A 144,179-nucleotide genomic window follows, 5' to 3' on the forward strand; every position below is an offset into this window, starting at 1 on the left:
GGGATTTATAATGCTAGCAGGAATTAGTTGCTGACGTGTAAATTGAATGATTCAATTTGGTGATGCGGAGATTGGTGCATGCCCCTCCTCCCGAACTTTAATTATAAATTTCATTTATTATAATTTAGTATTGTAATTGTATGACAGCATAGTAGCATGGATGGGAAGCCCCATCCACACAGTATTTAAAAACTCGTGCAGAAGGTGGCCATCTCCCGAATTAATTAAGTGATTAATTTTGTTGCTAATCGGGAGATGGTCATCTGAATATAAAAAGCCTGCAGCTCTCCAGCTCAAGGTGGGAGTTCAGAGGAGGAACGAGAGCGGAGAGAACGTGAGAAAACAATATCGTAAACATTTAAGTAAACTATTACAGGAACAGTGACAGCGACTGCCCAGCCTGACCTGTACAGTTTATTTATATTTTGTGTTTACCCTTTTAGTTTGCTCTGTGAGCACGTTTTCTTTTTGTAAAAATATTTTATTTATTTTTGTTTTGCTGAATAAAAACGGCAAACGCCGCCCTTAACTGCAGTACTTCCCTGGTGTCAGTTTATTTTCCCTTCCTGCTTCTGCCTGACGTCAGACCATCAGTCACCCTGTCACAAGCAGCAATATCCTTTTTGTAACAAGGTGACCAGAACTGAACACAATATTCTAGGTGAGGTCTTGTAAAGTTTTAACATTACTTCCCTTGATTTAAATTCAACACTTCTCACAATATATCCGAGCATCTTGTTGGCCTTTTTTATAGCTTCCCCACATTGTCTAGATGAAGACATTTCTGAGTCAACATAAACTCCTAGGTCTTTTTCATAGTTCCCTTCCTCAATTTCAGTATCTCCCATATGATATTTATAATGCTCATTTTTTATTGCCTGCATGCAATACTTTACACTTTTCTCTATTAAATGTCATTTGCCATGTATCTGCCCAGTTCTGAATGCTGTCTGATCATTTGAATGACCTTTGCTGCTGCAACAGTGTTTGCCACTCCTCCTATTTTTGTGTGGTCTGCAAATTTAACAAGTTTGCTTACTATACCAGAATCTAAATCATTAATGTAGATTAGGAATAGCAGAGGACCTAATACTGATCCCTGTGGTACACCACTGGTTACCTCGCTCCATTTTGAGGTTTCTCCTCTAATCAGTACTGTTTTCTACATGTTAACCACTCCCTAATCCATGTGCATGCATTTCCTTGAATCCCTACTGCGTTCAGTTTGAGAATTAATCTTTTATGTGGGACTCTCAAAAGCTTTCTGGAAATCTAAATAAACCATGTCGTATGCTTTGCAATTATACATTGTCAATGTTGCATCCTCAAAAAAGTCAAGCAGGTTAGTTAGATACGATCTCCCTTTCCTAAAACCATGCTTACTGTCTCTAGCATTTTGTTTCTGAGACTTCTAGCATTAAGATAAATACATTTAATAGCTGTCTTACCTGAGTTGTTGCCTTTGTTTTGATGTGGTCTCCCTTCTGTTTTTTTGTTTTCTCCCCCCTTCCTTTCTAGTTTAAATGTTTTTGGACCTCCTCAAGGATCCTTTCTCCGAGTAGATTGGTTCCCTTTTTGTTTAAGTGCAGTCCGTCCCGCCTACATAGTCCTTGTTGTAGAATGTGCTCCAGTGTTCAAGAAAGATGAAGCCTTCCTGTGTGCACCACGATTTCCGCCATGCATTTTGATTTTGTATTTCCAGCTGTCCATATGGTCCTTTGCAAGGTGCCGGCAGTATCCCAGAAAATACCACAGTTTTGGTCTTGTCTTTTAATTTCCTTCCAGCTCTCTGAATTTGTTTTGCAGGGATTTTGGCCTGTCTCTTCCAATGTTGTTTGTAACGATGTGGACGACAACTACCGGGCCGTCTCCTGTTTGTTCTAGGAGCCTATCCACGTTTTCAGTGATGTGCGTGACAGAAGGCAGCACACTGTTGTAGTAAGGGGGTCCAAACTGCAAACTGAACTTGCTGTGTTTCTCAATATGGAGTCCCCAACAATCATGACCTCCCTTCTTTTTGCTGCCTGGCCAGCACTGTTTATAGGGTTCTGTATGTTGTTCCTTTCGTTCTCTTGATGTTGGTTTTGGTCATCTAAGTTTTGAAGTGGCTCAAATTTGTTGGATGTTTGGATTTCTGGTGGTTGTGTTTGACAAAGTTTCTTTTTTTCCCTGCTTCTGCCTATCTGAACTCAACTGTTTCAACCGTCTTCCATCTCCCTGGTGGCTTTCAGTCTGCTTGGGGTGCAGACTTCCATGAATTGTGGGTGTGCCAGCTCCTCATGGTCTTGTTGCTGTCTCATTTCCTACAGCTCCATTTCTAACACGCTTACTTGTTTAAGCAAGTCCTGGATCGTGCAGCACTTTACACACACTTGAGCTATGTTGGGTTTTCTCAGATTTCCCACATCATGCAGTTGCCACAGATTACTGGCTTGAAGACCATGTTACATTTTTTTAAAGTTTAGTTTAGCTTCTGCAGTTGTCAACCTGCTTTCAAACTGCTTCTAACTGCTCTGTTCTTTTCCACGACTGTATTTTTCCCACGCTGTCGCTTCCACACTGCTCATTGGTAGGGCTACAGTAGGTGATTTTGCATAACCTTTTCACCACTCACACAGCACAGGGGGCGGTGCACACACACAACAAGGGCAGGCAGAGACCCTCCCCCTCCCCGCAAGTTCAGTACAGAACACACAAAGTCCCAATTCTCAGTCTCATTTGATCCGGCACTACAGTATGAAACCTGTGTGTGTTGCACCCCATCACTTTGACTAAAATTAAGGTGAAAAAAACAGAGATAGGCATATCATTTCCAATTGTTATGCTATTTCTTGCCATATGGCATCTTTATTTGTATTGTCTTTATAATTTGGATTGTCTATAGACACTGGCGTCATAGAACGTTATATTTTTCGACCGATAATTGAATTCTCATATTTTAAATTCTGTGACAGAGTAAAATTCTGACAGCCACTACCTTGACCTTATTTCTGATTGGTCCTTTGCGACGTGAACACCATGTGGCGCAAATAGAAATAAAACAAATGTATTTCTATATTCGGTCGCTTTGCTTGCTGTGTGCATTACTCCTTTTAAATCAGTAGTTTTAATTATTTTTTAGTCGCTTTATTATTATTGTAGTATTCAAGCCTGCTCTTATTCTTGAAAAATACTGGCTTGGTTCTAATTGGTCCCAAAGTGTTCCATTGCACGCGCCTCGAGGTGCATCAACTAAAGATGCTCGCGCACCTGTCAGAGAGCTTAGTAGTGTTGAGGAGAATAAGAGAGAGCGGAGAGATCATTTATAAATTGTTGTATTTGTATAGCTATATTTGTATAATTTATTTCTTAATATATATTCAATTTACATATGTATTGTATATACTGTATATTTGTATTTTTGAATGTTTGTTAAAAAATGTTATATATTAGAGTAAGTTGTGTGTGTGAAACAGAACTCGGACTTGTACCTGGAGGAGATCGTCGAGATCCTGAGTTAAATTTATTTTTATTTTATTTTTATGATTAATGTATTGTTATCCATAAATGTTATTAAGTAAAGCGATTTGTCATGGTTAAATAATTTTGAGGTATTAACATTTTATCGTCCCAAATTTAAAGACTTTCAATTTGGTCTCACTCAAAGGGGACACACATTTAATTAATCAATTACCGTATATGAATTTCTAATATAGCTAAAAGCAAATAGAATACGCGTTTCGACTGTTATTCATAGTTAGCTACAGTAGCAATACAGTAGCAATGTGACCTAGCTATAGCTGTACTGAATGTCAGTGTGGCTATGTTAGTTAAATTAAGTTATTTGTATTGTCATTTCATTTATTGTTGTAATATAATCTCGTGTGTAATAATGTTTAAGTCCTCAGCATACTTACTTAATTTAGCTATCGGTGTGTGAGAAGGATTTAGCTAACGAGATATTAAAACAGTTTTTTTTTTTTTTACCTAACTTTTAGCTATCTTTCTTAAGAGGAATTACAGTCCTCAAACATGAATGAGGTATTAATGATAAACGACATATCGTTATTATTTTGAATATTGAATTGTGTCGGGAATACGAGAAAAAAGTATGTTGGCTGTTGCTTCAGAAACTTTGGAAGTAGCTAAGTTAAACTTCTCCCGCACCTGCCTACCAACGTCATGCTAGGGGAGGTACAGATACAGTGCCTTGCGAAAGTATTCGGCCCCCTTGAACTTTGCGACCTTTTGCCACATTTCAGGCTTCAAACATAAAGATATGAAACTGTAATTTTTTGTGAAGAATCAACAACAAGTGGGACACAATCATGAAGTGGAACGAAATTTATTGGATATTTCAAACTTTTTAACAAATAAAAAACTGAAAAATTAGGCGTGCAAAATTATTCAGCCCCTTTACTTTCAGTGCAGCAAACTCTCTCCAGAAGTTCAGTGAGGATCTCTGAATGATCCAATGTTGACCTAAATGACTAATGATGATAAATAGAATCCACCTGTGTGTAATCAAGTCTCCGTATAAATGCACCTGCACTGTGATAGTCTCAGAGGTCCGTTTAAAGCGCAGAGAGCATCATGAAGAACAAGGAACACACCAGGCAGGTCCGAGATACTGTTGTGGAGAAGTTTAAAGCCGGATTTGGATACAAAAAGATTTCCCAAGCTTTAAACATCCCAAGGAGCACTGTGCAAGCGATAATATTGAAATGGAAGGAGTATCAGACCACTGCAAATCTACCAAGACCTGGCCGTCCCTCTAAACTTTCAGCTCATACAAGGAGAAGACTGATCAGAGATGCAGCCAAGAGGCCCATGATCACTCTGGATGAACTGCAGAGATCTACAGCTGAGGTGGGAGACTCTGTCCATAGGACAACAATCAGTCGTATACTGCACAAATCTGGCCTTTATGGAAGAGTGGCAAGAAGAAAGCCATTCTTAAAGATATCCATAAAAAGTGTCGTTTACAGTTTGCCACAAGCCACCTGGGAGACACACCAAACATGTGGAAGAAGGTGCTCTGGTCAGATGAAACCAAAATCGAACTTTTTGGCAACAATGCAAAACGTTATGTTTGGCGTAAAAGCAACACAGCTCATCACCCTGAACACACCATCCCCACTGTCAAACATGGTGGTGGCAGCATCATGGTTTGGGCCTGCTTTTCTTCAGCAGGGACAGGGAAGATGGTTAAAATTGATGGGAAGATGGATGGAGCCAAATACAGGACCATTCTGGAAGAAAACCTGATGGAGTCTGCAAAAGACCTGAGACTGGGACGGAGATTTGTCTTCCAACAAGACAATGATCCAAAACATAAAGCAAAATCTACAATGGAATGGTTCACAAATAAACATATCCAGGTGTTAGAATGGCCAAGTCAAAGTCCAGACCTGAATCCAATCGAGAATCTGTGGAAAGAACTGAAAACTGCTGTTCACAAATGCTCTCCATCCAACCTCACTGAGCTCGAGCTGTTTTGCAAGGAGGAATGGGCAAAAATTTCAGTCTCTCGATGTGCAAAACTGATAGAGACATACCCCAAGCGACTTACAGCTGTAATCGCAGCAAAAGGTGGCGCTACAAAGTATTAACTTAAGGGGGCTGAATAATTTTGCACGCCCAATTTTTCAGTTTTTTATTTGTTAAAAAAGTTTGAAATATCCAATAAATTTCGTTCCACTTCTGATTGTGTCCCACTTGTTGTTGATTCTTCACAAAAAATTACAGTTTCATATCTTTATGTTTGAAGCCTGAAATGTGGCAAAAGGTCGCAAAGTTCAAGGGGGCCGAATACTTTCGCAAGGCACTGTAAGTAAGAGGAGGTACAGATAAGATGAGAGCGGCCGTCTTAAAGAAAGCTCCAAAAAAGCTCCAAAAAAACTCCAAATTAAAATTGCACTGTTCTCTTGTTCTGTTTCCAAGATGTCTTTGCGTGTATTTTTCAGAACTACGTTTCCCATCATCCTCCCAATCACCGGTAAATCCATCTCATTCACATATTTGAGCAGGATGATCGAAATGTAAAAAAATAAAAATAATTCAACACAATACACACACCTTACTTAAACATTTGTAGCAACACATGGAAACATGTAACACACACACACAAAAAAACCCTTTAGTTCCCCTTTAAACTTCCAGTAGCAGGCACCCTTTGAGTTCTCAATTGGTCAATCAGATTTATAATTGTATAATTGTATAATTTATTTATAACCATGACAAATCTGTATTCTGGATATGTGTACATTGTAATACTTCAGATATACTGTAATACAACAGTTTTATGTATTTTCATGTTAAATCTCTATTTTCACAGGTTCTTGTAGAACTATTTGGCAGACTTAGACATTTCTCTTGGACTATTGGAGTTTGTCTGAGACTAAGGTAAAATGTTACTGTGAAATAAGAGGTCATATGTTAAATATGTTTAAGTAATCTTAATTTATTTTCTTCATAATTAGAACTTCAACTGATACTTTCAATGCATAAAAACATATAGTCTGTTTAATGTATACATTTTACAGGATGGAAACTGCTAAACGGAAAAGAAAAAATAATTACCTGAGATATTAGGGATCAGCCACAAAGGCTCTGCAAAACTTTCAACAAATTGAAAACAACCAAGGTCTCTCTGACACAGACGACAATGCTGCAAGTATTGATGACAGAATTGATTCTGCCTGTACTTGGGACAACCAAGATCGCTCTGACACAGAGCGATTCTGAAAGTGTTGCCTGTGAACCAGGGCAATTTAGTTTATGTGTTCAGGTTCCCTTTCAAGTCGAAAATAACCATCAAGGTATGGGCTATTGCCGTCAGGCAGTAGGGATTGGCTGCGCTTTATAGCAAAGCTGCCGATAGGCCTCCGCGCGAGCTGCCGTTTAAGCCCGCCCCCCTGGGAGCTTACTACACGCAACGCGAAGAGAGTCACTTCCTCTTTTGTCTTCAGCATCGGTAGCGGTAGGTACTAGAGCTTGTAACTGTCTGTACTCATTGAGCTTAGGCTTGAGAAGCTGGTTTTTGCCCCTTCTCCGAGTTTATTTCAGTTGCATTTATTGTTGGTAAATTTGGTTATATAATTGTGTATATATATTTTATATATTACTTTATATATCCTTTCACGCTTTGCTTCGGCATCGCGTTTTTGTTTAACCTCGTGCTCTTCGTCTTTTCTTTATTAGTATATTATTACTAATATTTAATTGTGTGTTTTTGGGGTTTTGTTCATATATTATATATTTGTTATATATATATATATTTTATTTGGATGCGCGTCGTTGGCGTTGGCCACGCGTGTATTGCAGCCTCGGTCTTGCCTGGCTAGACCGCGTGTGTATGTGGAGTCTGCTCTGCAGCCCTCTTTAAATCTTCCACTGCTGTGTGTTCCCCACCGCGTGGTAGCTGTACGGTTTGCCCTACAGTCATTCATACAGTACACTAAGCACTTGCTGCAGCGTCCCAAAAAAAAAAAAAATCCCTTTTCACCATTAAGAAGACGACCACAAAGCACAATACTCCTTAAGCACCAAGGTAAGTATTTCACCAAATAAGACACTGTACCAGCACTAGCGTCTCCGCTCTGCGGGTCAGCTGACGCTTAGGCATCTCGTGCTAGCGTCTCGACGCTCGGTACTCGCTCTGCGTGGTGTCAGCGCTTCAGCGCTTGGTGCAGCGCTTTGGCGTTTGGTGCTTCCGCGCTTGGGACTCGGTGCTCGACGCTCGGTGTGTTGGTGCTCAGCGCTTGACGCTTCGACGCACGCACCTCGATGCTCGGCGCTTCGACGCTCGGTGTTCGGCGCTTCGACGCTACACGCTCGACGCTCGGCGCCTCGACGCCACACGCTCGACGCTTCGACGCCACATGCTCGATGTGCGGCGCTTCGATGTTACACGCTCGAATCGTCAACGCTCGGCGCTTCGACGCTACACGCTCGACGCCTCGACGCTACACGCTCGACGCTCGGCGCTTCGACGCTAGACGATTGACGCTCGGCGCTTCGGCTCTCGACGCTTTTCGCTCTCGATGTTTGCTGTGCCGTGCTCGACGGAGATGTCGGGCTTCCATCGTTGCACGTCTTGTCAGGCTAAGCTGCCTGCCAGTGACCCACACGATGAGTGCGTGGCATGTCTTGGGCCAGAACACGCCGCATCCATGCTGGCGGATAGGGCTTTTTGCCACCTTTGTGCTGGTTTTCAGCTACGCGCCCTTCGGCAAAGGGCTAAGAAATCAGTGGGTGGGCACTCTCCCTCCTCGGGATCTTCCCACACCGTTTCAGCCCCGCTGTCGTCTACGGCGACGCCGCCAGGGCGACTGCAGCTCTCCACGAGCCCGGCCTCCCAGATTACAGCTGGTCAGAGGTCCCCCACCAGACGCGCTAGGGCTCGCAGCCCCTCCCCTTCTAGGGTATGCCCTCGTCGGGAGGCTAGGTCGCCCTCCAGATCGCCTCGACATAGAGGACGCTCTCGTTCCCCTCGTCGCGACAGGCGATGCAGAGACAGGTCGGGGGTGGTAGAGTTAACCTCCAAGATGTCTCAGTTCATGGAGGTGATGATGGGACAGCAGTCTCTTCTCATGTCCCTAGCTAATGCAGTGCCTCAAGCCCCAGAACAACTCACTGGGCCCGTCGCCAACCAGCCAGTGGCTCCTCTACAACCTCCATTGGCCGTTTCCCTTCCACTGCAACCTCAAAAGGACTGGTTATCGATGCCATTTCCAGGGATGCATCTGACATCCTGGAAGGGGACAGTATAGAGGCTGAGGTAGCCTCCCAGCACTCGGATCAGGTCGCTGAGTCCGAGGTGATGGATACTGACGACCCTATGTGGTCTGTGGTGGACAGAGCAACCCGCCACTTGGGCATCGATTGGCCTGGGACAGAGCTTCCCCGGCGATCTCTGTTTGAGTCGCCTTCAGCCCAGTCCCATCAGTCCAGGATGCTTCCGGCATTCCCGGACTTTGTTAAAGAGGTGCAGTCTACTTGGGGGGTTCCGGCCTCTGCTCCTGCGACGTCTCGCAAGGCATCGGCCTTTACTATGCAGGGGGCTAGTGAGGCCGGTTTAGCGTCCTTTCCACCGGTGGACGCTGCGTTCGCCGCGTTAGTGAAGATGCCGACACTATCTGGGCTTACTAAAGACCCAGCTTGCCCCAATAAGCAGTGCAGGACCACAGTTAAAGCCTCCCCCCTTCAGGGTGGTGGTCGTAACTGCAGTGAAGGACCCGGTTCAGTCCTCAGCTCTGAATGTGGAAATACAGGCATTGCTCAGGAAGCGTGCCATTCAACAAGTAGACCCTGCTCTGATTGACCAGGGGTTCTATTCCAAATACTTCCTAGTGCCCAAAAAGAACGACGGGTTCCGCCCTATTTTAGATCTGTGAGTACTGAACAAATACCTACGGCGGTTATCGTTCAGGATGCTTACGCACAGGAACATCATCCAGTCAGTCCGACACGGCGACTGGTTCACCACCGTGGACCTGACAGATGCGTACTTTCACGTTCCCATCTGCCCGGGTCACAGGAAGTATCTGCGTTTCGCATTCCAGAGCAGGGTGTACGAGTTTTGTGTCCTCCCATTCGGCCTGTCACTAGCTCCTCGAACCTTTTCCTAATGTATGGATGCCATTTTAGCTCCCTTGCGGGCTCAAGGCGTCCGACTGCTGAACTATCTGGACGACTGTGCAGTTGGCACAGCACACAGTGATGGTTACAGACCATCCTCAGCGGCTAGGTCTGAAGGTCAATTCAGAAAAGAGCCGCCTCGTGCCGAGCCAACAGACCGAATTCTTGGGTCTGCATCTGGACTCAGTGTCCATGGAAGCGACCCTGTCGACACAAAGAGTTGCCTCGCTGGAGCGGTGTCTCTCCCTATTCAGGTTGAGAGAAACAGTCAGCATGGAGCTGTGTCAGCGCATGCTGGGGTTGATGGCTGCCGCCTTGCAAGCCCTTCCTTTGGGCTTACTACACCAGAGACCTCTGCAGGCCTGGTTCAATGCCTTCGCGTTGCACCCACGGAGAGACAAACACCGCAGGTTGAGGGTATCCCGAACCTGCTGGGAAACACTGTGCTGGTGGAAAGTTCCGTCAAACATCCGCCAGGGCGTACGCTTGGGTCCCATCTTCCGAAGGGAAGTCATCACAACCGACGCTTCCTGGAGGTCAGCCCACATCAATGCTCTGGAACTCAGAGCGGTGGACCTCGCCCTTCGGCACTTCTTGCCAGTGCTTCTAGGCAAGCACGTGTTAGTGCGGTCAGACAACACCATGGTAGTGGCGTATATCAACCGCCTGGGCGGCTTGCGGTCCCCCGGTCTTCACCGGATGGTAACACGGCTGTTGCTTTGGGCACAACCGCTTTTACGCAGCGGATCTCCTGTCAAGAGGAGGTCCTCTTGCAGGCGTATGGCATCTTCACCCTCAGGTGGTAGAGCACATTTGGGAATGGTTCGGCACAGCGCAAGTCGATCTCTTCGCTTCGTGAGAGACCACGCACTGTCCCCTTTGGTTCTCGGTGAAGGACCTCGACAGCCCCCTAGAAGTCGATGCACTGGCTCATGAATGGCCGCCAGGGCTCCTGTATGCATTTCCACCGATTCCGATGCTCCCCGCCTTCTTGGAGAAGGTCAGGGTAGAGCAAGCGACAATGATTCTGATCGCTCCTCGGTGGCCTTGGAGAATATGGTTCACGAGTCTGGTGCAGTTATTGCACGGTCGCCCGAGGGAGATCCCTCTGCGAGCGGACCTGCTGTCCCAAGCCCAAGGAGGGCTATGGCATCCAAACCCCAAACTCATGCAGTTATGGGCTTGGCCCCTGAGCGGGAGCGCCTATCAGCCTTAGGGCTTTCGACTGCGGTTATATCGACCATTCAGAATGCGAGAGCGCCCTCTACTAGGTCGCAGTATGCGTATAAGTGGCAATTGTTTCAAAGTTGGTGTCTGGCAGAGGGCCATGACCCGGTCTCCTGCCCTATGGCAGTGATATTACAGTTTCTGCAGAAGCTGCTAGATGAGGGGAAATCTCCCTCTACACTTAAAGTGTATTTAGCCGCCATTTCGGCTTGCCATGACGGGTTATCACCTGGTTGCCATTTTCTGGCATCTCAGTTCCTGAAAGGCGCAAGACACTTGCGGCCTCCAAGGACGACCAGTTTACCGTCATGGAGCCTTGATGTGGTGCTAGAAGCCCTTACCAAGACACCGTTCGAGCCTCTCCACAGTGTGGATATGAAGCTCGTGTCTATGAAGACTGCGTTTTTGCTATCAGTGGTATCAGCAAAATGCGTGGGCGAGTTACATGCACTTTCGGTGCATTCATCATGTACTCGTTTCGCAGGAGACGGTTCTAAGGTCTCCATGCGTCCAAATCCGGCCTTTTACCCAAGGTCATATCCCCGTTTCATATGAACCAACCAGTCGAGTTGATGGCGTTCCATCCTCCTCCTTTTTCTTCCCCAGAGGAAGAGCGGTTACACATGCTCTGCCCTGTGCGGGCATTGAGGTGTTATATTGACCGCACAAGGACTGTGAGGCAAACAGAACAGCTGTTCATATGCCATGGTTCTAAGACTTTGGGTCAGCCGTTGTCTAAGCAACGCCTTTCCCATTGGATAGTGGATGCTATTAAGTTAGCATATGATTCTATGGGCCTTCCGCCACCAGGGCAGTTGAAGGCACATTCCACTAGGGGTATGGCAACATCCTGGGCCCTCTTTAGAGGGGTGCCGGTGTCTGACATTTGCGCTGCAGCCAGTTGGGTTACACCGCATACTTTTACGAGGTTCTACCGGTTGAATGTACTGGAATCCTTTGCTCCGTCATTTGGAGCATCTGTGTTACACTCTATGACGCCTCGGGTTGCGGACGTATAGAGTGGTTGACAATATGGTGTGACTATTCCACCTTAGGACAGGTGTCATTGCGAGCATAGACGCTGAGGCGCAGCTCCGCATATGCGTAGATGTACTGCCTACGCAGTTGCGTTATGACGTAAGTCTGTCCTACTGCCGAGAATCCTCCCTCACGACGGCTTGGGTACACTGTTCCCATACCTTGATGGTTATTTTCGACTTGAAAGGGAACGATAGGTTGCGGATGCAACCCCGGTTCCCTGAAAGAGAAAATAACGGCCTGAAGAGCAAAAGAGGAAGTGACTCTCCGCGCGTTGCGTGTAGTAAGCTCCCAGGGGGACGGGCTTACACGGCAGCTTGCGCGGAGGCCTATCGGCAGCTTTGCTATATGCTTAGCCAATCCCTACTGCCTGACGGCAATATCCCATACCTTGATGGTTATTTTCTCTTTCAGGGAACCGGGGTTGCATCCGCAACCTATCGTTATATTAGTCAATGTGTTTTAAACTAATATAACCTGAACCACTACAAGCAGTGGAGGACAGAGAGGATGTGCTTCCCAACTCAGCAACAACAGTTGAAGAATTTCTCACAATTGAAGAAAACATAAAATAAAATGAAGAATATCGGAAGCAGATGGTAATTTATTTGCATTTACACTGAATCTATACACATAACCCATCAGCCAACCATTGCTGTTTACATGAATGTTTCTTATTATTATGAACTTAAAATAATTTGAATTTCCTTTAAATCATTTTAATTGAGTAAACATTTACCTACTGTTTATCAGTTAATCAAATTGTTAGCAATTTAAATCTAGTTGTAATCAGTATGTTTATCTATATTTTCCAGTTCTGCCATCTAAGTGCTTTGGGAGGCCACCACTTGGGGGAAACTGTGAGGAGGGCAATGAAGATATTGGCAACAAATGTAGTCTGGGCCCAATTTAGCCTTAAAGGCAAAAAGGGCAAGAAACCTTTTCAGGAGATGACCATCTGTCGTGTTTTACAAAGTGAGTTAAATCTAGGACATTATATCTGTTTGGGGAGAGGGGGGTTTAGCCACTGCGGGGTGTGGGGGGAGGGTGGCTTAAGTTTTGTTATTTTGTTGTGTTATATTTTTTTCCCCCTCCAATAAAAATAGGTATTTTTTTAAACCTTTTTTAAACCTTTTTTAATTGTTATCTTTATTTACAATGATAACAATACTCAAATACTTTATTTTTAGACCATAATTATGGTTATTTAATTTCCACTTACATCAATAACACAAAATAAATAAATAATAATAATAACTTACATTAATGTTGCCTTAAATTGCTATATATATATATATATAAAACAAAAAAAAAGCAGGGAGCCTCAGGGTGTCCTAGTTTTTGTGTTACCCAAGCCTTTTAACAAGCTTATTGACTTGATAACTGGGCTTAATTGGTCAGGGTTGTAATTATATGTAATTCAGCTTGAAATAAGTATCTCATCTTATTTAGGGGCAATCATGAAATCCCAATCAGGAATTAAACTTCAAGAGGTGGAAGAATGTATTTCGGAGACCCTTAAACACACACCTGAGAAGTTCAAGAGAAAGATAAATAGTACAACCTTTATGTGAGCACTCATCTTTAAACTAGCCATATTATTAAAATTGTAATGGAAAATAACCATTATTATTATTATTATTTATTTCTTAGCAGACGCCCTTAACCATGCTAACAATATTACGTGAAATGAAAGACCTCTCATATTTTTTTGATAGTTGTACATACTTTTAAAACTTTAATTGACAAAATTGAAAAAGTACACATTACATATATGACTGTCAAGTTACTGTATCGTTCAGAATTCGGCAATTGAATGGGGACTCACTTAAGTTATTTGCGATGAATGTGTTCTCAGGGCAGGTCTGCCCAGTGTTGCCAACTCCACAAAGCAGACAGTTGCCAGTCAAACCCCAAAAAGTTACTAGATGTCGCCAATTAGACATTCTAAAGTCACGAAAAATGTCGCTAAAAAATATTATTTTTTCATGTCTAACATCGTTTTTCAAAGCGATAACAAGATTACAACCTTTAGACATCAATGGGAGGAGAACGCAGGAAAAACATCTTTGCGGACAGTTAAGCTTTACAATAACTGCAATAGGCCTTGATTGAGTTGCCTTCAACGGGTTTTATCCAGCCTTTAAATTGCAAGGTTTTGCAAATGTTTTTTAGAACTGTACGTTAATACCAGCTAAACCACTTTATTTCAGATACATGAAAAGCCACAGCAGCCATCGCAAGAGGAAGAGCAGAACATGTGATCATGTTCGTGTAGCGCACATTTCTAAACGTCACTAAACTTCACCCGCAGAATTCTGCAGATTACAACAGCCCAGTGCCTCTCTAAAGCGGCTGTTAACAAATAGAATGACGCCGAGATTAAAAAAAAAAGACAAGAAGATAAAAAACGAGATAATAAATGATAAAATGTTACCTTCATTAATGTATTTATGGTGTTGTTATGTTTATTATGTTTGTTTTAAAATAATATATTATGTTTATATATATGTTATTATTTTTTTTTATTATTTTTCTTAGCAGACTTTACCCAGGGCAATTTAGTTTATGTGTTCAGGTTATATTAGTTAATGTGTTTTAAACTAATATAACCTGAACCGCTACAAGCAATTATCTCCCTTGAGGCTCCCCACTCCTATTTACTTATTCAATGACGTGCGGTGAACATTAACATGTGACGAGCCACTGAATGCCTACCTTGTTAATGTTCACCGCACTGTACTTATGTATGCAAGTTATTTACTCATTCCTGGTGTATAATCAATATTAAATAGGTTTGTTAAAAATTAAATGCTGTGTTTGTCTTACTTTGAAAACATTATTGCTTGATTTAAGTAAAATGTATGTATTGATTAGTGTGTTATTTCTAAAGGCATTTCGACATGCTTCATCACAGAAGCCATACATAATTATATTGATGGTATATTGATTGTTGTATGCATATGCAAAACAATATGTATCTTTTTAAAAGTTGTATAAATAGATTTGAGAATATTAATTAAGTTAGAATACAATGTTGTAGCAACGTAGCTGCAGGAACTTCATTTTTACGCTGCCACAACGTTATAATACTACGTGGTCACAACGTCCCCACAACTTAAAACTACGTTGTCACAACGTAATTTTTACGTTGTGGCAAAGTTGCATTACAACGTTGTAGCAACGAATCTGGGAACTTCATTTTTACGTTGTGGCAACGTTGCAGTACAACGTTGCCGCAATGAAACCCACTACTTCAATTATTGTTAATTATTATAAAAATAAATGTAATGATTATTTGAGATGTTTTCCAGAAATAATTGTTAATAAAATGCCTTTTCAAACCTTTGTCAAAGAAGTCTTGAATTCAGTATTATTTCATTGTGATACATCAACAAAATAAATATAATTTATAAATATCAAGTTACTATACTATTGAACACACACCATTACACCTTAAAGCACCATATTTTGTTGATGTTTGTGTTTTTACTGTGGGATCCGTGGCGGCTCTATGAATTTAGTGGGAGGAAGCAATCAACCTCAATCCAGAGGTCCGGGTTCGCGTCCGCCAAGTCATATATGTGATATGCATTTTTTTTTTAATATAAAAATATATATGGATATATATGTAGAAATCTTTGCATTCAAGTATTTTTTACTGGAATGTAACAAAACAAACATTCTTATTATGTTATGTTTCTATATATTATGCACTTTAAAAACACTTTTTTAAAAATGTCCAATAGGCTTTAATTGACTTGAGGTTACGCTTCAAGTATGTTGTAACACCAAACAAGACATAACAAACACAGAGAAGACAAACAGTGTCCAGTACGATGCCATCGCATATGGGAGGTGAAAGTAACAACAATTAAATAATGAATGACAACTCATTAAATGTTAAATTTAAGCAAGTATCGAATATTGAATTTTAGCATCAAATAAATACTAGCATTAATATTACATTTGTGTATCAAATGTTAAATTTTAACATCAAATAATAAATTCAACATTGAATATTAAATGCAAGTATTGAATGTTAAATACTACCATCGAATGTTAAATGCAACAGTCAAATGTTAAAAACTAGCATCAAACATTTAAATATGAGCTTTATACATTCAATGTGCCTTTTAACCATTCTGTGTGCCTTTTATCCATTCAGTGTGCACTTTGTCATGCGATGTGCTTTTTATCCACTCAATGCATGCACTTGCAAACTGTCAATCAATCCCATCCGCCCCGCCCATTCCCACCCCTTCCACATCGGGGAGATCGGTGTTCCTCCTTGTTACCTGTTAACCTGTTCAGCCAATGAGAGTCTTTGATTTTCAAACTGAAATACGGTAGCTGTCTTGTGCCATCTGTAGAAATTAAAAAGGGTCTTGTTGTTTTACCTGTTTAGTATGTAAAAAGTTTTTTTTTTTTTTTTTTTTTAACAACGGTTTTTATTGTATTGTATTAGGGTTACATGGCTGAGCTGCTAGGCCCGACGTAGCGACCCAGCTACAGAACTATGCTCGACAAAAATGTATCTAGTGAGAAATATGCTATAAACTAATACCAGTGATGATACTGTTTTGTACATTTTAGAGTGTCTTCAAAGTATTTTGATTAATTCAGAGGCAAGCGGAATTCATGCGAACAGCTGTTGGTGCAAGTTTTTTCTGAAGTCATTTCTGATTTACATTGTGAGTTAACAGGTGTTGTAACCAATTCAGTACCCCCTCAGAAACCTGTATCCCCTGGTGCATTGCGCATGCGTAAAATGAGATTGTCCCACAGGCCCGTCTAATTTTTCTTTTGCTCGTTCTGTCTAAAAAAATAGTAAATGATTGCAAAATGCAGCCGACAACTGCTGCGCGTGCACATCACTCGTATTTTACCTCAGACACGAGCAAAAGAAAAAAGACGCGCCTATGGAACGATCTCATTTTACTCATATGCAATGCGCCAGGGGATACAGGTTTCTGAGGGGGTACTGAATTGGTTACAACACCTGTTAACTCACGATGTAACTTAGAAATGACTTCAGATAAAACTTGCACCAACGGGCCCTTCACATAAATTCCGCTTGTCTCTGAATTAATCAAAATACTTTGAAAACACTCTAAAATATACAAAACGGTATCATCACTGGTATTAGTTTCTAGCATATTTCTCGCTAGAATAATTTTTGTTGAGCCTAGTTCTGTAGCTGGGTCAGTATGTCGAGGCTAGCAGCTTCAGCCATGTGACCCTAATAATATAAAATAAAAACCGTTGTTAAAAACGAAAAAAAACGCAAGGCTTTACCGTTATTGAATATGCAACTTTTTACATACAAAACAGGTAAAACAACAAGACCCTTTTTAATTTCTACAGACAGCACAAGACAGCTACCGTATTTCAGTTTGAAAATCAAAGCCTCTTGGTTGAACAGGTTAGCAGTTAAGGAGGAACACCGATCTCCCCGATGTGGAAGGAGTGGGAATGGGCGGGCGGATGGGTTTGATTGACAGTTTTGAAGCACGCATTGGATAAGACACATTGAATGGATAAAGCGCACATGAAATGTATAAAGCTCATATTTAATGTTTGATGCTAGTTTTTAACATTCGACTAACATTCGATGGTAGTATTTAACATTCAATACTTGCGTTTAATATTCAATGTTGAATGTATTATTTGATGTTAAAATGTAACATTTGATACATACATTTAATATTTAATGTGTTTATTATTTGATGCTAAAATTCAAAGTTGTCATTCATTATTTAATTTTTTGTTATTTTCACCTCGCATAATCGCCAGGGTCGTTACAGTATGATAACAATCTTGAAATAACCTATTTTGTGTGCAGGACATGGGGCTCTTATTTTGATACTTTGCCCAAGTCTGTGCCGTTTTGAACACCGGAAGTAGTTCCTAGCGCCACACTGCTCCGATCTTAGAGGTCTGTGCGTGAGTCAGTGTTGCGGTCTCTGCATTAATTTCTGTACGAAATAAATAAAAAGACGGGGCTTGTTGTGACGATATTTTATATTATGTGATTGAGGGGAAATCCGAATACATGTATTCAAACCCTGTTCGGCAACATCACGAGAAAACAACAGGGGCTCTGGAAAGGAAAGTATTCTTTACTGAGAAATGTTTGACTCATCTTTTTTTTTTTAAAACCTAATTTGTAGTTGTAGTTTTCTGGGAAGGAAGATCTTGTGTCAAAGTAACAAGTAACAGTAAATTAAGGGAGATTTACCGGTAATGTTTTTATTATAAACACATTCTGAGATTTACGGGACATTGCTGCGTGTTACATTAGGGCACGGAGAATAGATTTTTAGAGGCAGTATGTGTTTCTTAGTTGGCTTCCTATTTGTCAGTACGTACAACGATTTTTTTTCCATTTCTGGTATAAACGTTATTTAACTGTTTTTCTTAAATACAAACCAAATCTGATAAAATAATATTTATTATCAATTTAGTATATATACCTACAAATCGATTATTTTACGAAAAATATGTGAAAGAACAAATACTTTGCATGAGTGTACTTGGCTTCCTCTATGAATAGCGTCATCCTTATTAACTAACACTGGTAATGTATTGCATGTGCAATAATATTGTTTACCCTTAGACGAATGTAGTTAGTTTGCTAGTTACGTATAACGTCTTAATAAAAGTAAATTGAATATTTCTGTCATTGGCTTCAAACCGTGTACTGTTGGCCTGTCTTAAAAAGGGGCGTTCTTTTTTCATCCTCAATTAAATCATACCGTAGTCATGCTACTGCCATGTTTGCGGAGAGTTCTGCGGCCCGCCCTATCCTTGAAGCCTGGACTTTTCTTTGGGAGGGTTCAAGAGAATAAAGCTCTCGGAGTCCGTTTTGCATTGCCCGTGCAGCTGGCCCCATGTCGGGGTTTGGGCACTCACCCACATAAGGAACCTATGGAGCCCCTGAACTCGCCACAGGGGGCACGGGAATTCATCTATAGCCTTCACCCGACCGAACGGAGCTGCTTGCTGAGAGAACTGCACCGCTTTGAGTCCATAGCTATAGCACAAGGTAAGCAGATATAACCACTGTATAATCACTTTATTACAGACGTGGAAGAACTGTTCTGAAACACATTGTAACCAGATTATATTTTAATGAACGCTGTATGCACAGGGTTACAGGAAATCGGTCATATATAGCTCCAGAACTGTATCGTATTCTACTTTTAATTACAGTTTCATATACTAAACCACTACATGTAAACGAACATGACAAGAATTCCAGTGGACTTAAAAGTGGTGTTTTTCTGTCGAGTCCTTGACCTTCAGTTCCCTTGTCTACTGACTGAAAGCTGTTTACAGAACAATTGACAGTTCTGTTCCTACTGAGAGGGAACAGCTGTAGTGCTAAAATAGGCGGAGGGAGGGGGGTGTCTTATGTAGCAGACAGAGTGTAGAATTTTGGTACTTGCACAGAACAAGCTGCAAATGCAATACGATGTGTATTGCATTTGCATTATTGTGTTTGCAGCTTGGTCTGTGCCAGTAGCAAAATTTTGCACAAAAATATATACACATTTTGGAAGCAAGCTAGAAATGTGTTCGTCTTGTTCCTCTGCTCCAAGACTGTACCAAACACATAGATATAAACATGTTTCTTGATTTCTGTTAAAGTATTTATTATTTCTTTTCAATAATGGCTCATTCCATGACAGACCATGATATATATATATATATATATATATATATATATATATATATATATATATATATATAATATATATATATATATATATATAAATAAATAAAATGGGTCTGTAATTCGTATCACCCACCGCCCGGGACAACACGATTTGTGTGACGGACAAGAAGTTTTGCTGTTATACTTTGCCCATTGGACAAATAGTTTTTATTTATTTATTTTTCCTATGTTCGTTCTGTTGCTAGAAAGACACTCCGGGTATATTTCTAGAGAGCCACGCAAGTTTCTGAAAACTGAATTGCAGAAGTCCAAAGCACAAACATATTAATAAAAAGTGTTTACGTCCCACCCCTATCACGTTTGATTGGCTAGCTGTGGAATAAACTGATCTTCTGTTGGTTACAAAGAAACTCAGAAATGGTTGCTGACAGCTTCTGGCAACGTGCAAACCTTTTTTTTTTTTTTTTTAAATTAGCAAGTAAGTGATACTGCTTTCTTAATGCATGAACCTGACATGTAAATGCAGCAATCTAGTAAAGTTTAAGACCAAAAAAAACCTCACCATAGTCGCTCCAGATTAGCAGATTAGAAAAAAAAACGTTGTGTAATTTATAACAGTTCGTGGTCAAGCTTTTGGGATGTGTAAAATAAATAAATAAATGAATAAATAAATAAGTTGTTTACGTTTCATAGCATTTCAAGACAAACTTTCCCAGCAAAAAATGTAATGATTTTTTCTTTAGATTTTAGAGTTGCTAACCTAGTTTGCGATTTACCATATTTACATATTTTTTAGATTAGATTTTAGAAACACTACATTTTGACTAGATTAGTTATATATTGGAAATGCACAATCTATTGATTTGTGAAACTATTAAAACATGATGTTTATAATGATAGAAAAGAAATGCTTAATATGAGATTATCTGTACAGTATTTTATTATTATTTTACAATAAAACACTGTAAATCTCATGACAATGTGTTTATGTATTAATTCATTCATTTATGTATTTCTTTTTCAGTGAGAGTAGTACAGGGAAAGAATGTTGCTGCCCCCCCCCCCCCCCCCAAAAAAAACCCCATCAGGGTATGAAATAGCATTGCCGCCTTTTCCACAGACCAAACCCAGACATATTTCGCAGTCAGCCTTGGTTTATCAAAACTTCAGTATACTGTAATACAATTGAACACAATACCACCACATCTCTGTGCAAATCAGTAATCATGCGGTATACACAGTATTGTGAATGATCTAATTCCTGTGACCTGGAGGTAAGAAGTGTGCTCTTTGGTTGCAAATACATTATATGCTGTGGAAGATACAGTTTTTGCATTAGCCACCGTGGTTTTTTTGACCACCAATATTGCGGCATAAGAACATAAGAAAGTTTACAAACGAGAGGAATGCTTGAATCAGATCACTGTGTAGTCTTCTTTGTTCAAGACTGAATAGATTCAATTCTTTGAGCCTGTCTGCATACGACATGCCTTTTAAACCCAGGATAATTCTGGTTGCTCTTCTTTGCACTCTTTCTAGAGCAGAAATATCCTTTTTTGTAACAAGGTGACCAGAACTCAACACAATATTCTAGATGAGGTCTTACGAATGCATTGTACATTTTTAACATTACTTCCCTTGATTTATATTCAACACTTTTCACAATATATCCAATAATCTTGTTGGCCATTTTTTATAGCTTCCCCACATTGTCAACATGAAGACATTTGAGTCAACATAAACTCCTAGGTCTTTTTCAGATTCCTTTTTCAATTTCATTATCTCCCATATGATATTTATAATGCACGTTTTTATTGTCTGCGTGCAGTACCTTACACTTTTCTCTATTAAAAGTCATTTGCCATGTGTCTGCCCAGTTCAGAATGCTGTCTAGATCATTTTGAATGACCTTTTCTGCTGCAATAGTGTTTGCCACTCCTCCTATTTTTGTGTGGTCTGCAAATTTAACAAGTTTGCTTACTATACCAGAATCTAAATCATTAATGTAGATTAGGAATAGCAGAGGACCTGATACTGATCCCTGTGGTACACCACTGGTTACCTCGCTCCATTTTGAGGTTTCTTCTCTAATCAGTACTTTCAGTTTTCTCCATGTTAACCACTTGTTTACAGATACTGTATTTGTTTATATATTTCTTTTATATACAGTACAAATGCAAGATTGGTATTGACAGTGAGAAACACTGGGGATACCAAATTAGACAGCTAACAGTATTATTAGTCTATGGCAGTATTATTTGGTGTCCCCTGTGCATTTCAGACAGTGGGGCTCCAAAATGTCAAGTTTCCACTGTCACCTGTGCCCCATTATCACACACAAAGGGTTTGATTGATATTGGGTGTATTTACAGTGAGAAACACAGGGGATACCAAATAACAATATGGCTGTATTAATCACGCCATCCTGTCGAAAAAGTTGCAGTAAATGATTGCAAAATGCAGCTGACAACTGCTGCGCGTGCACATCACTCGTATTTTACCTCAGACACGAGCAAAAGAAAAATTAGACGGGCCTGTGGGACAATCTCATTTTACGCATGCGCAATGCACCAGGGGATACAGGTTTCTGAGGGGGTACTGAATTGGTTACAACACCTGTTAACTCACAATGTAAATCAGAAATGACTTCAGAAAAAACTTGCACCAACAGCTGTTCGCATGACTTCCGCTTGCCTCTGAATTAATCAAAATACTTTGAAGACACTCTAAAATGTACAAAACAGTATCATCACTGGTATTAGTTTATAGCATATTTCTCACTAGATACATTTTTGTCGAGCATAGTTCTGTAGCTGGGTCGCTACGTCGGGCCTAGCAGCTCAGCCATGTAACCCTAATACAATACAATAAAAACCGTTGTTAAAAAAAAAAAAAAAAAAAAAACTTTTTACATACTAAACAGGTAAAACAACAAGACCCTTTTTAATTTCTACAGATGGCACAAGACAGCTACCGTATTTCAGTTTGAAAATCAAAGACTCTCATTGGCTGAACAGGTTAACAGGTAACAAGGAGGAACACCGATCTCCCCGATGTGGAAGGGGTGGGAATGGGCGGGGCGGATGGGATTGATTGACAGTTTGCAAGTGCATGCATTGAGTGGATAAAAAGCACATCGCATGACAAAGTGCACACTGAATGGATAAAAGGCACACAGAATGGTTAAAAGGCACATTGAATGTATAAAGCTCATATTTAAATGTTTGATGCTAGTTTTTAACATTCGACTGTTGCATTTAACATTCGATGGTAGTATTTAACATTCAATAATTGCATTTAATATTCAATGTTGAATTTATTATTTGGTGTTAAAATTTAACATTTGATACACAAATGTAATATTTAATGCTAGGTCTTTTTCATAGTTCCCTTCTTCAATTTCAGTATCTCCCATATGATATTTGTAATGCACATTTGTATTGCCTGCGTGCAGTACCTTACACGTTTCTCTATTAAATGTCATTTGCCACGTGTCTGCCCAGTTCTGAATACTGTCTAGATCATTTTGAATGACCTTTGCTGTTGCAACAGTGTTTGCCACTCCTCCTATTTTTGTGTTGTCTGCAAATTTAACACGTTTGCTTACTATACCAGATTCTAAATCATGAATGTAGATGAGGAATAGCAGAGGACCTAATACTGATCTCTGTGGTACACCACTGGTTACCTCACTCCTTTTTGAGGTTTCTCCTCTAATCAGTACTTTCTGTTTTCTACATGTTAACCACTCCCTAATCCATGTGCATGCATTTCCTTCAATCCCTACTGCGTTCAGTTTGAGAATTAATCTTTTATGCTGGACTTTGTCAAAAGCTTTTTGGAAATCTAAATAAACCATGTCGTATGCTTTGTAATTATCCATTGTCAATGTTGCATCCTCAAAAAAATCAAGCATGTTAGTTAGACACAATCCCCATTTCCTAAAACCACATCAAAACAAGGGCAACAACTCAGGTAAGACAACTATTAAATGTATTTATCTAAATGCTAGAAGTCTCAGAAACAAAATGTTAGAACTTGAAGCTACTACACTAACAAGAAACAACGATGTGATAGGTGTTACAGAAACTTGGTTGTCTGAGAGTGATGGAGACGAATATAATATTAGTGGGTACACACTGTATAGGAAAGACAGGCAGGACAGAAGAGGCTGAGGGGTAGTGCTATACATAAGAAATAGTCTTGAAGCCCAGGTGTTAAATCAGGACAAAGAAAACACTGCAGAATCAATATGGGTCAGAATAATGGACAAAAATTCAAATTTGGTGCTATAGACCACCAAATTCAGACGCTGAGCAAAATAATCTGTTATGCAATGACATTCGAAATGCGTGTAGAAAAGGAGAAGCCATAGTAATGGGGGATTTCAACTTCCCTCGTATAAAATGGGAGAAACCGGTGGGGAGCACGACGGACGAAATTGAAATGGTGGAAATGACAAATGACTGCTTCCTAACGCAATTTGTCAAGGCACCGAGTAGAGGGGAGGCATGCCTTGACTTAGTCTTTTCAAATAACGAAGATAGAATAACTAAAACAGAGATCAGAGAGCCATTGGTAAACTCAGACCACAACATGGTCTCATTTGAAATATTTTTTAAAACCCCAAAAGTAATGACTAAGCTAAGGTTTACAATTGTAGAAAAGCAAACTATGAAGGTATGAAACAGAGACTAATAGAAGTAGATTGGAGTAAAATAGAGAAAACATCCACAGAAAAAGGATGGCTGTTTTTTAAAAATGTAGTACTAGATGCGCAAAACAATTACATCCCAAAAGTAGACAAATCTAAATCTAAAACAAAAAGGCCAAAATGGTTTAATAGATCAATTAAAAAAAATATTCAGCGAAAAAAGGCACTTTACAGAGCTTTTAAAAGGGACCAAAAACAAAATACACAGAAAGAGTACTAGGAACTGAACTGCAAACACAAGTCAAAAAGGACGTTAGAAAGGCCAAGAGAGAGATAGAAATCAATATTGCTAAGGGGGCTAAAACCAATTCCAAAATGTTTTTCCAATATTATAACAGCCAGAGAACATTCAAAGAGGAGGTTAAATGTCTAAGAGACACAAATGGCAAAATCATAGATGAAGAAAAAAAAAAAAAATAGCAAATATATTAAATGATTACTTTTCACAGGTTTTTACAAAGGAGGACACGGACAACATGCCCCACATGTCGACCTGTTCCTATCCAATTTTAAATAACTTTAGCATAACAGAGGCAGAAGTCTTAATGGACTAGGAGCTCTTAAAATAAACAAATCCCCTGGGCCAGATGAGATGCTCCCTACAGTACTCACAGAAATGAAAGAAGTTATTTACAAACCGCTAACCAAGATCATGCAACAGTCTCTTGATACAGGGGTTGTACCGACAGACTGGAAAATTGCAAACGTAATACCGATCCACAAAAAGGGAGACAAAACCGAATCAGGTAACTACAGACCAATAAGCCTGACTTCTATTATATGTAAACTTATGGAAACTAGAATAAGATCTAAAATGGAAAATTACCTATATGGTAACAATATCCTGGGAGAGTCAGCATGGTTTTAGGAAAGGGAGACCATGTCTAACTAACCTGCTTGACTTTTTTGAGGATGCAACATTGACAATGTATAATTGCAAAGCATACGACATGGTTTATTTAGATTTCCAGAAAGCTTTTGACAAAGTCCCGCATAAAAGATTAATTCTCAAACTGAACGCAGTAGGGATTCAAGGAAATGCATGCAAGTGGTTATCATATAGAAAACAGAAAGTACTGATTAGAGGAGAAACCTCAAAATGGAGCGAGGTAACCAGTGGTGTACCACAGGGATCAGTATTAGGTCCTCTGCTGTTCCTAATCTAAATTAATGATTTAGATTCTGGTATAGTGTGGGCAGCAGTGTGGAGTAGTGGTTAGGGCTCTGGACTCTTGACCGAAGGGTTGTGGGTTCAATCCCCAGTGGGGGACACTGCTGTTGTACCCTTGAGCAAGGTACTTTACCTAGATTGCTCCAGTAAAAACCCAACTGTAAAAATGGGTAATTGTATGTAAAATAATGTGATATTTGTATAATGTGAAATAATGTATAATGTGATATCTTGTAACAATTGTAAGTCGCCCTGGATAAGGGCGTCTGCTAAGAAATAAATAATAATAATAATAATAATAATAGTAAGCAAACTTGTTAAATTTGCAGACGACACAAAAATAGGAGGAGTGGCAAATACTGTTGCAGCAGCAAAGGTCATTCAAAATGATCTAGACAGCATTCAGAACTGGGCAGACACATGGCAAATGACATTTAATAGAGAAAAGTGTAAGATACTGCACGCAGGCAATACAAATGTGCATTATAAATATCATGGGAGATAGTGAAATTGAAGAAGGAATCTATGAAAACGACCTAGGAGTTTATGTTGACTCAGAAATGTCTTCATCTAGACAATGTGGGGAAGGTATAAAAAAGGCCAACAAGATGCTTGGATATATTGTGAGAAGTGTTGAATTTAAATCAAGGGAAGTAATGTTAAAACTTTACAATGGATTAGTAAGACCTCACCTAGAATATTGTGTTCAGTTCTGGTCACCTCGTTACAAAAAGGATATTGCTGCTCTAGAAAGAGTGCAAAGAAGAACAACCAGAATTCTCGGGTTTAAAAGGCATGTTGTATGCAGACAGGCTAAAAGAATTGAATCTATTCAGTCTTGAACAAAGAGGACTACGCAGCGATCTGATTCAAACATTCAAAATCCTAAAAGGTACAGACAATGTTGACCCAAGGGACTTTTTTGATCTGAAAAAAGAAACAAGGAGCAGGGGTCACAAATGGAGATTAGATAAAGGGGCATTCAGAACAGAAAATAGGAGGCACTTTTTTACACAGAGAATTGTGAGGGTCTGGAATCAACTCCCCAGTAATGTTGTTGAAGCTGACACCCTGGGATCCTTCAAGAAGCTGCTTGATGAGATTCTGGGATCAATAAGCTACTAACAACCAAACGAGCAAGATGGGCTGAATGGCCTCCTCGTTTGTAAACTTTCTTATGTTCTTCTTCTTATGCTGTCTCCCAGGATACTGTTACCATGCAATTAATTTTCCATTTTGGATCTGATTCTAGTCTCCATAAGTTTACATATAAGTCAGACTTATTGGTCTGTAGTTACCTGGTTCGGTTTTGTCTCCCTTTTTGTGGATTGGTATTACGTTTGCAATTTTCCAGTCTGTCGGTACAACCCCTGTGTCAAGAGACTGTTGCATAATCTTGGTTAGCGGTTTGTAAATAACTTCTTTCATTTCTGTGAGTACTGTAGGGAGGATCTCATCTGGCCCAGGGGATTTGTTTATTTTAAGAGCTCCTAGTCCCTTTAACACTTCTGCCTCTGTTATGATTGTTATTTAAAACTGGATAGGAACTGGTCGACATGTGTGGCATATTGTCCGTATCCTCCTTTTGTAAAAACTTGTGAAAAGTAATAATTTATAGTTGCTATTTTTTTTCTTCGTCTCTGATTTTGCCATTTGTGTCTCTTAGACATTTAACCTTCTCTTTGAATGTTCTCTTGCTGTTATAATATTGGAAAAACATTTTGGGATTTGTTTTAGCCCCCTTAGCAATGTTCATTTCTATCTCTCTCTTGGCCTTTCTAACTTCCTTTTTGACTTGTATTTGCAGTTCCAAGTACTCTTTCTGTGTACTTTTGTTTTTGGTCCCTTTTTAAATGCTCTGTAAAGTGGCTTTTTTGCTGAATGTTTTTTTTTTTTAATTGATCTATTAAACCATTTTGACCATTTTGTTTTATATTTAGATTTGTCTACTTTTTAGATTTGTCTACTTTTGTCTACTTTAGACTGTTAGACTTTAAGCTGCAGTGTTTTCTGATTAAAGCAATTAAAGATGTAATTTCTCCTTACTGCTTCTAACTGCTCTGTACTTCTCCACGACTGTACTTCTCCCACGCTGTCGCTGGGAAGACTGGCTGGCTTTTGTTTATCTGTGTTGTGCTGCTGGCTCCGCCCTCCCCCGTGTCTCAGAACAGTAGTGAATTTGAATCAGCTGCTCTGATTCAAATTCACACAAGGCCCCTAATTAATAATGCAATGCTTGTAATAGCAGGCCCCTAATAATGCAATGCTTGTAATAGCAGCATTCTACGGTAATCGTATTGTGTTTGAAAATGTTGCCAATTTTATTGCCTTGTTTTTAACTAATGTTAACAGATCCCTGCATGAGTTCCGCTGTAATGACTGTACACAGCAGCTTCTGCAGCTGTTGCTAGCCAGTCGTGAAACAGCTTCTGGGAGCATGGCACCGGTGAACTTTGAATGTGTGAACTGAAATAAAATAATGTGTATAGCAAGTGCTAAAAGAAGTAATCCAAACTTGGGTAACATCAAAATTTAGGAAGACATGCTAAATGTTAAGCAGAGCAACGCAGTGACTAATAAGAAAAGGTAAGATACTTGGAGTTCTTTTTTAACTCTGGACTGCAGTAAAACCATCTACTGTTGACTTTCTGTGAATGGATGGAGTAACGTCAACATTTGCACTGACAATTAAAAGTACAACCAGGCATCCTTGTTTTGAATTATTTACAGGTTATTGAATAAACAAATTAACTTGACTTAGTTTCATCTGATGTCAGTACTTGATGGCTAGTTGTAATTAGTAATGTTAAACTATTGTAATGTTGGAATGTATTTTCTATTGTTTTGGCCAGGTTATAATATTTACACTTAGGATTATTTTATAAATATTATTTGTTAGAATTAAACAGATGAAGACTATTTAGGTTGCTATATGATGGGTGTTATTTTATTCTGCATACACTACAGCAAAAATTATTATTTGGTTTGTGCAATATTATGCTACTGTTGCTTTAATTGGAAGAGATACGCGCTGTGACATTGCTGCTCATTGAGTTCTGTATTTTGAAATTCAGTAAACAAAAGGAAAAACCTGTGCCTAAGGAAATAGGGTATTGAACGAAGAAATCTCGTCTTGGACATTGTTTGTACACTTTGTGAATCCGGCTAAACTTTACCGACTCACACTGTTATGCTGTCTGCTTGTACACACGCATTTGCCTTTTATTCTTGGGCGCGTAAGGGACCAGAGTTCGGGTAATCGAATACACAAAATGGTGCACCCTGTGTATTCAAATAGGAAACCAGGCCCACCGAGAGGGCAGGGAGAACGTGGAAATTGCCCCGGGGCCCAACGCCCCGAAGGGCAAACTTTTTTTTTTTTTTTAAATGTATATAAAATATTTTAAAACAACTAGCACTGCTCAAGACCCTTGCGTTCCCACCACCACATTAAAAAGAAAAACTCCAGTACTGCGATGTGCTTCTGTTGTGTAATGATTGTGTATCCAGGCGCTGTCAAACACTTCCTTTCACACAATGATTTGACTTTCACATTTCATATTTTACTACGCCAAAAAGCTGAAAAAAAGGCATAGCAATTTAATCTATTTTTTAAAGACTTTTAAAAACTTTAATAGAACCCTAAAGTTGCACAATATATACCACAGTATGAATTATTCTATTATTAAGATCTATAATTTGCTTAAAACAACATGGTGCAGCAGTTTGTTAGAAAAATTGTATCGTGTAAAATAAATAAAGTACTTTCTTCAGCTGGTGGTAAACACAATTAGAGAATGATCGGTTATATTGCTTAAAATACAAATATATTTACCAATACAGGCTATTAGTTAAGAGCAGAGATGAGTGGTTTATTTTTGGCAAGGAATAAATAAAATAGTGTATAGCAACACCATTAAAATGTAGTTTATGCTAAAAACGTATGTTATTTGATAAGTAAGCTTCCGATTTAATGACTATTACACATGGAGTTTGTACAAAAAAAATATTTATTCACTTACCTAAAAAAAAGTTTGAATACTGTAAATAACTTAAATCATCCACACCCATCACCACAGAACCTAAACCTCTGGGTAGGAGAGGATCCCTCATGTCCTTTGTGTTCATCACCTGCAACATTAAGGCACATTTTGACAGGATGTAAGGTGGCTCTTAGCCAAGGACGGTTTACTTGGCGCCATGACCAGGTGCTGCGATGTTTGGCCTTAGCATTGGAAGACAAGCGTAAAATGACCAATAAGTTGCCACCTGTTCCATCAAAACATTACACACAAAAGACAACATTCCTCCGCCCAGGAGAGCAACCACCAAGAAAAGGTGTTAAAACCAATCCTCGCCCAGGACAACTGGAAGCTGCTAGAGACTGGAATATGCTGGCAGATGTTGGTCAACGGCTTATTTTTCCACCTGAGATTGCCACCACTAACCTTCGACCAGATATTGTCTTGTGGTCTGGATCAGCACGCCTTGTTCACCTGGTAGAGTTAACAGTGCCATGGGAGGATGCTGTAGATGAGGCGTATGAGAGGAAGAAACTGCGGTATGCTCAACTAGCCACTGAAGCGGAACAGCGAGGATGGAGAGTTCGGGTTTACCCAGTGGAAGTGGGTTGTCGAGGATTTGTGGCACACTCTACAACCCGGTTTCTCAGAGACGTCGGATTCAGTGGCCAAGAGTTGCGTCGCACAGTGAAGAACTTATCTGAAGCAGCAGAGAGGAGCAGCAACTGGCTGTGGTTGAGACGGAAAGATTCTGGCTGGGGACAGGTAAGTAAGCTGGGCTGAGTTGAGTGGGGGACGGAGGGGGGTGATGCTGGGACGCCAGAATCACCGTCGAGCCCTCTTGAGGTGTCGTGGGCTAGTCGACGAAACACTGAGGATGGAAGGTGCCCACTTGAAAACCCCAGAGATGTACCCTACTTAGCTCAATCCAGACGGTTGTCATGCTGATGCGCTGGGGAGGCCGCACTTTGGTTGATCCCCGGAGCCAGCATCGCAGCCGTTGTGTGTGCTGATGCGCCAGGGAGGCAAAATAAGCTGATCCCTGGAGCCAGCATTACACTTCAGCCATTAACACCAGACAGAAGGATATCTACATCATCATATGGAAGGAAACGTAAATGGATGGAGACACACATGGATCACATTAGTTTACTGTAAAGCTACGTCTTAGTTGGTGCTTATCTTGGCGAGAGCCGAGTTCAAATCAGCATGAAGTTTTAACATCTACTCTCGTGTAATGGAAATCATGAAGATCTGGATACGTCCAGTGACTGCTGTGAATAGTGCAGCTGGCAACAAGGGAAAGACCTTGTGACAGCCTGGAGAGACAGCTGACAGGAGGAAAGAGACCCCATTGGGGCTGGTAAGGGTTAGCTACCCTTGTCGGCAGTATCCAGCTCTGTGTTTACAGGATGCTGGAGACACCCGCCCAAGGCTTCTAAGAAATTAAAGAGAAAAATACCCCTAGAGTCTGCGAGAGCGGGGGCGGAAGATGACTCAACGTTGGACAACACGGTTAACGACTTAGGAACGGAAACGGATATGAGTATGGAGAGTACTTCACAAAAGACTAGTTCAAGATCTGCAGTTAACAAAGACATGGAACTCCAGGTTTGTGTCTGCGGCTGGAGCAAGGCGACAACGGTCAGGGGTTTGAAGATTCATCAAGGGAGAATGAAATGCTTGAGGGAGAAGGGACAAGGGCCTCGCATTGATCAGTACTTCTTACGAAGTCAGTCAAGTCAGTCGAATGAAATCCAGCGACAGGAAGCAAACCACAGTTCGCAGGATATCAGCACCCCTGTCATAGATGTGAGGAGGACTTGCATGGACACAGTTAGTGATGAACCTAATGATCCTTGTGAACCCGGTCAGACAAACCAGCATAAGAGAGAAAAGAACCTCAACGGGCACAAGCCTGGAGTTAAATGGCCAAGAGCTTGTGAGAAAACTGCATGGGACACAGTAAACACAGATCTCTGCATCGCATTGGAAAGATTAAGTGGAACAGTTGAAAAGAAGCTGGATAAATTTGGGGACATCATCTACGCATATGGAAGTGAGAGGTTTGGAGTTGATAAAAGGAAGGAAAAAGTACAAACTATTCCTGGAAAGTCTAGACGGCAGCAGGAGATTGAACGCTTAGTTAGAGTAAGGAGACAGCTGAGGAACCAATGGAGAAGAGCAGAACAAAGTCAGAAGGAGGGACTCAATCTCTTACAAAAGGTCATAAAAGATAAGCTTGCAACATTGCGCAGAGCTGAGCGCCTATGGAAACGCTACAAAAAGAAGGAGCGTGCGAGAGCTAACTTTTATAAAGACCCATTCAAATTTGTAAAGAAGTTATTCACCAGTGAGAAGAATGGCACACTAAAAGCATCTAAGGTTGAGCTGGAGAGATATTTGGAGGAAACACATACAGATTCAAAAAGGCAGGAGCCTATGTCAATTCCGTCAGACATCCCACCTATCAATCCACCAGAATACCAAATGGAGGACTGTGCACCTAAGTGGAAAGAAATAGAGCAAGCTGTGAAAAAAGCAAGGGCTTCATCATCTCCAGGGCCTAATGGAGTTCCGTACAGAGTGTACAAGAGTGCTTCAGGAGTTCTACGAATTCTGTGGAAATTGATGAAAGTGGCATGGGAAAAACAGGTTGTACCAAGAGCATGGCGCCGAGCAGGTGGAGTCTTTATACCTAAAGAAAAAGATTCTACAAGCATCAGTCAGTTTCGTCCCATTTCCCTATTAAACGTAGAAGGCAAGATTTTCTTCAGCATTATTGCTCAGAGATTGTCAGCTTACCTATTAAAGAACTGCTTCATTGACACTTCAATACAAAAAGCGGGCATTCCAGGTTTCCCAGGTTGCTTAGAACACATCAATGTGATCTGGCAACAAATTCAATCAGCTAAAAAGGAGAGGAAGGAGCTCCATGTGACATTCCTGGATTTGGCTAATGCATATGGTTCAGTGCCACATGAACTACTTTGGGCAGCATTTGATTTTTTCAGTGTACCGATGACAATAACAAATTTAGTGAAAGCCTATTTTGGAGATTTGCAATTCAGTTTTTCAACTTCAGAATTCAGCACTACATGGCAATGCCTAGAGGTTGGAATAATGGCAGGATGCACCATTTCTCCACTGGCTTTTACCATGGCAATGGAAGTAATCATTAGGGCATCAAAATGGGTAGTAGGAGGAGAGCGCTTGGCTTCTGGAATGCGATTACCACCAATTCGAGCATATATGGATGACATGACAACCATGACTACAACAGTAGCCTGCACTAATTGATTATTGGGCAAATTAACCAATAACATTGAATGGGCACGAATGCAATTCAAGCCCACTAAATCAAGGAGCATCTCTATAATTAAAGGCAAAGTAGTAGATAAAACATTCTTCATTAATGGTGAGGCAATACCAACAGTGTCTGAGAAGCCAGTGAAGAGTCTTGGGAGATGGTACGACGGGGATCTAAAGGACACAGTTCGTGTGGGAGAAGTTAGACAACAAGCAGTGGAAGGGTTGAAGAGCATAGACAGCTGCGCTCTACCAGGTAAACTAAAACTCTGGTGCTTTCAGTTTGGTCTACTGCCGAGGTTGCTGTGGCCACTGACTGTGTACGAGGTTTCTTTGACAACAGTAGAGAAGCTGGAAGCTTTAATCGGTTCATACATCAGGAAATGGTTGGGAGTTCCACGCTGCCTCAGCAGAGTGGGACTTTATGGTAAAGGAATACTGCAGCTACCAGTCTCTGCTCTAACCGAGGAGTTTAAGTGCGCCAAGGTCAGACTGGAAATGACATTAGTAGAGTCACGCGATAAATGCGTAAGGGAGGCAGCACCTGTGTTGAAAACTGGAAGAAAGTGGGCGGCAAAGAAAGCTGTGGAAGATGCAAAGGCTGCCCTTCGAATTGGTGATATCATGGGACAAGTTCAGCATGGAAGAGGGGGTCTTGGTTTCAGTTCAACTCCTCCTACATGGCACAAGGCGGCCCCAGCTCAAAGGAGGAAGCTGGTAGTCAACGAGGTGCAAAAGCAGGAGGAGAGGATGAGGTGTATAAAGGCCATTTCCCAGGCCAAACAGGGAGAATGGATGAGATGGGAGAGTGTGGAACAACGCAAGATTGGCTGGCAAGACCTATGGTCAATGGAACAGAGCAGGATCAGTTTCCTCATCAGGTCAACATATGATGTTCTCCCATCACCACAGAACCTAAACCTCTGGGTAGGAGAGGATCCCTCATGTCCTTTGTGTTCATCACCTGCAACATTAAGGCACATTTTGACAGGATGTAAGGTGGCTCTTAGCCAAGGACGGTTTACTTGGCGCCATGACCAGGTGCTGCGATGTTTGGCCTTAGCATTGGAAGACAAGCGTAAAATGACCAATAAGTTGCCACCTGTTCCATCAAAACATTACACACAAAAGACAACATTCCTCCGCCCAGGAGAGCAACCACCAAGAAAAGGTGTTAAAACCAATCCTCGCCCAGGACAACTGGAAGCTGCTAGAGACTGGAATATGCTGGCAGATGTTGGTCAACGGCTTATTTTTCCACCTGAGATTGCCACCACTAACCTTCGACCAGATATTGTCTTGTGGTCTGGATCAGCACGCCTTGTTCACCTGGTAGAGTTAACAGTGCCATGGGAGGATGCTGTAGATGAGGCGTATGAGAGGAAGAAACTGCGGTATGCTCAACTAGCCACTGAAGCGGAACAGCGAGGATGGAGAGTTCGGGTTTACCCAGTGGAAGTGGGTTGTCGAGGATTTGTGGCACACTCTACAACCCGGTTTCTCAGAGACGTCGGATTCAGTGGCCAAGAGTTGCGTCGCACAGTGAAGAACTTATCTGAAGCAGCAGAGAGGAGCAGCAACTGGCTGTGGTTGAGACGGAAAGATTCTGGCTGGGGACAGGTAAGTAAGCTGGGCTGAGTTGAGTGGGGGACGGAGGGGGGTGATGCTGGGACGCCAGAATCACCGTCGAGCCCTCTTGAGGTGTCGTGGGCTAGTCGACGAAACACTGAGGATGGAAGGTGCCCACTTGAAAACCCCAGAGATGTACCCTACTTAGCTCAATCCAGACGGTTGTCATGCTGATGCGCTGGGGAGGCCGCACTTTGGTTGATCCCCGGAGCCAGCATCGCAGCCGTTGTGTGTGCTGATGCGCCAGGGAGGCAAAATAAGCTGATCCCTGGAGCCAGCATTACACTTCAGCCATTAACACCAGACAGAAGGATATCTACATCATCATATGGAAGGAAACGTAAATGGATGGAGACACACATGGATCACATTAGTTTACTGTAAAGCTACGTCTTAGTTGGTGCTTATCTTGGCGAGAGCCGAGTTCAAATCAGCATGAAGTTTTAACATCTACTCTCGTGTAATGGAAATCATAACTACTTTGAGAAAGAGTAAACTATCCTTCTGCAGATTTTAATTGAGATATTGAAACTTCTACGCGTCGTTGACAATTTCCTTCAAACCCATTATCAAAATACTGTATCGGTTGAAAAGATCTTCCTCAGACACTGCTAAGATTGCAAGTATCATTGCTTGGTTTAGCAGCGGAACATGCCAATCCTTCCCTCGGGCCCATGACGGCTCTCGGCGGCCCTGTGGGAAACTTCGAAATTCCCATCCCTAATCCTAATAATAAACACTATTAAAACAATATTCATAATACAAAATAATAACCATCCTTCTCAGAGCGTTGTCGCTTGTGTAGCCTCTCCCAAGTCAGCGCCAATCTTGCTGAGTCCTGGAAAGATTGTGAATGGCATTTTTGACCTGAACACATCGGATCCCAAATCAAAAAGTTAGACAATTCGATCGTGTATCTGGGTATCCATCGGGACATCTTGCTGTGAGACTGGATATGATGTAAATGAAATGTTGAATTCACAACAAATAAAGCTGCTGTTTTATCTGCAAGTCTGGGAAACGGACGCCAAACAAGGCAGAAAGTGAAAAAAAAGTAACGGTCATAATGAAGTAGGGTTGCCACCCGTTCCGGTTTTGCCTGGATTGTTCTCTTTTTGAGGCAACTGTCCTAACCAGGGCTTGAATTTCAGCGCGGGATTGCGGGAATCGCACATTTTCCAAGTTGCTCCTACATATCTGCAACTTTCAGTGCGGGAAAATCCTGCAGAGATATTTTAAGACACCAAGCTACTGTATTTTTCACCCAATTTAGAATGCCTGAAACGCTACAACAATCTGTAAGGAAGTGGGTGTCAGTAACGAAAGCACTATGAGCCGCATTCTGAGTAGTTCTGGTTAAACATAAATAAATAAATAAATAAAAGTAGTGCTGGATAGTTTAAGTGCCGCAAGACTTGATTCTCTTGTACGTGGTACTCAGCCGCTATCTTTAAGGATTATAGAAACTCAGTATACTGCAGTAAGTAAACAGTTTTGAAAAAAAGACGATATTAAGTCTATCAGGTGTTTTGCAAGCAGTGACTTTAGCTTTAACTCTTAAAACTTTAACTCTTAAAGCTCCATTCATTTTCGGGCGCTAGCGCACCGAAGGTTACGCACATATTACTCGGGCACCATAAAAGCCACCTACCTTGCTGGTTTAAAAGTACAGATTTGGGACTTTCCAAAGACAAGAGGTAGATCCTGAAACATGAAAATTGCAGTATAGAGTACAAAACTCTAGAGACATAGAAATTGGTCAACCACCGACTTCAGTCATTTTGACTTGCTTTTGCTGTACATGTCATATGATAGTTTTTTGTGGCCATACTAATGTTTTATTGATCCATTAAAGCAAGCAAGGAAGATGATAAACATAGAATAATCTGGTTTGCTGATTTGCATTCTGTGGATGCTGGCTATTTTATTTTTCTCTAATGAATTCTTTCCCAGATATTGTTCCAGATTATACAATGGTTTGGATACATTAAGCGCTGTCATTAAGAATTGTCTTACTGCAAGGCTGTTGCATCATAGACCAACTCACTAATTGATATACTAATATCACTTCTCCTTAATAATAATAATTATTAATGAGTGACTGTCACAAAGACGGCCGGAGTGGGTGGCGTCAGACCAGATGCAGGAAATAAATAAACAGAGAGATGGTGTTTTGGTAAAGCTGAGCGCGTGATTGCGCTCAGCATTTAATAACGGAACAGAAAATAAAAGGTTTGCAACAACAAAAACACAGGACACGGCACTTCACGCCAAAATAAAGAGACAAACAAAACGTACTAAACACTTAACAAACGGTGCACGGACAGACAAACAAACACGGTGAGAACAAACACTTATCTTGCACGTTTTTACTTTGCTTTTAGTTACTCCTCTCTCTCTCACCCGTTCTCCTCTTCCGAACACCCAACCACGAGTGACTAAAAATGTGCCTATTTATACTGTTGTGCTGGGATTCAATTACTAATTAATTATTCACTTGAATCCCAGCACGTGAATTAATTCTGTGCAACCCCGTGCCACACATTATACATATTTTATCTGCACGTGAAGTGATGTGCCATCCTCGTGCCTAAATATAATTATACACTTTTTAAATACACGTGAAACACAGACCCGTTTATATCCCGTGTACCAATCTATACACCAACATTAACACACGCAAGATACAACACATAACACACAAATGCACACAGGGGCGGGGCGCTTTGCCACATATACCCCCCCCCCCTGTGCAAAGCACACATGGCCTCAACGGCCACCTCCCCCCTTAAATACCCAGCAGTCCAGGCCAAAGTCTCGGGCTGGGAAGGGAGGCTTCAGTGGGCCCATGGCTGGCAATGCTGTCAGCACCCCTGCCGGTAGTGGCACGGCTGACAGCCTGCTGGTCCATGCTTGCAGCGAACTTGCTGCGGGGGATGCTGGTCTCCTGACCTCACCCCCTTCCTTCGTAGCCGGTAGCTCCCCTTGGTGGGGCTCCGACCACAGTACTGCCGGCAGCGAAGAAGCTGCAGTGGGAGCAGGTCTCCGGACCTCCCCCACGATCTCCGGCAGCGAAACTGCTGCTGGGGTTGGTGGTCTCCAGACCTCCTCCCCCTTCTTCGTGGCCGACAGCTCCCCTTTCTGGGGCTCCGGCCACCGTACTCCCCGTGGTGGAGGTACGGGAAGCAGAGACAGCTCCTGCTGTTCTGCTTCTGGCAGTGGCGGAGGCAGCTCCTGCTCCTCTGCTCCTGGAAGTGGCAGAGGCAGCTCCTGCTCCTCTGCTCCTGGCGGTGGTGGTGGCGAAGGCAGAGGCAGCTCCTGCTGCTCTGCTCCTTTCGGTGTAGGTGGCGGAGGCAGAGGCAGCTCCGGCTGCTCTGCTCCTGCCGGTGAAGGTGGGAGCAGCGTGTAGTCTCCTGGCAACTGAGGTGGGAGCAGCGTGTAGTCTCAGGGGACTGGTGCTGCTCTGCCTCTCTTGCAGCGGACTGGTGCGGCTCTGCCTCTCTTGCAGGGGACTGGTGCGGCTCTGCCTCTGAAGGGGAAGGGGAAACCAGCAGGCATTCTTCCTCTGCTGGTTGTGCTGGGGAAACCAGCAGGCATTCTTCCTCTGCTGGTTGTGCTGGGGAAACCAACAGGCATTCTTCCTCTGCTGGTTGTGCTGGGGAAACCAGCAGGCATTCTTCCTCTGCTGGTTGTGCTGGGGAAACCAACAGGCATTCTTCCTCTGCTGGTTGTGCTGGGGAAACCAGCAGGCATTCTTCCTCTGCTGGTTGTGCTGGGGAAACCAGCAGGCATTCTTGCTCTGCTGGTGAAGGTGGGAACAGCTGCCTCTCAGGCTTCGGATTCCCGCGGTCCCCCCGTCTGGACGCTGGACGCTCGCGGTCCCCCCGTCTGGGCGCTGGACGCTCGCGGTCCCCCCGTCTGGGCGCTAGTTCCTCCTCTTCATACTGGGTGGGGCATATGGCTAACGTGTGCCCATAAGCCCCACAGCCAGGGCATAACTCTGCTGCGAGGTTCTTTAAAAAAACCTCCCAGCCATCATCCCCGACCTCCTCCCTTTTGGGCTGTGGACGCCCCGACTCCTCCCTTTTGGGCTGTGGACACTCGGGTTCCCCCCACTCAGGCGTAGGACGTTCGGGTTCCTCCCACTCAGGCGTAGGATGCTCAGGCTCCTCCCACTCGGGCTGTGGACGCTCAGGCTCCTCCCACTCGGGCTGTGGACGCTCAGGCTCCTCCCACTCGGGCTGTGGACGCTCAGGCTCCTCCCACTCGGGCTGTGGACGCTCAGACTCCTCCCGCTCAGGTACTGGAGAGGGCAGCGACTGCTCCTCTCCCTCTTGCTCACTGGAAGGCATCCCTCCCATGTCTGCAGCTAGGTAACCCAGCACCACCATGGTGAGGTCACGAACGGATGCCGGGTTGTGCTGTTGCTCCCAGTCCTCCCATCGTTTCCCATCTCGCATCTGCAGTGCGTGAATAACCCAGGGGAGGTCACTGGCGAAGTTCCCCTCGGGGTGCACCAGCCAGTCCCATATTTCCCGGGACGGTGGGGAACCCGGTGGCAGTGGGGGTAGAGGGGTGGCTACTGCCCCGTTGTGGCTGTCCTCCTCCCAGCCCGGCATGCAGGATGAGGGCTGCAGCTGTTGTTGCTGCTGCTGCTTCTGCTGCTTCCTGCAGCTCTTTCTTCCCATCCTCGCTTTACTATTTATTTATTTATTTTTTTTTCACAAAACCCCCTCTCCTGGTCTGACGCTTGGAGGCGCTAGTATCCCAGGATGACACCACGTGTCACAAAGACGGCCGGAGTGGGTGGCGTCAGAGGAAATAAATAAACAGAGAGATGGTGTTTTGGTAAAGCTGAGCGCGTGATTGCGCTCAGCATTTAATAACGGAACAGAAAATAAAAGGTTTGCAACAACAAAAACACAGGACACGGCACTTCACGCCAAAATAAAGAGACAAACAAAACGTACTAAACACTTAACAAACGGTGCACGGACAGACAAACAAACACGGTGAGAACAAACACTTATCTTGCACGTTTTTACTTTGCTTTTAGTTACTCCTCTCTCTCTCACCCGTTCTCCTCTTCCGAACACCCAACCACGAGTGACTAAAAATGTGCCTATTTATACTGTTGTGCTGGGATTCAATTACTAATTAATTATTCACTTGAATCCCAGCACGTGAATTAATTCTGTGCAACCCCGTGCCACACATTATACATATTTTATCTGCACGTGAAGTGATGTGCCATCCTCGTGCCTAAATATAATTATACATTTTTTAAATACACGTGAAACACAGACCCGTTTATATCCCGTGTACCAATCTATACACCAACATTAACACACGCAACATACAACACATAACACACAAATGCACACAGGGGCGGGGCGCTTTGCCACAGTGACATTCCACCAATTACCTTTTTGGAGTATTATCGTTTGAAAACTGGCTTAATGAGAGTGAAGCTGAACAAAATGTCTCCCAACCTCCTCAGAAAAAAACTAAAAGTCTGCAGCAGACATCTTGATATTTCTAACTGAAAACTAGAGATGAAAACAAAACTGAAATGAACACTACAAAAACAACTTCATGAGAAATGTATGTTATTAGTGACTGGTTGAAACAAAAAGACATTTGCCTGGACTTTAAAAATGTGCTGTGTTTTTATGCCACAGTTAGAAACGCATCTAAAAAAATTGGGTCTGAGAGCTGGCATAAATCACGATCGGAATAGTGTTTCTGTGGGTAGAAATGTCGACATAACATAATATCTGAAACTAAATCATCCAATGTTTTCATCTCTGTCGCTAAACATTACAGAAATGCTGGCAAAGATACAGCACACAACCAGCCTCTGATATCAGAAGCAGATTTAAACAAAATTAAAATCTCTCCTGCTCTTTCTGCTGACACAGTCGTTGGTTTTGATGTACAATTATATTTTGCTCACTGCAGACGGGAAGGACTGCACATCTGGCATGGAAGTAGTTTGTCATCAGTACAGATGAAAATGGACTAGAGTTTGTGACCCTGTTTTAATGAGCAAGTGAGAAACCGTAAAGATATCAATGAGATTGGCCGTGAAAGCACCCGTCGATACATAAGAACATGAGAAAGTTAACAAACGAGAGGAGGCCATTCAGCCCATCTTGCTCGTTTGGTTGTTAGTAGCTTATTGATCCCAGGATCTCATCAAGCAGCTTCTTGAAGGATCCCAGATGCATGTTTGCCCAGCCTGGTGATCCTTTGTGCCCTGTTAAAGTTTAGATTTTTACTAAAGTGCCCTCCAGATGCCAAATCATTCTACCTTTACCCCCTTCAAAACAATCCCGAATATAGGTCAGTTCGGCATGCCCATGAACCTATTGGTGTTAATTACCTCAAACATGATGTCTCACACTTCAGAGCAAGTTGGACTTTCAGTACATTACACAAACCACTCAATTCACAGCACTGCTGTCCACATCTTGTTTAATGCAGGTTTACAGTCCGGGAAAATTATGTTGGTTAACGTTCATCAGTGTGAAAACAGCCTCCGGAATTATTGGTCAACGTTTCTTGAAAGCCATCATGCTGTGCAATTACTATAGTTTGAGTTTTATTAGGGGGGGGAACTTTTTTTTAAAAAATGTAATATTTTGAGTCGCTTTTAAAAAAGCGCATATTTTTCACAGCAGCTAATATGTTACCTTTACTTTGAATTTCAGAAAAACTGGAAATGGCACCACCAACATCTGCTCAACTGAGATATGGTAAGAATCCCCCCCCCCCCCCCCCCCCCCCACCAAACAAAAAAAAAAATCCTTATTCAGTGTTTGTTTTCTGAATGTTCCCTATGTAACCCGTTCCCAATGCAAGACAACTGCTTTGTAGTGACATTTGCTGGGACAGAAGGGGGACACTGTCTGTCCATTAGGTACTTGGTTTGGCACCTCAGTGCAGTTAAAATTGGAAATACACTGACGGTGAATTGTAGACTTTACAGTAGTCCCTCACTAAACACAATTAACACAAAATAGATCATGGTGTCGCATTGAAAAGTTATAATAATAATACAGTATTACTATTATTGAGACGTTATGATACTTATACTACATTACAGAAATAAATCTTTATAAAATGTACATAGAAAATGTTACAGTGTATGCAAGGCTGCAAGTAAAAGCAACTAAAGGCTTAAAATTCAGAATTAATTGTAGTCTACCTCTTGCATTTCGAACCACTGGAGTCATTTCTGAAAGCTTCTCGCCCTTTTCCAACCCATTGATCGCGGTTAGTTTAAACTCTGTAGAGTATGAGTTTGTGCCCTTTTTTAATCATGTACTTAATTTTTGCGATTTTAGTAGTCTGCTACTTGTATGTGTTCTTCCTAGCTCACCAGATAAGATTTTGGGTAATTTAACGCTCCAATTTAAACACTGTGGGCTCTGTTCTGATTAAATCAGTGCAATCGCAAACGCAGTGCTTAAAGTCAATCGCCTCTGCCCCACAGGGAGTGGCTTCTCCAAAAGTGTGATTCTGATGAAATTAAAAACCCAGCACAAGCATGTTTAGTATTATTATTATTATTATTATTATTATTATTATTATTATTATTATTATTATTATTATTATTATTATTTATTTCTTAGCAGACACCCTTATCCAGGACGACTTACAATTGTTACAAGATATCACATTATTTTTACATACAATTACATAATTTTTTTTACCCATTTATACAGTTGGGTTTTTACTGGAGCAATCTAGGTAAAGTACCTTGCTCAAGGGTACAGCAGCAGTGTCCCCACCTGGGATTTAACCCACAACCCTCTGGTCAAGAGTCCAGAGCCCTAACCACTACTCCACACTCCAGCACTGACAGCGGCCAACCAATCAATGCTGAGTAGGTTGGGGAATCTGCTTTCCAGTCAGGCCCCGGCAACAATCCCCTTGAGACAGAATGTGATTTTGAATGTAGAAGTGGCGATCATGTCGAGCGGCAGTAGCACAGACCAAGAACAACCAGCGCAAGTCAGAACAGCAAGTGGTAGGTCACTCGCTGACAGAATACGTAAACCACACTTCATGACACAAGAGATGGCTATATTGATAGAAGAGGTAGAGGCACGTAAGGCAATAGTTTTATTTATAATAATTGTACAAGGTACATTATTTCATGGCATTGACATTACTACATGTAAAATACTTACTACCCTCCCTGACCTGTCTACCAGTAGCAGCAGCTGATTCATTTTCTAGCGGGACATAACGTGCCGCATCACGTTCCCACGGAGCTTGTAATGTACTAGAGTTTCAATATAACCATGGCTTAAATTCTCATGGAACATGTCCCAGAGCCCAACAGAACCAGAGATTTAAGCCCTTGTATTGACCAATCAGGTTAAAGGAAATCTCCATCCCATTTTCTAATTCGTTATAATGTTTCAAACTAGTTAAGCTCATACATTATCAGGCAATCAAACCGATATCTTGTTTCAGGTCTGCCGATCTTAGTAGTATTTCAATCACAAAAACAAAGCAAGTACATTGTGTCAAGTTTACACAGCAGTTAACATGTTTACAATTGCACATGATTCACGCACACACACAGCACTAGCAACAACCAGGGAAAGGAAGGACAGACATACAGATACAGAAGTGGCGTTATAATTGCCATGAATATAAATTTCTACAGTCATGAAAATAAATGTACTCCATTGTATCATGTAGTACTCCATTGTATCTGCAAATGGGAATTTTTAGATTTGTTTATTATTAATTTACAAATAATATTGGTTTCTTACGTTTTGTCGTTTTTTTGTCGGATCGACCGGTAAGTCCCACCTCCCTTCCGGTCCCAAAATTGTAGTTTTTTAAGCAGTTGTAGAAGTCCCACCCTCCCATCCTGTCATGATGTGGTGTTTTTTTTTTTTTTTTTTTTTTTTTTTTAGTAGTTTGCTATTACAGAAACCCCACCCTCCCTTCCTATCCCGTGTGTAGTTTTTAAAGTAATTATGCTTGTGGTTTTGTTACAGTAATAAAGTGGTTAATAAAACAAAGGTGTTATTTTTTTTTTGTTGTAATTATTTATTTAATTAAGGAAAATGGGGGGAAAAAACAAGCGTACAAAGTGTTTTGTATACTGAAATAAAATAAGCATGAAAGTTTTAAAAACGGATATTCCATTTTTTTTGTTATTTTAGAAAAGTAAAATAAGCTTTAAACTGAATCGCTGCAGTAAAATGTTAACGGGTATACAGTTTTTGTTGTATTTAATTTAGAAAAATAAAATGAGCTTGAAAATTGGTAAAAAGGGTACAAAGTATTTCAGAAAAAAAGCTTTTGGGGGGACAACTTTATTACAATGCATGTACTTAAAATGTATAAAAATAAAACAGTGTTACAGTAAAATGGTAAAAAAAACAAGGTTATAATGTAGTTACTTAAAAATGAACAAACAGTTTTAAAAGGGCCAAAATGTGAAGTATTAACATAAGAACATAAGAAAGTTTACAAACAAGAGAAGGCCATTCGGCCCATCTTGCTCGTTTTGGTTGTTAGTAGCTTATTGATCCCAGAATCTCATCAAGCAGCTTCTTGAAGGATCCCAGGGTGTCAGCTTCAACAACATTATTGGGGAGTTGGTTCCAGACCCTCACAATTCTCTGTGTAAAAAAAGTGCCTCCTATTTTCTGTTCTGAATGCCCCTTTATCTAATCTCCATTTGTGACCCCTGGTCCTTGTTTCTTTTTCAGGTCGACATTGTCAATACCTTTTAGAATTTTGGATGCTTGAATCAGATCACCGTGTAGTCTTCTTTGTTCAAGACTGAACAGATTCAATTCTTTTAGCCTGTCTGCATACGACATGCCTTTTAAACCCGGGATAATTCTGGTTGCTCTTCTTTGCACTCTTTCTAGAGCAGCAATATCCTTTTTTGTAATGAGGTGACCAGAACTGAACGAAATATTCTAGGTGAGGTCTTACTAATGCATTCTAAAGTTTTAACATTACTTCCCTTGATTCAAATGCAACACTTCTCACAATATATCCGAGCATCTTGTTGGCCATTTTTTATAGCTTCCCCACATTGTCTAGATGAAGACATTTCTGAGTCAACATAAACTCCTAGGTCTTTTTCATAGTTCCCTTCTTCAATTTCAGTATCTCCCATATGATATTTGTAATGCACATTTGTATTGCCTGCGTGCAGTACCTTACACGTTTCTCTATTAAATGTCATTTGCCATGTGTCTGCCCAGTTCTGAATACTGTCTAGATCATTTTGAATGACCTTTGCTGTTGCAACAGTGTTTGCCACTCCTCCTATTTTTGTGTTGTCTGCAAATTTAACACGTTTGCTTACTATACCAGAATCTAAATCATGAATGTAGATTAGGAATAGCAGAGGAGCTAATACTGATCCCTGTGGTACACCACTGGTTATCTCGCTCCATATTGAGGTTTCTCCTCTAATCAGTACTTTCTGTTTTCTACATGTTAACCACTCCCTAATCCATTTGCATGCATTTCCTTGAATCCCTACTGCGTTCAGTTTGAGAATTAATCTTTTATGCGGAACTTTGTCAAAAGCTTTCTGGAGATCTAAATAAACCATGTTGTATGCTTTGCAGTTATCCACTGTCGATGTTGCATCCACAAAAAAATCAAGCAGGTTAGTTAGACATGATCTCCCTTTCTGTGGGCTACAGTGATTTAAAAAAAAAAAATTCTACAAATTACATCACTCTTCATCAATCTACTAAGTCCACAATGTTTTTGTTATATTCAGTTGCTTGCCTTATGTGTGGTGTATACTATTTTACTGAATTACATTTATTAAATTACAAAGTACCATTTGAAATGTGCAACATTTTATTGCATATATATATATATATATATATATATATATATATATATATATATATATATATATATATATATATATTAGTGGACAATAAAATGGAAACAGCAATGTAAAGTCACTTAATAGGGAGTTGGGCCACTATGGTATCCTGCTGTATGGAGTTCTGGCTGCTCGCGCCCCAGGTTGAAATGTGCAGTCAATTGAGCTGCAGTTGCTCGTCTGTTTTGCATTGCACTTTGAATTAATGCACGGATATCACAATCCTGGAGTATGTGCTTCTGCCCGCTGTTGCCCTTTGCTGATGATGTCTTTCCCTCGGAGTTCCATGCCGACATCACCTTAGACACCGTTGCTCATGAAACATCAACAAGTTGAGCTGTCTTGGTCACTGAAGCTCCTGCCAAACACGCCCCAACAATCACTCCTCTTTCAAAGTCACTGAGGTCTCCTGTTGCAGCCATGCTAGCCATAATTACAGGCAACCAGGCCTGTTTATACATGACCCTAAGCATGCTGGGATGTTATTTGCTTAATTAACGCATGAGCCACCCCTGTATGGAAGCCCTTGCTTTCAATATACTTGGTGTCCCTCATTTACCCAGGCATTTCAATTTTCTTGTCCACTACGTTTGTGTGTGTGTGTGTATATACAGTGCCTATAGAAAGTCTACACCCCCTTGAACTTTTTTCACATTTTTGTTGTGTCAGTGCCTCCCGAGTTTCATGCATTTAATGATGATTTTTTTTCCACTTATCTACACACCATACTCCACACTGTTAAGGGGCAAAAAAAGCTTTTATTGAGAAATTATATTAAATACAAAACTGAAAGATCATAATTGGATAAGTCTCCACCCCCCTGAGTTAATACTTGGTGGAAGCACCTTTGGCAGCAATTACAGGTGTGAGTGTGTTGGGATAGGTCTACCAACTTTGCACACCTAGATTTGGCAATATTTGACCATTCTTCTTTACAAAACTGTTCAAGCTCTGTCAAGTTCCTTGGGGAGCGTTAATGGACAGCAATCTTCAAGTCATGCCACAAATTTTCGATTGAATTTAGGTCAGGGCTCTGACTGGACCACTCACGGACATTTACGTTTTTGTTCCTTAGCCACTCCAGTAAAGCTTTGGCTGTGTGCTTTGGGTCATTGTCTTGCTGAACCGTCACGGTTTCAGCTTTCTTGCAGAGGGCAGCAGGTTTTCCTCAAGGACTTCTCTGTACTTTAGCTCCATTCATTTTCCCTTCTGTCCTGACAAGTGCCCCAGTCCCTGCCGATGAGAAACATCCCCATAACATGATGCTGCCACTACCGTGCTTCACAGTAGGGATGGTGTTCTTTGGGTGATGTGCTGTGTTGGGTTTGCAGCAAACATAACCCTTTGCATTTAGGCCAAAAAGTTCAATTTTAGTTTCGTCAGACCACAAAACTTTTTGCCACATGGCTTCAAACGGGATTCAAGGTGGGCTTTCTTGAGTAATGGCTTCCTTCTTGCCACCCTACCATACAGGCCAGATTTGTGGAGTGCTTGGGATATTATTGTCACATGCACACTTTTTGACCAGTCTTGGCCATAAAAGCCTGTAGCTCTTGCAAAGTTTGCATTGGCCTCTTGGTAGCCTCTCTGACCAGTCTCCTCCTTGCTCGGTCATCCACTTTGGAGGGACGGCCTGATCTAGGCAGGGTCTTGGTGGTGCCATACTCGTTCCACTTCCTAATAATCGTCTTGACCGTGCTCCAAGGGATATTCAAGGCCTTTTTTCATCCCCTGATCTGTGCCTTTCAACAACTTTGAGTTCTTTTGAAAGCGCCTTGGTGCTCATGGTTGAGTCTTTCCTTTGAAATGCACTACCCAGCAGAGGGAACCAACAGGAACTGCTGAATTTATCCTGAAATCATGTGAATCACTACAATTTAACACAGGTGGAGGTAACTTAACTTGGTGTGTGATTTTGAAAGTGATTGGTTACACCTGAGCTAATTTAGGATTGCTATTACAAGGGGGGTGGACACTTACCCAACAAAGATATTTTCAATTTTTATTTTTAATTAATTTTCTACAAATTTCTCTGTGTGTGTGTGTGTGTGTGTATATATATATATATATATATATATATATATATATATATATATATATATATATATATATATATATATATATATATATATAATGCATAAAAGATTAATTCTCAAACTGAACGCAGTAAGGATTCTAGGAAATGCATGCACATGGATTAGGGAGTGGTTAACATGTAGAAAACAGAAAGTACTGATTAGAGGAGTGTGGCGGAGTGTCCCGCCCCTATATATATATATATATATATATATATTTGTGCACTGTTTTGTTATTATTTGTATTATTGTTTGCGGCAAGGATAAAAGCGCTTCGTATTTGTTATTGTTTTTAGATTTCAAAAACCTTGTGAGGATGCGTGGCTGATCAGCTACTGATTATTTAACTAGCTGACAGTCACGCATCCTTACTAAACTTGTGCAGACTGTGGCCGAGGGGTAATAAAATAATTAACAGCTGATTAACCCCTCGGCCAGAATATAAAAGCATCCAGCTGTCCACACTAAAGGGGAGGTGTACAGAGGAGAGTACGGGAGAGCGAGCAAGGAGAGCTAAAAAAAACGACTTAAAAACAACTGCTAAGCTTGCTGGTTTTCAGCAGCACGATACTTGTTTATTTGTTTGGCCCTTGTGCCTTTTTGTTTGTTGTTTGTTTAAATTTTTTGTTTATTTTATTATTTAATAAAACGCTGAGCTCCGTTGCGTTCAGGTTCACCCGTCCAGTCATTGTTTATGTGTTGTTCCTTCCTGGTCCGTGAAATCATTGCAGCAACAGCTTGGCCACATATGGTGTCCTGCGTGGGATAAACAACGCCTCCAAGAGCCGGACCAGGAACAGCAAAGGGCAATTTTTTTTTTTTTTTTTAAACTGTTTTTTGTGTTTTGAAAAAAAAAAAAAAAAAAGTGGAAGGCTGGAGCTGGAGAAATCGCTGCTGGGAACTGGAGGACCTCCTCGGTGGTCTGGAGGACCAAGGCTGGTGTCTTACTTGTGGGATGTACGGGCACACGGTAGCGATCTGCCCTTTCCAGGACGAGGAGGAGGAACCGGCCCAGGAGAGGAAGGCAGGGAGAAGGAGTAGGAAGAGAAGGGGGAAGAGGTAAGCTGCAGCAGCAACAGCAACCGCAGCAACAGCAGGGGGAAGTCAGGGTGATGGCTGGGAGGTTTGTTACGAACCTCGTGGCGGAGTTATGCCCTGGCTGTGGGGCATATGGTCACACGTTGGCCATATGCCCCACGCAATACGAAGAGGGGGGGAGCGCGAGCATCCAGCGCCCAGAGGGGGGGAGCGCGAGCATCCAGCGCCCAGAGGGGGGGGGAGCGCGAGCATCCAGCGCCCAGAGGGGGGGGGAGCGCGAGCATCCAGCGCCCAGAGGGGGGGGGAGCGCGAGCATCCAGCGCCCAGAGGGGGGGGGGAGCGCGAGCATCCAGCGCCCAGAGGGGGGGGGAGCGCGAGCGCGAGCATCCAGCGCCCAGTGGCGGGGGAGCCCGAGCATCCAGCGGCCAGAGGGGGGGAGCGCGAGCATCCAGCGCCCAGTGGCGGGGGAGCGCGAGCATCCAGCGCCCAGAGGGGGGGGGAGCGCGAGCATCCAGCGCCCAGAGGGGGGGGGAGCGCGAGCATCCAGCGCCCAGAGGGGGGGATCCCGTGCATCCGGGGGGGGGAGGCCCACAGGTCCAGAACCTAGGCCTCCAGCAGCAGAGGAAGAATACCTGCTGCCTCTGCCTCCGCCACCTCCACCAGCAGAGGGTGAATGCCTGCTGGTTCCTTCTCAAGCGCTGTGGGAAGACAGCTTACCGCTCCTACCTCCACCAGCAGAGGGTGAATGCCTGCTGGTTCCGTCTCAAGCGCCGTGGGAGGACAGCTTACCGCTCCCACCTCCACCAGCAGAGGGTGAATACTTGCTGGTTCCACCTCCACCGCCATGGAAAGGACTGCTCCTGCCCTGCCTTGCACTGCCCAAGGATGTCTGCCTCACACCGCCCAAGGATGCCTGCCATGGGGCTGCCTGCTGCTCCGCATCGCCTGGGGCTGCCTGCTGCTCTGCACCAGTTACAGGGTACGAGGGAGAAGTGGAGCTCCCGTTGCAGCCTCCATGGCCAGGGGCTCCCCTCCCGAGTTCGCCTCCCGAGGGTCGCTACCAGCCCTGCCATGCGGCAGGAAATACTCTCTGGCTGGAGCCCCATGAAGGGGAGCTCTCGGCCACGAAGGGGGGGGGGGGGGGGGAGGTCTGGAGACCAGCTCCCCTTGCATGCAATTTCGCTACAGTAGAACGGGTGGCCGGAGCCCCACGGAGGGGAGCTTTCGGCCATGAAGGGGGGGGGGGGGGTCTGGAGACCACCCCCAAAGTGTCCTTGGCCGGAGGAGCCGGCATGTGCGCGGTCCACCGGGACGCTACAGCTGTTTGGGTGGGAGGAGGAAATCCCGCCGTGGCCAGCACCTTTGGCCTGTTGCTGCCCCTGTTGACTGTGAACCGGGACTTTGGGGACTAAGGGGGGAGGTGGCCGAAAAGGCCATGTGTGCTGCGCACAAGGGGGGGGGCATGTGTGGTGGAGTGTCCCGCCCCTATATATATTTGTGCACTGTTTTGTTATTATTTGTATTATTGTTTGTGGCTTGGATAAAAGCGCCACGTATTTGTTATTGTTTTTTTATTTTAAAAACCTTGTGAGGATGCGTGACTGGTAAGCTACTGATTATTTAACTAGCTGACAGTCACGCATCCTTACTAAACTCGTGCAGACTGTGGCCGAGAGGTAATAAAATAATTAACAGCTAGTTAACCCCTCGGCCAGAATATAAAAACCTCCAGCTGTCCGCGCTAAAGGGGAGGGTGTACAGAGGAGAGTACGGGAGAGCGAGCAAGGAGAGCTAAAAAAAACGACTGTTAAAAACAACTGCTAAGCGTGCTGGTTTTTACCAGCACGATACTTATTTGTTTGGCCCTTTGTGCCTTTTTGTTTGTTTGTTTAAATCTTTTTGTTTATTTTATTATTTAATAAAACGCTGAGCTCCATTGCGTTCAGTTTCACCCGCCCATTCATTATTTATGTGTTGTTCCTTCCTGGTCCGTGACATCATCGCAGCAACAGCTCGGCCACAAGGAGAAACCTCAAAATGGAGCGAGATAACCAGTGGTGTACCACAGGGATCAGTATTAGGTCCTCTGCTATTCCTAATCTACATTCAGAATTTAGATTCTGGTATAGTAAGCAAACTTGTTAAATTTGCAGACCACACAAAAATAGGAGGAGTGGCAAACACTATTGCAGCAGCAAAGGTCATTCAAAATGATCTAGACAGCATTCAGAACTGGGCAGACACATGGCAAATTACATTTAATAGAGAAAAGTGTAAAGTATTGCATGCAGGCAATAAAAATGTGCATTATAAATATCATATGGGAGATACTGAAATTGAAGAAGGGATCTATGAAAAAGACCTAGGAGTTTATGTTGACTCAGAAATGTCTTCATTTAGACAATGTGGGGAAGCTATAAAAAAGGCCAACAAGATGCTTGGATATATTGTGAGAAGTGTTGCATTTAAATCAAGGGAAGTAATGTTAAAACTTTACAATGCATTAGTAAGACCTCGCCTAGAATATTGTGTTCAGTTCTGGTCACCTTGTTACAAAAAGGATATTGCTGCTCTAGAAAGAGTGCAAAGAAGAGCAACCAGAATTATCCCGGGTTTAAAAGGCATGTCGTATGCAGACAGGCTCAAATAATTGAATCTGTTCAGTCTTGAACAAAGAAGACTACGCGGTGATCTGATTCAGGCATTCAAAATCCTAAAAAGTATAGGCAATGTCGACCCAGGGGACTTTTTTGACCTGAAAAAAGAAACAAGGACCAAGGGTCACAAATGGAGATTAGATAAAGGGGCATTCAGAACAGAAACTAGGAGGCACTTTTTTATACAGAGAATTGTGAGGGTCTGGAACAAACTCCCCAGTAATTTTGTTGAAGCGGACACCCTGGGATCCTTCAAGAAGCTGCTTGATGAGATTCTGGGATCAATAAGCTACTAACAACCAAACAAGCAAGATGGTCTGAATGGCCTCCTCTCCTTTTTAAACTTTCTTAAGTTCTTATGTATAATATATACACATACACACAGGGTTCATCCATCAAACGCGGATTAATTTGGTCTGTGGTGGGTAAATTTCACATACTTATACACCACAGTGGCAGGTACGTTTTTGTACACTTAACTAACCCTTCTTGAGGGAGGGTTAGTCTACAGTCCGGCGCCGCCTTGGTGATACCAAGACCTGGCGACAGGGGACCCAGGTGCTGTGGATGTGGCGTCGGTAGCGCAGGCAGGCAACCAGTCGGCTGCAGTCCCAGGCAGAGGTGCGAGCCCAGGCGACCATGCAGCGATGTCTGGGCAACCAGGGAGAGCGGAGCAGGAGACCAGGTGACCACCTGTTGGTGCCGCGACCTGGGAGTCGGGCCCAGCGAACCAGAGGTCCAGACATGCAGCACGATAAAAAAAAAAACTTTTGTACTTTTAATTTAACATTAATTTAAAAATCCAATTGATGCCTATGATTAATATGTTTTGTGACTAATTTGAACCTATTAACAGTGGCGGTGGCAGGCTCTCCCCGGGAGGGGAGCGGAGGGGGGCTAGGCAAAAATTTGAGGGGGCTACAGTCCACTTTGTGTGGGCACATATAGTGTCAATGTTTAGATATATATCACAAAACTTCAGTATTAGGATGGCGGAATCTGATGCAGATTAAGTGGAGCCACTAAACAAAAGAGAAGTGTAGCTATTTTTTAAATTATTATTTGTGTTTTATATTTTGTGAAATAAAATACATAAGAAACAGCTGACACTACAAAACTTTCTGCAGCCAATACAGAAAAAAAGATGCATAAAGTAGTAGCTTGGATTTTGGCTGCAGGAGCCAGGGATGGAAATAAGACTCCTATTTACAAATTCCAGGTTTTAATACAAGCTTTATAGCCACAGTGTGTATAGGTAACAAGCTCAGGTGTGTCTTATTATTAAACTCACAGTAATACCAGGAATGGATCAAACTGCTATGCAATGGGAGTCTTATTTCCATACCTGGCAGGACCAATGAAAGTATTACTCAGCTGAATCCCAGCACCAATCCTTCATGTTCTTTCTCTGAAAGATCAGTCTTTCTGACCTTGGCTCAAAAGAAAGTGGTTCAAAAAGGCCTCAGCTAACGTGGCTGGTCATGTACAAAACTAACACGGCCTTATTTCCTGTATCTAGATACATAAGAATACACAATTTATTTTGCCTAAGCGGCCCTTGGATCCCCACATATATAATTTTGCCTACTTCAGATACTCAATTGCCTACCATTTCTGTGAACCCTATGTCCACCACTGGTATGAAGTAAGTGCTGTTGTAACAGGGCCGAGGCTGGGTGCGAACCAGTGACCCCGCACACCTCGAGTGAGCGTCCAATCGCTCCCATGTGAATGGGGCCTTAAAGCAAACGGTCCTATCAGAGATCAGAAAAATAGGTTGTCTCGGTTCGTTTGGGCAGTCGACCCTGGTACGGATCTATTATTTTTACCCTGTGTTTGCACTCGTGGTTTTAGTGCTTTTAACGTCATCTCATCTCATCTCACTGACACAGGGCAGATTCTGTAACAACAGTGTGTCACACAACACTGCCCATTACACTGTAATAAAATAAGCAGTCATGAAGTGGACAAAAAATTGGAACATTTATAGGTTATATTTAAATGTTTAAGCAAGGGGTAGAATTATAATTAGAAAAAATAATTAGAAAATTTAAATAACATTGATTAACAACTGAAAGTTAAACTAAATATGTTTTAAAAGTAAACCAATAAGAGTTGCTAAATGTTTTTTTTAAATAGAAACTAGTAGGAACTTTTGAATGTACTAAATGGAATCAACACAAGAGTTTGTGAGATAGCATCCTGCTGCCCCTGCCTATTAATATGTTTCAATATTAACTAAATCGAGTTATTAATCAAATTGATTCATCTTGTTACACAATGTATTTATTTATGTTTGGTATACTGTTAGATTACTGTCTTGTGTCTTCTTAAAATAACGCTAGAATATGTTTTGTTGATAATATGTTTTTGACCGATTTCAGGTTTTGCTGCTGATATTTATTTTCAAAAGGTTTTCTTTTAGGTTGTGCTGCATGGGTGGGAGGGGGCGGGTCTACTACAGTCTTGCACCAGGGCCCAGTAATTCGTAGCGGCGGAGGGACTGGTGGGTGGGTGGGTGGGGGGTAAGATTGGATGGTGAAGATGAATAGGTGAAGAAAAACTAATCACGTGTATTGTATATAAACTTGTGTCAGTGTTTAACATATATACACCTGTGACCTGTTTAATCAAGTTTGCAAATAGTCTGTTTTATTTCTGTACTCTAATTGAGAGGAACAGTAATTCCTTGTGCCAAGTACAGTGAAGCGCAAGAACTTCCAGTGACTGTCTGTATAGCACGGATACTTTACGTGTTTTCGGGGTATTGGGGAGGCAAAACTAAATAAGCCAAAACCACCATTCCACTTTTAATGTGTAGTTTCCAACACTCTTAGGTGAAATGTAAAAAAAATAAATAAATAAAAAGGCAATACCAGTGTGACGGGGGTGCCCACCAGTTGTGGATATTATTTTAGCAGTTAGAAGCAGTAAGGAGAAATTAAACCTGGAATTGCTTTCATCAGAAAATACATTGATTGGGAAATTAATGCAGCTTAAATTCTAACAGTCTTTTTTTCTGATCACAAACTGAAACTCAGAGCAGCTGATTTAAATTCAGCACCGTTCTGAGAGAAGGGGAAGGGGCGGAGCTACCAGCACAACAGAACACAACAAAGCGAGGCAGTTCTTCCAGTGACAGCTTGGGAGCGACATTGTGTGAGAAGTGCATAGTTTTAAAAGTGCAGAGCAGTTTGAAAGCAGGTTGACAGCTGCAGAAGCTAAACTAAACTTCCCACTAATCTGTGACACCTGCATGATGTGGGCAATCCGAGAAAACCCAGCAGAGCTAAACCAAGTGTGTGTAAAGTTCTGCATGATCCAGGACTTGTTTAAACTAGTAAGTATGCTAGAAATGGAGCTGCAGGAAATGAGACAGCTTGAGGAGCTGGAACACCCACAATTGATGGAAATCTGCACCCCTAGCAGACTGAAAGCCACCAGGGAGATAGAAGAGGGTCAAAACAGCTGGGTTCAGGTAGGCAGAAGCAGGGAAAAAAAGAAACTTTGTCAAACACAACCACCAGAAATCCAGACATCCAACAAATTTGAGCCACCAACATCAAGAGAACAAAAGGAACAACGCCCAGGACCCTATAAACAGTGCTGGCCGGGCAGCAAAAAGAAGGGAGGTCATGATTGTTGGGGACTCCATATTGAAAAACACAGCTAGTTCAGGTCGGACCACCTTATTCTACAATAAGGACTTGTGGCAAAGTGCCCCGCCCCTGTGTGCATTTGTGTGTTCTGTGTTGTATATATGCGTGCGTATGTTAATGTTGGTGTATAGAGATTGGTACACGGGATATAAACGGGTCTGTGTTTCACGTATATTTAAAAAGTGTAGATTTGTATTTAGGCACGAGGAGAGCACAAATCACTTCACGTGCTGGTTAAATGTAATATGTGAGCACGGGGTTGCACAGAATTAATTCACGTGCTGGGATTCAAGTGAATAATTAATTAGTAATTGAATCCCAGCACAATAGTATATATAGACGCACATTTCTTGCACTCAGGGTTGGTGTTCGGTGAGTGGAGAACGAGTGTGGAGAAGGAGAAACTAAATAGTGAAAGAACGTAAATATTAGTGTTATCTGCTCACCGTGTTTTGTTCGTCTGTCTGTGCACTGTCTAGTCCGTTTTGTCTGTCTGTTTATTTTGGCGTCAAGTGCCGTGTCCTGTTTTGTATTCCGTTGTTTAAACCTTTTATTTTGTTATTAAACGCTGAGTGCAGCCATTGCACTCAGCTCATCATCACCACCGTCTCTGTCTGTGTATTCCTCTCTGGTCTGACGCAACCCACTCTGGCCGTCTTTGTGACACGTGGTGTCAGAAGTGGGATAGCCGCGCCTCCAAGCGTCAGACCAGGAGGGGTCTGGATTAAAAAAAAAAAAAAAAAAAGAAAAATATAAAGGATTACAAATATTGTTTTTGGGGGGAAAAAAAAAAAGAAGAGAAAAAGTCAATGGCAGAAGACGCCATCAAACTGCGGGGCTGGTTGCTGGAGAATGCTGGGCTGGAGGCCCAGTCTCTGCCCATAGTCGTCCGGGCCCTGTGGATGATGGACAGTGAGAGATGGGAGGTCTATCAGGAGGAACACACCCCAAACACCTTGGAGGAAGGTGTGGAGTTTGTCCTCAGCTACCTGGAGGCAACCATAAACGGAACAGCAGCCCAGGTAGCAGGACCACCAGCAGAGGGTGAGTACCTGCTGTCCCCATCTCCACCAGCAGAGGGTGAGTACCTGCTGTCCCCATCTCCACCAGCAGAGGGTGAGTACCTGCTGTCCCCATCTCCACCAGCAGAGGGTGAATGCCTGCTGGTTTTGCCTTCGCAGCCCAAGCGGGAGGCAGAGACGGAAAAAGAGGTGAAGGACAGGGAGGAGGAGTGCCGCCTAAGGGCCAGGCATCCACGGCGATGTAACAAGCCATCGCCGGGGTGCCTCCTCTGCGACCAGGATCACCTGTTCGCCCACTGTCCCTTCCGCAGTTATGGGGAGGAGCCTGAGCGTCCACAGCCCAAGCGGGAGGAGCCCGAACGTCCTACGCCTGAGTGGAAGGAGCCCGAACGTCCTACGCCTGAGTGGGAGGAGCCCGAACGTCCTACGCCTGAGTGGGAGGAGCCCGAACGTCCTACGCCTGAGTGGGAGGAGCCCGAACGTCCTACGCCTGAGTGGGAGGAGCCCGAACGTCCTACGCCTGAGTGGGGGGAGCCCGAACGTCCACAGCCCAAGAGGGGGGAGTCGGTGCGTCCACAGCCCAAAAGGGAGGAGTCGGTGCGTCCACAGCCCAAAAGGGAGGAGTCGGTGCGTCCACAGCCCAAAAGGGAGGAGTCGGTGCGTCCACAGCCCCAAAGGGAGTAGTCGGTGCGTCCACAGCCCAAAGGGAGGCAAGTCGGGGCTTCCACAGCCCTGGGACCCAAGCCACCAGCAGAGGGGAAATGCCTGCTGGTTCAGCCCCAAGAGCCGGAAGGGGAGGGGTTACAGGCTCAACCCCCTGAAAATTTTTTGGGGGGAGAAGGGCAGGATGCTGGTGTCCCCCAGCAGCCTCTCGCTATGCTGCTGAAGGCAGCACGGCGCGCACATGCCCAGCCGCCACAGCAGAGGGAGCCAGCACCGCCAGGAGCAGAGGAGCTGGAGCTGCCTCTGCCTCCACCACCACCAGGAGCAGAGGAGCTGGAGCTGCCTCTGCCTCCACCACCGCCAGGAGCAGAGGAGCTGGAGCTGCCTCTGCCTCCACCACCGCCAGGAGCAGAGGAGCTGGAGCTGCCTCTGCCTCCACCACCGCCAGGAGCAGAGGAGCTGGAGCTGCCTCTGCCTCCACCACCGCCAGGAGCAGAGGAGCAGGAGCTGCCTCTGCTGCCCGTACCTCCACAGGGAGTACGGTGGCCGGAGCCCCAGAAAGGGGAGCTGCCGGCCACGAAGAAGGGGGAGGAGGTCTGGAGACCACTTTCCCCAGCAGCAGTTTCGCTGCAGGAGTTCTTGTGGCCGGAGCCCCACAGGAGGGAGCTGCCGGCTACGAAGAAGGGGGAGGTCGGGGGACCACCTGCCCCCGCAGCTTTTTCGCTGCAGGACGGGACCAGCATGCTGTCAGCCGTGCCACTACCGGCAGGGGAGCTGACAGCATTTCCAGCCATGGGCCCACTGAAGCCTCCCTTCCCAGCCCGAGACTTTGTCCTGGACTGCTGGGTTTTTAAGGGGGGAGGTGGCCGTTGAGGCCATGTGTGCTGCGCACAAGGGGGGGTATATGTGGCAAAGTGCCCCGCCCCTGTGTGCATTTGTGTGTTCTGTGTTGTATATATGCGTGCGTATGTTAATGTTGGTGTATAGAGATTGGTACACGGGATATAAACGGGTCTGTGTTTCACGTATATTTAAAAAGTGTAGATTTGTATTTAGGCACGAGGAGAGCACAAATCACTTCATGTGCTGGTTAAATGTAATATGTGAGCACGGGGTTGCACAGAATTAATTCACGTGCTGGGATTCAAGTGAATAATTAATTAGTAATTGAATCCCAGCACAATAGTATATATAGACGCACATTTCTTGCACTCAGGGTTGGTGTTCGGTGAGTGGAGAACGAGTGTGGAGAAGGAGAAACTAAATAGTGAAAGAACGTAAATATTAGTGTTATCTGCTCACCGTGTTTTGTTCGTCTGTCTGTGCACTGTCTAGTCCGTTTTGTCTGTCTGTTTATTTTGGCGTCAAGTGCCGTGTCCTGTTTTGTATTCCGTTGTTTAAACCTTTTATTTTGTTATTAAACGCTGAGTGCAGCCATTGCACTCAGCTCATCATCACCACCGTCTCTGTCTGTGTATTCCTCTCTGGTCTGACGCAACCCACTCTGGCCGTCTTTGTGACAGGACTATATAGGCGGGACGGACTGCACTTACAAAAAGGGAACCAAGGGAACAAAACGGGAACCAATCTACTAGGAGAAAGGATCCTTGAGGAGGTTCAGAAACATTTAAACTAGAAAGGAAAGGGGGGAGAAAACAAACAAAAAAAACAGAAGGGAGCACATCAAAACAAGGGCAACAACTCAGGTAAGACAGCCATTTAATGTATTTATCTAAATGCTAGAAGTCTCAGAAACAAAATGTTAGAACTTGAAGCTACTGCACTATAACTACGATATGATAGGTGTTACAGAAACTTGGTTGTCTGAGAGTGATGGAGACGAATGTAATATTAGTGGGTATACACTGTATAGGAAAGACAGGAGAGGCGGAGGGGTAGCGCTATACATAAGAAATTGTCTTGAAGCCCAGGTGTTAAATCTGGACAAAGAAAACAACGCTGAATCAATATGGGTCAGAATAATGGACACAAATTCAAAAGGCATAATACTAGGAGCATGCTATAGACCGCTAAATTCAGACACAGAGCAAAACAATCTGTTATACAATGACATTAGAAATGCATGTAGCAAAGTAGAAGCCATACTAATGGGTGATTTCAAGTTCCCCCATATAAAATAGGAAAACCTGGTGGGGAACACGACAGACACAATTGAAATGGTGGAAATGACAAATGACTGCTTCCTATCACAATTTGTCAAGGCACCGACTAGAGGGGAGGCATGCATTGATTTAGTCTTTTCAAATAACGAAGACACAATAACTAAAACAGAGGGTCAGAGAGCCATTGGCAAACTCAGACCACAACATGGTCTCGTTTTGAAGTGATTTTTAAAACCCCAAAAGTAATGACTAAAGCCAAGGTTTACAATTTTAGAAAAGAGAACTATGAAGGTATGAAAAAGAGACTAACAGAAGTAGATTTGAGTAAAATAGAGAAAACATCCACAGAAAAAGGATGGCTGTTTTTTTTTTTTTTAAATATAGTACTAGAGATGCAAAACTTACATCCCAAAAGTAGACAAATCTAAATTTAAAACAAAATGGTTTATTAGATCAATTAAAAAACGGAGTCAGCAAAAAGAGGCACTTTACAGAGCGTTTAAAAGGGACCAAAAACAAAGTACACGAAAGAGTACTTGGAACTGCAAACGCAAGTCAAAAAGGAAGGCCAAGGCCAAGAGAGAGATAAAAATGAACATTGCTAAGGGGGCTAAAACCAATCCCAAAATGTTTTTCCAACATTATAACAGCAAGAGAACATTCAAAAAGGAGGTTAAATGTCTAAGAGATACAAATGGCAAAATCATAGACGAAGAAAAAAAAAAATAGCAAAGAGAAGAACATAAGAAAGTTTACAAACAAAAGGAGGCTATTCAGCCCATCTTGCTCGTTTGGTTGTTAGTAGCTTATTGATCCCAGAATCTCATCAAGCAGCTTCTTGAAGGATCCCAGGGTGTCAGCTTCAATAACATTACTGGGGAGTTGGTTCCAGACCCTCACAATTCTCTGTGTAAAAAAGTGCCTCCTATTTTCTGTTCTGAATGCCCCTTTATTTAATCTCCATTTGTGACCCCTGGTCCTTGTTTCTATTTTCAGGTCAAAAAAGTCCCCTGGGTCGACATTGTCTATACCTTTTAGGATTTTGAATGTTTGAATCAGATTGCCGTGTAGTCTTCTTTGTTCAAGACTGAATAGATTCAATTCTTTTAGCCTGTCTGCATACGACATACCTTTTAAACCCGGGATAATTCTGGTTGCTCTTCTTTGCACTCTTTCTAGAGCAGCAATATCCTTTTTGTAACGAGGTGACCAGAACGGAACACAATATTCTAGGTGAGGTCTTACTAATGCATTGTAAAGTTTTAACATTACTTCCCTTGATTTAAATGCAACACTTCTCACAATATATCCAAGCATCTTGTTGGCCTTTTTTATAGCTTCCCCACATTATCTAGATGAAGACATTTCTGAGTCAACATAAACTCCAAGGTCTTTTTCATAGTTCCCTTCCTCAATTTCAGTATCTCCCATATGATATTTATAATGCTCATTTTTTATTTCCTGCATGCAATACTTTACACTTTTCTCTATTAAATGTCATTTGCCATGTATCTGCCCAGTTCTGAATGCTGTCTAGATCATTTGAATGACCTTCGCTGCTGCAACAGTGTTTGCCACTCCTCCTATTTTTGTGTCGTCTGCAAATTAAACGAGTTTGCTTACTATACCAGAATCTAAATCATTCATGTAGATTAGGAATAGCAGAGGACCTAATACTGATCCTTGTGGTACACCACTGGTTACCTCGCTCCATTTTGAGGTTTCTCCTCTAATCAGTACTTTCTGTTTTCTACCTGTTAACCACTCCCTAATCCATGTGCATGCATTTCCTTGAATCCCTACTGCGTTCAGTTTGAGAATTAATCTTTTATGTGGGACTCTCAAAAGCTTTCTGGAAATCTAAATAAACCATGTTGTATGCTTTGCAATTATACATTGTCAATGTTGCATCCCAAAAGTAGACAAATCTAAATCTAAAACAAAATGGTTTAATAGATCAATTAAATTAAAAAAAATATATATATATATTCAGCAAAAAAAGGCACTTTACAGAGCTTTTAAAAGGGACCAGAAACAAAATACACAGAAAGAGTACTTGGAACTGCAAATACAAGTCAAAAAGGAAGTTAGAAAGGCCAAGAGAGAGATAGAAATCAATATTGCTAAGGGGGCTAAAACCAATTCCAAAATGTTTTTCCAATATTATAACAGCAAGAGAACATTCAAAGAGGAGGTTAAATGTCTAAGACACAAATGGCAAAATCATAGATGAAGAAAAAAAAATAGCAAATATATTAAAGGATTACTTTTCACAGGTTTTTACAAAGGAGGACACGGACAACATGCCCCACATGTCAACCTGTTCCTATCCAATTTTAAATAACTTTAGCATAACAGAGGCAGAAGTGTTAAAGGGACTAGGAGCTCTTAAAATAAACAAATCCCCTGGGCCAGATGAGATCCTCCCAATAGTACTCAAAGAAATGAAAGAAGTTATTTACAAACCGCTAACCAAGATCATGCAACAGTCTCTTGACACAGGGGTTGTACCGAAAGACTGGAAAATAGCAAACATAATACCTATCCACAAAAAGGGAGACAAAACCGAACCAGGTAACTACAGACCAATAAGCCTGACTTCAATTATATGGTGACTTATGGAAACTATAATAAGATCCAAAATGGAAAATTATCTATATGGTAACAATATCCTGGGAGCCAGTCAGCATGGTTTTAGGAAAGGGATATTGTGTCTAACTAACCTGCTTGCTTTTTTTGAGGATGCAACATCGACAGTGGATAATTGCAAAGCATACAACATGGTTTATTTAGATTTCTAGAAAGCTTTTGACAAAGTCCCACATAAAAGATTAATTCTCAAACTGAATGCAGTGGGGATTCAAGGAAATGCATGCACATGGATTAGGGAGTGGTTAACATGTAGAAAACAGAAAGTACTGATTAGAGGAGAAACCTCAAAATGGAGCGAGGTAACCAGTGGTGTACCACAGGGATCAGTATTAGGTCCTCTGCTATTAAGAAAACCTAGAACAGAGTGGTGTCAGTTTGTCGCTTTGGATTTCCCAGACAAGAACAATCAATCATGGTAATCTGAGATGTGACAAGTGCTGGCCGGAGGGTACTCGGATCTAACAGCAGACTATGATCCACCACGGAATATTACACAAGTCAAAATTAGTGACTACAATCCAGTCATTTTACTAGCCTGGAAAGGCAATATGGACATTGTTTATTGGTGAACACTCTACAACCCTCAACCGCTATGTCACAAAATACCTATCAAAATCTGAGAAGAGTTTTGTCTTTGGCATCATGAATGATGTGCTTATGTTGTGCACTTGAGGCAGCAGACAATCTTCTAGGCATTGCTCTGTATGGCACGGATCCACACACTACTATCAATTGGGTTGATGTATCGATGATTTGTAGCCGTTGGGTGAAATCAAAGGAAGAAATTGATAAGTTAGCAGAGTAAAACCCAGATTCAACTGACCTACTTTCCTTCCTGTATTGACTCGTACTATCCAAAACGTCCAGAGGCTCTGAAAGACATGAATCTCTACGACATCTCTTGCTACAAGTTTCCATTTTGAATACCTCAAAAAAAGAATAAAGTCCTACTTAATCAGTCATTACCGCAACAGTGTCAATGACCATCCAGAAGAGTACTTCTATGCCATCCTACTACTCTTCAAGCCATGGAGGCACACAGACGAGCTTCTCCCTGAAGGCTTCTATTCCTGTGTAGATGCCTTTCATGCCTGTTAGGATAGGTTCAACAAGCAATGGCCTATCATGACCAACTACAACAAATTACTACAGCTGAGGAGGAGGTAACCCGACTAGTAGAGCAAAGACAGAAAGAAATGGAGGCTGAAGACCAAAATGTGCTTGAAACAGAAGGACCCAATGGCTGAATTCAGGGACATGCCTGCACACCCTGTGCGAGGAGGATGCAGAAGACATGCTCAGGTGCCTAAATAGACCAGCAGAAGGTGTTTCACCACATTGCCAACACTTTGCAAATACAAACTGAAACAAACAGCCCCATCCTATGTATATGTTTGTGAGTGGCACTGGGGGCACAGGTAAGAGTTTTCTCATTCAAACTGTCACTGCGTGGGTGAGACAAAAACTGCAAAAAGAAGTGGCTATTACAGCACCGACTGGAGGTGCAGCTTATAATACCTCTCTGAGGTGCTCCAATGCCTTCGTAAAGACATGAGAGATTTGACACTGCTCATTAGTGATGAGGTATCTGTGGTTTCCAGTGTCACCTTGTTGTATATCCACCTTCGCCTATGTGAGATTTTCCAGACTGCCAACAAAGATGATGGCTGGTTTGGAAAAATCACTATCTTACTTTTGGGAGATTTGCTTCATCTTCCACTGGTGCATGAGAACCTACCTTTTGTGCCACTTACTCAAGAGGAATTGCACAAATTGACTGGCTCTATGGGATCTGTGGACCTGCGGAAATGGATCACGTATGATGAACTTACAATTAATATGCGCCAGAAGAAGAACCGGCTTTATGCCAACCTGCTTAATCGTGCCAGACTCCTTCAACAAAACTGATCACATTTTGATACCAATAAAGGGAGGAGATATTTACAGCTGCAAAAAAGAAATTACCCAACACATGAAAGACTTAGATGACAAAGATGGAAGTTTAACCTGTTTCATGTCAACAGTAGACGCCTATAACAAGATACAGACTGCTATACTAGATAGTGTACCTAGGGAGGACATTCATCTATTGACAATGGACACTGTGGACTGCCTTCCTTCCCTCAAGGAAAATGTGCTGAAAAAAATGAGAGATTACAGGGCTGACTGCAGTCGTACAGCTGGCCTAGCATACGAGTGAAAATAGGCTGTAAGCTGATGCTTCGGAGGAATATCGACATTGCCACTGGTCTCATCAATGGGGCAACAGGGAAACTTCAAGCTGTTTCTTGTTATCTGGAAAACCCCAGGATGGTGAAAACTATAACCATCAATTTTAACAATGGACAGATGCATATCATGCTTGAGGTCTAAGTTTGAAGTCATGGACAGGGCCTACATTTTTCGAGAGCAGTTCCCAGTCATCGGTGCTCACGCAATCACCATTCACAAATGTCAGGGCTTGATACTCAAAACAGTTATGATGGACATTGGTAACTCCATTTTCTCCTGTGGCCAAATTTTATGGCACTTTCCAGAGTTACTTCCTTAAGTGGCATACACCTTATCAACTTTGACCCCACCCTCATTGATGCACTTCCAACTGCACTTGGAGAGTACAGCAGGCTCACAGGTCTTTCCTGCCCTCAGTTGAGAAGCTTGAAGCAGACCAACATGTACAAGGGATCCATGGTGAAAGATCGTTTGTATTTTTGTACGTCAGGCCATCACCGACGTTCAGGAACAGCAAAAGCTACCTGAGGGAACACTTGCAGTCACACTTCCAGTCAGAGGCTTGAGCAACAGTAATCTCACCTCCTGCTATTGAAACGTCACTTTACAATGTCTTCTTCACTGCCAACTTCTGAAAGAGTCATTAAAACAGAATGGACAACAAGCCCACAGGACTTTTGTTACCAACTGTGATCAGTTGCCATGCACTACAGTACTGTGGACATTTGTCACTTCTTAGGATAACCCTTCAGTAGACTTCAACAGCAAGATGTTGTTGAGTTTCTCACCAAATTGCATCAAACATGCCCACAAATATCTGTTGTGCTTTCAGTCACTATAAGGCATGACATCCTATGTACAGGAAGATTACTCTGAAGATAAGAAGGCAAAACAAATACATAATTTCTACCATTGACATGTTCATGTCATTCACTTTACGATTGATATGCATATGGAAGTTTGTAGCCAAGTACAAATAAATACAATGTTGAACATTTTTTACCATTGCTATGCTTTTATACTGTTGAACCAGTCAAAATCACTAACAAGCAATACAGTCTTTGAAATGTAGATGCATCTTTACTACCGATATGCATATGGAAGTTTGAAACCTATTAAGAAATAAAACATTCTTCAAACTGAATGCTGTGAAATTTGTCCAATATTATAACTTTGCATTTAAATGCTCTTGCCATTATACTTACACATGCACACACACACACACACACTCAGTCGTACATGTTTGCATTCCTATATTTGTGGGGACTTCTCATTATATTTTTATTTACTATTTCTAACAACAGTCAGACAAAACTCCAAACTGAGTGAAAGTCAAAAACAAACTAAATATTTTGGCACTTATTATTTTTTTTGAAAGCATATTTGATTCTTAATGTGTTTTACAAAGTGGCAGAGTTGTAATGACTTGAGTCAATGACTCAACTCGGAATCAAGTCACAATTTTTCATAACTCAACTTGACTCGTCATTGCCATCAAATGACTTGACTTGACGTGACTCGACTTGTCATTGTTTTTAATATAAAATCAATAACAAACTTATTTCATTTAATACATACAGCCCCTCTCTAACACACTCAGTCATCTTGTCATTTTACACATAAACAGGTTTCTGCCATGGTTGTTAAGACCACTGCTAAGGAAATAGAAAACACCTTTCTAGCCTATAGCACTGTTCTGTGATCATAACGTCACAAGCAGCAGGGAGCCCCGGAATCAAAATGTGTAGGCAGAAGCAAGACAGATTTCTGATCGCTGATCACAGAAAATAGTGATTTTTGAGTTTTGTCAAATGCATGAAAAAAACTAAACAACAACAACATGTAGAGTACACTAAAAGTACCTGCGGGTGGAATTTGCTGTTAATAATTATACAGTTGACCGAGAGAGAAACAAGCAGGCTGCATCCTGCCAGCACTGTAAAGCGACAATATGAATAAACTGCATTCAAAACATAGCACCAGTAACTGCCACTAATTTATACTGGTAGGTTGTTAGTTTTTTTTTCAACGGCTAAAATGAGAATCTGCATTAATTAAAAACTCTAAGAACAGGAACTGTCTTCAACGGTAAAGACTTCTGAACACGACACCAACAGCAACAGTGGTATTTTTCCAAAATGAGTAGGTAGTCTATTTGATATTTAAAAAAAAAAAAAAAAAAAAAAAAATGCCTGGGTAAATTAAACAACATGGCAGAAAAAGCACTGATTAGGAGTTATTTTCTTGTTTGTCGTTAAAAAATTACTATTATTATTATTTTTTTCCCCTTTCCTCTTCTCTCTATCACTGCTAGTTATTCCCGGTGGCTATCGGTCTTTTCACAAACATGCCTTCTGTGTGTTCACTGTGTGGGTCTCCTGTTTCACCATCTTGTGGTAGAGACATCTGTCTTATGTGTGTTGACATGTCAGACACACCGATTCAAAGGGCAAAGGCTCCTCCCCCAGTTCCGCGTTCTGAAAAATCACGCACTTCATCAGCTAAAATGTCAACTAAAAGACAAAGCAGCTCCACAGAGCGTCGGCGCTCCGCCCGGTCTCGCCGAAGGAAGAGAACGAGTAAATCCACTCATTCCCACGGCAGCAGGGAAAGAGATACAGTGGCCATTACCAATACCCCTACCGAGGCTACCCAGCCAACAACTCCACAAGAATTCTTGCACCCGGTAACAAAGGATATTTTTTTTCAGTGGCTGCAAGAGTTTGAACGCTCAAGACAACGTGTACCTCTGCAAAAGGTAACACCGGTGACTGACACAGCCGCAACAGCTTGGAGTGCACAAGACCAATACCACTGTGCTGACACATGCAGTATGGGAGATGATGACGGGTCAGTAACTGAAGAAGGTGTTACATTTCAATGGTATACACTAATACAGAGGCGGTTTTGAGAAGGATATTCTCCTCTGTCAATGCTAATACCCAGACTTCAGTTAAGGAGGATGATTTCCTGAGCATTTTAGATGCAAAGGATAAACAAGCCTTCAAAGGTTTTCCTTTCCATGAGGCAGTCTGGAGACCCTTTGAGGCTTTATGGAAAAAATCTGCATGTGCTCTAGAAAGAGTGCAAAGAAGAGCTACCAAAATTATTCGGGGTTTAAAAGGCATGTCCTATGCAGACAGGCTAAAAGAATTGAATCTGTTCAGTCTTGAACAAAGAAGACTACGCGGTGATCCAATTCAAGCATTCAAAATCCTAAAAGGTATAAACAATGTCAACCCAGGGGACTTTTTTGACCTGAAAAAAGAAACAAGGACCAGGGGTCACAAATGGAGATTAGATAAAGGGGCATTCAGAACAGAAAGTAGGAGGCACTTTTTTACACATAATTGTGAGGGTATGGAACCAACTCCCCAGTAATGTTGTTGAAGCTGACACCCTGGGATCCTTCAAGAAGCTGCTTGATGAGATTCTGGGATCAATAAGCTACTAACAACCAAACGAGCAAGATGGGCTGAGTGGCCTCCTCTCGTTTGTAAACTTTCTTATATTATTATGAAATTTAGCCATGCTTACACCCTATCCTAACACATTTATGTCCCTCCTCTGCTCACTTATTATTGGACTGCAGAGAGTTGTATATTGTTCGTCTTAACTGATGATGGCTGTCTGCGGTTGCTTGTGTTGCCTTGCCTCTTCCACTGCTTGTAAGGGGGTGGGAGGGAATGCAGAGTTAGAGTTAAAAATCTTAACATCGCATTTCCCTACTTTTGTCATTTTAATATCAACCCTAACTGATGCATTAACAAAGTTTTTTTTGCAAAGAATGTCCTTCCTTTTTGAGAATATATTTATAGCTAGAAAGCCTGTATATTCTATTATAGAACACAAAAGTAAAAGTGGCTATATTTGTAAACTTGATTAAACATGTCATATGTTACACTGACACAGGTTTATATATAATACACGATTAGTTTTTCTTCAGCTATTCACACAAAGTGTTTAGCGATCTTAGCCCCCCCCCCTGCAGCACAACCTAAAGAAAACCTTTTGAAAATAATTACATACATACATATATATATATATATATATATATATATATATATATATATATATATATATATCCAAACATTTTACTAAATCAACTGTGTAACAAGATGATTCCATTTGATTAATAACTCGATTTAGTTAATATTGAAACATATTAATAGGTTCAAATTAGTCACAAAACATATTAATCATAGGCATCAACTGGATTTTTAAATTAATGTTATCAAGTACAAAAGTTAGTATGAAAATGTTTCTATAAAAAAAAAAAAAGCAGCCCACAGTACAATTGCATTCCTTACAACTCCTAAGCAAAAACATCATTCTATGAACAAACTTAACAAATTAATATCACAAAAGCATGTATTTATTATTATTATTTTTTTTAATACTGAATTTTGACCATCTTTTAGTAATATTCAAAGTTGATGGAATTTTATGAGGTAGGAAGACTGTGGAACATAAACAGATTTTAGCCTTTTGGCTGACAACGATTTAGGGATGCTGTTTGTGCATTGTGGACATTTTGTTTAGACAAAAAGTTCCAAACAGTAGTTACATCACGTAATAAACTGTAACATTAATATTATGGGTCAAATATATAAAAACATCTCGAATACCATACAGACCATCGTAAATCAAGGCTATGCTTATTGTATTTTGCAAGTATTGCATGTACAGTTGTAATGTTTCTATTAGAATACAGGGAGTTAGCAGTACAGCTATGCCCTATATAATTAAATCATTTTGCTTCATGGAGTCGAATGAAGCCTGTGAAATAATGCTACATTAACCTACAGAACTGCAGTTTTGTAGTTTTCCATACTTAATGAAAAACTGTGACATTTAAAAATGTGGCATTTTGAAATCCAACTTGCCTTAAATACCACTGTACAACTATTATGGCTTCCGGTAGACTTTTGCAATATCGTTCTGTTTCTTTGATTACATGATGTTAAATATAGGAGGCTGTGTGGTCCAGTCACTTAACCTCCTTGTGCTCCGTCGTTCGGGTGAGACGTAATTGTAAGTGACTCTGCAGCTGATGCATAGTCCACACACCCTAGTCTCTGTAAGTCGCCTTGGATAAAAGCGTCTGCTAAATAAACAAATAATAATAATAGGATAAAGCCAGAATACTCGATGCAGCACGCCACAAATAGGTACGGTACTTGTAATTCAACTTTTATTCACAATCTTAGTGGTAGTAGTGGCAAATACTGTAATAATAAAGAAACTCAAAGAATAAAAACAGTACTAATATTATTAATAATTTAGCTAATGCCTTTATCCAAGGTGACTTCCTTAACTTACTCCTGCAGTTTATATTGTTCATTTGGATTGTCCTTTTACTATAGTGAACAAAAGGCTTTGGACCCAAACAGGGTTGTTGTAGCGAGGGTGTACTGTATTTAGTATTTGACTTGTATGTTTAATATACGACACTTGCACATTTTAATATATAATACGTGCACATTTGTTATTTCATTTGTGTTATTTTTCACCTCCCATAGTGTTCAACATTTAACAGATGGTATAAAGAAGTTTGGCTCAGAATCCAATCTCATCCCTTAAAAAAAAAGGTTATATACTGCAAGTATACTTGTGCCAAAATTGTCTGGTTTTAGTATCCTATTGGTCACATAATACTATCCTATTTTGGTATAAGTATACTTGCAGTATACAACTTTTTATATTATTTTTGTAAATAATGCAACGTAGTTCTCAAATATTGGACATTTCTTAGATTGTAGCTTACTTCTCTTTTGCATACCTGCATTGTCTCTTGCTAGACATGCACCTCCAGATTCTGACAAATACTTTTAGAAAACCAGGAGCAACTTCTGCTCTTGATCAAAAAGCTATAATGCTCTGCGACTGCCCGCCAATGTGGATAACTATTGAAAAACTAGTAGAAACTAACTAAAACATATGGAAGTCTAGAAAAAGAATGGAAAAAGTATGGAATTTTGATGTGGTGCCGGGGCTATCTGTATTCATGAGATACGGCACTTTTTTTTTTGGCTTCTCTCGGCTCCTATCGGTCTCACTCGGCCATTTCCGGAGAAAAACGACGAGAGACCTATTTTTTACGTCTTTTTGATAATGTTCTGACATTGGACCAGAAAGGGAAAATTGGAATGTTGGACCAGGAAGTGCTGTCTGTCTCGGGCAAATCTCTCCTGAGGACTCGACAGTAGCTGTCCACAATCTTAGTACAAAAGTACATCTTTTTTCGCGAGAACAAAATAATCTCATGAAAGAAGATCCCCCTCATGACAAAAGAAATTAAATTCTAAATTATATTTTCGCAAGAGTACTTCACCAGAACATCTGCTTTTGTTTAAAGGAATTCCTTTTTTGTGAGGCGAGTTGCGAAAAAAGATTTTAAAAGATAAAATAAACACATTTCTTACTCACAAAATGAAAAGACAATGTTACATAATCTTATGGAGTCCCAATTACGTACAGATATGTCATTGTTTACTAAAGATACATGATTTTCAGGCAGTTTCAGTTTATCAAAATGTCTGCCTCACGAACAAAGATTTTTTTTCTGACGAAAGAAGACTAGATCCTCACGAAAAAAGCATATTTTGTCATGAGGTCAATTCCTTTTTCGAGATCAAACTAACTGCAAAAGCTGTACTGAGCATGCTCAGAACCAACATTTCAAATCCCTATAACTCAGGAACAGATTCATATTTTTTCACCAAACCAGAAAAATGCACTATTCTGGGCCAGTCCTCTTGTACCCTAAAATAAACAATAAACAAACAAAACACTCACGATTTTCTCCACACAAAACATAGGTCCTTCCAGGTTGTTTTCTAACCAAAATGAAAGAACAGATTACGTCCCTTCATCCCCTACTATACCATCACACATGACCCCTTGGTAAACGATTGCAGCCGCTCCTCCAATCCATGGCTGCCACATCATTTCCCTTCCGGGTCGATGAGTTAATGCACCGAAGCTTTGCCCCCTTTTTAAATGACTGACTTCCTTTTAACCCTAGAAATGAAGTGTCAGGCCAAACAGTCCAGGGTACTCTGTTCCTGTTACTTAGCGCTCTCACAGGTCGGGAGGGAAATTTACCACCAAGAATCATTGTCTTCCTGTCACATATCCCACCGCTCGGAGTGGAGCCGACTGAACATTCGGCTTAATCTGCCTTTCCCATTACTCCCCCTCCCGGGAAAAATGATCTGCATTTTTGTGGTCTTTCCCTGCACGATGTACCATGTGGTACATGAAGGGCTGCAATACCCCCAAGATACCACCAAGTTATTCGGGCATTGCTATCCTTCAACCACTTGAGTGGGGAGTGGTTGTGACAAGATCAAATTAATGTCCCAGCAGGTAGTATCGTAAGGAGTGAGTAGCCCATTTAATGGCCAAACACCCCTTTTCGACCATGGAGTAGTTGCGCTCCCGAGGGAGCATCTTTTTACTGATAGACAATATCGGGTGTTCTACTCCGTCAGCCTTTTGGGACAACACCGCACCCAAACCCACATCCGAAGTATCCGTGTGGATGATGAATCTCTTGGTGAAATCAGGTGTGATGAGAGTGGGGGCCTGGCAGAGTCTTTGCTTAATAGTATCAAACGCCCCCTGACACTCTACTGACCATTTAATTAAATTTGGTGCACTCTTTTTGATGAGGTCGACTAAAGGGTTAACCACTGTGGCATAGTCGGGGATAAAGCGGCGGTAATAACCTGGCTAATCTCAGTAGCGACCTCACCTGAGTCTTGGTTTTGGGGATCATCGTGTCTACCAAAGCCAGGATTTTGATGACCATGGGTTTCACCCTTCCATTCCCCACTAAAAATCCCAAATATTGAGTCTCTGTTTTGGCAAACACGCATTTTCCCAAGTTAGCTGTCAGCTGGGCTACCCTTGAGACTGAAGGACGGCTGTAACCCTAGCCAAATGCTCTTGCCAGGTGGTTCTGTAAATAACCACGTCATCAATATACACTGCTGCATATTCAGGATGTGGGCGTAAAACCTGGTCCATCAATCTCTGAAAGGCAGCAGGCGCACCATGTATCCCAAATGGCATGGTTTTTAAATTAAACAGCCCTTCAGGTTGAAAATACGTTTTTCTCACTAGAACTGCGGGTTAAGAGGATCTGCCAGTATCCCTTTGTCAGGTCCAGAATAGAGATAAACGTCGCTTTTCCCAGTCTATCTAGAAGTTCGTCAACCCGAGGCATAGGGTACGCATCGAACTTGGCAATAGCGTAATCTACCACCACTAATCTATGAGTATACCCGGAATCAGAAGGTAGCAAAGGGTCCATTGCAATGCGTTCAAGAGGGTGGAAATAATCGGCAGTGGAACCAAAGGGGCGGGGTGCACTCGACCCGGCGCTACTCGCTGGCAGTCTGGGCATGTGGTTACATATTTCGACACATCAGTATGAAGTCCTACCCAATAGAATCGAGCCAATATCCGTTGCCTTGTTTTGTCAGCTCTGAGGTGCCCATCAAAAGGGCAGCAGTGTGGAGTAGTGGTTAGGGCTCTGGACTCTTGACCGGAGGGTTGTGGGTTCAATCCCCAGTGGGGGACACTGCTGTTGTACCCTTGAGCAAGGTACTTCACCTACATTGCTCCAGTAAAAACCCAACTGTATAAATGGGTAATTGTATGTAAAAATAAATAAATAAATAATGTGATATCTGTATAATGTGAAATAATGTATAATGTGATATCTTGTAACAATTGTAAGTCGCCCTGGATAAGGGCGTCTGCTAAGAAATAAATAATAATAATAATATCATGCGCCAGCCTCATGACCTTGGGCTGACAAAACGGGGGAACCAATAATTGTGTTACAGGCTGTCCTGTGCCCGCGGCTAGGTTTGCCCTATACAGTAATTGCCCCTTGATACTGAAGTGCAGAAATACTAGCGCCCCAGTGCCGTCAACATCCTTAAGTTCAATGGACCGGACATGTCCCCAAGCGTGCACTAGTGACAGGTCATTATGTTGGCCCCACACTATGTCCGCGCTTGAGTGCCACATATCGGGTATATTAAGAACATAAGAAGAACATAAGAAAGTTTACAAACGAGAGGAGGCCATTCGGCCCATCTTGCTCGTTTGGTTGTTAGTAACTTATTGATCCCAGAATCTCATCAAGCAGCTTCTTGAAGGATCCCAGGGTGTCAGCTTCAACAACATTACTGGGGTGTTGGTTCCAGACCCTTACTATTCTCTGTGTAAAATAGTGCCTCCTAATTACAGTTCTGAATGCCCCTTTATATAATCTCCATTTGTGACCCCTGGTCCTTGTTTCTTTTTTCAGGTTGAAAAAGTCCCCTGGGTCGACATTGTCAATACCTTTTAGAATTTTGAATGCTTGAATCGGATCACCGCATAGTCTTCTTTGTTCAAGACTGAATAGATTCAATTCTTTCAGCCTGTGTGCATATGACATTCCTTTTAAACCAGGAATAATTCTGGTTGCTCTTCTTTGCACTCTTTCTAGAGCAGCAATATCTTTTTTGTAGTGAGGTGCCCAGAACTGACCACAATATACTAGATGAGGTCTTACTAATGCATTGTAAAGTTTTAACATTACTTCCCTTGATTTAAATGCAACACTTTCTACTATATAGGAGCATTTTGAGTCAACATAATTCCTAGGTCTTTTTCATGGATTCCTTCAATTTCAGTGTCTCCCATATGGTATTTATAATGGACATTTTTATTGCCTGCGTGCAGTACCTTACACTCTTCTCTATTAAATGTCATTTGCCATGTGTCTGCCCAGTTCTGAATGCTGTCTAGATCATTTTGAATGACCCTTGCTGCTGCAACGGTGTTTGCCACTCTTCCTGTTTTTGTGTTGTATGCAAATTTACTATACCAAAATCAAAGTCATTAATGTAGATTAGGAATAGCAAAGGACCTAATACTGATCCCTGTGGTACTCTACTGGTTACCTTGCTACATTTTGAAGTTTCTCTTCTAATCAGTACTTTCTGTTTTCTACATTTTAGCCACTCCCTAATCCATCTGCATGCATTTCCTTGAATCCCTCCTGCTTTCAGTTTGAGAATTAATCTTTTATGCTGGACTTTGTCAAAAGCTTTCTGGAAATCTAAATAAATCATGTCATGTGCTTTACAATTATCCATTGTCGATGCTGTATCCTCAAAAAAATCAAGCAGGTTAGACACGATCTCCCTTTCCTAAAACCATGCTGACTGTCTCCCAGGATACTGTTACCATATAGGTCATTTTCCATTTTGGATCTTATTATAGTTTCCATAAGTTTGTATTACACTTTAGTAATGTTCCCTGGTGTGTTCTGAAAATAGGACACCAATTCCAAGATTCTACTGTAAAAAAATAGATTTTTAGTGAATTTTTATAGAAAGAGTCAAATACAGCCAAAAAAATCTGGTCCTGGGGGAGCATCCACTGAAAAATGTTTTGCCCTTGAAGGGTTAAACGTGCACACAGATCAATGGTAAGGTAAAATAAATGATGAACGTGTATTTACAACTACTGCAGGTTGCATTATTGTATTTATTTGCTCTGCTTGCTGTTGGTGTGCATAACATTTTAACAGCAATTTATTTTTTTACTATTAGACAAAATTTCTAGCAGATGCTCCTTATCCCCTGTTTTTTCCCTGTGCATGCTCTAACCCCAGAACACCCATTGACTCAGCCTCTATGGTTCATTTATATAATATCACCATAACTATTTTCATTTGGGCAGGAGCTTGCTGCATTTATCCATCTCTTCAGCAAAAGCATTACTTAACTTCTTGATATATGTAGGCTTCAGGATATTCGAGCTGTTAACGCAATCGTACAGAATAAAAATGACTAACTCAATATATGCTCTTGGTATTCGCGAGCTTCAGCATGTGACACCTGCTGTTGAAACACTATTTCAGTAGTAATCTGTGACAAAACAGTTTCTAGTCAGATAACGACCTCTAGCGTGCAGAAGATGCAGAACAGGTTAACTAAACTGCATATCGCATGACTATTATTGCAGAGAGTACCGTGCCATATTTCATAATTTTATACGTTTTGGCTACCGTTGTATATAGACTTATCTTCCAAAAGGGGGGCTAAGACAGCACCAAGAAATCCCGAAGATCAAGAATCCAGTTGCTTGTTCACCAGTCAGAAACAGACATTACAAGTGAGTGGACTCAACCGTACTTAATAATAATAATAATAATAATAATAATAATAATAATAATTATTATTATTTTAACTTTTTTTTATTGAGAACCCATAATTTTTGGTCATGTGTTTCTGGCAATTCCCAGGCAGCCTACAATTAGCCGTTCCGGTATTTGTATGACCCATTCTCTAGCTACCGCTTGCACTATATTAACAATTCACCATTGAGATGCCGGGAACCAATGAAGTGCAAGAAGCTTGATAACATATGAACGCAAGCTGTGCAGTAAAATTGCGGAGTGCCTCTTAAGGTGAGGTCAGCAATAAATGACTTATTGACATGTTTAACCCCTTGCTATTGGATGTACCTGGTACATTCTCAAAAACGCTCGCTTAGTGCTGCTACGTCATAATTAAAAAAAAATATATATTTTAAATGAATGCTCGATTACTGTTATTTCTCTTGGGATCGCTCATCAAGAAGCTCTTACTGATAATATGGGGTCAGTATTTCCAATTTCATTGTGTTACATGGATAAAATGTATTCGATGTGATGTGACACAGTTTTTAACCAAATGTATAGCCTGCTTGAATGCGCACTGATACACCCAGTGAATTTAAGGCAATCTGCGTGAAGCTTTTGATCCTCATTGAACAGAAGTTCAATGAGGATCGATATTGATCGTTCAAACCGGGGTGCTAACTTGACAGAATCCAGTATATGTAAAAAGTCATATAGCAAATTACTCCCCCTCTCCAACAAAATCAAACATTTACCTTTATTTGAAATAAATTTGTAGAAATTTGTAAATTTACTCAATGTTTCTTTTACTCTTTAGTAAAGATCACAACAGGTTAAAAATGTGTCTAGAGAGAAGTGTAGAGACAGAGGGCTGTATTCATAAAAGTATTTGCTGACTGCCGTAATAAAACGAATTTCATTTAAAACTAATGAAAGTCGTCCATATTGCTATTCATAAATTGATCTGAGCAAACGGGCAACTGTCGCAAAGCACTTTATGAATGGGTATACAGTCATTCAAAAACGGAAATCCTCCTCTTTTTGATGATATCATGAGCATTATTAATGTTCCCTGGGTGGCGTCGGTAGCTGTTGCAAAAAGAAAAACGGAATCCACCGACAGTAGCCTACTATCGAAACCCAAGTCTGCAGCTGCCAGTCACTGGCAGTTTGCAAAGCCTGATTCTGATGCCCCTATCACGTCTGCCAAAAATTCAGGACATGTCATAATTTAGAAAAAAAAGTATTTTTTAAATAAATGCTTTGTATTTTTCTTTTTGTTTGGCAACACTGGTACACACATTTCCATACGCACACATAAGATTTCCATTCTTAACTGCAGGACCAAAAAAAACTAAACAAAAAGCACTGTAGGAGGACATTTGAATAATACTGTAATTCGAATAATAATAATAATAATAATAATAATAATAATAATAATAATAATAAACCCTGCTTAAAGCAGGGAATCAATCACAGGCAAGTTTATGAATCTGTGAAAGTTTCACGCTGTATTGCACACTCTACACAAAATGGATCGTTTTGTGGTGCAGGGGGAAAAAAAAAAGACTCCCTTTCCAACACTGATCGAGCCTCGTACTGATACCAAGCAAGCCCAAATTTCCTACCGACTGCATCAGCAGCACTGGTTTACTGTATATTGTAACGCTCCGTGAAAATAAACAGGTTCACACAGGAGGTCCAAACTATTTATTGTGAACACAGGTAAAATAAATAAAAAGAAAATGACCACTATCAACCATGGATCACGTCAAAGAAATAATAATAATAAAAGAACTGTCTATTCTCAGTCTCTCACTTGCTCTCCTCTCTGCTTCACAGTGCTGTTTCAAAATGATTATGCCAGAGAATATGTTCTTGTGTGAGTATATACAGTGCCTTGCAAAAGTATTCAGACCCCTGACCAATTCTCTCATATTACTGAATTACAAATGGTACATTGAAATTTCATTCTGTTTGATATTCTATTTTAAAACACTGAAACTCAAAGTCAATTATTGTAAGGTGACATTGGTTTTATGTTGGGAAATATTTTTAAGAAAAATAAAAAACTGAAATATCTTGCTTGCATAAGTATTCAACCCCACACATTAATATTTGGTAGAGCCACCTTTCGCTGCAATAACAGCTTTAAGTCTTTTGGGGTAAGTATGTACCAGCTTTGCACACAGTGTCAGAGTGATTTTGGCCCATTCTTCTTGGCAGATTTGCTCCAGGTTGTTCAGGTTGGTTGGACGACGCTTGTGGACCGCAATTTTCAAATAGTGCCACAGATTCTCAATGGGATTGAGATCAGGACTTTGACTGGGCCACTGTAGGACATTCACCTTTTTGTTCTTGAGCCACTCCAATGTTGCTTTGGCCTTGTGCTTGGGATCATTGTCCTGCTGAAAGGTGAATTTCCTCCCAAGCTTCAGTTTTTTAGCAGACTGAAGCAGGTTCTCTTGCAGTATTTCCCTGTGTTTTGCTCCATCCATTCTTCCTTCAATTTTAACAAGATGCCCAGTCCCTGCTGATGAGAATCCCCACAGCATGATGCTGCCACCACCATACTTCACTGTAGGGATGGTGTGTTTTGAGGCATGGGCAGTGTTAGGTTTGCGCCACACATAGCACTTTGAGTTTTGGCCAAAAATCTCTATCATGGTCTCATCTGACCACAAAACCTTTTCCCACATCGCAGCTGGGTCACTCTCATGCTTTCTGGCAAACTCCAGACGTGCTTTCAGATGGTACTTTTTGAGTAACAGCTTCTTTCTTGCCACCCTCCCATACAGGCCAGTGTTATGCAGAGCTCTTGATATGGTTGACTGGTGCACCATTACTCCACTCCCAGCCACTGAACTCTGTAGCTCCTTCAAAGTGATTGTTGGCCTCTCTGTGGCTTCTCTCACAATTCTCCTCCTTGTTTGAGCGCTGAGTTTTGAGGGACGGCCTTTTCTTGGCAGTGCCTGGGTGGTGTGATGCAGCTTCCACTTCCTGATTATTGATCCAACTGTGCTCACTGGGATATCCAAACACTTGGATATTATTCTGTACCCTTTCCCTAATCTATGCATTTGTATTACTTTATCTGTAGAACTTCTGTAGAATGCTCTTTGGTCTTCATTTTCCTTCAGATTCACAGCCTGACCAATGATCCTTCAATAGTGGGGTTTTTATCCAGAAAATGTGACAGCAACTTTAATGGTTCACAAGTGGAGGCCAATGGTAAGGTAATTGTGTCCTCGTTAGGGCAATTTCTTTCATCGGTGTAAATTGGGAGCTTCCACAGCACAGGGGTTGAATACTTATGCAAGCAAGATATTTCAGTTTTTTATTTTTCTTAACAATATTTCCCAACATAAAACCAATGTCAACTTACAATAACTGATTTTGAGTTTCAGTGTTTTAAAATAAAATATCAAACAGAACGAAATTTCAATGTACCATTTGTAATTCAGTAATATGAGAGAATTGGTCAGGGGTCTGAATACTTTTGCAAGGCACTGTATTATATTAAACATTTTCCTTCATATAAAGCTACAGATTTTCTTTTTTCAAAATGGGCAGTGTATGTAAAAACTGTATAACAGAGCAAGTGTAGTAATAAAATATGTCTTTAAAAAATTAGTCTGCCAAAGCTGCCGTTAGTTTAGATTTAACTGTAGAAAGCGTTTAAATAACTCCTAGTTATCGACAGCATTGTAGTGAATTAGGTATACGATTTATTTAAATGTAAATTAGTCTCTAGTTGCCCTGTTAAGAACATCAAAATGTAAGAAATGAGACCATATTTAAGTTCTGGACCATGTAGAACTCGGATTCCTTTGGCAATAACCGACAATCACACGTGTCAGAAATATAAAGCAATAGTTTATTTAAGAATAAAAAGTGGTGCACAACTAATCTAATATTACAGAAAGGAAAGGCTATTAGTTAGAGATATGCGTCAAGTGTACAGTTCATTGATTCCATAGTCAAACGATTACAACGACCATGACATCAACATGGTTAATATACTAATATTAAATACGGCTTATCACACAAAGTGTCTACTTTGCATTAGTATTTTCAATACTCGTTTCTCGTTGTAATCGATCATGTCAATATGCACGAGAATTAATTCAACTTACCATTCAGGACAAAATCCAACATTCCAGTACCTAATTTAGAAAATTAGTTTTACTGTGTTAATTTAGTTTAGACTTGATGTACCAAACTAATAATATGTTATCAACCTCAGTTGATTGTATGTTCAATTTAACGCAGAAATGGGGCAATGATCAAATTCTCTGCATTTACGAGGCAACTCCTTTGAGTTGCACATTTCAACAAACATAATACATTTCTTACACACTCTAAACAGGAAGTTATATTCTATTCCTAGAACAGTTTATCCACTAACAAAGTATTTAATATTAGATATTTTGAATACTTATTGATTTCCATATAAAGAAGTATAAAAAAATCTTTGTAGATGAATACTGCAGCTCTATCGATCTGAAATTCCAATGAAAGATGGTACTTTGCCGTACGCATTTTATTGTGTAGGCTCGCAAATAAACAAATAGTTATTTTCAAATGGAGATCAGCTTGTTGATCTCCAAGTCTTGCAACATTATCTTTGTTGTCGACAGTTTTCCAACTGGGAATAGTTCAGTTGATCAGACGTAACTCAGTTCAGATAATGTGTTGCAATTGAAAAGGTATATAGTTTGTAGAAGTGTTCTTGTTGCAGTTCTCTCTGGATCTTCCAAAAGCATAACTGATGGCTTCGCTTCAGTTTGTTTCATGCAGCTGGAAACAAAGACCCACTTCCCGATTAATGCAGTATCCCGTTTACTGATTCGGTCTCGTAGGACAGACGGCAGGGCACTTCCTCAGAAGATTAGCCGTTATTCAGAACATTGGTTCTTCCTTGCCTTCTGTGAATTTGAGCAATTATGCTCCCATGACTTCAGCAACTTTCTTCAGAACTGTTCAGCTTCCATTTCTCCCTCAGCATTCCTTCTGATTGTCAAAGTTCAAAGACTTGTTTCGTGTGTGGAGAGCGCGCATGAGCAGCACATCCTTTGAAAGTCGCGCGGCTGGTTTTGTGATTCTCACTTCCACCCTGTGATTGGTTAGTTTGGTTATTTTGGGCTGTGCCCAAGTCTACGTGGGGTATTTCTCATTGGTTGTTCTCATTCAGAGAGAGCCCATTGTTCTCAATTGGTCCGTCGTTTAGACCCCTGTTGGCTCTATTTATGAAGGGTAGTGTTCTCTGTCCGAGGTGTCAAAGCATACTCAAAACTGTCTGGCTTGCGTTGTGCAAGATACTGCCAGCGTCTAAATGATTCATTCAATGATAGGGAAAGATAAAAAACACTTGTCCAGCAGTAAGTTTACAACTCTTTTTAAATGCATTTTTTGTCAGTGGGGGAGTTTGTGACCAGAAACCACCTAGATACAGAGAATGGCTTGGGATCCCTCTCTATATATTCAATTTCTGTTAATTTCATATGCAGAATGATATTATAACCCACTCTGACACAACAGCATTTTGCTGTCAATTAATCTTATGACTAGCAGGTTGACGCTCAGGACCAATGAAAACTTTATGCTAATGAGGTAATTATTAACCTTTCTCTCAATTTGTTAAAAACATGCCTTCATAGATGAAAATCGTTGGGGCTTACCGACGCATCTGAATGATCTCTTATGAATAGCATCTGTTGTTAAATAGGCGGCTATGGACGAAATCCGATCATGTACTCCTGTTTTCTCATTTTGAAAGGTGTTAACCCTTTATGAATAGACCCCAGAGAGACACCCACCAGAGTGTGGTGTGGGTCAGACATACTAAAAATAAAAAAGTTAGGGTAAGTCTGAAGTGTGAATATACTAGAAGAACGTATTTTGTGGTATGAATATGAAACATTGTAACCATTAAATCATAATCAAGCACTTTTTTCTTTTCTTTTTTCCAATATTTAGTCTATTCAAATAGGTCATATCATCTTAATGTCTAAAGCTTTAACTTTACAATCATAACAACACAAGTGTCCAAGTCCGTCAACCCTCCTAGGACCGACTGTGCTTTAAGAACATAAGAAAGAACATAAGAACATAGGGTCCACTCCCTGGCTTGTGCATAGTTGTGAGTAAGTGAGTTTCCACAGTAAAAGTATAAAAAATATGTAGGGCTTTTTAAGAAAAGGTGATGCATCAGGGGCAATCACATTAAACTGGTTCTATAATAGCAGTTATTTGTTTGTAAGGATAGACTCATCTGGGCCAGATCTTCAGAGGAGGCAATTGAGTACAAAGGCAGTATCTAATTTATATGCTGTAAAAGATGAGAACTTTTTACCATGCAATTTTGGAAATCATTTAAAGGAATCTGGGGGGAATATAGAGGTTCATTTGTTTGGCTTTCTGTTTGATACTTATTTCACACTTGCATTTTCATATGTACTTTTTTGCATTCTTGCTCCATTTTGGAAGATAATTACCTTAGGTCCCACTGAGTCAACATGACAGTGCAGTTGTATTGCAGTCCAAGCTAGCAGGTCAATATATTTATATTGCATACAAAAAATAGCTAACCACTGAAGTAAATAAATACTTCAGCATAAAATGAATATTGATGAGAAACAGTACAAATCTGATAGTGGCAATGAACAACATATTGAAAAAGCCAAGCTTTTCAGATTGTTCTGATTATTAACTTCTGATTTGCCTTTCTCTTTTGTTTCAGTACTTCTACACAATGCAATTCCTTTTGTGGGATTTGGCTTCTTGGATAATGCCATCATGATTGCAGCTGTAAGTAAATGTTATTTATAATTTTTGTGCAACGATATTGTAGTATACAGGTTTCAAACAGTTAGAGGATTTTACAGGAAGACTGATTTTGTTTAGAGCAAATGATTCACACATTGTATATATGAAACAGGATCATATAACTCCTGTCTTGGCCTTACTGCACTGGCTTCCGGTGCATTTTTAAATGTATTTTAAAATCGTACTATTGACATACAGTGCCTATAGAAAGTCTACACCCCCTTTCAAAATTGTCACCTTTTGTTGCCTTATAGCCTGGAATTAAAATGCATTTTAATATATATATATTTTTTTCATGTATCTACACATCCTACCCCCACAACTTCCAAGTGAAAAAAAATATTATAGAAATTTGTAGAAAATTAATTAAAAATAAAAACTGAAATAGCTTGGTTGGATAAGTGTCCACCCCCCTTGTAATAGCAATCCTAAATTAGCTCAGGTGTAACCAATCGCCTTCAAAATCACACATCAGAGGGCTCCCGAGTGGCGCATCCAGTAAAGGTGCTCCTCGTGGAGTGCAGGATGCGCCCTATAGTCTGGACGTCGCAAGTTCGAGTCCAGACTATTCCTTTGCCGACCGAGGACGGGAGCTCCCAGGGGGTGGCGCTCAATTGGCCGAGCACCGCCCGGGGAGGGAGGGCTAGGTCGGCCAGGGTGTCCTCGGCTCACCGTGCACCAGCAACCCCTGTAGTCTGGCCGGGAGCCTCTGGGCTTGCCTGTAAGCTGTCCAGGGCTGCGTTGTCCTCCGACGCTGTAGCTCTGGGTGGCTGAATGGTGAGTCTGCAGTGTGTAAAAAAGCAGTCGGCTGACGGCACACGCTTCGGAGGACAGCGTGTGTTCGTCTTCACCACTCCCGAGTCAGCACAGGGGTGGTAGTGGTGGGCTGAGCCTAAAAATAATTGGACATTACTAAATTGGGGAGAAAATAATAAAAATAATTGGCGACCACTAAATTAAAAAAAAAAAAAAAAAAAGAAAATCACACACCAAGTTAAGTTACCTCCACCTGTGTTAAATTGTAGTGATTCACATGATTTCAGGATAAATTCAGCAGTTCCTGTAGGTTCCCTCTGCTGGGTAGTGCATTTCAAAGGAAAGACTCAACCATGAGCACCAAGGCGCTTTCAAAAGAACTCAAAGTTGTTGAAAGGCACAGATCAGGGGATGAAAAAAGGCCTTGAATATCCCTTGGAGCACGGTCAAGACGATTATTAGGAAGTGGAACGTGTATGGCACCACCAAGACCCTGCCTAGATCAGGCCGTCCCTCCAAAGTGGATGACCGAGCAAGAAGGAGACTGGTCAGAGAGGCTACCAAGAGGCCAATGCAAACTTTGCAAGAGCTACAGGCTTTTATGGCCAAGACTGGTCAAAAAGTGTGCATGTGACAATAATATCCCAAGCACTCCACAAATCTGGCCTGTATGGTAGGGTGGCAAGAAGGAAGCCATTACTCAAGAAAGCCCACCTTGAATCCCGTTTGAAGTATGCAAAAAAACCCAGGAGATTCTTTAGCCATGTGGCAAAAAGTTTTGTGGTCTGACGAAACTAAAATGGAACTTTTTGGCCTAAATGCAAAGGGTTATGTTTGCTGCAAACCCAACACAGCACATCACCCAAAGAACACCATCCCTACTGTGAAGCATGGTAGTGGCAGCATCATATTATGGGGATGTTTCTCATTGGCAGGGACTGGGGCACTTGTTAGAATAGAAGGGTAAATGAATGGAGCAAAGTACAGAGAAGTCCTTGAGGAAAACCTGCTGCCCTCTGCAAGAAACCTGAAACTGGGACGGAAGTTCACCTTTCAGCATGACAACGACCCAAAGCACACAGCCAAAGCTACACTGGAGAGGCTAAGGAACAAAAAGGTAAATGTCCTTGAGTGGCCCAGTCAGAGCCCTGACCTAAATCCAATTGGAAATTTGTGGCATAACTTGAAGATTGCTGTCCATCAACGCTCCCCAAAGAACTTGACAGAGCTTGAACAGTTTTGTAAATATTGCCAAATCTAGGTGTGCAAAGTTGGTAGAGACCTATCCCAACAGACTCACAGCTGTAATTGCTGCCAAAGGTGCTTCCACCAAGTATTAACTCAGGGGGGTGGAGACTTATCCAATTATGATCTTTTAGTTTTGTATTTTTAATATATAATTTTTTTTTTCCCCTTAACAGTGTGGAGTATGGTGTGTAGATAAGTGCAAAAAACTCCTCATTTAAATGCATGAAACTCTGAGGCACTGACACAACAAAATGTGAAAAAAGTTCAAGGGGTTGTAGACTTTCTATAGGCACTGTGTAAAGGACGAACTGGTTTAACACCAGATTACAGAGTGATTCTGTCCCCATATATACCTCTGCGCACCTCTGACGCTGGCCTTTTTTGCCTTGCAAAGGTAAAACTGTGGAACTCATTGCCCTTTTCTATTAAAGACTTAGGCACAGAATTTCAAAAGGTTTGCGCATCGTGCAGTGGGTTATGCACTTCGCAAATGGCCGTTACGCGCCACATGTGCTTGTAACGGGGGCAAGATCTGTGCTGACTGTCTGGCACATGCATGGTACTACAGGAAGGGGGCAGCAGCCTCGTAGATCCGCCTGTCAGTCATGGCAGTGACTCGGAGAGGTGGGGAAGAGGGTGTGTTGGCTTTCTCTGGCAGTACGGATAGCGACGGTCGGGGTAACGCTGCCAAGTGCAGCACCTTTATTTTGTAGTTTTATTACTGTGTTTTATTTTCCCTTTTCCTTACGCCTTTTGTTTTTATTATTATTATTATTAATATTATTATTATTATTTTTGAGCACTTGTATGTGCACTGGACTGGATCTAATCTCCATTTGTGACCCCTGGTCCTTGTTTCTTTTTTCAGGTCAAAAAAGTTCCCTGGGTCCTCATTGTCAATACCTTTTAGAATTTTGAATGCTTGAATCAGATCACCGCGTATCTTCTTTGTTCAAGACTGAATAGATTCAATTCTTTTAGCCTGTCTGCATACGATACTCCTTTTAAACCTGGGATAATTCTGGTTGCTTTTCTTTGCACTCTTTCTAGAGCAGCAATATCCTTTTTGTAGCGAGGTGACCAGAGCTGAACACAATATTCTATTTCACAAATTATGTGACCTTTCAAACAAATCATTTGCACCTGAGCTGATTTAGGGCTGCAGCAAAGGTGTTGAATACCTATGCAGCTGAGATTAATCTGTTTTTCTCTGTAAATCTTACTTATTTATATTCTATATGCAGTGTGCATAGAATATGGTCCAGTGGTTAAAGAAAAGGGCTTGTAACCAGAAGGTCCCCGGTTCAAATCCCGGCTCAGCCACTGACTCATTGTGTGACCCTGAGCAAGTCACTTAACCCCCTTGTGCTCCGTCTTTCGGGTGAGATGTAATTGTAAGTGACTCTGCAGCTGATGCATAGTTCACACATCCGAGTCTCTGTAAGTCGCCTTGGATAAAGGCGTCTGCTAAATAAACAAATTAAAAAAATTTTTTTTTTTAACTTCATCAATGTGGAGTAGTTTGTGTAGATTCTACATGTAAGTCTAATTTGAAAGCGTTGTGGAGTACGCTCAGGTGCTAACAAAATGCGAAAACTTTGCAGGGGGGTGAATAGTTCTGCAAACCACTATGTTTGTGTGTGTGTGTGTGTGTGTGTGTGTGTGTATGTATGTATGTATATATATATATATATTAGCTCAAAGAGCCAGCTGCCCATATATATATATATATATATATATTTATTTAATTTTTTTTTCAGGTACTTGAAAGGTAGTAATTGATTACAAATCAATTATCAGGACGTTTTGGACTATAAGTCCTTCATCGGCTGAATACAAAAAAACAGTGCTTTAAGAAGTTGATAAAAAACAAACAAGTAGTCTTTTAAACAAAATTCCAGAATGTTGATGATGATGACCTCAGAATAGAATGTTCATTCCAAATCGCTCCAAAGTGCCTAGTTTACACATATACAGGCTAACTTCACTATAACGGACTCCCATGGGACCTGGAGAAATGTTAGTTATATCAGGGTGTTCACTATAATAGGGTTTGACATTTTTCTGTATCAGAATATTGACAAAACAGCAAATTTGAATTGAACATCAATATATAGTACTTTTATGAAGAACAGGCAACGATTGCATGGTTTGTTCTACAATAGGTCATCTTTGAATTAGTGTTATCTTTGAATTAGTCAACCATGGTCTTTGTTTTCACTGAGAGAATAACACACTTGACACTGGAGAAAGTGCAGTGTCAGTCAGTACTGAGATCGTTGTATCCGGGTCGATCCAGTATGTGATCGTTCTAATAGGGCTAATTTGCATTGAAAAAATCAGTTCTTGCTGTTGGGATCGTTAAGAACATAAGAAGAACATAAGAAAGTTTACAAACGAGAGGAGGCCATTCAGCCCATCTTGCTCGTTTGGTTGTTAGTAGCTTATTGATCCCAGAATCTTATCAAGCAGCTTCTTGAAGGATCCCAGGGTGTCAGCTTCAACAACATTTATTAAAAACGAGTGTTCGTTATAGTGAAGGTAGCCTGTATATCTATCTATCTATCTATCTATCTATCTGTCTATCTATACAGTGCCTATAGAAAGTCTACTCCCCCTTGAACTTTTTTCACATTTTGTTGTGTCAAGTGCCTCAGAGTTTCATGCATTTAAATGAGGAGTTTTTTGCACTCATCTACACACCATACTCCACACTGTTAAGGGGAAAAAAGTTTTTATTGAGAAAAAAATTATATATTAAAAATACAAAACTAAAAGATCATAATTGGATAAGTCTCCACCCCCCTGAGTTAATAGTTGGTGGAAGCACCTTTGGCAGCAATTACAGCTGTGAGTCTGTTGGGATAGGTCTCTACCAACTTTGCACACCTAGATTTGGATATATTTGACCATTCTACTTTACAAAACTGTTCAAGCTCTGTCAAGTTCCTTGGGGAGCGTTAATGGACAGCAATCTTCAAGTCATGCCACAAATTCTCGATTGAATTTAGGTCAGGGCTCTGACTGGGCCACTCACGGACATTTACGTTTTTGTTCCTTAGCCACTCCAGTAAAGCTTTGGCTGTGTGCTTTGGGTCATTGTCTTGCTGAAAGGTGAACTTCCGTCTTGGTTTCAGCTTTCTTGCAGAGGGCAGCAGGTTTTCCTCAAGGACTTCTCTGTACTTTAGCTCCATTCATTTTCCCTTCTGTCCTGACAAGTGCCCCAGTCCCTGCCGATGAGAAACATCCCCATAACATGATGCTGCCACTACCGTGCTTCACAGTAGGGATGGTGTTCTTTGGGTGATGTGCTTTGTTGGGTTTGCAGCAAACATACCCTTTGCATTTAGGCCAAAAAGTTCCATTTTAGTTTCGTCAGACCACAAAACTTTTTGCCACATGGCTACAGAATCTCCTGAGTGTTTTTTTGCATACTTCAAACGGGATTCAAGGTGGGCTTTCTTGAGTAATGGCTTTCTTCTTGCCACCCTACCATACAGGCCAGATTTGTGGAGTGCTTGGGAGATTGTTGTCACATGCACACTTTTTGACCATTATTGGCCATGAAAGCCTGTAGCTCTTGCAAAGTTGCCATTGGCCTCTTGGTAGCCTCTCTGATCAGTCTCCTTCTTGCTCGGTCATCCAGTTTAGAGGGGCAGCCTGATCTAGGCAGGGTCTTGGTGGTACCATACACCTTCCACTTCTTAATAATCATCTTGACCGTGCTCCAAGGGATATTCAAGTTCTTTTGAAAGCGCCTTGGTGCTCATGGTTGAGTCTTTGCTTTGAAATGCACTACCCAGCAGAGGGAACCTACAGGAACTGCTGAATTTATCCTGAAATCATGTGAATCACTACAATTTCAAAATCTACAATCATTACAATCACTACAATAATTTCAAAACAGCGCACATTGCTGTATTTACGTATTCCACAGTCATTTGTAGATGGTCCCTTACAGCATCCACTCGCTGTGTAACTGTGCTAACGTTCAGTTTAATGATAATAATAAATCTGCTCTTCTGCGTGTCGTTCATGCACTCAGTACACGGTAATTTGCACTAGGCAGCTCCCAGTTTAATTACTCCATAGACAGTGTTTACAGGAACGTTTTGACTAGGTTTTCATAAAAAACCAGTACACCTACTTGTCTTTTCCGTGTTGTCCTTTTTGTTTCCAACTAGATTCGTCTCTACTGGTTGTAGTTCAATCCAGTCCCTTCTCACTCTGACTATTTGCTGTATCCACAATAGTTTCGTTCCTCCATAAACTAACACGCAGGCCCTCATTGCCATACCACTGTTGCTGCAAAACACTCCCCTTTTTATTTCCCAGAATCCCACTGTTACAGATCCCCTGAGTTCCAGGAACTAGGGGAATTGTAGTCTTTTGAGCGGCGGCCATTTTATAACAAGAAACGAAAAAAAACTACCTTTTAAAATCCTGTGACAAACAGTACAGTTATCGCTGTCCTTTAATAGAAATCCCCACTATTTCAATCGGGACTAACACACGATAACAGTCTATTTATCACAATATATATATATATATATATACACACACACACACACTACCGGTCAAAAGTTTTAGAACACCCCCATTTTTCCAGTTTTTATTGAAATTTAAGCAGTTCAAGTCCAGTGAATAACCTGAAATGGTACAAAGGTAAGCAGTAAACTGCCAGAGGTTTTAAAAAAAAAGTTTAGGTTACCAAAAACTGAAAAATAATGTACATTTCAGAGTTATACAAAAAGGCCTTTTTCAGGGAACAAGTAATGGGTTAACAACTTACAGCTGTTCTGCAGCAATGGAAGTAAATTAAGCCTTGAAAGTTGATGCTAACAATTCCTACAGGTGTCCCAGCTTTTGTTGATTACTTACAAACCCTCTGTCTGTTTAAAAGCAGTGCTGGAACAGACTGTGTTACTACACCCTCTTAAGCATTATTTGGACAGTATTGTACTGCAGGAAGTAGTATATTGCTCTCATAATGGCGAGAAAAAGGCAATTAACAAAGGAAAACAGACAGACCATTATAACCCTTAAAAGTGTAGAGCTTTCCTTTAGAGAAATTGCAAAGAAAGTCAAGGTGTCAGTGAGTACAGTTTCCTACACCATCAAAAGGCACTTGGAAACTGGAGGAAACTCTGACAGGAAGCGGTCTGGCAGACCCAAAGCCACAACAGAATCAGAAGACAAGTTTCTGAGAGTTAACAGCTTGCGTGATAGGCGGCTCACAGGACAACAGTTTCAAGCACAGCTTAACACTGGTCGAAGTAAGCAAGTCTCAGTTTCAACTGTGAAGAGAAGACTTCGAGCTGCAGGTTTGACAGGTCGAGTGGCAGTAAGAAAGTCATTGCTAAGATGGCAAAATAAGAAAAAGAGGCTTGCCTGGGCCATGAAGCACCGCCAGTGGACTACTGAAGACTGGAAGAAGGTCTTATGGACCGATGAATCAAAATTTGAAATCTTCGGTTCATCACGCAGGGTTTTTGTACGCCGTCGAGTAGGCGAAAGGATGGTTCCTCGGTGTGTGACACCAACTGTCAAACATGGAGGAGGAAGCGTGATGGTCTGGAGCTCTTTTGCTGGATCCAGAGTCGGTGACTTGCACAGAGTGAGTGGCACCCTGAACCAAAACTGCTGCCACAGCATTTTGCAGCGCCATGCAATACCCTCTGGTATACGCCTAGTTGGTCAGGGGTTCATCCTAGCAAGATAATGACCCAAAACATACCTCCAGGCTATGTCAGAACTACCTTAGAAGAAAAGAACAAGACGGTAGGCTTCAAATCATGGAATGGCCAGCACAGTCTCCAGACTTAAACCCCATCGAGCTGGTTTGGGATGAACTGGACAGAAGGGTGAAAGCAAAGCAACCTACAAGTGTAACACATTTGTGGGAACTTCTGCAACAGTGTTGGGAAGAACTTTCCGAACAATATTTGATTTCCATTGTAGAAAGAATGCCACGAGTGTGTTCGGCTGTTATATCTGCAAAAGGTAGCTACTCTGATGAGTCAAAAATTTAGATTAAATTTTGTTAAACAAAACGATTCCATGATTTCTTTTTTATCTCCAATTGTTTACTTGTTCTATGCTTTAATTTCAGAGTACATTGAGACATTAAACTGCGTAAATTTCAATAAAAACTGGAAAAATGGAGGTGTTCTAAAACTTTTGACCAGTAGTGTGTGTGTATATATATATATATATATATATATATATATATATATATATATATATATATATATATATATATATACAGACGTGCTCAAATTTGTTGGTACCCCTCCACAAAAAATGAAGAATGCACAATTTTCTCTGAAATAACTTGAAACTGACAAAAGTAATTGGCATCCACCATTGTTTATTCCATATTTAATAGAAATCAGACTTTGCTTTTGATTTTTTTATTCAACATAATATTGTAAATAATAAAACAAATGAAAATGGCATGGACAAAAATGATGGGACCGCTAACCTAATATTTTGTTGCACAACCTTTAGAGGCAATCACTGCAATCAAACGTTTTCTGTAGCTCTCAATGAGACTTCTGCACCTGTTAACAGGTAGTTTGGCCCACTCTTCCTGAGCAAACTGCTCCAGCTGTCTCAGGTTTGATGGGTGCCTTCTCCAGACTGCAAGTTTCAGCTCTTTCCATAGATGTTCGATAGGATTCAGATCAGGACTCATAGAAGGCTACTTCAGAATAGTCCAATGTTTTGTTCTTATCCATTCTTGGGTGCTTTTAGCTGTGTGTTTTGGGTCATTATCCTGTTGGAGGACCCATGACCTGCGACTGAGACAGAGCTTTCTGACACTGGGCAGTACGTTTCGCTCCAGAATGCCTTGATAGTCTTGAGATTTCATTGTGCCCTGCACAGATTCAAGGCACCCTGTGCCAGGCGCAGCAAAGCAGCCCCAAAACATAACCGAGCCTCCTCCATGTTTCACTGTAGGTATGGTGTTCTTTTCTTTGAAAGCTTCATTTTTTCGTCTGTGAACATAGAGCTGATGTGACTTGCCAAAAAGCTCCAGTTTTGACTCATCTGTCCAAAGGACATTCTCCCAGAAGGATTGTGGCTTGTCAATATGCAATTTAGCAAATTCCAGTCTGGCTTTTTTATGTTTTTCTTTCAAAAGTGGAGTCCTCCTGGGTCTTCTTCCATGGAGCCCACTTTCGCTCAAAAAGCAACGGATGGTGCGATCAGAAACTGACGTACCTTCACCTTGGAGTTCAGCTTGTATCTCTTTGGCAGTTATCCTTGGTTCTTTTTCTACCATTCGCACTATCCTTCTGTTCAATCTGGGGTAGATTTACCTCTTGCGGCCGCGCCCAGGGAGGTTGACTACAGTTCCATGGACCTTAAACTTCTTAATAATATTTGCAACTGTTGTCACAGGAACATCAAGCTGCTTGGAGATGGTCTTGTAGCCTTTACCTTTACCATGCTTGTCTATTATTTTCTTTCTGATCTCCTCAGACAACTCTCTCCTTTGCTTTCTCTGGTCCATGTTCAGTGTGGAGCACACAATGATACCAAACAGCACAGTGACTACTTTTCTCCATTTAAATAGGCTGAATGACTGATTACAAGATTGGAGACATGTGTGATACTAATTAAAGAAACTAATTAGTTTGAAATATCACTATAATCCAATTATTTATTATCTTTTCTAAGGGGTACCAACAAATGTGTCCAGGCCATTTTAGAATATCTTTGTAGAATAAGCAATAATTCATCTCTTTTCACAGCTTCTTTGCTTTATTCTATGACATACCAAAGGCATGCAAGTATACATGATAAAATAGCTTTTAATTTCATCACTTTTCAGGAGGAATGAAGCATTATTTCAATGAGCTGTAATGGTACCAACAAATTTGAGCACGTCTGTATATATATATATATATATATATAAACAAGTAGCTTTCGAGTTAAGGTGAGAGAAAGCAATAAATTCAAAACCAAATGGGTTGTAGGGAGATATTATTATTATTATTATTATTATTATTATTATTATTATTATTTATTTCTTAGCAGACGCCCTTATCCAGGGCGACTTACAATGGTAAGCAAATACATTTCAAGTGTTACAATACAAGTAATACAATAAGAGCAAGAAATACAATAACTTTTGTTCAAAGTACAAGTGTGACAAACCACAATTCAATAATACAGCAGATAATAGTGATAGTTACATCAGGATATGATTAAATAGTGATAGTTACATCAGGATGTGATTAAATACAAAGTACTACAGGTTAAACACTTGGCAGATTACAGTATTCTGAAGTACAGGATTAAATGCAGTAAAATAGGGGGCAGATAAGAGCAAAATAAAGCACATTTACATGAAGGGTGATAGTGTCCCAGGATACAAACAGAGGAGTTCTACAGGTGCTCTTTGAAGAGGTGAGTCTTGAGGAGGCGCCGGAATGTGATCAGGGACTGGGCAGTCCTGACATCTGTAGGAAGGTCATTCCACCACTGCGGAGCAAGGGTGGAGAAGGAGCGGGCTCTGGAGGCAGGGGAGCGTAGCGGAGGTAGAGCTAGTCTTCTAGTGCAGGCGGAGCAGAGAGGTCGAGTGGGGTTGTAGGGAGAGATGAGGGTCTGGAGGTAGCTGGGTGCAGTCTGGTCAAGGCATCTGTAGGCTAGTACAAGAGTCTTGAACTGGATGCGAGCGGTGATCGGGAGCCAGTGGAGCGAGCGGAGTAGTGGAGTAGCGTGGGCGAAGCGAGGCAGAGAGAACACCAGGCGGGCAGCAGAGTTCTGGATGAGCTGGAGCGGAAGGGCGGCGGACGCAGGGAGGCCAGCCAGGAGGGAGTTGCAGTAGTCTAGGCGGGAGAGTACCAGGGCCTGGACCAGGAGCTGGGTAGCATAGTTGGTGAGGAAGGGTCGGATTCTTCGGATGTTGCTCAGGAAGAATCGGCAAGTGCGTGCCAGAGTGGAGATGTGCTGGGAATAAGAGAGGCAGGGGTCCAGGGTGACTCCAAGGTTCTTAGCTGAGGAAGAGGGAGAGAGTGTGGTAGATTCCAGAGGAACAGAGATAGAGAGATCAGAGGAGGGGGAGGAGGAGGGAAAGAAAAGGAGGTCAGATTTAGAGTGGTTGAGTTTGAGGTGATGCGAGTGCATCCAGGAGGAAATAGCAGACAGACAGGTAGAGATACGGGAGGAGATGGTGGAGTCAGAGGTGGGGAAGGAGAGGAAAATCTGAGCATCATCAGCATAGAAATGGTATGAGAAACCATAGGATGCGATGAGGGGGCCCAGGGAGCGGGTGTAGAGAGAGAACAGGAGAGGACCCAAGACTGACCCTTGGGGGACTCCAGTTAAGAGAGGGTGAGGTGTGGAGGTTGCTCCACGCCAGGTTACCTGGTAAGTGCGGTTGGAGAGGTAGGAGGAGAACCAGGCCAGAGCAGTGCCAGAGATCCCCAGGTCAGCAAGAGATGATAGTAGAATAGAGTGATCAACAGTGTCAAAGGCAGCAGAGAGGTCGAGGAGAATTAGGACAGAGGAGAGAGAGGCAGCTCGGGCACACTTAAGTGAGTTGGTGACAGACAGGAGGGCGGTTTCAGTGGAGTGAGCAGAGCGGAAGCCAGATTGGAGAGGGTCAAGCAGAGAGTGGTTGGACAGGAAAGCAGATATGCAAATAAAGATTTACAAGAGCCAATCAAATCGTGTGAAAGTTGCCTAACGGCTTCTACATTCACAGCGTTTTAAAAGTCAAAATACAGTAGCTGCATACATGTTACGCCCTTTTTGGGGCTCATCAGTACAGCGCAACTGTATCAGGAGAGTAAGTAAAAACAAGTAGCTTTCGAGTTAAGGTGAGAGAAATCAATAAATTCAAAAACAAATGGGTTGTAGGGAGATATGCAAATAAAGCATTACAAGATCCAATCAAATGCGAATGTAGAAGCCATTAGGCAACTTTCACACGATTTGATTGGCTCTTGTAATGCTTTATTTGCATATCTATATATATATATATATATAGGCTATACAAAAAAGGTGATTCCAGCTGGATTATTAATATTATATAATATTAATATTAACAACACAATATTTAGCTTTCTGAAGTCAAAATACAGTTGCGCTGTACTGATGATCCCCAAAAAGGGCGAAACATGTATGCAGCTACTGTATTTTGACTTTTAAAACGCTGTGAATGTAGAAGCTGTTAGGCAACTTTCACGCGATTTGATTGGCTCTTGTAATGCTTTATTTGCATATCTCCCTACAACCTATATATATAAGCTATACAAACAAGGTGATTCCAGCTGGATTACACTATGTAACACAATTTGTGTTCCTGGGTAGTAAGTGTTATTTCCTAATTGCTTATGCCTCAAAAGTATAGAAAATGGCTGCTATTCCCCACAAACTTTGCTTTTGTGACCAGGACAGTGATATTTTGAAATTTATCTATTTCCAATGAGAAAACGGGCGAATTTGTGTCTTTTTGTTCACATAAGTCAGAAAAAAAACAGCATATGAATCCAAATTAACATGTATTTATACTAAAGTAATACAAAAATGACTACAAAAGATTTAGAAGTGAGTAGTCTTTTTGGTTGGGGTAGTATGGGTTTCTCTCCTCAGCTCCACCTCTGAAATTGTCATCTGGATCTACAACGTCTTCCTCACTCTCAGACTTGCTGCTCTCTTCTAAAGACGGCTGCTCTCTCTCCGGAGGAGTGGGTACGGGGAGCTCATGGCAGTGTGGCACCGGGGCGATGGATGAAGGAAAGTCCGGATATGTGATAGCAGGTGCATTCTTGCCAGTTCGATGTTTGGAAGGGTCCACCATGCAGAAGTAGCAGTTGCTTGAGTGGTCAGTGGGTTCCCGCCAAATTCTTGGGATAGCGAACTTCATGGCTCTCTTTTCCCCTCTGTACCATCCTACAAAAATACATTTATTTCACCCATGACTAATGTGTAAGAGATTCTCGCAACATTTTTCATATATGATATATTTTTTCAATAACATTGAAAATTGTAAAATATTTTAAAATTAAAAACTTTTACAATTTTAAAAAATTTTAACAAATTTTATAACATAAAATTCCGAGCAACAATTGTCCATCTCGCAGGTGAAATGAGGTGCCCAGGGTTTGTCTTGATCCCCGACAGGCATGCCGAAATATGCCTTGTGTAGGCCTCACACATCTTAGCAGATGCTTTCACAGAGTACTTTTTCGCTCTTGATAAATTGGCCGCAGACATAGCAAAATGCGTCTGCCGGATGCTTGCAGCCTCTTGATGCCATCTCAGAAAAATGCAGATATGTATCCACTTAGGCAGCTGGAACTAAACTGAACTGGTGGGCTTAAGGCCCCTGTATTTATACTACTATTTATATTACTGGAAAGTTCTAGAAAGTTCTAGAAGTTACTCCAAGTTTACTCAGCACTGAATCTATCTGGAATGTTCTGGAAAATAGGTAAATTTCAAAATATCACTGTCCTGGTCACAAAAGCAAAGTTTGTGGTGAATAATAGCCATTTTCTATACTTTTGAGGCATAAGCAATTAGGAAATAACACTTACTACCCAGGAACCAAAAAAAATAAAAAAAATAAATTGTTACACAGTGTTATTAATATTATATAATATTAATATTAACAACTCAGCATAGATACATCTGTTTGAATTCCGTAGAATCTGTGATGGCCCTTTAAATATTTAGCTTATTAGCCATGCTAATGCCTGTGTGCGCAAATTTCATAAGCTTAAGCACAACTCTGAATGAAAATGGGTAAGTTTTACGGTAAGCGTGACAGGCTTGCAATGCGCAGAATGTTTACATTACATGCATTTAGGTAAGTGCCCTATCCTCAGCAACATTGGCAAACATTGCCAACATTGGTAAGTGCCCTATCCTCAGCAACATTGGCAAAGGGCTCAATCTGTAAAATATCCCTGCAGTTGCATTCTCCAAAGGATCCCTTTCCTTTTCATGCCACTCACCCGGTAATTCTTCACTCAGGTATAAGGACACAGCTGACTTTTATTTTATTTATTTAGTTATTTATTTTTTAAGTATTCTTATTTATTTCTCATTGATATCAGAAGCACACTTTGACACCCACGATCTGCATTCCATGCTATTGACTATGCCATACAGGTGTGATAGGAGCAGGGTGCGTGGTGAGTGGTGGGGCAGTTGGAAGGGGCTTTCAGCAGGATATGAGTAAGGGATACACATGTGCAGACTGCATCCACAGGCAGCGTTCTTGGCCGGCTCCATGTTGAGGTTCTTGTCTTCTTGCCATGTTGAGTAGTGTTTTCAGCATTGTGGGATTGGTTTACAGTCCACACTTCTGTAAATATGTTTATGTATAGTGTAAGGAGCATGGGTTGGAGCTACTCTGAAAAAAGAAACAAGGACCAGGGGTCACAAATGGAGATTAGATAAAGAGGCATTCAGAACAGAAGATAGGAGGCACTTTTTTACACAGAGAATTATGAGGGTCTGGAACCAACTGCCCAGTAATGTTGTTGAAGCTGACACCCTGGGATCCTTCAGGAAGCTGCTTGATGAGATTCTGGGATCAATAAGCTACTAACAACCAAACGAGCAAGATGAGCTGAATGGCCTCCTCTCGTTTGTAAACTTTCTTATGTTCTTATGTACTCAGAACACCGGCTGACAGGCGCATTTCTGTAAAATAAAGAGTGGAGTTTGATGCTACAGAGATTTTTTGTCCATCTCTTTCACGTTGACACTTATCCAGTTAGCAAGGCACTACAATATATTTTTTTATTTAAGTTCTATGTTGAATAGCCTACACAATCCTGTGGTCCATTGTTTCATTTCTCAATTTAGTAGCTTATTTATATATATGTGGGGGTGGGCATGCAACTACCTATGTGTGTTGAGCTTTGATTCTGCATTCCATGTTGTAAAAATTGCACATACTCTTTTTATTTATGTATATATATTGTAATATGGCACGGGGTAGGATAATTGATGGTCGATATATATCTTCATACATATCTGTCATTTGTTATTCAGCACTAATGAGCTCAACAAGAGACAGGTGCCACAAATCAATGCACCTGTATATAATACACTCTGACTGGCAAACTGAGTCTGTGTGTAGTGGAGGAGAAAAGGACTTGGAGGACGGCGGGCGTAGAGCGAGTGAGCGAGAGAAAGAAAAAGGATAAAGAAACAAACAAAAAGGATTACTTGGCAAAGACTTTGGAACGGAATTGGACCTCGATTACTATTGGACTGAATGAGTACCCGAACCCGGTAAACGACCCTTTTTCTGAACCTGAACCACGAGCCTGCCAGTGATTGTTTGTTTTGGTTAATTATACGAGTTAAAAATTATTTCATTTAGTTTTATTTTCTTTTCATTAAAAAAGAAGTACAATCTGCTGCCTTATTGGAAGGCTATAAAACTGGAAACAATTAACCCTTTGCGGTCCATTTATTAATTGCGCATCAGGCACGCCAGGTCCAATTAATTTTCACATGCGCAGTTAATTTTAGACGCGCTGTTTAAAAGTATTTTTTTCACAGTCAAACGGGTTTAAATGGCCCTGCACATCAACAAAGCACTCACTAGATCTCCAGCCCCACCCCACCCTTTCGTTTGCTATAGCGTTCACCTATGTAAGAAATAAATAATAATAATAATAATAGTCGTACATACCGATCGATCATCTCCGGATCACTCGTTTTATCACCAAACTCCTCAATAATGTGATCCAAGTCATTATTTTATTACTATAACATCTCAAAAAAGCTCTGCAAATGTCCGTGTTTTCTGTGCGCTGATTCAGTCAGCCAACTTGTTTACTTCAGACCGCCCCCGTTATCTGATACCTGATACCATGTATGACTAATCATGAGATCCGCCTTTTTTTTTTTCGACTTGTCTCGGCTCCTGTCGCTCCCACTCGGCAATTGAATGGTTTTCTCGGCTTTTTCCGGCGAAAAAACAACTAGACACCCGTTTATTGCGTTGCTATAATGATGTCGGACCCAGTCCGACAAAGGACCTGTGAGGAATAATTGCAATGTCGGACCCAGTCCGACAATGGACCGCAAAGGGTTAAACATACAGACACCGTGCTGTTCAATTATCAATTCAAATATATGCTTACCTTCCAGTATATGGAAATGTAGTGAGACCCTCAGAGCATGGACCACGTCAGCTTGCAAGATCAAGATCAATGGTATCGAATGGGGTCTTCCTCCCGACCTGTGAGGGTGCTGTGTAAAGGGAACAGAGTACCCTGGACTAAATAGCATGACAATTTATTGCTTGGGTTAGGTGGAAGTCGGCCATCTAGAAAAGGGGCGGAGCTATGGTACCCAAACTCAGTGACCTGGATGGGAAACAGTGTGGCATTCGCGGATTGGAGGAGCGGAAGCGCTCGTTAAACTAGGGGTCATGGGGGAGGGTATATAGGGGTCGTAGTGTAAGCAATCTGTTCCTTGGTAAATGGTTAGATACAACCTACAAGGAGACAGTGTTATTTGCTGAGAAGTTTTTGTCTTGTGTGTTAGTGTTTGTTGTAACTGTCTGTCTTAAACTAAGCTACCAATAACTCGATCTGGAGCTGTAGCGCAAGCCAGCATCAACCCGGACATCACTTTCTTCAAGAAGCTGCTTGATGAGATTCTGGGATCAATAAGCTACTAACAACCAAACGAGCAAGATGGGCTGAATGGCCTCCTATCGTTTGTAAACTTTCTTATGTTCTTCACCCCTGCATTCACTGAGAACTGTATTACACCACTAGCACCTATTCACTGTCACTAAAAACTGTGTTTGTGTTCTGTGTTTAATGTTGTTGTACGTAAAACTGGACTTTTGGTTACGGGTCAAACCCGGGGATTACAATTACCGAGTGATATGCGCCGCTGTATCACTCCACCATTATTATTTACAGGTGTTAGCCATGAGGCTCTGGAGATTGTTAATCAATCAATAAGCACCCTTGCACCTGGAAATCGTTGTCTGTCTGTTTTGTATCCGCTCTACACTGCACTCAGCTGTATTCACTTACCACTTTGCCACAGATTATATAGGATTTTCCCTTCATTGAATACATCAGGAGTCCCAGTTAAATCTGATCATCAATCTGCCTTGACAGTTCTTATCTTTGAGTTAATGATATATTATAGAAGGATCTGGTCAACTCTTTTTAAAACTAATTGGAGTTACTAACAACCTTAAAAATTAATTGGATATAATTTATTTCCAAAAATATTGGAATAGTTCTCTTTTCAACCCCGCCTTTCTCTAAAAAGTCAGGTGAACCAAAGTTCACAGGATCCTTGCTGTAATACAATACATAAGAAAGTTTAGAAACGAGAGGAGGCCAATCGGCCCATCTTGCTCATTTCATTTGGTTGTTAGTAGCTTATTGATCCCAGAATCTCCAAGCAGCTTAATGAAGGGATCCCAAGGTGTCAGCTTCAACAACATTACGGGGAGTTGGTTCCACACCCTCACAATTTTCTGTGTAAAAAAGTGCCTCCTATCTTCTGTTCTGAATGCCCCTGGTCCTTGTTTCTTTTTTCAGATCGAAAAAGTCCCCTGGGTCGACATTGTCAATACATTTTTACAATTTTGATTCAGATCACCGCATAGTCTTCTTTGTTCAAGACTGAACAGATTCAATTCTTTTAGCCTGTCTACATACAACATGCCTTTTAAACCTGGGATAATTCTGGTCGCTCTTCTTTGCACTCTTTCTAGAGCAGCAATATCCTTTTTGTAACGAGGTGACCAGAACTGAACACAATATTCTAGGTGAGGTCTTACTAATGCATTGTAAAGTTTTAACATTACTTACATTGATTTAAATGAAATGCTTTTCACAATATATCCGAGCATCTTGTTGGCCTTTTTTATAGCTTCCCCACATTGTCTAGCTGGAGACATTTCCGAGTCAACATAAACTCCTAGGTCTTTTTCATAGATTCCTTCTTCAATTTCAGTATCTCCCATATGATATTTATAATGCACATTTTTATTGCCTGCGTACAGTACCTTACACTTTTCTCTATTAAATGTCATTTGCCATGTGTCTGCCCAGTTCTGAATGCTGTCTAGATCATTTTGAATGACCTGCTGCTGCAATAGTGTTTGCTACTCCTCCTATTTTTTTGTCGTCTAAATCTAAATAAACCATGTCGTATGCTTTGCAATTATCCATTGCCAATGTTGCATCCTCACGTTTGAAAACAGGGAAGTGCTGGTGTCCGGGTATGTTGCTGGCCTGTGGCTGCAACAGACCCCGACTCCTCAGTGTGGAGTAGTGGTTAGGGCTCTGGACTCTTGACCGGAGGGTCGTGGGTTCAATCCCAGGTGGGGGAGACTGCTGCTGTACCCTTGAGCAAGGTACTTTACCTAGATTGCTCCAGTAAAAATCCAACTGTATAAATGGGTAATTGTATGTAAAAATAATGTGATATCTTGTAATTGTAAGTCGCCCTGGATAAGGGTGTCTGCTAAGAAATAAATAATACTAATAATAATAATAATAATAATAATAATAATAATAATAATACTGTTAGTAGTCTTTTAAACGACACAAACAAAACAATGTTACAAGTCAGACTAACAAACACAACACTCATGGTTTTCACTTGATGCAGGGTCTCCTTTTTGGTTGTTTTCTAACCATTTACAAAGGAACAGATTACTTTGCTACACCCCTATTTTATACCCTCCCTCATGACCCCTTGGTTAATGAGCGCATCCGCTTCACCAATCTGCGAATGCCACGCCGTTTCCCGTCCAGGTCATTGAGTTCGGGTACCGTAGCTCCGTCCCTTTTCTAGTCGGCCGACTTCCACCTACCCACGGGAATAAATTGTCATGTCTTTTAGTCCAGGGTACTCTGATCCCTTTACCTAGTGCCCTCACAGGTCGGGAGGGAGATCTAACACCAAGTGTCATTCGATCTCTGTCACATCGCCTCGCTGCCAAGTTTTCATTAATTTCTATGATATAAAGGAGAGTTAATTTTGCTCATTATAGAAAGGCCTTAAATTCAAAACTGCTGACGACATGTAAATCTCACCTTGACTGCCAAAAATAACTTTCCAGGTCTAGCACCGCTGAGCTGCAAGCAGGCAAAAGGCGAGGCTGTTTTTCATCCAGTAAGTCTATTGTGTATTAAAGTTATTAAATACAGTTTACACTTTATTGTCTTATATTCAAACCTAACAGTTCCTGTTTTTTTATTGCAGTAAAACCTTTATGTAAACCTTTATATAAATGTATATTCTTTAGTTTAATTGATATTTTAATGCCTAAAGACTTTTTGTTTAGTTGGAGACAGAAACTGAACTAATTCTTACATTGATTACATTAAATTAACATTATCTCAAATGTGTCTTAACAATTTGTCTACAACATTGTCAATGTCAGGCATCTGTTATATAAACTTTTAATATGTTCTTTCATTAGTTTAACTTTAAATGACTTTATAACATTATTTCCAATTCTGATACTTCAATAATTTTATTTTACTCCATTGATCTGTTATGAAGTCATTTACGCTTTCAGTGGAAGGTCCAGATATTTTCATCTAAATTCAAGCCACTGTTAACATATTTGAATGTAAGTACAGTGGCTGAACTAAGTCTGACCTTTTTCTCTGTTCATACAAATCCAGTTGAAGCAGGTTTTAAGACAACCTCTCCTTTTGCCAATTTTAAGTGTTGATTAATATAAGACTGTGGAAGGGTGTGGGTATTCACTGACACGGGAGACAGGGTGTATTTGAAACACCGCACAGGTGCCCAGTTTTATTTATGACTTTTGGTTTGTGTCTTTTATTTTCAAGTGCTGGTTTTTAGCCCGCAGAGGGCGCTGTTGTGCGTGGCCTGAATACCAGCGATGGTAGACAAGACCACGGAAATACCCACAGGTAAACAGTCCCACTGACGCACTCGCAGGTGCTCTCAAATAATAATAATAACAAAAGGCGAAATCAAAAAGAGGAAATAAAACACAGTAATTAAAAACTACAAAGAAAAGGTGCTGCACTCGGCAGCGTTACCCCGACCGTCGCTACCCGCACGGCCCGGGTCCCTGTCCTACACTTCACAGCTCCCTCAGCCTGCTTTTAATGTACTTATGGGGTCTGCCCAAGGTTTCTCCGCTACCAATATTTTTATTTTCTTCTCTATGGGTTTCTTTTTGTTTTTTCTTTTTCCAGACGTTCTCGGTTCTGGAGCAGAGCTCCCGCTGGCTTGTTGTTTCGTCTTATAGGGGCAGAGCTGAGGGAACAACAGAACGTTATTTTATAGAGCCAGCAATCCCCCCAAGGCCCACCTCTCAGCAACTCAGAGAGAGGGAAAGCCCACACACCCTCTCTCCCACCTCTCTGTGTCACTGCCATGACTGACCGGGGGATATTGCAAAGCTGCTGCCCTCTTCCTGCAGCACTATGAATGCACCAGAAGAGCCAGCACAGATCTCCCCCTGTTACAGAGACACTAACGTAAGCATTTTCTAATACTCATTATTTTAAGCCAATCTCTAGCTTAATTCAGTAAAACCGTCCTGCGCTCTGTGCCGCTATCTGTTCTTGCCAGGTTCTAATTCATTTCTTTGATATATAGAACAATGTTTATTTTAATATAGACTCCTATCTTCTGTTATCCAAAAGATATTTCGTTTGTTAATATTAACGAGATCGCTCATTAGAGAGGCTCAAAAACTTTACAATGCATTAGTAAGACCTCACCTAGAATATTGTGTTCAATTCTGGTCACCTCATTACAAAAAGGATATTGCTGCTCTAGAAAGAGTGCAAAGAAGAGCAACCAGAATTATCCCGGGTTTAAAAGGCATGTTGTATGCAGACAGGCTAAAAGAATTGAATCATTCAGTCTTGAACAAAGAAGACTACGCAGTGATCTGATTCAAACATTCAAAATCCTAAACGGTATTGACAATGTCGACCCAGGGGACTTTTTTGACCTGAAAAAAGAAACAAGGACCAGGGGTCACAAATGGAGATTAGATAAAGGGGCATTCAGAACAGAAAATAGGAGGCACTTTTTTACACACAAAATTGTGAGGGTCTGGAACCAACTCCCCAGTAATGTTGTTGAAGCTGACACCCTGGGATCCTTCAAGAAGCTGCTTGATGAGATTCTGGGATCAATAAGCTACTAACAACCAAACGAGCAAGATGGGCTGAATGGCCTCCTCTCGTTTGTAAACTTTCTTATGTTCTTATGTTCTAATGGAGTTCCGTACAGAGTATACAAGAGTGCTTCTAGCATATTAACTCTGTTCCATATAGTTGCCATTCTGCTCTCGCTGAAACAGAATGTTGTAAGGCTCAGAGTCTAATTAAAAAAGATGCTGTTGCGTGATAAGGGAGGTTTGGAACTTTCAGCAGGTCGGCCTGACCTTTTGATACCAGGAGCTCTCTTTTTCAGACCTTACACAGACTTATTCTAAAGGATACAAAATACAGGATCCTACAACATTACTATTAGCAATGTATTTCATTCTGCAGCATCCAATCAATATGTAATAAGCCAGCTGTTCCCAGCAAGATTCAAATTCTCCTCCTGGCTCAGCTTGAAGTGGCTCTGCGAACATCACAACAGGCCTGTGCATCCAGCGTTTTACATCACAGGTGTGGGCGACCAGGGTCTTTACTTGATACCTACAAAAACTTAAATCTTGTTAGCTGGGCTCCCATCTCTCTCCCAGCTCCCGTCAGTGGGCAAACCTCAGATAAATTAAGCTGTTTCTATCAAAGAGCCAGACATCTCTGCCGCATATACTGTACCTTTCGCTCAAAAAAGGTGCTTGCACCTTGTACAGGAGAAGATAGGTTTTAGGTTACATTTGAGTGTAGACTCATCTGAGGAACATTGGTATGTACTGTGCACCTATGACAGCTGCTTGGCAGAGTATTAAGAACATAAGAACATAAGAAAGTTTACAAACGAGGAGGCCATTCAGCCCATCTTGCTCGTTTGGTTGTTGGTAGCTTATTGATCCCAGAATCTCATCAAGCAGCTTCTTGAAGGATCCCAGGGTGTCACACATAGCTCTTGTGCATTTCTGCTATATTGGTAACGCATATGCAGGTGGTTTTGCGAGGCACAAACACATTTGTGAATTGAGCAAAAAACTGCTATTTTCCAACTTCGCGCAACTGTTTTGTGCTGTATTGGAAAATACCCATTTTTGTGCAAAAGCGCAAATTTTTGCGAGGGGATTGCGCTTCGCTTCGAATATCTGGGTGTGGCAAAGTGCCCCGCCCCTGTGTGCATTTGTGTGTTCTGTGTATGTATGTATGGGTGCGTATGTTAATGTCGGTGTATAGATTGGTACACGGGATATAAACGGGTCTGTGTTTCACGTGTATTTAAAAAGTGTATAATTATATTTAGGCACGAGGATGGCACATCACTTCACGTGCAGATAAAATGTGTATAATGTGTGGCACGGGGTTGCACGTAATGAATTCACGTGCTGGGATTCAAGTGAGTAATTAATTAGTAATTGAATCCCAGCACAACAGTATATATAGATGCACGTCTTAGTCACTTGGGGGTTGGGTGTTCGGAAGAGGAGAACGGGAGAGAGAGAGAGGAGAGTTAAAATAAGTAAATCAGTAAATCAGTAAAAACGTAAAGATAAGTTTGTTTGTACTCACCGTGTCTGTCTGTCTGTCCGTGCACCGTTTGTTTAGTGTTAGTCCGTTTTGTTTGTCTCTTTATTTTGGCGTGTAGTGCCGTGTCCTGTTTTGTGTACCGTTTAAAACCTTTTTATTTGTTAATAAACGCTGAGTGCAGCCATTGCACTCGGCTCATCATCACAACCACCATCTCTGTGTATTCCTTTTCTGGTCTGACGCCACCCACTCTGGCCGTCTTTGTGACACGTGGTGTCATCGTGGGATAGCCGCGCCTCCAAGCGTCAGACCAGGAGGGGTCTGGATTAAAAAAAAAAAATCAATGGCAGAAGACGCCATCAAACTGCGGGGCTGGTTCCTGGAGAATGCTGGGCTGGAGGCCCAGTCTCTGCCCATAGTCGTCCGGGTCCTGTGGATGATGGACAGTGAGAGATGGGAGGCATATCAGCAGGAACACACCCCAAACACCTTGGAGGAGGGTGTGGAGTTTGTCCTCAACTACCTGGAGGCAACCATAAATGGAACAGCAGCCCAGGTAGCAGGACCACCAGCAGAGGAGTACCTGCTGTCCCCATCTCCACCAGCAGAGGGTGAGTACCTGCTGTCCCCATCTCCACCAGCAGAGGGTGAGTACCTGCTGTCCCCATCTCCACCAGCAGAGGGTGAATGCCTGCTGGTTTTGCCTCCACAGCCCAAATGGGAGGAGCCTGAGCATCCACAGCCCAAATGGGAGGAGCCCAAGCGGAAGGAGCCCGAACGTCCTACGCCTGAGTGGGAGGAGCCCGAACGTCCTACGCCTGAGTGGGAGGAGCCCGAACGTCCTACGCCTGAGTGGGAGGAGCCCGAACGTCCTACGCCTGAGTGGGAGGAGCCCGAACGTCCTACGCCTGAGTGGGAGGAGCCCGAACGTCCTACGCCTGAGTGGGAGGAGCCCGAACGTCCTACGCCTGAGTGGGGGGAGCCCGAACGTCCACAGCCCAACAGGGAGGAGTCGGGGCGTCCACAGCCCAACAGGGAGCAGTCGGGGCGTCCACAGCCCAACAGGGAGGAGTCGGGGCGTCCACAGCCCAACAGGGAGGAGTCGGGGCGTCCACAGCCCAAAGGGAGGCAAGTCGGGGCTTCCACAGCCCTGGGACCCAAGCCACCAGCAGAGGGAAAATGCCTGCTGGTTCAGCCCCAAGAGCCAGAAGGGGAGGAGTTACAGGCTCAACCCCCTGAAAATTTTTGGGGGGGAGAAGGGCAGGATGCTGGTGTCCCCCAGCAGCCTCTCGCTATGCTGCTGAAGGCAGCACGGCGTGCACATGCCCAGCCGCCACAGCAGAGGGAGCCAGCACCGCAAGGAGCAGAGGAGCTGGAGCTGCCTCTGCCTCCGCCACCACCACCGCAAGGAGCAGAGGAGCAGGAGCTGCCTCTGCCTCCGCCACCACCACCGCAAGGAGCAGAGGAGCAGGAGCTGCCTCTGCCTCCACCACCTCCAGGAGCAGAGGAGCAGGAGCTGCCTCTGCCTCCGCCACCACCACCTCCAGGAGCAGAGGAGCAGGAGCTGCCTCTGCCTCCGCCACCACCACCGCAAGGAGCAGAGGAGCAGGAGCTGCCTCTGCCTCCGCCACCACCACCGCAAGGAGCAGAGGAGCTGGAGCTGCCTCTGCCTCCACCACCGCCAGGAGCAGAGGAACTGGAGCTGCCTCTGCCTCCACCACCGCCAGGAGCAGAGGAGCTGGAGCTGCCTCTGCCTCCACCACCGCCCGGAGCAGAGGAGCAGGAGCTGCCTCTGCTGCCCGTACCTCCGCAGGGAGTACGGTGGCCGGAGCCCCAGAAAGGGGAGCTGCCGGCCACGAAGAAGGGGGAGGAGGTCTGGAGACCACTTTCCCCAGCAGCAGTTTCGCTGCAGGAGTTCTTGTGGCCGGAGCCCCACAGGAGGGAGCTGCCGGCTACGAAGAAGGGGGAGGTCGGGGGACCACCTGCCCCCGCAGCTTTTTCGCTGCAGGACGGGACCAACAGGCTGTCAGCCGTGCCACTACCAGCAGGGGTGCTGACAGCATTGCCAGCCAAGGGCCCACTGAAGCCTCCCTTCCCAGCCCGAGACTTTGGACTGGACTGCTGGGTATTTAAGGGGGGAGGTGGCCGTTGAGGCCATGTGTGCTGCGCACAAGGGGGGGTATATGTGGCAAAGTGCCCCGCCCCTGTGTGCATTTGTGTGTTCTGTGTATGTATGTATGGGTGCGTATGTTAATGTCGGTGTATAGATTGGTACACGGGATATAAACGGGTCTGTGTTTCACGTGTATTTAAAAAGTGTATAATTATATTTAGGCACGAGGATGGCACATCACTTCACGTGCAGATAAAATGTGTATAATGTGTGGCACGGGGTTGCACGTAATGAATTCACGTGCTGGGATTCAAGTGAGTAATTAATTAGTAATTGAATCCCAGCACAACAGTATATATAGATGCACGTCTTAGTCACTTGGGGGTTGGGTGTTCGGAAGAGGAGAACGGGAGAGAGAGAGAGGAGAGTTAAAATAAGTAAATCAGTAAAAACGTAAAGATAAGTTTGTTTGTACTCACCGTGTCTGTCTGTCTGTCCGTGCACCGTTTGTTTAGTGTTAGTCCGTTTTGTTTGTCTCTTTATTTTGGCGTGTAGTGCCGTGTCCTGTTTTGTGTACCGTTTAAAACCTTTTTATTTGTTAATAAACGCTGAGTGCAGCCATTGCACTCGGCTCATCATCACAACCACCATCTCTGTGTATTCCTTTTCTGGTCTGACGCCACCCACTCTGGCCGTCTTTGTGACACTGGGCCTTAGCCTTTTTAACATGACTTACAAATATAATTGTTTTTATCTTTTATTTACTTATTTTTGTAATCTTGTTTTTTTTATCATTCTTATTCATGTCTGTGTTTGTTTTATTTCAACTTTATTGTTATTTATTGATATTGTTGTTGTTGTTTTTTATTGTTACTTCTGTAATTTTTACTTCTTGATATTGTATACACTCTGTTTTAACTGACATGTAAAGCACCTTGAGATACTGTGGTGTGAAAGGTGCAATATAAATACAACAATTGTATGACTTTGTGGTGGCAGGGCAGTTGACTTACTTGTACCTCTGCCCCACCCAGCAGTAACTAGAGGGAAATGTTTTATAGAATCTTGGCTTCTAGTTCAAACCATAAACTGTGATGAAGCAACACAGCTTCATATCTTAAGTTGTATCGGGATACAGACATACCTATCTTCATCTTGGAAAGTAGGACAAGGTCCCTATCACTGAAAGAAAGCTGAAAAATGCAAATGTCACTGAAAAGCTAAAGTGGGTTCAAGACATTTTTAGTAATTAATTGATTTTTGTTTTCATGTTTTTTAGGGAACACAGATAGAATTATCAATAGGAGTCATCTTCGGCATTTCAACGATGGCAGGTATGTGATGAATGTGATTCATTTTTCCCGTCCTATCAAAATGTAATCAGAGTTGATGCAATATGTGCAGGTTGGAGGGATCATAATACATTGGTTAACCAATCCCTGTCATGATACTAGATAATTCACACAGGGAATGTTTTGTCTCTATCTCCACCATGTTTTCAGTCCCTAAAAATGGCAGAAAATATTGTAATCTGTAAAAGTTTAAGAGATACTACAAGGAAATGGATTAACTCAAAGAAGTGGTCCAAATCAAAGTGTATTGCCTGATAAAAGTTTCAAGCTTCTAAATTATTGGACTAAAAACAGTTTAAAATGAAGGTTGTGATTTTATGTGAGGTACCCCTAATACTTCAGAAGTACCCCTAATACTTCAGTAGCTATTGTTACCCAAGTAATTATACAATACTTGTAGGGTAATTTTGTTGTTGTTGTGGTTGCCTTTCATCTTTAAAACACAAGAATGCTCAATTAAATTGGCAGATAAAAATTAGGGACATGTTAGCTCTGCCTATATTTTCTTTTGTTCTCTTTCATCTACACTAAATATCTATTTTTAAAAATGTTACAAAAAGGAATAATCTGTGTTGAACTGTGTTGTTTAAAATATACTATAAATACTCTACCTACTCCTCAGCTTACAGAGGAAGGGTGGGACACTAGAACTTCCCTCTGTTTAAATAATGTACTTTATGCTTCTATTCTGCATATGGAGGAAGCTCCACCACTTCTCCATGTTTTAGTGCTGTTGAGATATTTTTACTCTCATAAAATAATTAAATTGTCTCTGGAAGGATGCTAGGCTTCATTTCAGCACATTGAGTACATTTACAACATTTAATATACAAATTAATATCCCTAAATAGGTCTGAGCAATATATATATATATATATATATATATATATATATATATATATATATATATATATATATATATATATATATATATATAATATACACTACCGGTCAAAAGTTTTAGAACACCCCCATTTTTCCAGTTTTTATTGAAATTTAAGCAGTTCAAGTCCAGTGAATAACTTGAAATGGTACAAAGGTAAGCGGTAAACTGCCAGAGGTTAAAAAAAAAAGTTTAGGTTACCAAAAACTGAAAAATAATGTACATTTCAGAGTTATACAAAAAGGCCTTTTTCAGGGAACAAGTAATGGGTTAACAACTTACAGCTGTTCTGCAGCAATGGAAGTAAATTAAGCCTTGAAAGTTGATGCTAACAATTCCTACAGGTGTCCCAGCTTTTGTTGATTACTTACAAACCCTCTGTCTGTATAAAAGCAGTGCTGGAACAGACTGTGTTACTACACCCTCTTAAGCATTATTTGGACAGTATTGTACTGCAGGAAGTAGTATATTGCTCTCATAATGGCGAGAAAAAGGCAATTAACAAAGGAAAACAGACAGACCATTATAACCCTTAAAAGTGTAGAGCTTTCCTTTAGAGAAATTGCAAAGAAAGTCAAGGTGTCAGTGAGTACAGTTTCCTACACCATCAAAAGGCACTTGGAAACTGGAGGAAACTCTGACAGGAAGAGGTCTGGCAGACCCAAAGCCACAACAGAATCAGAAGACAAGTTTCTGAGAGTTAACAGCTTGCGTGATAGGTGGCTCACAGGACAACAGTTTCAAGCACAGCTTAACACTGGTCGAAGTAAGAAAGTCTCAGTTTCAACTGTGAAGAGAAGACTTCGAGCTGCAGGTTTGACAGGTCGAGTGGCAGTAAGAAAGTCATTGCTAAGATGGCAAAATAAGAAAAAGAGGCTTGCCTGGGCCATGAAGCACCGCCAGTGGACTACTGAAGACTGGAAGAAGGTCTTATGGACCGATGAATCAAAATTTGAAATCTTCGGTTCATCACGCAGGGTTTTTGTACGCCGTCGAGTAGGCGAAAGGATGGTTCCTCGGTGTGTGACACCAACTGTCAAACATGGAGGAGGAAGCGTGATGGTCTGGGGCTCTTTTGCTGGATCCAGAGTCGGCGACTTGCACAGAGTGAGTGGCACCCTGAACCAAAACTGCTACCACAGCATTTTGCAGCGCCATGCAATACCCTCTGGTATACGCCTAGTTGGTCAGGGGTTCATCCTAGCAAGATAATGACCCAAAACATACCTCCAGGCTATGTCAGAACTACCTTAGAAGAAAAGAACAAGACGGTAGACTTCAAATCATAGAATGGCCAGCACAGTCTCCAGACTTAAACCCCATCGAGCTGGTTTGGGATGAACTGGACAGAAGTGCAACACATTTGTGGGAACTTCTGCAACAGTGTTGGGAAGAACTTTCCGAACAATATTTGATTTCCATTGTAGAAAGAATGCCACGAGTGTGTTCGGCTGTTATATCTACAAAAGGTAGCTACTTTGATGAGTCAAAAATTTAGATTAAATTTTGTTAAACAAAACGATTCCATGATTTCATTTTTATCTCCAATTGTTTATTTGTTCTATGCTTTAATTTCAGAGTACATTGAGACATTAAACTGCGTAAATTTCAATAAGAACTGGAAAAATGGAGGTGTTCTAAAACTTTTGACCGGTAGTGTGTGTGTGTGTATATGTATATATGTATATATATATATGTATATATATATGTATATATATATATATATACAGTGCCTTGCGAAAGTATTCGGCCCCCTTGAACTTTGCGACCTTTTGCCACATTTCAGGCTTCAAACATAAAGATATGAAACTGTAATTTTTTGTGAAGAATCAACAACAAGTGGGACACAATCATGAAGTGGAACGAAATTTATTGGATATTTCAAACTTTTTTAACAAATAAAAAACTGAAAAATTGGGCGTGCAAAATTATTCAGCCCCTTTACTTTCAGTGCAGCAAACTCTCTCCAGAAGTTCAGTGAGGATCTCTGAATGATCCAATGTTGACCTAAATGACTAATGATGATAAATAGAATCCACCTGTGTGTAATCAAGTCTCCGTATAAATGCACCTGCACTGTGATAGTCTCAGAGGTCCGTTTAAAGCGCAGAGAGCATCATGAAGAACAAGGAACACACCAGGCAGGTCCGAGATACTGTTGTGGAGAAGTTTAAAGCCGGATTTGGATACAAAAAGATTTCCCAAGCTTTAAACATCCCAAGGAGCACTGTGCAAGCGATAATATTGAAATGGAAGGAGTATCAGACCACTGCAAATCTACCAAGACCTGGCCGTCCCTCTAAACTTTCAGCTCATACAAGGAGAAGACTGATCAGAGATGCAGCCAAGAGACCCATGATCACTCTGGATGAACTGCAGAGATCTACAGCTGAGGTGGGAGACTCTGTCCATAGGACAACAATCAGTCGTATACTGCACAAATCTGGCCTTTATGGAAGAGTGGCAAGAAGAAAGCCATTTCTTAAAGATATCCATAAAAAGTGTCGTTTACAGTTTGCCACAAGCCACCTGGGAGACACACCAAACATGTGGAAGAAGGTGCTCTGGTCAGATGAAACCAAAATCGAACTTTTTGGCAACAATGCAAAACGTTATGTTTGGCGTAAAAGCAACACAGCTCATCACCCTGAACACACCATCCCCACTGTCAAACATGGTGGTGGCAGCATCATGGTTTGGGCCTGCTTTTCTTCAGCAGGGACAGGGAAGATGGTTAAAATTGATGGGAAGATGGATGGAGCCAAATACAGGACCATTCTGGAAGAAAACCTGATGGAGTCTGCAAAAGACCTGAGACTGGGACGGAGATTTGTCTTCCAACAAGACAATGATCCAAAACATAAAGCAAAATCTACAATGGAATGGTTCACAAATATACATATCCAGGTGTTAGAATGGCCAAGTCAAAGTCCAGACCTGAATCCAATCGAGAATCTGTGGAAAGAACTGAAAACTGCTGTTCACAAATGCTCTCCATCCAACCTCACTGAGCTCGAGCTGTTTTGCAAGGAGGAATGGGCAAAAATTTCAGTCTCTCGATGTGCAAAACTGATAGAGACATACCCCAAGCGACTTACAGCTGTAATCGCAGCAAAAGGTGGCGCTACAAAGTATTAACTTAAGGGGGCTGAATAATTTTGCACGCCCAATTTTTCAGTTTTTTATTTGTTAAAAAAGTTTGAAATATCCAATAAATTTCGTTCCACTTCATGATTGTGTCCCACTTGTTGTTGATTCTTCACAAAAAATTACAGTTTCATATCTTTATGTTTGAAGCCTGAAATGTGGCAAAAGGTCGCAAAGTTCAAGGGGGCCGAATACTTTCGCAAGGCACTGTATATATATATATATATATATATATATATATATATATATATATATATATATATAATAGCTATTGCCAAAAGTTTTACATCACCCTATAGAATTAACTAATTTTGCTTCATAGTCAAATGAAACCTGCTGAATAATGTTATGTTAACATATTGAATTGCATAAGAATAAGAAAGGTTACAAAAGAGAGGAGACCAATCGGCCCATCTTACTCGTTTGGTTTTTAGAATCTCATCACACAGCTTCTTGAAGGATCCCAGGGTGTCACCTATTTTCTGTTCTGTATGCCCCGTTATCTAATCTCCATTTGTGACCCCTGGTCCTTGTTTCTTTTTTTCAGGTCGAAAAAGTCCCCTGGGTCGACATTGTCAATACCTTTTAGAATTTTGAATGCTTAAATCAATTGCAGCATAATCTTCTTTGTATCAAGACTGAATAGATTAAATCATTTTAGCCTGTCTGCATGCCTTTTAAACCCAGAATAATTATGGTCACTCTTCTTTGCACTCTTGTAGTGAGGTGACCAGAACTGAACACAATATTCTAGATGAGGTCTTACTAATGCATTGTAAAGTTTTAACATTACTTCCCTTGATTTAAATTCAACACTTTTCACAATATATATAATTTCATAGTTCCCTTCTTCAATTTCAGTATCTCCCATATAACATGTGCTTCTTTAAAATTCTGAGTTTGGTAATGCACTACTGATAAGATTTATTGCATTATATAACTTAAGGGACCTCTCAACAAGGATGGAATAAGGCGTGAAAAATTAATCCGGAATTTGGGAATTTGAACCACTATAAGCGGAAACAATACAATATCTCGGGGGGTTCTGATTCGGGGCAGGTTTAAATCTGTAGACTGAAAACATTTTTTTTTTTTCCAGCTGCTGCCCTGGGAAATCTTGTTTCTGATCTAGCAGGATTAGGGTAAGTACTGAAAGGTCAAGGAATCTCACTTTCTCAGGTTAAATCTTGCTTGCTATTTTTAATTTGAATGGGTTAGTAAAGGGGCTAACTGAAGTTTTGTATAATTTCCTTCTCATGATAGCTATTTTCATTGCATTAATTGCTAATTTTGCAATTTGTGCAATTGTATCAGTTTGTAAATAGATTTAAGCCAACTTCACATCATTATTTTGGACATTCTGGAAGCTAGGTCTCCAAGTCAAATATTTTTGCACACCCTAAAGAAGCGCACTTTGTTTTCAATACAGTAAGTAATATGATTTCTACTACAGTATTGCAACATTAATAAATGGTTAAAAAGGTATTTAAAAGTAAAATTAATCTTAAACATGAATCTTAAAAACAACAAATTACGACGCAAAAGCTGTATTTATGATATATGCAATAATTTGTGCTAATTGATATCCTTTTTGTATTTAGCCTTGCTGGATATGTTGAAGCTCTTGCCTCAAGACTTGGTCTACAAATACCTGATCTAACTCCAAAGCAAGTGGACATGTGGCAAACAAGACTGAGTGCCCATACAGTGAGTGTTTTTATTTTATTTCTGACAACTAATTTTTAAATTAGTTTTATGGAAACTTCAGAATCTCTGAAAGAATAATTTTCAGCTATTATTGACAGGAGCCTTAAAAAAATGGTGAGATACAGTGTAAGTAGCCACAGGCATGGGCATTCACCCACCTCACCTGTGCATCTCAACCCTGGGCAAGGACAAATCTCTTGTAACTGTAATGGTTCCTTTTTCAGACAGGTACAGAATGTGGTAATGGATTATATTTTATGTGAAAAAAAAACTTTATTGTTACATTAAAATAAAAGGACTACAGTTAATGTATAATGCGAAAATCAAAAAGCACTTCAGCATATCATATGAATATGCTTTTCATATCAACTTTTTAGAAAATGGTGTGGGGAATGAGTGGGTCTGATAGTTGGATCTTCAAAGAATATTTCGAACTGCAGCCTGATAAAACCAAAAAAAATATATACTGTATATATCTCTGTAAAATGTAAACTGTGCAGAGAAGTGACTATTTGTAACTGTAACTTAAGTAATACGTTACTGTAACTAGTTACAATTTTGTTCAAGGTCTTGTAACAGTGGTTGTAGCTTACCTGTTGTGCAGTTTTGAAAGAAATATGTTGTAGCAAACATGTGTTTTCATTTAAACACATATGAGGTATTACACTAGGTTGCATTTTCCAGGACATATGTTACTGTTTACTCCATATATAATTTAAGCAGTGTCTTAAGGGTCAAAGCATCTTACTGGCTGCAAAGCATGTCAGACATTAGGGGATACAACTAGTTTGTTACAACATGCCCCACATGTCGACCTGTTCCTATCCAATTTTAAATGACTTTAGCATAACAGAGGCAGAAGTGTTAAAGGGACTAGGAGCTCTTAAAATAAACAAATCCCCTGGGCCGGATGAGATCCTCCCAATAGTACTCAAAGAAATTAAAGAAGTTATTTACAGACCGCTAACCAAGATCATGCAACAGTCTCTTGACACAGGGGTTGTACCGACAGACTGGAAAATAGCAAACGTAATACCGATCCACAAAAAGGGAGACAAAACCGAACCAGGTAACTACAGACCAATAAGCCTGACTTCTATTATATGTAAACTTATGGAAACTATAATAAGATCCAAAATGAAAAATTACCTATTTGGTAACAATATTCTGGGAGCCAGTCAGCATGGTTTTAGGAAAGGGAGATCCTGTCTAACTAACCTACTAGACTTTTTTGAGGATGCAACAATGAAAATGGATAATTGCAAAGCATACAACATGGTTTATTTAAATTTCCAGAAAGCTTTTGACAAAGTCCCGCATAAAAGATTAATTCTCAAACTGAACGCAGTAGGGATTCAAGGAAATGCACATGGATTAGAGTGTGGTTAACATGTAGAAAACATGAGCGAGGTAACCAGTGGTGTAACACAAGGATCAGTATTAGGTCCTCTGCTATTCCTAATCTACATTAATGATTTAGATTCTGGTATAGTAAGCAAACTCGTTAAATTTGCAGACGACACAAAAATAGGAGGAGTGGCAAACACTGTTGCAGCAGCGAAGGTCATTCAAAATGATCTAGACAGCATTCAGAACTGGGCAGACACATGGCAACTGAAATTTAATAGAGAAAAATGTAAAGTATTGCATGCAGGCAATAAAAATGTGCATTATAAATATCATATGGGAGATACTAAAATTGAAGAAGGGAACCATGAAAAAGACCTAGGAGTTTATGTTGCCTCAGAAATGTCTTCATCTAGACAATGTGGGGAAGCTATAAAAAAGGTCAACAAGATGCTCGGATATATTGTGAGAAGTGTTGAATTTAAATCAAGGGAAGTAATGTTAAAACTTTACAATGCATTAGTAAGACCTCTCCTAGAATATTGTGTTCAGTTCTGGTCACCTCGTAACAAAAAGGATATTGCTGCTCTAGAAAGAGTGCAAAGAAGAGCGACCAGAATTATCCCAGGCTTAAAACGCATGTCATATGCAGACAGGCTAAAAGAATTGAATCTATCCAGTCTTGAACAAAGAAGACTACGCGGCGATCTGATTCAAACATTCAAAATCCTAAAAGGTATAGACCTGTCGACCCAGGGGACTTCTTTGACCTGAAAAAAGAAACAAGGACCATGGGTCACAAATGGAGATTAGATAAAGGGGCATTCAGAACAGAAAATAGGAGGCACTTTTTTACACAGAGAATTGTGAGGGTCTGGAACCAACTCCCCAGTAATGTTGTTGAAGCTGACACCCTGGGATCCTTCAAGAAGCTGCTTGATGAGATTCTGGGATCAATAAGCTACTAACAACCAAACGAGCAAGATGGGCTGAATGGCCTCCTCTCGTTTGTAAACTTTCTTATTGTCTTATGTTCTTATGTTCTTTCCGAGGAAAGAAGGACCTGAAGCTATGGAAACTTTCACTCGCCAGGTGAAATGACCAGGAAGGAAGACTAACTGAAAACAAGGCTGTATTTGAGACCTGTGTAGTGATTGGGTGTGCACGAAATAGAAAATGTATGAAATTATTTTATCTGCTCTTTGAAAGTCATCTAGTAAAACAAGAGAATTAAGGGACCTTTAGGAGGCTGTGTGGTCCAGTGGTGAGAAAAGGGCTTGTCCCTGGTTCAAATCCCACCTCAGCCAGTGACTCATTGTGTGACCCTGAGCAAGTCACTTAACCTCCTTGTGTTCCGTCTTTCGGGTGAGACGTAATTGTAAGTGACTCTGCAGCTGATGCATAGTTCACACACCCTAGTCTCTGTAAGTCGCATAAAGGCGTCTGCTAAATAAACACATAATAATAATAATTATAGCCCTCTTTCAGAATGAAAAAACTAAATCCTGATTCACATTTTTGCTGCTGTTTTCATTCTTAAATAACAGAGGCCCCTAACTGCATACCAAAAATATATAAACCATCATCTTACGATATGTATTTAAACACAAATTTGTCAAATTTAGAAACTCAAATTACATGACTAATTTAACAACATAAGAACATAAAGTTTACAAATGAGAGGAGGCCATTCAGCCCATCTTGCTCGTTTGGTTGTTAGTAGCTTACTGATCCCAAATCTCATCAAGCAGCTTCTTGAAGGATCCCAGGGTGTCAGCTTCAACAACATTACTGGGGAGTTGGTTCCAGACCCTCACAATTCTCTGTGTAAAAAAGTGCCTCCTATTTTCTGTTCTGAATGCCCTGGGTCGACATTGTCAATACCTTTTAGAATTTTGAATGCTTGAATCAGATCACCGCGTAGTCTTCTTTGTTCAAAACTGAATAGATTCAATTCTTTTAGCCTGTCTGCATACGACATGCCTTTTAAACCCAGGATAATTCTGGTCGCTCTTCTTTGCACTCTTTCTAGCGCAGCAATATCCTTTTTCTAACGAGGTGACCAGAACTGAACACAATATTCTAGATGAGGTCTTACTAATGCATTGTAAAGTTTTAACATTACTTCCCTTGATTTAAATTCAACACTTTTCACAATATATCCGAGCACCTTGTTGGCCATTTTTATAGCTTCCCCACATTGTCTAGATGAAGACATTTCTGAGTCAACATAAACTCCTAGATCGTTTTCATAGATTCCTTCTTCAATTTCAGTATATGATATTTAAATGCACATTTTTATTGCCTGCGGTCAGTACATCATTTTGAATGACCTTTGCTGCTGCAACAGTGTTTGCCACAACTCCTATTTTTGAGTCGTCTGCAAATTTAACAAGTTTGCTTACTATACCAGAATCTAAATCATTAATGTAGATTAGGAATAGCAGGGGACCTAATACTGATCCCTGTGGTACACCACTGGTTACCTCGCTCCATTTTGAGGTTTCTCCTCTAATCAGTACTTTCTGTTTTCTACATGTTAACCACTCCCTAATCCATGTGCATGCATTTCCTTGAATCCCAGCTGCGTTCAGTTTGAGGATTAATCTTTTATGCAGGACTTTGTCAAAAGCTTTCTGGAAATCTAAATAAACCATGTCATATGCTTTGCAATTATCCATTGTCGATGTTGCATCCTCAAAAAAATCAAGCAGGTTAGTTAGACACAATCTCCCTTTCCTAAAACCATGCTGACTGTCTCCCAGGATACTGTTACCACATAGGTGATTTTCCATTTTGGATCTTATTATAGTTTCCATAAGTTTACATATAATAGAAGTCAGGCTTATTGGTCTGTATTTACCTGATTCGGTTTTGTCTCCCTTTTTGTGGATCGGTATGACGGTTGCAATTCTCCAGTCTGTCGGTACAACCCCTGTGTCAAGAGACTGTTGCATGATCTTGGTTAGCGGTTTGGAAATAACTTTAATTTCTTTGAGTACTATTGGGAAGATCTCACCCGGCCCTGGGGATTTGTTTATTTTAAGAGCTCCTGATTTATTTTAATTTCTGATGTATAGTCTATTAATAATAATTTATAAACTTTAAATGCCATTCTACAGAGAGCTCATTTATTTTGGTTACTTCCTCACAAAGTTCACTTTTACTTTTAAATTCCTAAAAGAATAACAAATTAACTATCCTTTTTTTCTTTTTGTTTTAGGGCAAAGCCATAGGAGTGTTTATCGGCTGTGTGTTAGGAATGTTCCCTCTATTGTTCCTCTCGGGAGATGAAGATGAAAAACTGGAAACAAAAAAGTAGCAGCAATCGATAGTTGAAAGGCAATAAGCTGATTTTACCTCAAGAATTGGAAACAACCAATGCCTCTCAATAGGAATGAAGAACAAACTAACCCCATGCAGTACACAAAGGAACAAGTAGTTCTACTCTATACAGTAATGTATCTCTGCAAATGCAGGCCTAGGTTAAATAAAACACTAACATAATGAGCATGACTTGCTTTTCTTGTTTAATATGCTGTTTTTTTTATTTAAAAAATGTATTAAACTCTCAAACAATATCTGGAGACTAAAAAAATTAGATGTGTATAAAAGAGTGTAATGTTGGATTTTCTTTAATATAATGCAGTTTATCATGATGGTCTTTGATGGCTGTTACTATTGAACTTTTATTTAAAAATAGTTTGTCTAGCTCCCATTTTTTAATTTGCATGTTGCAGTCTTTGTCTTAACTTCTCTGTGATCGTGGGGTCCCAAAACACCATTGGAATCTGTGTTGTTTAAAATATCAATCTAAATGATAAAGACATGTTTCTGTTTACCTGTGCCTAAGTCTAAACTGTTTGAGATGTTGATGAATATGGACAGAAAAATACCATCCAACATTTTTAGATCGCAAGATAGCAACTTCAATAACGTTGTTATTCAGTTTTTTCTGACCTGTAAAAGTACTATTACAGGTTTAGGGTTGTGCTATTTTGGTATATGACCTTTTCATTCAGTAGCTCTCACATAGCTGAGTTAAATGTCATTCAATGCAACCACTCTTGAGAACTGAGAAATAAAAATAACTGAGAAATAAAAAAATGGGTATAAATAGAATTGATTGATCAAAATCTAATAATTGAGTTAAAGGACAGTAATGCCTTGAGCACACAAAACAATATATAAGCTATCAACACTTCACACATTTGCAGGTCACTCACAGATTCCTAACTGCAAGGCAATTAAGTTACCAAGTTATTCAATGTACAGTATAGTTGTATTATCAATCAATCAATCAATATTTATTTTATATAGCACCTTTCATAGTGGACCACCATCACAAAGCGCTTTACAAGATAGTGAGTAACAATGCACAATACATTAAATACAGTAGAATACAGGGCATAGTACATTAAATACAAAAAGTAAAAATACATTAAATACAAGGCTAGGGTGTGAATTGTAAACATTGTGGATGCGTGTGTCATACAAAATCATACGAATAAGATGGAGTGAAAAACCTGAAATAGCAATTTAGACAACAGCTAATAACAGATATCAGGCTTAAAGAGCATTAGAACATAAGAACATAAAAAAGTTTACAAATGAGAGGAGGCCATTAAGCCCATCTTGCTCGTTTGGTTGTTAGTAGCTTATTGATCCCAGAATCTCATCAAGCAGCTTCTTGAAGGATCCCAGGGTGTCAGCTTCAACAACATTACTGGGGAGTTGGTTCCAGACCCTCACAATTCTCTGTGTAAAAAAGTATCTCCTATTTTCTATTCTGAATGCCCCTTTATCTAATCTCCATTTGTGACCCCTGGTCCTTGTTTCTTTTTTCAGGTCAAAAAAGTCCCCTGGGTTGACATTGTCTATACCATTTAGGATTTTGAATGCTTGAGTCAGATCGCCGCGTAGTCTTCTTTGTTCAAGACTGAATAGATTCAATTCTTTTAGCCTGTCTGCATACAACATGCCTTTTAAACCCGGGATAATTCTGGTTGCTCTTCTTTGCACTCTTTCTAGAGCAGCAATATCCTTTTTGTAACGAGGTGACCAGAACTGAACACAATATTCTAGGTGAGGTCTTACCAATGCATTGTAAAGTTTTAACATTACTTCCCTTGATTTAAATTCAACACTTCCACAATATATCCAATATATCTCCCATATGATATTTATAATGCACATTTTTATTGCCTGCATGCAGTACTTTACACTTTTCTCTATTAAATGTCATTTGCCATGTGTCTGCCCAGTTCTGAATGCTGTCTAGATCATTTTGAATGACCTTTGCTGCTGCAACAGTGTTTGCCACTCCTCCATTTGCTAATGGGCTAAAACCAATTCCAAAATGTTTCTCCAATATTATAACAGCAAGAGAACATTCAAAGAAGAGGTTAAATGTCTAAGAGACACAAATGGCAAAATTATAGATGAAGAAAAAAAAATAGCAAATATAATAATAGCATAATACTTTTCACAGGTTTTTACAAACGAGGACACAGACAACATGCCCCACATGTCGACCTGTTCCTATCCAGTTTTAAATAACAGGCAGAAGTGTTAAAGGGACTAGGAGCTCTTAAAATAAACAAATCCCCTGGGCCGGATGAGTCCTCCCAATTGTACTGAAATAAATGAAAGAAGTTATTTACAAACTGCTAACCAAGATCATGCAACAGTCTCTTGACACGGGTTGTACCGACAGACTGGAAAATTGCAAACGTAATACCGATCCACGATAAGGGAGACAAAACGGAACCAGATAACTACAGACCAATAAGCCTGACTTCTATTATATGTAAACTTATGGAAACTATAATAAGATCCAAAATGGAAAATTACCTATATGGTAACAATATCCTGGGAGACAGCATGGTTTTAGGAAAGGGAGGTTGTGTCTAACTAACCTGCTTGATTTTCTTGAGGATGCAACATCGACAATGGATAACTGCAAAGCATACGACATGGTTTATTTAGATATCCAGAAAGCTTTTGACAGAGTCCTGCCTAAAATTCTCAAACTGAACGCAGTAGGGATTCAAGGAAATGCATGCACATGGTTAAGGAGTGGTTAACATGTAGAAAACAGAAAGTACAGATCAGAGGAGAAACCTCAAAATGGAGCGAGGTAACCAGTGGTGTACCTCAGGGATCAGTATTAGGTCCTCTGCTATTCCTAATCTACATTAATGATTTAGATTCTGGTATAGTAAGCAAACTTGTTAAATTTTCAGACGACACAAAAATAGGCGGTGCAAGAGAGAACAAGTGGATCTTGAGAGTTGATTTGAAGTGAGCGACTGTGGGAGCTACACACACTAAATCTGGGAGAGAGTTCCAGAGAGTCGGGGCCATGAAGCTAAAAGAGCGCTCCCCAAGTATGGTGCACCTTTGCTCGGATAAAGCAATCAAACCAGATTCAGAGGACCTCAGCTTGCATGTAGGGACTTAGCGGGTCATCAGGTTGGAAGATATTCTGGGCCTGTGTGATGAAGGGCCTTGTAGGCATGCAGGAGAATTTTGAAAGTAATCCTGAACTTTACAGGTAGACAGTGCAGCTGGGTAAGACGGGGTAATCTGATCATTTTGTTTACATCTGGTAAGGGTCCTAGCAGCAGCATTTTGAACCAGCTGCAATCAGTTTATGGCGCGTGATGGAAGACCACCATAGAGAGAGTTGCAGTAGTCGAGTCGAAATGAGATGAATGCATGAGTATATCTGCATCTGGGAGGGAAAGGTAGGGACGGATCTTTGAGATGTTTCGTGTGTGGTAGAAGGAGGATTTGACTACAGAGGAGATTTGGTCATCAAAGGAGAGGTTACTATTCAGAACTACACCAAGGCTTTGTACAGTGGGGGGAAAGAAGCAGCAGACAGTTCCCGAGGTTCAAGGCAACAATATTGAGATTCTTCAGTTTTCGATCCTACTAGAAATTCAGATTTGTTAGTGTTAGCTGAAGAAAATTGTCAGACATCCAGGCCTTGATGCCTTGGATGCAAGCTGAGAGCCGGACCATGGCAGAGGGACATTCAGGGTCTAGTTTTAGATGGAGCTAGGTGTCATCTGCATAGGGATGAAACATGAGGTTATGTTGGCAGATGAGGTGACCCAACGGAAGCATGTAGATCTTGAAGAGAAGAGGCCCAAGAACAGACCCTTGATGGACACTGCAAGTGACCGGGTTTACATCAGCACTGCTTCCATCATAGAAAAATGCATGTGTCCAGATAGGTAAGAGGACAGCCAGGAGAGACAGGTTCCAGAGATTCCAGCATACTTCTGAAGGCAGTCAAGAAGAATGCTATGTTCTATCAAAAGCACCAGTTAGGTCCAGGAGAACACGGATAGAGGGAGCATCAGCATTAAGCAGGAGATTATTTACAATCTGTGATGCGGCCGGAAGCCAGACTGCAGAGATTCAAGCAGATTGTTTTCTGTGAGATGTTTCATCAGCTGGCTGACTACAGCCCTTTCAAAATTTTTTGGAGAGAAAATGAAGATTGGATATAGGACGGAAATTCGATAAGACAGGCCAGTCGCGGGAGGGGTTTTTGAACACCAGTGTTACTCTGCAATCTCTTTTTTTTAAAATTTAGTTGTCACCAATTACTTTTACCCCGGTTTTCTCCCAATTTGAAATGTCCAATTGTATTTAGGCTCAGCTCACTGCTACCACCCCTGCGCCGACTCGTCGGGAGTGGCAAAGACAAACACGCTGTCCTCCGAAGCGTGTGCCATCAGCCAACTGCATCTTTTCACTCTGAAGGCCCACCATGCAGCCAGCCCAGAGCTACAGCCTCGGAGGACAAGACAGCTCTGGCAGCTTACAGGCAAGCCCTCAGGCACCCGGCCAGTCTACAGGGGTCGCTGGTGGGCAGTGAGCTGAGGACACCCTGGCCGACCTAAGCCCCCCCCCCCCCCCCCCCCCCCCCCCCCCCCCCGGGCGGTGCTCGGCCAATTGTGCGCCACCCCCTGGAAGCTCCCGTCCATGGACGGCAGTGGAATAGCCTGGACTCAAACCACCGACGTCCAGGCTATAGAGCGCATCCTACACTCCATGCGGAGCGACTTTACTGGATGTGCCACTTGGGAGCCCTGTTACTGTGCAATCTTGAGGGCAGCAGGAACCAAGCCAGGGACAGGTTGAGAGTGTGCCTAATGGAAGGAGCAAGATCAGAGGCACAGATACGGACAAGATTTGTCGGCTAGGGGTCCAAGGGGCACATGGCAGTAGTTGATTTCAACAATATGCTGGAGATATCAGTAATGGAGAGAGGAGAGAGCAGGAGGGGAAATGGAGGGGAGTTAAGGTGGTCAAGTACAATAGTGGGTTTCTGAAAGAAAGAGGAGAAATCATTACAGGTAGGAGAGGAGGATGGGACAGGAGATGGATTTATCAGCAGCTGGATGCAGGGTTTGGTCAGTGGTTTTAAAGAGAATATTGGGTTTACTGTGTCCTGTGGATATCATTTCACATCACATCTGCCATAAAATGCTTGTTTCACAAAAACAAAAAAACTACATTTAGGGTTCGAAACTTCCACTAGTCCTGCACCCACTGGGTTTCAGAACTCCCCTTGTTTAGGTATGTTATTGAAATCAGCAGGTGTCAGGAGTTTAAACGTTCACGCCCCTGCAAAATGTGCTCTGAACTGATCATGTTTGAATGCCTCACCTGTGAGCCTGTAGGTTGACTATTAGGAGTTGTTCCTGCAGCTACAATGGCAGGAACAATATGGTTAACAGGGGTTGCTCAAACTCCTGGCTACTGAATCAGTTAAATGATGTACTTAATTGATGGTAGTTCGGAAACACAGGACTGGGTGCTGGCTAGTTTCTAATCCTGTTAAGGGTAGTAGTTTTATTTTTATATAGTTATTAAATTCAATTTTCTCTTGCCTAATATAAATATCTATCATTTGTTGTTGACCTCTGGGGAGTGGCTGGGGCTGGAGGAGCCAGCCTTGAAGTTGCCAGCCTTTTCACTACTGCCGGAGGAACCGGCAGCAACACCAGCCTCACCAGCGCTGCCGGAGAAGCCGGCAGCACCTCCGCCCAAGGATGCCTACCTCGCTCCACCCAAAGATGCCTACCTCGCTCCGCCCAAGGATACCTGCCTCGCTCCGCCCAAGGATGCCTGCTTGGCATCACTTGGGGTTGCCTGCTGCTCCGCATCGCCTGGGGTTGCCTGCTGCTCCGCATCGCCTGGGGAGCCATCAGTTACAAAGTACAAGGGAGAAGTGGAGCTCCCACTGCCGCCTTCATGGCCAAGGGCTCCCCTCCTGATTCAAGCATTCAAAATCCTAGCATTCAAAAAAGAAACAAGGACCAGGGGTCACAAATGGAGATTAGATAAAGGGGCATTCAGAACAGAAAATAGGAGGCACTTTTTTACACAGAGAATTGTGAGGGTCTGGAACCAACTCCCCAGTAATGTTATTGAAGCTGACACCCTGGGATCCTTCAAGAAGCTACTTGATGAGATTCTGGGATCAATAAGCAACTAACAACCAAACAAGCTGGGCTGAATGGCCTCCTCTCGTTTGTAAATTTTCTTATGTTCTTATGTTTTTATGCCCTCCCCAGTCCCCATTCAAGGCACCTGGGTCCCTTTTCGCCAGGTCTCAGTCCCACCAAGAGGGCGCCGGGCTATGGACTGACCCTCCCTCAGCAATGGGAGAAGGAGGACCTCCCACCATGGCCGCCCCCATGGACCCCATGGGTGCCAGCCCACCTCTATAATTTGTGTTATTATTATCATTTTTACTGTTTTCATTATGATTTTCATTATAATTCTTCTTTGTTTTGGATCGGCATGTGAAAATGTGGCTGGAGCCTTAATTAGTTAATTGTTAATTATTGATTAATTGGGCAACAGCCACATACCTTTTGTTTGACCCTGGTGCCTGTTTATTTTGTGTTTTTGTAAATAAAAGTATTTTGTTTTACTGCATTTCCCTGACTGAGTCTTCCCTCCGCGGCTATCCTGCCACATCAGTGCTTTCTGTTTTCAACATGTTAACCACTCCCTAATCCATGTGCATGCATTTCCTTGCATCCCTACTGCGTTCAGCTTGAGAATTAATCTTTTATGTGGGACTTTGTCAAAAGCATTCTGGAAATCTAAATAAACCATGTCATATGCTTTGCAATTATCTATTGTCGATGTTGCATCCTCAAAAAATCAAGCAGGTTAGTTAGACACGATCTCCCTTTCCTAAAACCATTCTGACTGTCTCCCAGGATCCTGTTACCATATAGGTAATTTTCCATTTTGGATCTTATTATAGTTTCCATAAGTTTACATATAATAGAAGTCAGGTTTAATGGTCTGTAGTTACCTGGTTTGGTTTTGTCTCCATTTTTGTGGATCGGTATTATGTTTGCAATTTTCCTGTCTGCCGGTACAACCCCTGTGTCAAGAGACTGTTGCATGATCTTGGTTAGCGGTTTGTAAATAACTTCTTTCATTTCTTTGAGTACTATTGGGAGGATATCATCCGGCCCAGGGGATTTGTTTATTTTAAGAGCTCCTAGTCCCTTTAACACTTCTGCCTCTGTTATGCTAAATTTATTTATAACTGTATAGGAACCGGTCGACATGTGGTGCATGTTGTCCATATCATCCTTTGTAAAAACTTGTGAAAAGTAATCATTTAATGTATTTGCTATTTTTTTCATCTATGATTATGATTTTCATTATAATTCTTCTTTGTTTTGGATCGGCATGTGAAAATGTGGCTGGAGCCTTAATTAGTTAATTGTTAATTATTGATTAATTGGGCAACAGCCACATACCTTTTGTTTGACCCTGGTGCCTGTTTATTTTGTGTTTTTGTAAATAAAAGTATTTTGTTTTACTGCATTTCCCTGACTGAGTCTTCCCTCCGCGGCTATCCTGCCACATCAGTGCTTTCTGTTTTCAACATGTTAACCACTCCCTAATCCATGTGCATGCATTTCCTTGCATCCCTACTGCGTTCAGCTTGAGAATTAATCTTTTATGTGGGACTTTGTCAAAAGCATTCTGGAAATCTAAATAAACCATGTCATATGCTTTGCAATTATCTATTGTCGATGTTGCATCCTCAAAAAATCAAGCAGGTTAGTTAGACACGATCTCCCTTTCCTAAAACCATTCTGACTGTCTCCCAGGATCCTGTTACCATATAGGTAATTTTCCATTTTGGATCTTATTATAGTTTCCATAAGTTTACATATAATAGAAGTCAGGTTTAATGGTCTGTAGTTACCTGGTTTGGTTTTGTCTCCATTTTTGTGGATCGGTATTATGTTTGCAATTTTCCTGTCTGCCGGTACAACCCCTGTGTCAAGAGACTGTTGCATGATCTTGGTTAGCGGTTTGTAAATAACTTCTTTCATTTCTTTGAGTACTATTGGGAGGATATCATCCGGCCCAGGGGATTTGTTTATTTTAAGAGCTCCTAGTCCCTTTAACACTTCTGCCTCTGTTATGCTAAATTTATTTATAACTGGATAGGAACCGGTCGACATGTGGTGCATGTTGTCCATATCCTCCTTTGTAAAAACTTGTGAAAAGTAATCATTTAATGTATTTGCTATTTTTTTCATCTATGATTTTGCCATTTGTGTCTCTTAGACATTTAACCTCCACTTTGAATGTTCTCTTGCTGTTATAATACTGGAAAAAACATTTTGGAATTGGTTTTAGCCCCCTTAGCAATGTTCATTTCTATCTCTCTTTTGGCCTTTCTTACTTCCTTTTTGACTTGTGTTTGCAGTTCCAAGTACTCTTTCTGTGTACTTTGTTTTTGGTCCCATTTAAACGTTCTGTAAAGTGCCTTTTTTCCGCTGAATTTTTTTTTTTAATTAAACCATTTTTGCCATTTTGTTTTAGATTTAGAATATTCTACTTTTGGGATGTAATTGTTTTGCGCCTCTAGTACTACATTTTTGAAAAATAGCCATCCTTTTTCTGTGGATGTTTTCTCTATTTTACTCCAGTCTACTTCTGTTAGTCTCTGTTTCATACCTTCGTAGTTTACTTTTCTAAAATTGTAAACCTTAGCTTTAGTCATTACTTTTTGGGTTTTAAAAATCACTTCAAATGAGACCATGTTGTGGTCTGAGTTTGCCAGTGTTTCTCTGACCTCTGTTTTAGTTATTCTGTCTTCATTATTTGAAAAGACTAAATCAAGGCATGCCTCCCCTCTAGTCGGTGCCTTGACAAATTGCATTAGGAAGCAGTCATTTGTCATTTCCACCATTTGAATTTCGTCCGTCGTGCTCCCCACCGGGTTTTCCCATTTTATATGGGGGAAGTTGAAATCCCCCATTAGTATGGCTTCTCCTTTGTGTGGCAAAGTGGTTGCTGATTAGAAACAGGTGCAGAGGTGATGCGGTGCAGAAATAATCACACAGGAAACTGTAATGAGGTTTGGAAAAGGGGGTTCTTTTTATTTGTAAAACTCCCGGTCTGGCAACCAAACAATAATCCTCCGGGAATACACACCAATGTGTAAAGCATGGAAGTAAACGATAATAACTGGTTTGCAGACCAAATAATAATATACGTTATCCGCCCCACAATAATACTATACACAGTCACCAGTCCGTGTGCGTGCTGTAGTGCTCGTGGTGGGTGATAACAATTTAACAGTGACTGTGGTGTAGTGTTGTTTTGGGTAGTGCTGGCCCAAGGCGTCAGCTCCGAAGACGTGTTAGCCGTCTAGTGAATTTACAAAAACAAAAGACAATTACTAACAGCGACAAAAACAAACAAAACACTCACAAACTGTTTTTGTACAGTACAATAGGGAACTATCCCGGTCCTTCCATGTCTCTCTGAACCAAGCAAAGGAAATGATTTACAATTCTCCATCCCCTTTATGCTATCACGCATGACCCCTTGGTAAATGAATGCAGCTGTCTCTACTGTCTGCAGCTGCCACGTCGTTTCAGATACCATTATTATTGATTGGTCGTCCCCAGACAACGATCTCTTCAACCGTATTTTCAGTAACCTTCGGGCCAATGTATGTAGAGCCTGCGCCTCTACCGCTCATTCAACAGCTCTGTGTCCAAAAACAGCGGTCACCCATTCATCCTCCAGACCTCCAGCTACCCGTCCCAGATTCAGAGACCGCTAGCGGCTCCAATTTATTCTCTTCTCGCCATCAGCAGATCCCATTCAAAAGATGTTTACGGCCGCCCCATCAATTTCTCCGGATCCAAACAAATTTGCAATAACTAATATTTCTTCTTGTACTCGCCCTCATGCAGATTCCTCACATGTGCAACTACTGCGGGGATGCACATTCAATAGTCCATCTGTCCAGTCATCCCCAAATGACAAACAAAACTATTGTTAGTTTTCACCCCTATCTGTATCCCAGCTCTCGCCAACGCACTCCAGCAGCATCCCGATAAACAATTCATCACCTATCTTATTAATGGCCTCTATCTCTCATTCATCTAGAAACCTCTGATCAGCTATCTAGAGCCCCAAATCATCTCAGCCTTAATCCAAGCCGAAGTGGACAAAGGTTTCATGGTCGCCCCCTTCTCCGCTTCACCCTTTCCTTCCTTTAGAATCAATCCCATTGGAATTGCCAACCGAATATCTTCGGGAAAAAGCATTTAATTATTGACCTCTCAGCCCCAAGAGACAGCTCTACAAGCAGTATCAACTAGGGATCCACTGAATCCAAGTCTTTGAGATTCGGCCAAATACCGAATCGATCTCAAAAGATTCAGCCGAATTCTGAACCAAATACCGAATCTACAAAAACTGTCAAGAAAAACTGAAGGAAACTGTTGAATTAAAAACAGACTGGGAGCTGCTAACAAGGGACGCGCACAATCTATTGTTTTGAGCCTTTTAGTTCAGAATATTTTTATTACCGAATGGAAATATATCCCTGAATAAGATTTCAGTTTGAAACTTACATAATTTACTGCTAGTCCCCTCCCCCACAATAGAAACGTCAAAATACAGAACTGTTCACTTTACCTTTACAAGAAAGGAGAGCTGCATAATTGCCATAACCCACTATTTTCTTTAATGATGTTTCAAACTGTCTCACCTGATCTGAGAGTAGGGTTTCCAACAGGCTCCAGAATCTCGGGACACTTTAAGGAAAGTCAGGTTTTGTAACTCACCTCTCTAAAGTGAGTGTTAATTGTGCGAACTGTTGCTAAATTAATTGAATTGTTTTACTTAGTTGTTACCAAAAGCACACACATGCCTGAGAGGATTGTTTCCATCATTCAGACCTACACAACAGCTGATTGGCTTTCTGAGTCTCTGACTGGGCGGGACTGTGTGAAGCAATAAATATTAAACACATATAAACTTTACCTGCTGTCACAGGGTTAAATGAAAGATGCAAGTGAGTGCAAAGTTATCTATAATAATGGTGTTGCATTATTTTTATAGATATTGTTTATTATATAAAAAAAATCAAGCAATACGATTAATCGTTGTTACAAGGCTCTCCTGATAGAATCGCCACCATAATTAAATACATTTACTAAACTGCTCAAGCAATTCACACTCACTTTACATGTCAAATACATTGCAGTTTAGAGAGGCGAGTTAAAAAAACCTGACCTGCCTTAAAGTGTCCCGAGATTCTGGAGCCTGTTGACAACCCTATCTGAGAGCTATGAGGAAAACATTACCGTGATGAGAGACATGAATCAACCTGTGAAATAAAACCCACGTCGATTAAAATGCACTGTGTGTGTAACACATGTCAAATAGGCTACATAATAGTTTAACCATTTGCAGTTGCCTGGCTCACAAAAGCTAACATATCTGATGCATTCAAAGTTATGCCTATTCACCCCTCTCTTCGTCATCTCTTCGGAATCTGCTGGCAGGACAAATTCTACTTCACCTCTCAACTCACCTTCGGCTGCCGCAGCAGTCCAAAGATTTTCAATTCTCTCTCCGAAGCGCTCTACTGGATTCTTCTTAACTCATTGTGACAAAGAGAGAGTGAACTCTTGTTTTAGATCTCCCTTCCGACCGGTGAGGACGCTGGGGAGGAGGAGCAGACAGAGCCGCGGTGCGCAACGTCACAGACCCGGTCGGGAACGCGGTGGCAATCGTGCATTGGCTGACGGCGGTTGCCCTCTGTCGTGGAAATTCTAATAAAGGAAGCGAGACTGCGAATTCCAAACACACAGGCCTTTATTTCTTAAGTTTGCAAACTGAGAACACTCTCAGCACACAGGGTGCTAGATAATCATCGAGCAGTGTTCCAACATACAGAGTTGGATCAGTTTCTTATATACCTTAAAATTGTCAGCAAGGCAGAGGGTTAGCCAATGATGATTCAGGTATTAGCATATAAGAGAAAACTTATAACTATGCATACTTGGCATAAAACTAAGCAAGCAGATAAAAAGGATGGGTGGTTTGGGTATACGTGCAAAAAGACACGTCTGGCTCATCCTTTTTTCTCACAGCCGCAGCTGCAGTGTAGGCATCTTGCGGTTCCTTATCTTTAGCAAGGCATGCAAGGTTATGGGAGAACAAAATGCCAGTACATTATGTCGAGTCAGTTCTATTTTCTGTAACATTTCTATAACATTCCCTCCCTTTTGAGACTTTGTCTCAACCTTATTCAGAAAATGGATTCAAACACACACAATAGTACAAGTTAAAGCGAGATTTACAAAGTTTAACATGTAGTGTAATATGAACAAAGTGACGACCCAACGTATCCCGCTTGCAGATTTTCCCCACTATCTTAACTCATCAGGTCATCTGCCATTTTGTTGAAAGGGTCATCATTTGAATCATTACACTGGTCATCATTAGTAAGCAGGGGCATGTTTAAAACAGTGTCAACAGTTTTAGTACATAACTTTTTCACACAAGTTATGATAAGCAAAAACAACAACAATATCACTACATCATATATAAACCAGTGTCAGTAATGTTCAAAGTGTTCCGTACAGTATGGTTGAGCATTTCCCACCAACCATTGTCCGCATGTTTTCAATCATGTTCTACACTCCATGTGTGCAATGTTGTTTTTGTTCTGAGTTCTGTGCGATTTTCAGCGTAGCTGTGGTTTGTAGTATCTGGCTCTTTTTATTATCTTTTAGTTCAGTTAAGAGCCACATGAGAAACACAGTTAATATGCTGCCAAGAAAAATAACAGTCAGGACTCTGGGGGTCCAAAGCTGACTGTCCCAAGGCCATCCGAGCCGTCTACGTTGTTCCAGGGGGCGATACATCTCCCTTCGGGGTATAGGGCACTTTTCTGCAATGGCTGGCGTGGATACAGGTTGATCGTTCAGCGACTTTCACCGCTGTCTGCGTTGTCAGGAGCACCTGGAACTGACCTGTCCAGAGTTGTTGATGCCAATGCTTCCGGCGGAGGTCTTTGATGATCACCCAGTCCCCTGGCAGGAGCTTGTGGAGCCTTCGGTTCCTTCGGTTCGGGTAGAGCAGCTTTTACCCTGGGAAAAATAAACTTCAGAACATTGTTAAGAGCAGCACAATATTTTACCATTTCATCCTCACATCCCATTAGGGTGAGCCTATTTTGAGGAAAAGGTGTGTTCAGCATCCGCATTGGGCGTCCCGTTAACTTCATGAGGTGCTAGCCCTGTAGTACTGTGCGTGCGTCCACGCATGTACATCAGGGCCAATGGCAATACTGTAACCCAGGAGAGCCCTGTTTCAGCCATGAGCTTAGTTAGTTTAGTTTTTATTGTTTGGTTCGCTCTCGCCACCAAGCCTCCGCTTGCGGGGTGGTAGCTACAGTGTGTGCGTAAATCAATTTGTAGGCTTTCAGAAATGTTCTGTACCACACTGTTCACAAAATGAGAACCATTGTCAGATGTCAATTTAGGTGGCAGACCCCATCGGGGTATAATCCCTCTCATCAGGCTTTTTACTACTGCCATAGCTGTGGCATGTCTGCAGGGGAATGCTTCAATCTATTTAGAAAAAGCATCAATTATCACAAGGCAGTACTTGTAACCTTGGCAAGGTGTTAATTCATTAAAATCCATCATGACATGTTCAAGGGGCCCTCCGGCCTCGGATGAGCTGATACGGACATGGGCGTGCTGCGGCCTACATTATTGGTCATACAAATCACACATTTAGCACAAAATTGGTTAGCATATGTAGAAAAACCTGGAGCAAACCAACAATTGTTAACAACATTCACCACCCCACCCTTTGACACATGGTCTTGGCCGTGTGCCAACTTAGCTACATAAGGGAAACATGAACGGGGAAGGGCAGGCAACCCAGTGGGTCCTCGCCAAATCTTATGAGTAGAATCATAAGAGCATTTGTTTTTCCACAGAGCTATCTCGGCAGGTCCCACACTGTGTTGTAAGTCAGCTACATCCTGTAAAGAAAATACATATTCAGTTAAGGCAGGTAATGACACCATTTGGAGCACAGGGGCCTGAGTTGATGCGGCCACTGCTTTAGCAGCAGCATCTGCAACAGCATTCCCTTGAGAGACAGAATCAGAAGCGTTAGTGTGTGCCTGGCATTTACATACAGCAGCGTTCAATAGGGGCACATCAGTAAGATTGGGTCGTGGCTTGCAGACCTGTTCTACTAAGGTGGTGCAATCGTGAGGCTCTCCATCGTGAGGCTCTCGGCTTCTGTAGGAAGAAGTGTAGAAGGGTTAAGCACAGTACAGCGTTTTACCACAACATGTGACATGGTCATTAATACATTCTGGTAATGTAATAGACGAGCTGGAGTCAGATGTGCTGTCTTGGCCTGTGAAATGAGAGCATGTACTGCATGAGGAACATGTACAGTTAGAGGGCACATTGCAACTAGGTCAGCACTAGCCAGCACAGCTTCAGTGGCGGCGGCCACCGCTCTCAAGCAACAGACTAGCCCTCGGGCTACGTTATCAAGGCGCTTAGAGTAAAAAGCCACAGGACGTTGTTTTCCCCCATGCTCTTGTGTCAGTACTGCCGACATGAATCCTCCCTTTTTACAAACAAACAGGTTAAAAGGTTTAGAGTGATCGGGTAACCCAAGACAGGGCGGAGAGGACAAGAGTTGTTTAAGTTTTTTGAGGGCAGTTAGTCCGTCAGGAGTCCAGTCAATTGTGTCTTTCATAGTCATCTTATGGCCATGTATCAAGTCAGCTAGGGGCTGAGTTACTGTAGCGTAATCTGGAATCCAAGCTCTACAGTAGCCAGCCATACCTAGCAACGTCATCATGTGTTTTCTTTTTTTTTTTTTTTGTGGCAGGCTGGGGCAGTGTCAGAATTGCAGTGACATGCTCCAGGCCCAATTTCCTGCCTTCCGGTGTAATATCGTGTCCCAAGTATTTTATAGATGGTGACACGAGCTGCAGCTTTTATTTTTTTTTTTTTATACCTGATGGCCATTACAAGCTAGGTACTCTAAAAGAGCTCTTGCATCAGTTTCGCATGCGTGCTGAGTTTTAGAACACAAAAGCAAATCATCCACATACTGTATGAGTTTGCTTCCAACAGGGGGAACAGCTGACAAAACAGTAACTGGGTTTGGCACAATAGGGGCCCTTGCATGTATCGCGTCATTTACTAACCTGAGGTCTTGGACAAATCGCCATTCTCCCGAGGCTTTGCGGACCGGGAGAATCGGGGTGTTGCAAGGCGAGTCTGGGCAGGGCACGATAGCTCCTCTAGAGACCAAAGATGCATGCACAGGAGCAATGCCTTCCTGTGCTTCCTTGCTGAGAGGATACTGGGCACGGCTAGGCCGGTGTGTGCTTTTTGGTGTGACTGTTAGGGGCTCTGCCCCTTTCATAAGGCCAATATCATACTTATCTTTTGCCCATAGAGAATCGGGGAGGCCGATCAGCAAGGGTGAAAACGTGCCTCCCAGTGCTTCCTCAGGGGGCGCATCTCGGTTCTCTGCCCCATGGATTCCCCGTTGGACAGGCGTGACCCAAAAGAAAGGAGCGCAAACAGCGCGAGCACTGGGGGAGAATTTGAACCCGTCTTCACTTTGCCAGTCAGTCACCTGCAACACAGACTTAAGCCAGACACCAGTATCTTTCCACTCTACATCATCGGTTTTTGCTATGCTTATATGTGGCACAGAGTCAGTTGTGTGGTAAAGTAAAAACTGATCGCTATTTAGTTTAATGGCTGCAACACAAAAGCGTAAACCTATATACAAGTCGCTGCACGTAATTGTTTCGTTAGATGGAGGTTGTGCTAACCACTCTCTCTCAAATTCATAATCTCTTGATAAAGGTGAGTACAGGGCAGTGCAATGTAAGGCATAAGGTGATATAAACCCAGTTTCATGACCCCAATGTTGTCGAGCCAATTTAAATAATTCCTCAATTTATTCACCTCCGTTTTGTATATCCCATGAATAGAACCAACTACGGGTCTCAATCATTTGGGCCATCATCAAGGACACGAGACGGTAACTCCGCTTTGTTCACATTTAATTTCACAATTGAATTTACATAGTAGATCTCGTCCCGCTAGGTTGCAAGGGCAGCATTCTGAGAAAATAAACCGATGCATAAACGTTTTCCCTTCATATGTACGGGTAAAGTCATCATAATTTTCTCCCTCAATACTACTCCCGAGGCTCCCACTGTTTTTACTGATTCATTTGATATCATTGGGTTATGCATAGTTCTAGCATTTATGACAAACATTGCAGCACCAGTATAAATTAAGAATTCAAATGACTCACCATTCACGAAGAGATCAACGGTGGGGGCTTCTTGTGGTTTAGAAAAAGTTAGCACGTACTGCTTGTTCGCTGTTTTGGTGTCAGCTGTCCCTGCCTCGTTTCATTCTGGTTTCAGTTTGTATAGTGATACTTGCGGTGGGGGAGCGCTCTGCCAGTTACTCCCGTTGGTTTGTTGTTGTTGCTGCTGCTGTCTCTGACACTCTCTAGCAAAATGTCCTTCCTGGCCATAATTATAGCAACTAGTGTCTTTATCCTGTTTGTGGAAGTTTCTGTTGCCACCGCCTCCGCTTCCCCCTACCCCCCGTCCCACGTCCGCCCCGTCCGCGTTGGTATCCGCCTCGGGTTGGTCCTTTGCCCTGATAATAAGCCAGCTAAGCTGCTTGCAGTTTAACTCCTTTTTCAGCTTTTGTCTTTTGATTGCTCTCTTGCTTCTGTTGTTGTCTTTCAGCGTGCTTGCAATGTAATGAGGGGAGCCGTCTCCCATCCAATGCATGTCATCCCTACCTGTTTATTGAGGGCAGGTACGAGTCCGTTTATTATGGCTGCTTTTAAAAGACTGTTGTATTCATCGGTGCCTGGTCGGAGTCCGCTGTGTTTGCGAAAGCACGTCTCCAATCTTTGTCTATATTCCTCTAGAGACTCTTTGGAGTGCTGTGTGCTCTATGTATAGCATCCCAATCGGTCTTAGTAGGGTATTGTCATTTCAATCTGTCCAGCAACTGTTCAAACTGCGGTTGATATTCTCCATCCCCTGCCGATTTCCACGTCAGATTTTTGTCAAAAGTATCTTCGATGTCCTCCCAGCGAAGCTTTAATTTGCATCGCATAATGTGCCCTATTTCAGCGGCAGAGGGTTTGTATTGACGCACAAGACGGGTCATCTGCTCGCTGAACTGAACTGCATCCTTAGTTGGGTCGGGCAAGTCTTTAGCAATGTCTTTAATCTCATCTTGTCTCCAGGTGCGCTGAATCAGGACCTCTGGCAGCCAGTACGCTGTCAGGGGGGCCATGATAATGGCGTTGTTCGGATTGCCTTTTGGTCCCGACCGTGTAGTGAGCGTGCTGGAAGATCCTGATGTCTCAGGGGATTCTGGCGATGATAAGAAGCTCAGTCCAGGGGGCGACCAAGGGGACCAAGTCCACCGGGAACCGCCTTGGAAACCTGTCGGGTTGCTTGGGGTGGATATCAGAGGCGGAGGTGCGGGCAGCGGAGACTCTGCTGTGGGCGGAGGCTGTTGATGGACCTGGACGGGCCGGTCGGGCCGAGGAGCAGGAGCAGGGGCTGTGGAAACAGGAACACAATACGGGGGGGGAGCAGTCCCTTTCCTCATCGTAATCTCTGTTTCTCTGTCTTTTTTTTCTTTTTTTCACTTCCTCAGTACTATCTTTCTGACTTGCTTTTACCATTATGCTTTTAGCCTGCAATGCTGTTTGTCTTTCTGCTTCTCGTTCTCATTTCCTATAACCATCCCAGTCTTTTTCTCTTTCTTTGTCTTCTCAAACTCTAACTTTTCTCTACATTCTTGTAACTTCCTTTCACTCTGGGTTGCTTTTAGTGGAAAATCAGCTATTTTATGCCACAGAACAACCTGGTCTACAACACCGCGACCCCATTTATCAGCTATCGTTTGTCCCGGTCCAACCAGCGCGTCCGGGAGACAGACCTCCTTTTTACTATTACTTGACCTCATTGTAATCAAACCCACACGCGCACACACACACAATTATCAGATAACACTCATTCACTCACTCATTCACACGGTTATCTGTCGTCCACACTATATCACTGCCTATTTTTATTTGCACCACCTGCACAGAAAAATAACTTTTCTTAATTGACCATCCAACAGTGCACTTGGTATATTGATCAACTACACTAGTAGTATGACTTTTTTTTTTTTTTTTTAAACTGTGCATTTAATTTTTTCAATTGTTATTTTTAGTTCAATATTTGGTATTTCATACGATATCTTTTTAACTAGTTTCATTTGTAATTACTTATTAGTATTATTCATAGATCAGTCAAATCACTTAATTTACCTGTTTCCGGATCAGGATTTCTATGTCTTAGACAACAAAGTTCCCAGAACTTTTCTGCGCAGCCCGTTCCCAGAACGGGTTTTATCAGGTTCCCAGAACCTGAACCACGTGGTCTCTTTTTTTGTCCTCTAGACAATAGAGTTCCCAGAACTCTTTCTGCGCAGCCCGTTCCCAGAACGGGTTTTATCAGGTTCCCAGAACCTGAACCACGTGGTCTACCTTTTTGTCCTCTAGACAATAGAGTTCCCAGAACTCTTTCTGCGCAGCCCGTTCCCAGAACGGGTTTTATCAGGTTCCCAGAACCTGAACCAATTGGTCTATTTTATGTATGAGGAAAACCAGTCTCACCCTTTGTCTTTGTTCGGTACGGCGTATCCGTCCACCGATGCTCCCAGCCGGGTTCAAGGCGGGTCCTTCTCCTCCGAAACTATTTCAGAGTGTGGTTCCCTGAGCCACTCCTAAGCAGCCCCCGTGCACGGTTAACCTCAAAGTCCCCGGGAGCAATCGGAAAACGGAGCTAGCCGTCCCATCTGGGTCGCCAAGAATTGTCGTGGAAATTCTAATAAAGGAAGCGAGACTGCGAATTCCAAACACACAGGCCTTTATTTCTTAAGTTTGCAAACTGAGAACACTCTCAGCACACAGGGTGCTAGATAATCATCGAGCAGTGTTCCAACATACAGAGTTGGATCAGTTTCTTATATACCTTAAAATTGTCAGCAAGGCAGAGGGTTAGCCAATGATGATTCAGGTATTAGCATATAAGAGAAAACTTATAACTATGCATACTTGGCATAAAACTAAGCAAGCAGATAAAAAGGATGGGTGGTTTGGGTATACGTGCAAAAAGACACGTCTGGCTCATCCTTTTTTCTCACAGCCGCAGCTGCAGTGTAGGCATCTTGCGGTTCCTTATCTTTAGCAAGGCATGCAAGGTTATGGGAGAACAAAATGCCAGTACATTATGTCGAGTCAGTTCTATTTTCTGTAACATTTCTATAACACCTCGCTGACCAATGGGGACGAGACGGGGCGTACAAAAGGGGGCGTGGCCCAGGGTTCTGTTCCTTCTGGCAAGGTACAGTGTGTGTGAGAGAGAGAGAGAGAGCGCGAGCGAGAGCGCATTTTTACTGCAGTGTATACGAGCAGGGGAATAAATAAACGGAATCAGGAGAGTTCTTATTGTGTGTTTGAATATACCTGCTAACCCCTTCACCCTTTGTCTGTCCATAGAGCACTGACGGGACGCTCCGGGAATACTTTGGAGGAGCGCGGACCCGGAAGTGCCGGACTGTGTGCAGTAATTCATCTCGGGGGGAGTGAGGAAGGACGGACTGTGTTTTTGTTTGATTGTCCTTGCGTTTTGGTTTCATTTTCATTTGGGACTGCAACCCCTTTCTTTCCCTTTGTTTGTCGGGCTACACATTGTTGTGTATCCCGGCGCTATTATTATTATTATTATTATTATTATTATTATTATTATTGTTGTTTGACCGGGTTACACATTGCTGTGTATCCCGGCGTTATTATTGTTGGATTTTTTCCGTGTTGTGGATTAAAAACCCGGAGTTTTTACCAACAAACCTGGACTGGTCTAGCGATCTTTTACACCACACCCTCAGCCAACCTGTCATCGTGGGATGGATCCAGCCAGTTTTGCGGCGGTGTTGGAGGCTTTGGACAGCCGAAGGGAGGTTGAGGAACGGAGGAGGGAGGAGCGATACACGGCCCTTATCGAGAGGGTCGGGATGGGGATGACGTCAGCAGCAACAACGGGCCCCGTGATGGTTGCCCCGAAGGCCCGGGCCCAGAAAATGACGGTGGAGGATGACCCCGAAGCCTACCTCGTGGCATTCGAGCGGCTGGCCACCACCGCAGCCTGGCCCCGGGAGTACTGGGCGAGCCAACTGGGCCCTTGCTTGATTGGGGAGGCGCAAGCCGCATATCGGGCTATGACTGATGAAGACGCGGCCCAGTACGACTTGGTGAAGCAGGCTATCCTCCGCCGTCTGAACATCACGGGGGAGACCCACCGGGTCAGATTCAGGGAGTTCCGGCGGCCACCAAACACACGACCCAGGGTGGTGGCCCAACGGCTATGCGACCACATGGCGCAATGGCTAAACCCCAGCCAGAAAACTGGGGTTCAGATGGGGGAAGCCATTGTCATGGAACAGTTTTGCCATGTGGTCGGAGGCGAAACGCAGGCCTGGATACGCCGGCACAACCCCACCACCCTGGACCAGGCCGTAGCACTGGCCGAGAACTTCGAGGACTCCCTCATGTCCGCCCAGACCACCTTGCTGAACTACCCCTCCTCCTCCGTTACTAAGGGACCACCACCAAACCCCCCCGGACCAAGACCTGCCAGACCACCGGCCCCGTCGGGCCATCCAAGCTCCTTACCATGGAGGCAGAGGTTGGCTCCCAGCTGGGGTAGAATGGTTTCCCCCGCCCCGCTGTCATACCAGCAGCGGGACAAGTATGTACCGCCCTTGCCCTCTGCCCCACCAGTCTGTTTTAGGTGCCAGCAGCCGGGACACATCGCCAGATACTGCCCGGCCGCCATGGAGTGCGACGTGGCTGCGTGTCATCTGGCATCAGAGACAGGTAAGGAATGGGGAAATGGTCGGGAGGGCCCGTGTGTTGTTGATGTTGTGCTGGGGAAGGTGAAAACCCACGCGTTAGTGGACACCGGGTGTGAGCAGACTTTGATTCGGACAGCTCTCCTTGGCGGTATGTCGTGGCAGCCACGAGGTCAGGTGGCGATCTCCTGTATCCATGGAGATACGGCGACATACCCCACCCTAAAAGTATATCTGTCGGTAGGACCGATAAAGCGCCACCTAGTAGTGGGGGTGGCCGAAAAGTTGCCACACCCAATCATTCTGGGCCGAGACTGGCCGCGATACAAGGATTTAGTAAAAATATCGGCAGCCTCGACCACACGTGTAGGCACGGCAGACCCCCGGGAAAAGGAAGTAATTGGCACCATGTTCCCTTTCCATGCAGAACTGTTTTCTCCACTTTTTCGTCCTAGGAAAACGCACAAGGAGAGACGGAGGGAAAAGTGGGAGGGCGCATCGATCCGACACGGTTGGTGCCTGGCGGGGGAAGGTTGTGATGGTCCCAAACGCCAATCGAAGGGGGTGGGCACCCAGTGTGACCAGACGGGCGAGGTTACTGGACCCTTGAGGGTAGAGACTGCTCCAGCCCCTGTCAATATCCCGGACGTGTGGGCCTCAAGCGCGGACCTAGTGTGGGAGCAGAACAACGATCCCACACTGGTGCACGCTTGGGAACAGGTTCGGTCTATTGAGGGTAAGGATGTTGACGGCATCGGGACGCTGGTATATCCCCATTTTGTGGTGGAGGGGCACTTACTGTATAGGGTAAACCCAGCCCCGGGCACAGGACAGCCTGTCAAACAGTTGATGGTTCCCCCGTCTTGTCGACCAGAGGTCATGAGGCTGGCGCATGACGTCCCCTTTGCAGGACACCTTGGTGTTGACAAGACGAGGGACCGGATACTGACTCGATTTTATTGGGCCGGACTCTACACCGAAGTGGCGAAATATGTAGCTACCTGCCCGGAATGCCAGAGAGTAGCACCGGGTCGAATGCGCCCCGCCCCTTTGGTCCCACTGCCTATTGTCTCCACTCCCTTCGAACGCGTTGCAATGGACATAGTTGGGCCAGTGCTGCCTTCTGATTCCGGGTACACGCACATATTAGTGATGGTGGATTATGCGACGCGGTACCCGGAAGCAGTTCCTTTGCGGTCCACTAGTGCCACTGCAATTGCGAAAGAATTAAGTCAGATTATGGCTAGAGTAGGGATCCCAAAAGAAATATTAACTGATCACGGAACGAACTTTTTGTCCAAAACGCTACAGCAGGTGTATAAAATTCTAAAAATACGTCCCATCAGGACGTCCGTTTATCATCCCCAAACGGATGGCCTGGTGGAACGTTTTAACCAAACATTGAAGCACATGTTGAGACGGTTTGTGAGTCAGGAGCAAAAACATTGGGCTACTCTTCTTCCTTACCTACTCTTCGCAGTGAGAGAGGTGCCTCAGAGCTCAACGGGATTTTCCCCCTTTGAGCTGTTATATGGCCGGCAGCCACGGGGCATCCTCGATCTGTTGAGAGAAGGGTGGGAAGAACATAAAAGCTTGTCTAAAAATGTAGTGCAGCATGTGCTCCTACTGCGGGATCGCCTTGATTTAATCGGTCGGTTGGCTCAAGACAACCTTAGATCGGCTCAACATCGGCAACAGCAGCATTACAATACTAATGCACAAATTCGAACTTTTCGGCCAGGAGATAAGGTAATGCTGCTTCTTCCGTCGTTGGAGTCAAAGCTGTGTGCTAAATGGCAGGGGCCATATGAAGTGATACGGGCAGTAGGATTAGTGAATTACGAAATTAGACAGCCTGATCGCCGAAATAAAACGGAAATTTACCATGTCAACTTATTAAAGCCCTGGAAGGCAAGGGAGGTCTTATTCATAGCCCCAGGCGAGATGGAGGATGACTTAGGACCCTGCATAGAGGCCCCTAGCCCCAGCCAGATTTCAATGGGGGAACAGTTACTTCCGGATCAGCAGGTGGAATTGCGTAAGTTGATTGGGAAATTTGGGGATGTGTTTTCTGACGTGCCCGGCAGAACTAACCTTACTGAATATGCTGTTATTACTCCGCCAGGGGTCACTGTTCGGGAGAGGCCCTACCGGATCCCAGAAAGCCGGCGGAGTGGCGTCCAGAACGAGGTGAGGGCGATGCTTGAACTTGGGGTCATTGAGCCTTCCAGAAGCGAGTGGTGCAGTCCCATTGTTATAGTGGCTAAGAAGGACGGCACTAATCGCTTCTGTGTGGACTTTCGAAAGGTCAATGCTATCGCCAAGTTCAATGCCTACCCCATGCCTCGGATCGACGAACTCCTCGACCGACTGGGAACGGCCAGGTTTATCTCAACTCTGGACCTGACGAAGGGATATTGGCAGATCCCTTTGACCCGCAATTCCTGTGAAAAAACGGCATTTTCAACTCCGGATGGGCTGTTCCATTTTAAAACCATGCCGTTTGGGCTACATGGTGCGCCCGCCGCCTTTCAGAGACTGATGGACGAGGTGTTACATCCCCATCGTGAGTATGCAGCAGCGTATATTGACGATGTGGTTATATATAGCTCCACCTGGAGAGAGCATGTAATTCGACTTACAGCCGTCCTTCAGTCTCTAAGGGCGGCCCGGCTGACAGCCAACCTAAGGAAATGTGCGTTTGCTAAATTAGAGACCCAGTACCTAGGATTTATCATGGGAAATGGACGGGTGAAACCCGTGGCCACCAAAGTCCAGGCTTTGGTGGACGCGGCGGTCCCCAAAACCAAGTCCCAGGTGAGGTCACTATTGGGATTGGCTGGTTATTACCGCCGCTTTATCCCCGAGTATGCCACCGTGGTCAATCCCCTGGTAGACCTCACTAAAAAGTGTGCACCAAATTTAGTTAAGTGGTCAGCAGAGTGTCAGGGAGCGTTTGAGACCATTAAACAAAAACTGTGCCAGGCTCCTGCGCTAATATCACCAGATTTTAGCAAGAGATTCTTCCTCCATACCGACGTGTCAGAGGTTGGTTTGGGGGCGGTCTTGTCTCAGCGAGTTAACGGGGTGGAGCACCCGATTCTTTACATTAGTAAGAAAATGCTTCCTCGGGAGCGCAATTACTCGGTGGTAGAGAAAGAGTGCCTAGCCATTAAATGGGCCACCCACTCCCTCAGATATTACTTGATGGGACATTCATTTGATCTGGTCACGGACCACGCCCCACTCAGATGGTTAAGCACTATGAAGGATAGCAATGCCCGAATAACTCGGTGGTATTTGGCATTGCAGCCTTATATGTATCATATGGTACATCGTGCAGGGAAAGATCACCAAAATGCGGATTATTTTTCCCGGGAGGGGGGAGTAATGGGAATGGTAGATTTGGCCGAGTGTTCCTTCGGCTCCACTCTGAGCGGTGGGATATGTGAAAAAGAGAGAGTGAACTCTTGTTTTAGATCTCCCTTCCGACCGGTGAGGACGCTGGGGAGGAGGAGCAGACAGAGCCGCGGTGCGCAACGTCACAGACCCGGTCGGGAAGCGCGGTGGCAATCGCGCATTGGCTGACGGCGGTTGCTCTCGCTGACCAATGGGGACGAGACGGGGCGTACAAAAGGGGGCGTGGCCCAGGGTTCTGTTCCTTCTGGCAAGGTACAGTGTGTGTGAGAGAGAGAGAGAGAGCGCGAGCGAGAGCGCATTTTTACTGCAGTGTATACGAGCAGGGGAATAAATAAACGGAATCAGGAGAGTTCTTATTGTGTGTTTGAATATACCTGCTAACCCCTTCACCCTTTGTCTGTCCATAGAGCACTGACGGGACGCTCCGGGAATACTTTGGAGGAGCGCGGACCCGGAAGTGCCGGACTGTGTGCAGTAATTCATCTCGGGGGGAGTGAGGAAGGACGGACTGTGTTTTTGTTTGATTGTCCTTGCGTTTTGGTTTCATTTTCATTTGGGACTGCAACCCCTTTCTTTCCCTTTGTTTGTCGGGTTACACATTGTTGTGTATCCCGGCGCTATTATTATTATTATTATTATTATTATTATTATTATTATTGTTGTTTGACCGGGTTACACATTGCTGTGTATCCCGGCGTTATTATTGTTGGATTTTTTCCGTGTTGTGGATTAAAAACCCGGAGTTTTTACCAACAAACCTGGACTGGTCTAGCGATCTTTTACACCACACCCTCAGCCAACCTGTCACACTCATATTGGGTCCTCTTCCTGCTCCATCTCCTCAATGAATTTCTCCTTATATCCCCCCCCCCCCCCCCGACCCTCCAGCTCAAGCAATTTCCAGTCTTCGAACCCTATTTTCTTCTCTAGGATTCCCTCTTTCAGAAGATAAAACCATAGGTCCAGTTTCCCAACTCGAGTTTCTTGGAATCACTTTAGATACAGTTAAGTTCAAAGCCAGCCTTCCTTCTGATAAAATAGTCCACACCTGCCATCTCATCAATAAATTTCAAGCAGCAAAATCAATCTCCAAGCACAACCTTCTATCTCTAATGGGCCATTTCAACTACACCATCTGTATTATTACCCAAGGCAGGACTTTCATTTCAAGCAAAAAACCTGGATTCCCATATAAAAGTCTCCCCAGAAGCCAGAAATGACATCAAAATGTGGTCTACCCGCCTGCAACACTAGAATGGTCTCTCACTATTTTACAATTACTTCATTTCTGCTCCTCATGATTTATGTCTGTATACTGATGCTTCTTCCCTAGGATTCGGAGATGTCCAAGGCAATGACTGGTTTTACGACACCTGGCCTCATGAAATTCAAAATCTCTCCCCGCATCTCAAATCATCAGCTCCTCGAAATCTACCCTATAGTCGCAGCAGCTCACCTCTGGTGGCACTCTTGGTCTAGGAAATCAATTTTATTTTTCAGTGACAATCAATCTACTGTGCATACCATCAATAAAGGTAGGTCCTCCTCCCCCTCATCATGCAACTACTCCACCGTCTCATATGGATTTCAGTTTCTTACAACTTCATAATTCAAGCTCGTCATCTTCCAGGCATTTTCAATAATGCAGCTGATGCTTTATCCTGTTTACCAAGTTTCATAGTCTGGTTCCTTCAGCAGCTCCAGTCCCTCTTCAGGCTCCCCAGTTCCATCATCTCATATTCAGTTAAAAGCATCACTCTCCAATCTACTCTCATCTGCAAGAGAATACGTGTCATCAGCC

The 144,179-nt window shown here is 42.1% G+C and overlaps 2 protein-coding genes across 4 annotated transcripts; both read left to right on the forward strand.

Annotated features, from left to right (window-relative positions):
- The first annotated feature begins 17,777 nt into the window (after positions 1-17,777).
- tmem65 (transmembrane protein 65) lies at positions 17,778-118,473 on the forward strand. 2 transcript variants are annotated; one of them, XM_034058542.2, is made up of 7 exons: positions 17,780-18,934; positions 41,126-41,170; positions 81,364-81,431; positions 107,476-107,530; positions 112,678-112,720; positions 113,180-113,285; positions 117,856-118,473. In XM_034058542.2, the coding sequence occupies exons 1-7, from the start codon at positions 18,652-18,654 to the stop codon at positions 117,952-117,954; spliced, it is 699 nt and encodes a 232-aa protein (XP_033914433.1). In that variant the 5' UTR covers positions 17,780-18,651; the 3' UTR covers positions 117,955-118,473. The 2 variants fall into 2 exon arrangements, with proteins under 2 accessions (XP_033914435.1, XP_033914433.1); XM_034058544.2 differs by lacking the exon at positions 41,126-41,170 and having other exon boundaries at positions 17,778-18,934.
- Positions 118,474-135,654: 17,181 nt separating this feature from the next.
- On the forward strand, positions 135,655-143,198 carry LOC131720990 (uncharacterized). 2 transcript variants are annotated; one of them, XR_009319800.1, is made up of 2 exons: positions 135,655-142,630; positions 142,786-143,198. XR_009319800.1 is itself a non-coding variant. In XM_059013689.1 (2 exons), the coding sequence occupies exon 2, from the start codon at positions 138,014-138,016 to the stop codon at positions 142,544-142,546; it is 4,533 nt and encodes a 1,510-aa protein (XP_058869672.1). In that variant the 5' UTR covers positions 135,655-137,451; positions 137,607-138,013; the 3' UTR covers positions 142,547-143,198. The 2 variants fall into 2 exon arrangements, 1 of the variants encoding a protein (XP_058869672.1); XM_059013689.1 differs by having other exon boundaries at positions 135,655-137,451; positions 137,607-143,198.
- Positions 143,199-144,179: the final 981 nt, after the last annotated feature.

Source organism: Acipenser ruthenus, chromosome 3 (genome assembly GCF_902713425.1).
Source record: "Acipenser ruthenus chromosome 3, fAciRut3.2 maternal haplotype, whole genome shotgun sequence".
In the NCBI taxonomy this organism is placed as follows: Eukaryota; Metazoa; Chordata; class Actinopteri; order Acipenseriformes; family Acipenseridae; genus Acipenser; species Acipenser ruthenus.

Excerpts from the sequence above, each read along its gene's own strand:
- LOC131720990 (XM_059013689.1), top strand. The coding sequence starts at position 138,014 with ATGGATCCAGCCAGTTTTGCGGCGGTGTTGGAGGCTTTGGACAGCCGA.
- tmem65 (XM_034058542.2), top strand. The coding sequence starts at position 18,652 with ATGCTACTGCCATGTTTGCGGAGAGTTCTGCGGCCCGCCCTATCCTTG. Across the intron at positions 18,935-41,125 it reads GTCCATAGCTATAGCACAAG|AAAAACTGGAAATGGCACCA; the intron begins GTAAGCAGATAT and ends TTTGAATTTCAG. Across the intron at positions 107,531-112,677 it reads CGGCATTTCAACGATGGCAG|CTGCTGCCCTGGGAAATCTT; the intron begins GTATGTGATGAA and ends TTTTTTTTCCAG.